The sequence below is a fragment of the Heptranchias perlo genome, chromosome 2, assembly GCF_035084215.1.
Source record: "Heptranchias perlo isolate sHepPer1 chromosome 2, sHepPer1.hap1, whole genome shotgun sequence".
NCBI classification, from domain to species: Eukaryota; Metazoa; Chordata; class Chondrichthyes; order Hexanchiformes; family Hexanchidae; genus Heptranchias; species Heptranchias perlo.
Window position 1 is genome coordinate 106,174,756 of NC_090326.1, and position 144,179 is coordinate 106,318,934.

General features: G+C 43.7%; 1 long non-coding RNA gene across 1 annotated transcript; it reads right to left on the minus strand.

Moving 5' to 3' along the window:
• Positions 1–43,576: 43,576 nt before the first annotated feature.
• Positions 43,577–102,673, minus strand: LOC137334152 (uncharacterized). Its single transcript, XR_010966084.1, has 5 exons — positions 102,559–102,673; positions 87,162–87,300; positions 66,175–66,270; positions 50,417–50,499; positions 43,577–43,947 (listed from the first exon to the last, which is right to left on the minus strand). It is a non-coding gene; the product is annotated as an uncharacterized lncRNA (long non-coding RNA).
• Positions 102,674–144,179: the final 41,506 nt, after the last annotated feature.

Consider the following 144,179-nt stretch of genomic DNA (forward strand, 5'->3'; position numbering starts at 1 on the left):
AAGGAAGGATATACTTGCCTTAGAGGCGGTGCAACAAAGGTTTACTAGATTAATTCCTGGGATGGGAGCGTTGTCCTATGAGGCAAGGTTGAGTAGAATAGGCTTATACTCTCTGGAGTTTAGAAGAATGAGAGGTGATCTCATTGAAACATATAAGATTCTGAGGGAGCTTGACAGGGTAGATGCTGAGAGGCTGTTTCCCCTGGCTGGAGAGTCTAGAACTTGGTGGCAAAGTCGCAGGATAAGGGGTCGATCGTTTAAGACTGAGATGAGGAGGAATTTCTTCACCCGTAGGGTTGTGAATCTTTGGAATTCTCTACCCCAGAGGGCTGTCGATGTTGAGTCATTGAGTATATTCAAGGCTGAGATCGATAGATTTTTGGATTCTAGGGAAATCAAGGGATACGGGGATCGGGCAGGAAAGTGGAGTTGAGGTCGAAGATCAGCCATGATCTGATTGAATGGCGGAGCAGTCTCGAGGGGCCGTATGGCCTACTCCTGCTCCTATTTCTTATGTTCTTATGTAGCTGAGGGTCTCAAATGGTCTGTTGCCTTCCAGATGCCAGGTTTAAGGATATAATGGAGTAGGTGGAAAAAAATTTGGAGAGGGAAAATGAACAGCCAAAAGTCATGGTTCATTTTGGAACCAATGATTTAGGAAGGAATAAAATTGAGGTCCTACAAAGGGATTTTCAAGAATTAGGAGACAGATGAAAGAACAAACCTTCAAGAGTTGTAATCTTGGAATCACTCCCAGTGTCACATGCTAGTCAGTATAGGAATAGCAAGATAAGGGAGGTGGATGGAGATACGATGTGGAAAGGAAGGATTTAGATTCCTGGGGTATTGGAACTTGTTCTGCAGCATGAGTGGCCTGTTCAGGATGAATGGGCTTTACCTCAATAGGGCTGATCCAATGTCCCCACTGGCAGTGTAACTAGACTTGATTTAAACTAATATGGTGGGAGGAGATACAAGATGAGGGAACAGAAAGGAAAGCAAAAGAGGTGAGGAAAGGAAAAAGAGCAAAGCAAGAAAGTAATAAAGTAAAGATCAGAATTAGGGGGAATTAAAAACAGTAAGATTGCCAAGACTGAGTGGTATATATGTGAATGCACAAAGTAATCAAAACTAATTTGGAGAGATAGAATAATTACTAACTATGGAGAAGTAAAATATAGGAAATATAATGGAGATTATGGGGGCTGATTTTTTGTTCCCATTTTCAGGGGCGAATGCGGGCTGTTATGTGATAAAAATCATGGCACAGCACTTACTGCCCCATCCCCACAGGTGCCTGGGCCACCGCCATTTTGGTGGGGTCCTTCAAATAGACATAGAATGCAAGAGTAAAAAAGTGATGATAAATGTATGCAAAACCTTGAATAGGCCACAGTTAGACGACTGTGTGCAGTTTTGGGTGTCCTATTATAGAAACAACATTAAACCATAGTGTGTAGATTCACCAGGATCATGGCAGGAATGGGAAACTATCGTTATGAGGAGAGACTTAAGATACTGGCATTATTTCCACTGCAGCAAAGAAGGCTAAGAGAAGATTTAATAGTTTTTTTTTAATTATGAGGGTTTTGACTGGATGAACAGGAAAGGTTAGTGGAAAGTGGAGTTAAGATCAAAGTCAGCCATGATTGGCGGAGCAGGCTCCAGGGGTCGTATGGCCTACTCCTGCTCCTATTTCTTTTGTTTTTATGTTTTTATTATTATCTCTGGTTCGGGAGTCAATAAAGAGGGGTGACAAATTTTAAAATTGTTTTTAAATTGTCCTTAAGAAAATCCCAGAACTCCCTCTCTAACATCATTGTGGAAGCACCTTCACCACAAGGCCTGCATTGATTCAAGAAGAAGTCCCACTACTGCCTTCTCAGGGCAACTAGGGATGGATAATAAATGCCGGCCTTGCCAGCGATATTCCAAAACCCGAGAATGAATAAAAAGGCAGAAGAATTTCTTACTCAGAGGGTTGTTGAAATATGGAAAGCTTCATCACAGGGCATGGTTGAGGCAGACGCCATTGCATTTTTAAAGGAAGAGTGGAAACCATTCTCTTTGGCCCCCACCACAATCTCCATTCTCTCACCACCAAATCCATCCCCCTCCCCGCCAACTGTGTCGGGCTGAACCACATTGTTCGCATTCTCGGTCCTATTTGACCCTGAGTTGAGCTTCCGAACCCATATCCTCTCCATCACCAAGACCGCCGACTTCCACCTCCGTAACATCGCCCATCTCCGCCCAAGCCCAAGTGCTGCTGAAACCCTTATACATGCTTTTGTTACCTCCACACTATACTATTTAAATTCTCCCCTGACTGGCCCTCCCTCCATTGAATACAGGAGTTGGGATGTCTTATTGAAGTTGTACAAGACATTGGTTAGGCCACACTTGGAATACTGTGTACAGTTCTGGTCACCCTATTATAGAAAGGATATTATTAAACTAGAAAGAGTGCAGAAAAGATTTACTAGGATGCTACCGGGACTTGATGGTTTGACTTATAGGGAGAGGTTTGATAGACTGAGACTTTTTTCCCTGGAGAGTAGGAGGTTTAGGGGTGACCTTATAGAAGTCTATAAAATAATGAGGGGCATAGATAAGGTAGATAGTCAAAATCTTTTCCCAAAGGTAGGTAGGGGAGTCTATAACGAGGGGGCATAGATTTAAGGTGAGAGGGGAGAGATACAAAAGGGTCCAGAGGGGCAATTTTTTCACTCAAAGGGTGGTGAGTGTCTGGAACGAGCTGCCAGAGGCAGTAGTGGAGGCGGGTACAATTTTGTCTTTTAAAAAGCATTTGGACAGTTACATGGGTAAGATGGGTATAGAGGGATCTGGGCCAAGTGCAGGCAATTGGGACTAGCTTAGTGGTATAAACTGGGCGACATGGACATGTTGGGCCGAAGGGCCTGTTTCCGTGTTGTAAACTTCTATGATTCTATGATTCTATCTTCCACCCCCCGCCCCCTCGCAAACTTGAGCTCATCCAAAACTCTGCTGCCCCTATCCTCACCTGCACCACCCATCATCCATGTGCTCGCTGACCTACATTGGCTCCTGGTCCACCAACGTCTCAAATTTAAAATTCTCATCCTCCTGTTCAAATCTCTCCATGGCTTTGCCCCTCCCTATCTTTGTAACCATCTCCAGCCCTACAACCCTCTGAGAACTCTGCCTTCCTCCAACTCTGGCCTCTTACCCAATCCCGATTCCCTTTGCCCCACCATTAGCAGCTGTGTCTTCAGCCCTAAGCTCTGAAATTCCCTCTCTAAGTCTCTCCACCCCGTCTCTTCCTTCAGAAAACTCTTTAAAATCTCCCTCTTTGACCAAGCTTTTAGTCACTCTCCTAACATCTCCTTCTTTGTTCGGTGTCAATTTTTGTCTGATTATGCTCCTGTGAAGCTTCCAGGGACATTTTCTTATGTTAAAGGTATGGTATAAATGCAAGTTGTTGTAGATATTTGAAGCAGAGGAAGATTTTGCCCTGAGAAGGTAGTGGTGGGCCTTCTCCTTGAAATTCTGCAGGCTTTATGCTGATGGTACTATGGGGAGGGAGCAGTGCTGTGAGATTAGTTTTCGATTGCCCTTCCACAGATACAATGAGTTGAGTGGGCTCCTCCTGTGCTGTTAACCTCTGTGGTTCTATGACTGTGTCATTGTGTACTTGTCTATTCTTTCTCAGCGAATGTCGACCTAGTCACTTTAGTGTGCCTGAACTTCCAGCACAATGCTCTTGGAAGACATTTTGTGATTTTATAAAAATGTTATGATAAAATTATTACATTTACACCTAAACTGACAAATCAGCATCAGTGATAATTGCATTTACAAAATAACATCACTGATGCCCATAGGTAATATTATGGAAGTAAATACAAATATATACACATCATCTTTTGTGGAGGAGAGAAAGTAATGGGAAAGAAAAAAAGTTGCTTGTTAGTAACTAAAATACTTTAAGGGCGGAACTTTGAACAGCGGCAGGGGCATAAAACAGATAGCAGATTGGCCGCCTGTTTACATCATGTCCACTTTTCCTATCCACTGACTTGATTGTATCGGTTCAATAATGTTTTTATTTGCATGATAACTGGTGACTCTGAATATTTTTGTTTAAAATGAATAGCTTGGGGGAAAGATTTGCTCTGTTCAGCATTTGTAGCAATATTGTAAATGGGTCCACAAAGAAAGCATTTACAATTTTGCTGCAGATCGAGAACAGAGGAAATCTTCCCCCTTTATGCAGATATTGAAACATAGAAAATAGAAACACAGAAAATAGGAGCAAGAGTAGGCCATTCAGCCCTTTGGGCCTGCTCCGCCATTCAAAATGATCATGGCTGATCGATATTGAGTGCATCAGAAGGCAGTAATCCAATTCAGCCATTCAAATGGTGCCATAAACTATGAAAAGTTTAAGTAGATGGTTGTCCGAACCTGAGTTTGAATTCTTACCTATCAAGTTGCTGATGCAAAATCATGTGGGACCACGCAGAACATATTGGGGTAAATTTTAACCGGGAGCCAGGAAGAGAGCGTGGGTGGGATTTCCTGATGGAAAACCGGAAGTACGGGTTTCGTGGACCTCCTTACGATTTTGAGGTAGGGATCTCATTCATTTTTTTTTGTAGGTTTCCTGCCCGACAGGCCAGCCGATTGACAGGATGGGAGAACAGCCAGGGGGCAGATGCCAGCAGGTAGTGTTAGATGGGGGTTGGGGGGTCGGTCATCATGGGGTTCGGGGTCGGGGGTTATCGGGGAGTTGGGAGTCATCAGGGCATCAGTTATCGTGGGGGAATCGGAGATCATGGGGGGTGTCGGTCGTCGTAGGGAGGGGGGTCGGAGATCATCGGGGGGAAGGTCAGACATGGGATTGCTGCAGGTAGGCTTGTTGGACCTGGAGAAAGCACTCCTGATCCTCCTGGCCCACAAGCAGTGCAATAAAGGCACTTACTTGCTGATCCAGGCCTTAGGAACATAGGAACAGAAATAGGCCATTCAGCCCCTTGTGCCTGCTCCGCCATTTGATAAGATCATTGCTGATCTGTGATCTTACTCCATATACCTGCCTTTGGCCCATTTCCCTTAATACCTTTGGTTGCCAAAAAGCTATCTATCTCAGATTTAAATTTAGCAATTGAGCTAGTATCAATTGCCGTTTGTGGAAGAGAGTTCCAAACTTCTACAACCCTTTGTGTGTAGAAATGTTTTCTAATCTCACTCCTGAAAGGTCTGGCTCTAATTTTTAGACTGTGCCCCCTACTCCTAGAATCCCCAACCGGCAGAAATAGTTTCTCTCTATCCACCCTATCTGTTCCCCTTAATATCTTATAAACTTCAATCAGATCACCCCTTAACCTTCTAAACTCTAGAGGATACAACCCCAATTTGTGTAATTTCTCCTCATAACTTAATCCTTGAAGTCTGGGTATCATTCTAGTAAACCTACGCTGCACTCCCTCCAAGGCCAATATGTCCTTCCGAAGGTGCGGTGCCCAGAACTGCTCACAGTACTCCAGGTGCAGTCTAACCAGGGTTTTGTATAGCTGCAGCATAACTTCTGCCCCCTTGTAATCTAGTCCTCTAGATAAAAAAGGCCAGCATTCCATTAGCCTTATTGATTACTTTCTACACCTGTTCATGACACTTCAATGATCTATGTACCTGAACCCCTAAGTCCCTTTGGACATCCACTGTTCTTAACTTTTTACCATTTAGAAAGTACCCTGTTCTATCCTTTTTTGATCCAAAGTGGATGACCTCACATTTGTCTACATTGAATTCCATTTGCCACAGTTTTGCCCATTCACCTAATCTATCAATATCGCTTTGTAATTTTATGTTTTCATCTACACTGCTTACAATGCCACCAATCTTTGTGTCATCAGCAAACTTAGATATGAGACTTTCTATGCCTTCATCTAAGTTGTTAATAAATATTGTGAATAATTGAGGCCCCAAGACAGATCCCTGCAGGACTCCACTAGTCACATCCTGCCAATGTGAGTACCTACCCATTATCCCTACTCTCTGTCGCCTTTCGCTCAGCCAACTTCCTAACCAAGTCCGTAATTTTCCGCGAATCCATGGGCTTCTATCTTAGCTAACAGTCCCTTATATGGGACCTTATCAAATGCCTTCTGGAAGTCCATATAAATAACATCCATTGACATTCCCCTGTCCACTACTTTAGTCACCTCTTCAAAAAATTCAATCAGGTTTGTCAGGCACGACCTACCTTTCACAAATCCATGCTGGCTTTCTCTGATTAACTAAAAATTCTCGAGGTGTTCAGTCACCCTATCCTTAATTATAGACTCCAGCATTTTCCCCACAACAGATGTTAGGCTAACTGGTCTATAATTCCCCGGTTTCCCTTTCTCTCCTTTCTTAAAAAGCAGAGTGACATGTGCAATTTTCCAATCTAGAGGGACAGTTCCTGAATCTAGAGATTCTCGCATCCTGTTATGTAGCATGAAGCAGAAGGCCTGGGAATCCCGGCCCCTGTGAGTTAAAAATAAAAAAGCTGTCAAAATGGAGGGCCGCAGCCTTCTTAAAAGCTTTCACTGACCGACCCTCCTCTTGAGAGCGGAATGATTGCTCGCCCCTCGTCCCGCCTCCGTTAATACCAGAAGTGGGCAGGTTTGAGGGGGGTTGGGGTCGGTTTTTAGTTTTTTACAATTTTTACCCTCCGACCTGCCCCCAATCCACCCGTTCTTGGGGTTAAAATTTACCTTATTGTGCTGGAATTTGCTGGAGTGGGGCATCTTGGGGTTTTGGATTTTGGAAATGGATTTCTTTTCCTCACCCTTCAGCTTGAAAAAATGTTGTGCCACAAATTGTTAGAAGTGCAAGCTGATAACGGGGCATCTGGGACCTTGGTGAATGACAGGACCAACAGTCTATCTCCTTACTCAATTAAATATAAGGATAGAGAAAGAAACAGAGTGAAGGGGATGAATTAAAGTCAAATTAGATACAGAAAGAGAAATAAAGGGAGGGAAAGAAAGATTGGATTAAGAGTGAAAGAAAAATATAGACAGAAAGGAAAAGTAAGACTTTTTTTTAATTAAAAATTTAAAAAATCTCTAGGAACAATTTACTACCTGCAGGTGTGAGACTCCACAGTTACAATTATTCCCTTTCTGGACCTCCGAGGTTTAGTAGCATTGCAGGAACATAAATCTCATCATTAAAAGGATCCTTACATCATGAAATACAAGCTCTAACTTTCTGCGGCGATGTTAATCCGTATTCACGGCGCAAATCCTGCAATTACTTGAAACTCATGGGGAGGTTGACGGCAAGCTGCGGTTTTTGTGAGATTAACGGCGGAGCGACACAAATCGTCCAGCATTTTGTGGCGATTCGCAACTCATGCCGTATCTCTTCATCGTCACAAATTGCTGTTTTTTTAACGCACTGATAACGGTTTGCGCCTTTAACTCGCCATTATTTTGTCCGCAAATTCTGGGTCATTGTGTTGTTTGAAGGTGAATGATAAAGGAACTAACCATTATCAATAAAATGTAAATTGCACTTTGTTGATACCAATTATCTCAAATATCCTAGCAAACATTTTTAGTAAGTTTTGATTTTATCACAAAATGTTTTTGAATTTGTGATTTTTTTTAAAAAAAGACATGAGATTTGCAAAATTTAAACCACTTCATTATTTAAGGGAAAAAAATAAAATTAATTTTCTTTGACTACAGAACACAAGTTATTTAGTTGGAACTGAATTAACAAAAAAAAATCAGTTTATTTTCAATTTTCCCTTTTGACTGGCAGCCATCTCACCCAAGTGTTGATCCTCCAGCCAGTAGAGGGAGCAGGTGGACTATAGGCACCCTATGACACCTGACATCATTGTTGTTCTCTGGAGAAGTGTAACATTTGGTCAAGAGAGGCAGCTGTCCTCCCCCATCCCCTCCCAAAAACAAAAGTGAGGTTCTACTTTGCAAGTTTGGTGCAAATTTATCATGTGTTCTGGCAACCAGCAAGAATTGAACACATGTCTGTGGAGATGTGAGGCAGTCATACATGCAACCACAGTGAGGCACTTCCTGAAATACTGTACTATTTTAGTATGTTCCAGTCAAATGCCAGTAAAAATAGTTACCACCCTTACAGAAGTAATACTTCTTTAAACCTGACCTGCTATTTTTGGTCCTTAAGGCTTAGATCAAAGATCAAGTAGATAAAACTTTTGGATAAAAAAGTAACTATTGAGCACAATGTAATAGGTTTGCAACACTGCGAGCTTTAATAATCTTCAAAATTGGATTGAAAAACTGTTAATAATTAAACCATTATCCCCAACCTTGTCAGAATGTTTCAAACATTTAGGCTGGACTTGTCTAATCAAAGACAAAAGCAGTACCACTAAACAACATTACTCTTAAGGTCAACATAAATCATTATATTCGGAGATCTCAAATATTTCATAGCATTCAGGTTGTTGATGGAAATCATGTTGCGGCTGATTAAAGACCAGAATACAAAGGTGCGTTCAGAAAATTTAAACTTTTAATATTTTTTGCAGTAAAGTGCAGATAGGTTGAATCTCCAATATACCTTATGCCTGTGGACATTTTAACACAAGCATTGTCAAGTACAGATTTTATATATATATATATATGTATAGTAACTTTGTTATTCAATTTACTATTTTCCAGCATGAATTGCTCCATATGTTACTGTTCAGAGCAGGTTGCTGGCTGCTACGTAACATACTCATTGGAACATAAGAGTGGAATGTTTTGTTTGGATTGGCAAAAGGTACAGAACATTATCATCTGCCAGGATGGGATGGAATGCTTAAGTTGGAGTGAACGTTGGTGCTAGAATGTCAGCCATTTAAATGAAATATTCTCTTGTAATGAAAAAAACAGCTTTAATCAGCTTCAGTTACACGTGGGAGGAAAGTGGGTTTTGATGATCAAAGGAAAACTTAATCAACTGTAAACACACTATTAGCATAATGGAAACATTACACTATAACCCTTAGATGAAGCAACTGTTACACAATGATCATGAAGGTGGTACATACACTCCTCAGCTGTGGTTATGTTCTACTTTCTTTGCTACAGTTTTTAAGGCTGTTACTATTTTATTCAAATGGATTATTAAGGTGGAACTGTTAGATAGTGTCAGGTCACAATTGTTACTAATTGATGGGCTAGATGTTTGTAAGTGATAGTGGTAATAGTGATAACAGTAATAGTGAAGACTGTTGCTCTTCAACACTGCACAGACCATCTCAAATGACTGTTGAACTGTTGCTAGTACAGAATGTTCATATAGTTGCCTGGAATTTCCACAAGGCTTCTCCCAATCTCTTGCCATAACTTTGGCAAAAGATTGGTGGAAACCCTGGAGAAACGGCATAAATAGGAGAACCTGTGGAAATCCTACCCATTGTTTAGTAACTTTGACTTTAATTTTCTGACAACACTACTTGCTATTGGACGACATTTGCCATTTAAGATTTAATATCACTAAAGCTTTGGCATAACACAACACTAAATAGATCTATGAAACTCAAAGTAACAGTTTAGCAATTGTTCAGTGCACATGGGAGTCATGGCAAGTGACAAATCTCATAGCAATAACCTATATTTCAGGAACTATTGAGGCAACAGCACAAACAGGATTTTTTTCCAAAAATTGTATGATACTAATCTACAATGTATAAAAACAAGGTGACAGGATTAATCACCAAAACACAGACATTATTGTATGCATGGAATAAACAAATAAATGCGCAATGCTTTTAACATAAATAAAGTGTGATCAGTAGCTCTGCCTTTGTAAAAGCTACGTTTACACGTAACCATCTATTGACCCCACTTTCTAATTCAGGTTTGATTGTATTATAGTCTCCTTTTGGGGATGATCTAAGCACTAGTATTATTGGGTTAACTTGCTCAGTTGACATCAAGAATTCAGGGAATCCAAAGACGAACAGATAGTTCTCACTTAAAATTTAGATAAATACATGGCAAGTATAAACATGGTAGTTTAATGGAAAATTAAAAAATGAATAAACTAGAACACTTTTTTAAATAATAGTTATAGCAACATTAGTGCCTTCATTTAAACAGGGCTGCAGTCTACAGTTGCAACTTTTATTATTCAAGCAATCAGTCAAAGGTGATCAGGGTGAGCTTTGATGCAAAGTAAAACAAAGTTTGGCTCAACATATGGATGTGTTTACTCACTTGACTGTAATCTTCCTCTCTGAGCCACTAACAAGTTTACCCATTAATTGACAGCTCCTTCCTGTCAGAGATTGGCTTCTGACTTTCCATTGGCTTTTTTCAAAACCCGATGTTTTAAAGAAAGTTATTTCCACTTCCAAAGTGGATGGTGGCATTCAGGAAGAAGGAGCTAAGTAAAAAATTTGAAAGGTAGTAGGTTTTCTTTGGCAAAATAAGGTATGAAAAACATAGAAAAGGTAGCAGAAATCTAAATCTGAAAAGTAAGACAAAGAATGGAAAAGAAATTGGGGAAAACTGGCAACAAGATGAACAGAATTTAAAGTGTTCACATTCTTTAATTAAAACATTTAAGTGTTTATTTTTGCAGTTAATATCACAATTATGAAACTAATCCTGACACTGAACAACTTTATCACTGGGTTTTTTTCAGTGCTGCAGTACGTGAACTGAAACCTTACAGATCTAGCTGATCAAAGTAGACAGTCATTTTCCTGGACCTGCCAGCAACATAATGCCACTCTTATAGCGGTGTTTGCTTAAATCAGATCTTGGGAAGAGCTGGGGCCATTATTCTGCCGCTGGAGTAAGGAAGCTGGAATTAGTAATATAAAGGCTGGATTCTGGATCATGGACTATGGTGTTCTGGAACCCACCCTAAAAGCAGCTATAAAATCAAATGGATCCGACTGTGCAACATTTAGCCAAGCATGTAATTACAATGAGGTCAACTGTCAATTCTACATTAAATGTGGAATTTACCAACAACTTATGTTCCAAAACAGCAAGGAAAAAGAATTTGGTGCAATTATTAATAATTTCTTGAAAGTTTCCAGCCAGCATGAAGGTATTATAAATAAGGTGCATCTTAATAGCCTCAGACTGAACGTTAGGACAAATTATTCTAACTTTTGGTAGAACAAGGAACAACAGACGGACCTAGACAAAATTTGAAAATGGGCAGAACTATGGCAGATAAGTGCAAGGTGATTGGAAGAAAAACTGGGGGCATACAAGGTATTGAACTGGCTAAGGAAGAGACTGATAGAGATCTGGGACTGATAGTACACTCAGTAGTAATGCTAACATTTCTGCACAGCAGACATTGAAAGAGTAAACTCTGATTCAGGGATATAGCCAAATAGTGATTGTGTATCCTCCAATCCTGACCATGAAAAACTTCAAAACAAGTGGGGTGACTCTAAAGGCATGATTTTGACCTCGAGCCGGGAAGGGGGCTGGGGAGTCAAACTGCAGACGTCCTTACGATTTTGACGGGAGACCAGCCAAGGAGAAGACGTGTTCAGGTAAGTCTTCAAGTAAGTCTTTGATTGTATGGATGGGGAGGGCATGGGGGCATGGGTTGGCATTGGGCATAGGTGGGCATGGGAATCATCAGTCATGGGGGGAGGGATCGAGGTTCAGTCACAGAGGGGAGGGTCATCATGGGGGTCCACAATCATTGGGGGAGGGGGCGATTAGGGTCGGGGGTCCGCGATCGCAATCAGGGTCGAGGGTCTGCGGTTGGGGATCGGGGTTGAGGGCTTGTGATCGTTGGGGGGTTTTAAGGCCCGCCCCTCATCCCACCCCGGTGAAAACAGGAAATGGGCGGTTTGTGGACGGGTCTGAAATGGTTGCAATTTTGAATGCCTCCCCCCCCACCACCAACCCACCCATTTTTCACTGTTAAAATTGTGCCCTAAAATGTTCTGACACCTAAAAGGAGATCAGGTATGAAATATCTAGGAAACATATGGTACTCTCCTAGCTAGAGCCAGCAGCCAGGCAATAAGGATCAAAAGAGACTTGTGACAAATGATGAAAATAGTGACTTACCATTGCTTTCATAAATTGATAGCAAATATACATTTCTGTGCAATTTTGGGATGCATCTCAACAGAAACCTGATAATGACTTTAGTATAACAAAGGCTCGTAGGAGCTGATCTCATCCACCAGAATCTAAAACCTGTGTCAGAAAGTTAGGTAGTAGCTAGGAGTAATAGTAGATTCTACATAGGCTGCATCCACTTATTGTTGAAAATCAATTAACAAAAGAAAAAAAAATAATACTGAGCTCTATTGTCACATTGGTGGAGGAAAGTCTGAGGCCATCGTACTTTGAAAACTGTTCATTTCGGAGGTGGAAAGGAAACAACCAAACGTGGAAGTGATGCCTACGTGGTAATTTTAATCCCCAAGAATGTGTAGGTGGGGGGCCAGTGGGAAGTTAAAATAATAACTTTCTGGAGCGGGACCCCATCCCGATTCCAACCCACCCACTTCTGGTTTTGACCCAGGCGCATTTGGATGCGTGCGCACAACGGACACCCAGAAGCTGCCCCTACTTAAAGCCAATGGGCCGATACTTAAAGGGGCAATATGCCTCATTGAAATAGTTGAGTTACTTAATTCTTTGTGTATTACAAAAGTAAAATTAATTTAACCTGATCTGTTCGGGTTTCCCATCGTTTCCGATTCATGTCAGGTGAAAGCAGACTGGAAGGGCCAGATCCATGAGGTGAGTGTCTTTATTGCACTGCGTGTGGGCCCAGAGGAGCAGGAGGGCTTCATCGAGGCCCAACAAGCTCACCTGGCCGACAGGACCCCCACGATGGGCCGACCCATTCCCCCCCCACCCAATGCTGGACCCACTGATCTTCTGATGCTGGAACACTCCCCCACCGATGCTGGAACCCCCCGATGCTGGACACCCCCCGCCCCCCCATAATGGTAGACCCCCAGATCTGATTCAAGGCCCACCCGATGTTGGCCACGTCCCCCCACCCCTCCAATTTCTTCCTAGGCCCACTGTCTCTCTCTCCTTCACTCCCCCCTCCCTGATTCGCTGCTCATTTCCCTTCCAACAGGCAGCCAGCCTGTCAATCTGGCTGCCTGGTGCGTGGGTAACCCAAAAGCTCAAATACTCACCTTCATTTGAGTTGCAATCACAGATTGCGACGCATTCATTTGGCTTCCGGGTTCCCCACGCAAATATCTACAGGGTTCCTGGTTCCGAGCGAAAATCATGCCCAGTGTCGGAGGACTGAATTATGAGGAAAGATTAGAAAAGCTCAGACTCTTTAACCTTGAAAGAAGTCAAATCAGAGGGGATTGTATAGAAGTATATAAGATACTGAATGAAATAGAAAACAGTGATTATTTATTTTAAGCCATGATTGCAGGACAAGGGGACATTATTACAAACTGGCAAAAGGCAAATGCAGGACTGATATCATAAACTACAGTCCCCACCATTTAAACCATTTAAACCATCCCTGCTTATCCCAGACAACCACCTATATCAGGCAAATGGTACTAACCATTTGTCATTACCATAGGCGACAATTACAAATGTGCCGCTTAATCCGTATTAAGCATGCTGGCTATTTCGGGCAGTTCAAGCAGCTGTTTGCCCCTCTCTTTAGTTCCATTCACAGCATCCTTTAATGGGACACATTCCAGCTCCGTGTTAAAATTAACACATTGCAAACTTTTCTGTTACTGGTGACAAAGATAAGAGAGCAGACTCAGCCTGCTTAACTCACCTTCCATCCGTCCCCATCACAGTCTGACTACCTTTTATCTATGACCACCTCTTAACAATGGTCCCAGGACTTGTAGAGAATGTGGAGTCTGGCTGCACAAGGCATTGAGCGATGACACTGGGGCATTTAGACAGTAAATGGAGAGACGAAGGATGAAGATCCCCTCCGTGCTTTCAGTGCAGCTAAATTTCTTGTTGTCTCACACCACATTGCCCACCACCTCCAGGATCTGTGCGGTCAGGTTACACCAGTCACTGTGCATAGAGGGCAAATTGCATTGATACCAATGTCCCCACTACATGTAGGAGGAACTGTACTTCTTCCGAGAAACAGTGAACACTATCTGGAATAGTCTTCCAGATAGGTTATTAAGGCAAAAACTCTGGAATTACTCAGTTAGATGCTGTGATGGGGAACTGTAGGTTGTGATAGAAGTCTGAGCTAGCCAGGCTGAGGGGATTCCCTCATCTGTATTTGTATTTGCGAACATTGGTGATGCTGCATGTGGAAAACTGTGAGCCGTTTGAGGCGCCTTCAGGCGCAAGTACCATCATGAATGTTTATCAAATAAATTTATGATCCACATGGTTAAACAACTGCTCACTTCCAGAAGGTTTCACTAGTCTACTGGCACTACAACTCAAAGACTCATAGGGATAACCAGCAACCTAGATATCCTTCTGCTTTAGTATATATGCAAAGTTAGTTCCCTCACATTGTTGAGCTGGGTACTTCCCCCACTCCATACGCCTTATGATATCATAAAAACTCATAATTGTAGAAAGTACTATCATGGTGGTTGATAGGATGGAGCCACAAAGATAACCGGGGTGAAATTGATCTTTGGTGAAAGCACGAAACAGGTGATAGTGAATCGGCAGCCTGTTTTACAACACATCCAATGTTCTTTTCCATTGCCTTCATGCAGTTCTGCCTCCAAAGCAGCCAGGGCCACCTCCCCAGCAATGTCCTAGTCCAGACCTTTTTGTATGGCAAAGTTGTGAAGGGCACAGAAGGCTACAACTATGCATGACACATGAGCTGGAGCATACTGCAGAGGCCCTCCTGACCGCTCTAGGCAGCAAAAGCGTGCCTTTAAGACCCCAGTGGTCAACTCAGTGATCACTCTTACTGAGGCATGTTCCTCATTAGACCATTTTTCTGCTGCTGTTCAGGTCACTCTTAATGGGGGTCACAGTTCATGGGAGCAGGGGGTTAGGCTTTGTCACCCACAAGCCATCCATTGACATGATTTTCTTCCTGAGGTGGTCAGGGATTGTTGAATTTTGAAGGATGAATGCATTATGACAATTTGCAGCTCATCTTGAATTGACAGGTAGGATCCTTGGACATGTAGATTATGAATGTACATAATCTGTACATTCAGGGAGTTGAAGCCCGTACTGTTGAGGAAGTTGAGGAGGCTTTCTGTACAAGCTTGCAAAGCAACCTGGGTGCCATTTATTGTAGCCTGGGCCTTGGGAAAGCCAACAACTCTGTAAACTGGATGGCTGTATCTCGTTGCTGCCTTGCTGTGCTGTCAAAGGTGGTAAATTGGCCAGCTCTCCTGATGAATGCATGCTTGTACGGCACCCTGGCTGATATTACAGAGATTCCCCATTGCTGTCTGAAATGCGTCTATGCCATAAAAACTGAACGGTTTACTGAAGAGTTGAGTGCAGTCATCACTTTCCTAGACAGAGCGAGAGCATTGCAGAAAGATGACCGTGGCTGCAGGTCCTCACGCATTAGATGGCAACGCTGTCCTATTGCTTCTTTGCTGAAGTGAATTCTTCTTATACACTTCTCCTTTCTAAAGTCCTCATGTGACCAGTGCTACCTGTATATTCCATGGTGGTGGTGGTGGGGGTGATATCTGGTGGTGTCCATCTTCCTAAAACTGCTGAAGAAACATTGGGCCAGATTTTGCTGTAAATATAACGGTGAGACTAACAGCATTAATCACCATTATTTCCGTGCAAATCGTACAGCAACTTCTGGTGAGCGCACATGCAGTTAAACGTGGAAATCTGGAAGTTGCTGGACGAGATGCGATCCTCCTCCATAAGTGCTGCGAAAACAGCATCTTGCCGTCTAGCTCCCTATTCAAATGAATGGAACAGCGTGACGTTCCTGCACTGACGTTGTAGATATGGACAAATCTCACCAGAAAAGTTACAGCTTATCCATTCTGATGTAAGTAACCTTTTAACGGCGTGGTAAGTCTTAATTACTGGCAAACAACCTCTCGGGCACTGAAAATTTACTTTAACAAGTGTGGAGTCTCATTCCTTCAGATTTTAATTGTTGTTGGACATTTAAAAAGAATTAAACATTTTTATTTTTTTTACTTTTTCTTTCTGTCTCTTTTATCTCTGTCTCTTAATCCAATCTTTCCTACCCTTTGTTTATTTCACTTTCTATACCTAATTTGACACTGATTTCACTATTCTAACTTACACTTCCTGGTTCAGTCTCTGCGCTGGTCATTAATGATTCTTCAATCTGATGGGTTAAGGGGATACACAGTTGCTTGCCCTGTTCACACAGGTCCCAGATGCCCTGTAGAGGGCACGGCGCTGTTTCGATTTCTAATTTAGGGGAAGATGTCGTGTAAAAGCTCATAGAAAGTCTATGGGAAAGTGCAAGTGTAATGAATAGCAGGCGCCTTTCGTTCACTGCTCACAGCAAAATTGGCCTAATAATTTTACACAAAAAAAATCTTCTTACCAAAAATTCGAAAGAACTATGCAAAATTCTAAAACATGCTTAAGGAACTTCATCATATGGATGTGCACTGTTGAGGTTTTTTAATGGCTCTTTACACAGATTGTGATCTATGTAGCATGAAATTGTCTTCAGCAGCAGGCTTCGAATGGAACCAGATCTTGTTACTGGTGATAAATGGCAAGGAGGGCAAAAACATCCATGAAATAGTTTTGTTGGCAACATATCACTCACATCCCTTCTGAACAATTAAGATAGTTTGGATCTAATTCCTCCACATTCTTCAAAGCAAGAAACAAACCTTCCAATCCAACATGACCCTTAAAATTAGGTCACTGTTTCATAGTTAATGTTATACCTACATAGTGTTAATTTGATCAAGCACTTACTATGATTGAGTTTTTATACTACATAGAAATGAATTATTGAAATAATGCAATCAATGGATTCTGCCTTGGTATCCAGCAATTAATCAACCAAATGGAGAAAGCATATCATATTCCATTCAGCTAAATGGAATATGATATTTTTATTATAATAGATATATACATTCTAAAATAACATTCTTAAATTAACCAGTCACTATAATTTTTTTTCCATTACCTACATGATCACCATATGTCCCAGTGATGTTTACTTAAAATGTGATCGCTCCTGCATAACACTAAGCATTGCTTAGCATGTGACATTAATTACAAGGTTGCAGGAACAAGTTTTTAAAAATCACATTACTGAAAATAGTGTCTTTTTATGGCTTTGGCAACCTTGGAAAAGAACATCAGTAACAAACACTGTTTAGCCTACAGCATTAAAAACACACAGCTTTTTCTCAGAGCACTCGGCCGCGGAGCCTGTTTGCTTTTTTTACACACTAATCAAGTTGATCTTTACTTATACTCTTTTACCCAACTGGCACTGGTGACTAACCGCCTCCCTATATTGAGTCCTGTTCTATTGAAGAATCACATTAAATTGTATAATAGTGTTCCATGGAAAGTTCAACAGTTCACTTTCTTAATTGTCCAGTCAATCCTTCTCTGACTACAACTTGTGTAAGGGCCAACATAATTTTGATCTGACTAAAACCTTGTTCTGCCTCTTACTTTAAATGACATCATGCCCCTCAGTTTCAAAAGGATTGGTACTAGATGGCTGCTATTTAATCACAAAATAAAGTATTCTTACTGATGTTGACTCTGAACATTGTGCAAAAATATCCCATATTATACTTCTTTTCCTGTTTTTTGTTCTGTAATCTATCTGTATAAAAGTCTTGTATATAAGGCGTTTGATAAAGCACCGCATAATAGGCTTGTCATTAAAGTTGAAGCCCATGGAGTAAAGGGGGCAGTGGCAGCATGGATATGATATCGGCTAAGTAATAGGAAACAGAGAGCAGTGGTGAGCAGTTGTTTTTCGCATTGGAGGGAGGTATACAGTGGTGCTCCCCAGGGCCACTGCTTTTTTTGATATATGTTAATGACTTGTATATGGACTTTCAAAAGGCGTTTGATAAAGTGTTTCATAATAGGCTTGCCATCAAGATTGCAGCCCATGGAATAAAGGGGGCAATAGCAGAATGGATACAAAATTGGCTATAGAACAGGAAACAGAGAGTAGTGGTGAACTGTTGTTTTTCGGTCTGGAGGGAGGTGTACAGTGGTGTTCCCCAGGGGTCGGTACTAGAACTGCTGCTTTTCTTGATATATATTAATGACTTGGACTTGGGTGTACAGGGCACAATTTCAAAATTTGCAGATGACACAAAACTTGGAAGTGTAGTGTACTGTGAGGAGCATAGTGATAGACTTCAAGAGGAGATAGACAGGCTGGTGGAATGGGCAGACACGTGATGCAATTCAATGCAGAAAAGTGTGAAGTGATACATTTTTGTAGGAAGAACATGGAGAGGCAATATAAACTAAAGGGTACAATTCTAAAAGGGGTACAGGAACAGAGAGATCTGGAGGTATATGTGCACAAATCATTGAAGGTGGAGAAAGCGGTTAAGAAAGCATACGGGATCCTGGGCATTATAAATAGAGGCATAGAGTACAAAAGCAAGGAGGTTATGATGAACATTTATAAAACACTGGTTCGGCCACAACTGGAGTATTGTGTTCAGTTCTGGGCACCACACTTTAGGGAGGATGTGAAGGCCTCAGAGAGGGTGCAGAAGAGAATTACTAGAATGAATCCAGGGATAAGGGACTTCAGTTATGTGATAGACTGGAGAAGCTGGGGTTGTTCTCCTTAGAGCAGAGAAGGTTGAGAGGAGATTTGATAGAGATATTCAAAATCATGACGGGTCTAGACAGAGCAGATAGAGAGAAACTATTCCCATTGGCAGAAGGGTCAAGAACCAGCGGACAAAGATTTAAGATGATTGGCAAAAGAATCAAAGGTGACATGAGAATTTTTTTTTTTTACACAGCGTGTGGTTGTAATCTGGAATCCACTGCCTGAGGGGGTGGTGGAGGCAGGTTCAATTGTGGCTTTCAAAAGGGAACAGGATAAGTACTTGAAGGGAAAAAAATTTGCAGGGATATGGGGATAGGGCGGGAGAGTGGGACTAGCTGGATTACTCTTGCAGACAGCCAGCACGAACTCGACGGGCTGAATGGCCTCCTTCCGTGCTGTAACCATTCTATGATTCTCTGATTTCTATGATACAGCACATGGCCATAGCGCATCATACTTCACAGGTATCTTTGGGGAATAGAAGATGATTGGCTGAAATAACCATACCCTGTTAATGATACCGATTGGTTGAAATATTATATAAATAAAATCATAGAATCATAGAAAGGTTACAGCACGGAAGGAGGCCATTCAGCCCATCGAATCTATGCTGGCTCTATGCAAGAGCGATCCAGCTAGTCCCACTCCCCCGCCCTATCCCCGTAGCCCTGCAAATTTTTTCTTTTCAAGTACTTATCCAGTTCCCTTTTGAAAGCTATGATTGAATCTGCCACTACCACCCCCTCGGGCAGTGCATTCCAGATCCTAACCACTCACTGTGTAAAAAAGTTTTTCCTCATGTCACCTTTGGTTCTTTTGCCGATCACCTTAAATCTATGTCATCTGGTTCTTGACCCTTCCACCAATGGGAACAGTTTCTCTTCATCTACTCTGTCTAGACCCTTCATGATTTTGAATACCTCTATCAAATCTCCTTTCAATCTTCTCTGTTCTGAGGAGAACAACCCCAGCTTCTCCAGTCTATCCATGTAACTGAAGTCCCTCATCTCTGGAATCATTCTAGCAAATCTTTTCTGCGCCCTCTCTAAGGCCTTCACATCTTTCCTAAAGTGCAGTGCCCAGAACTGGACACAATATTCCAGTTGTGGTCGAACTAGTGTTTTATAAAGGTTCATCATGACTTCCTTGCTTTTGTTCTCTCTGCATCTGTTTATAAAGCCCAGGATCCCGTATGCTTTCTTAACCACTTTCTCAACCTGTCCTGCCAGCTTCAATGATTTGTGCACATATACTCCCAGATCTTTCTGTTCCTGTACCCCTTTTAGAATTGTGCCCTTTAGTTTATATTGCCTTTCCTCGTTCTTCCTGCCGAAATGTATCACTTTGCATTTTTCTGTGTTAAATTTAATCTGCCGCATGTCCGCCTATTTCACCAGCCTATATATATGTTCTTGAAGTCTATCACTATCCTCCTCACTGTTCACTACACTTCCAAGCTTTGTGTCAGCTGCAAATTTTGAAATTGTGCCCTGTACACCCAAGTCCAAGTCATTAATATATATCAAGAAAAGCAGCAGTTCTAGTACCGACCCCTGGGGAACACCACTGTACACCTCCCTCCAGACCGAAAAACAACAATTCACCACTACTCTCTGCTTCCTGTTATTTAGCCAATTTTGTATCCATTCTGCTATTGCCCCCTTTATTCCATGTGCTTCAATCTTGATGGCAAGCCTATTATGTGGCACTTTATCCAAAGCCTTTTGAAAGTCCATATAAATCACATCAACCACATTGCCCTCATCTACCCTCTCTGTTACCTCATCAAAAAACTCAATCAAGTTAGTTAAACACGATTTGCCTTTAACAAATCCATGCTGGCTTTCCCTAATCAGTCCACACTTGACACTATACGCAGGTCAGAGGCTGGGTATTCTGCGGCGAGTGACTCATCTCCTGACTCCCCAAAGCCTTTCCACCATCTACAAGGCACAAATCAGGAGTGTGATGGAATACTCTCCACTTGCCTGGATGAGTGCAGCTCCAACAACACTCAAGAAGCTCAACACCATCCAGGATAAAGCAGCCCGCTTGATTGGACCCCATCCACAACCATAAACTTTCACTTCCTTCACCACCGGCGCACCGTGGCAGCAGTGTGTCCCATCCACAGGATGCACTGCAGCAACTCGCCAAGGCTTCTTCGACAGCACCTCCCAAACCCGTGACCTTTACCACCTAGAAGGACAAGAGCAGCAGGCACATGGGAACAACACCACCTGCATGTTCCCCTCCAAGTTACACACAATCCCAACTTGGAAATATATCGCCGTTCCTTCATCGTTGCTGGGTCAAAATCCTGGAACTCCCTTCCTAACACCACTGTGGGAGAACCTTCACCACATGGAATGAAGCGGTTCAAAAAGATGGCTCACCACCACCTTCTCAAGGGCAATTAGGGAAGCGTAATAAATGCTGGCCTTGCCAGCGATGCCCACATCCCATGAATTAATAAAAAAAATACTTGTCCAAGTGACTGCTCATTCTGTCCCGGATTATCGTTCCTAAAAGTTTCCCCACCATCGAGGTTAAACTGACTGGCCTGTAGTTGTTGGGTTTATCCTTACACCCTTTTTTGGACATTTGCAATTTTTCAGTCCTCTGGCACCACCCCTATATCTAAGGATGTTTGGAAGATTATGGCCAGTACTCCGCAATTTTCACCCTAACTTCGCTCAGCAAGCTAAGATGCATCCCATCCGGACCGGGTGACTTCTCTACTTTAAGTACAGCTAGCCTTTCTAGTACCTCCTCTTTATCAATTTTTAGCCCATCCACTATCTCAATTACATCTTCATTTTCTTAAGACTTTGGCAGCATCTTCTTCCTTTGTAAAGACTGGTGCATAGTACTCGTTTAGTACCTCGTCCATGCACTCTGCCTCCATGAATAGATTTCCTTTTTGGTCTCTGATTGGCCCCACCCTTTCTCATACTACCCGTTTACTATTTATATGCCAATAGAAGACTTTTGGATTTCCTTTTATGTTGGCTGCCAGTCTATTCTCATGCTCTCTCTTTGCCCCTCTTATTATCTTTTTCACTTCCCCTCTGAACTTTTTATTTTCAGCCTGGTTCTCACTTGTGTTATCAACCTGACATCTGTCATACGCCCCTTTTTTCTGCTTCATCTTAGTCTCTATCTCTTTTGTCATTCAGGGAGCTCTGGCTTTAGTTGCCCTACCTTTCTCCTGCATGGGAATGTGCCCAGACTGTACCCAAACTATCTCCTCCTTAAAGGCCGCCCATTGTTCAATTACGGTTTTGCCTGTCAATCTTTGATTCCAATTTACCCGGGCCAAATCTGTTCCCATCCCACTGAAATTGGTCCTCCTCCAATTGAGTATTTTTAGTTTAGTGTGGTCCATGTCCTTTTCCATAGCTATTCTAAACCTTGTGATACTGTTCCCTAAATGTTCCACCACTGACACTTGCTCCACTTGGCCCGCCTCATTCTCCAGAACCAAGTCTGGCAATGCCTCCTTCATCGTTGTGCCGGAAACATACTGGTCAAGAAAGTTCTCCTGAACACACTTCAAAAATTCCTCCCCCTCTTTCCCCCTTATATTATTGTTATCCCAGTCTATATTAGGATAGTTGAAATCCCCAGTTATCACTTTTGCACCTCTCTGTAATTTCCCTGCAAATTTCCTCCTCTATGTCTTTCCCACTAGTTGGTGGCATTTAGAATACACCCAGTAGTGTAATGGCACCTCTATTGTTCCTTAACTCTAACCAAATAGAATCTGTCCTTGACGCCTCCAGAACATCCTCACTCCCCAGCACTGCAATATTCTCCTTAATCAATACTACCACCCCCCTCCTTTCTTCCCCTCCCTATCTTTCCTGAACACCTTGTATCCGGGAATATTTAGTACCCAATCCTGCCCTTTTTTGAGCCAGGTCTCCGTTATCACCACATCATATTCCCATGTGACTATTTGCACCTGCAGCTCCCCAATCTTGTTTACCATGCTTTGTACGTTTACACACATGCACTGCAAACTTATTTTAGACTTTCTTGTACTCTCTCTTGGTCTGGTTCCGTTTACTACCGTACTATTTCTTGCTCTAGTGCTATCTTTCTCTCCCAATCCTTTGTACACCTTGTTTCTCCTTTCTAATGCTACATCCTGGTGCCCATCTCCCTGCCAAATTAGTTTAAACCCTCCCCAACAGCACTTGCAAACCTCCCCGCGAGGACATCGGTCCCAGCTCCGTAGAGGTGCAACCTGTTCGGCCTGTACAGGTCCCACCTTCCCCAGAATTGGTCCCATTGCCCCAGGAATCTAAAACCCTCCCCCCTGCACCATCTCTCCAGCCATGCATTCATCTGCTTTATCCTCCTATTTCTATACTTGCTAGCGCGTGGCACTGTGGGTAATCCGGAGATTACTACCTTTGAGGTCCTGCTTCTTAATCTCTTTCCTAACTCCTTAAAATCTGCCTACAGGATCTCATCCCTCTTTCCACCTATGTCATTGGTACCGATATGGACCACGACCTCTGGCTGTTCACCCAAATGTAAAGCAATCAAAAAAAGATCCTGCCTGACCAACCACTTTGACTTTTTTGAGGGAGTGACATCGCAATGGGACTGTGGATAACCCTATGATGTGGTGAACCTTGACCTCCATTAAACATTTGAGAAAATGTTGCATGAAACTGAAGCCTAACTGAAATGTGAGGACAGATAATAAATTGGCTGAAGTGTAGGGTTTAATTAGATATAACTACTAGTAAAGACAAAAAGATATAAAGACAAAAAAAGCAGGAATGAGAGCAAATGTCAGAGTACAAAAAGAGATAAAAACAACATAATTACTCAGGGAACAGAAAAGGTTGTAGGAAGTAATAATAAAATACCTGATAAAAATAGAGCAGGAGTGATGAATAATAAGAGCAGAATAAATTGCCTGTATAGCAATGTACTGAGCATCAGTAATAAAATGGGGGAATTGGAGGCAAAAATTAGAAGTGAGGGAATAGATGTAATAGTGATAATGGAAACATGGCACAGACAGGGCAGGGTTGGTAGTTAAATATTGCAGGCTATAATGTATTTAGAAAAGATAGGGAAGGAAGAAAAGGTGGTAAGGTAGCTGTGTGAATAGAAATAATGTGATGGCAGTTGCGAGAAAGCCCATAACTAACAAACAGATAGAAACAGAATCCATATGGATTGTGTAAAGGACAGGAAGGGATTGGTCACACTATTAGAGGTATACTACAGACCACCAAATAGTGAAAAGAAGGTGGAAGGAGAAATATGTTGAACCATCCCCAATGATCCCCTACGGCCTCCTGCCACCAGGCAGCCAGCCGGCCGATCAATTTGTTTGGCTGCCGGGTGAGAAATGGAAGAAAAAGAATTATAATGAGATCCTGCTGTGCGGCAGGACCTCCGCATGCCCGGCCTTGGTGGGTTTCCCCTACGCTACCGCGCTCCCCTACACACTCCCTGCCTCCCCGTAAATATTGGGCCATTTGCCTCAGTTTTCACTGCAGAGACTAACAAAGAGGACATGACAACAGTAGAAGAAATCAAGGCAGACATTGCAACAGTTAACACTCCTTCCAGGTGAAACAACGATTTACTTGTACTTCTCTCAATTTAGTATACTGTATTCGCTGCTCACAATGTGGTCTCCTCTACACTGGGGAGACCAAATGCAGATTGGGTGATCGCTTTCCTGAACACCTCTGCTCAGTCCGCGAGTGTGACCCTGACCTGCCGGTCACTTGCTATTGTAATTCCCCTTCCCACTCTCACTCTGACCTCTCTGTCTCGGCCTCTTACACTGTTCCAAATGAAGCTCAATGTAAGCTCGAGGAACAGCACCTCATCTTTCGATTAGGCACTTTACAACCTTTCGGACTCAACATTGATTTCAATAACTTCAGAACATAACCACTGCTCCCATTTTTTCGGACACCAGGTGGTGGTACTGGTTCTGTTGTTGCCATTTACAGCTCCTCTGGACCCATCTTTTGTTGCTTAACCTGTCCCATTACCACCCTCCTTGCCTTGCACCATCATCCCTTTTGCCATTTAATCACTTCTGCCCTCCACCCTATCAGAAATCTTCCCTTTTATTCTTTCCTCCCCTCCCTTTCCTCCCCCTCCCCTTTCCCTGGCTCTGTATTTGCTTAAAAATTGTTAAATCTTTGATTTTTTCCAGTTCTGATGAAAGGTCATTGACCTGAAACGTTAATTCTGTTTCTTTCTCTACAGATGCTGCCTGACTTGCTGAATATTTCCAGCATTTTCTGTGTTTATTTCAGATTTTCAGCATCTGCAGTATTTTGCTTTTAATTGTAACTATTAAGATAGATAGTAGGGAGACACAAGACAAACCCCGGTTGAGATGAATTGCACCTGTGGATACTCATACGGAGGAGATAGCAGTGGTACTAGTATCCATCCATAAAAGAAAATCAATAGAAAAAGGTAAACAATTTTACAACACCAAGTTATAGTCCAGCAATTTTATTTTAAATTCACAAGCTTTCGGAGGCTTCCCCCTTCGTCAGGTGTGTAAAATTGTTTACAATTGTCAACCCCAGTCCATCACCGGCATCTCCACATCAATAGAAAAAGGAATAGTGCCAGAGGACTGGTGAACAGCAAATGTAACTTCTATCATCAAAAAGGTGGATAAAACTAATCCAGGGAACTATAAACTATAAACCAGTTAGCTTAATGTCAGTGGTAGGAAAAATACTAGAATTTTTGGTAAAAGATGAGATGAGAAAATATTTAGAGAAGGAGAAATAATAAAAAACGGTCAGCATGGATTTCTAAAAGGAAGGTCATCGATTTATTTGTACTTCTTTCAACGTAGTATTCTGTATTCGCTGCTCACAATGTAGTTTCTTGCATAGTGCCGGCATGGACTCGATGGGCCAAATGGCCTCTTTCCATGCTGTAACCTTTCTATGATTCTATGACTCATGACAAAGGTCAGGACATATAGAGTCAGGGGCCAGGTAGCAGAATGGATTGAAATATGGGTGCAAAACAGAAACCAGAGGGTAGGAGTTAGGGAATTAACTGCTTAATTTCATATGGCATGAACTTCTAGTACAGCCAAGCCAGCCCTCCCTAATGAAAGTAGAATTGTAGTCAGTGACAAATGACCAACACTTTAATCAGCTATCAGAGACTAGTTGTATTTGAGGTGCCAAGAAAGCGTGTGAAAAGCTGTCTCATTATCGTGTGCCACATAACTGCATGAAATGAGGGAGTGTAACAAGAATATTAGTCTTTGTTTAAGTAACTGAAATTTCTTGAAAGGAGGGTTATGTAGATAATTTGTTTCATACAACAACAAAAAACGGACCAGCCAACTGATTCCTTTGTCCCACAGCAACCAATAGCTTCAATATGATCTGAAGATAAAGTACTGCTTATAGCCAAGTTTGCTTTCTTTAAAGATATTTAGAATATACGCAACATTTTGTAATATTTGTTGAAATAAAGCATTTATTTTTAGAAATGATGACTGTTGCAAAAGAAAAGCTACATTCCTTAACTTATATAAAATAACTACTTCCTAATGTAGTTCATATCCACTCCTAATCTTTTAAACATGATGGTGTTCTACACTGTGGGCCTTAGCCGTTTGCCAAATTTCACAATAACAAGAAAACCAATAGATAGAAAAATAGAAAATGAATGCTTATTATTGGATTTGTAAAATCAATATTTGTTCTGTTCTTTGTGAACCTGCAGGGTTAGGAATAATGAGAAAGTAGGCAGAATTGGAAGGTAAAATTGGGAGATCGCCTATAACTATAAAAATTCAGAATGAAGTACTGTTGCAATTGTCTGATATTGGTCTCACCTGATTTTTGATTATTTAATAGAGCAAATAACCGGTAATATCAGAAGGAGAATTTGATTTTTCCCCTTTCTTCCCTGTGTTGATATTGTTATGCTAATCATCCTCGCTTGGAAAAAGAGCAAGGCGGAGACGTGTTCCTAGATCTGGCCACCAGAGGTGCACTGGAGCACCAAGGTTTTCTCCTTCTCGAATGGGGTTGTACCTGGCCTCCATTCAGTTCCAACCCACTGCCCCACAGTTAAGATTGGGAGCTGACTATTAGTGAATCGTGGATGGGACTTTGCAACTCACTAAACTTATGTGGGTTTTGTTCATTAGCAGATAAAAGTAGAATTCCAAAATTACCTATTGAGCCTTCTATCTATACCATGAGTTTTTAAAAAAATAATATTTATCTTTTAAGTTTTTAACTTTACACACCAAGGAAACAATAGCCCTTGGAATGGTGTCGTTGGTAAATACGTTTGCACCAAAAATCTGCGGACCATCAATCCTGGTGTAAGTGTTGGGATGCACCTGATAGTGTTCTCTACTGCTGACTCCAGCAAACTATTCAGGGTTAGGGACAGGTCACCTCATTTAAATATGCCAGGCGGGGTATCTATGCCACTATCAACACATCTTGGGCGCCTACTAGAGGGGAGAGGCCACAAAATGCAATGGAGAGTGCCCGATCATGGAAAAAACTCTGAGACAATCAACATTAGGCCTTTATATAAGGGGCCAAAAAAAAGTTACAATTTTTTTAAATCCCTCTGGGTCCAGATCAGGTCCCAGGCCTGGAGCCACAGGTGGAGCCTATATCCACTGGTCAGCAGGACATCACACCTGGTTTCACTCAGTCCACCAATGTTGCACCAAGCTGGGTATGAAGGAACCAATCCCTCTGGCCACACCTCTTCTGATGTCACTGTCCTTGTTTGGGGTTGGCGGATGCCCTGTCCCAAACAAGGCCTTGCGGAAACTGACGGGGAAGGCTCAGATGCAGCATGTCCAGACCCAGCCTAATTCTTGGCCCTCTGTCACATTTCCAACAGACTTACGGCAGGACTGTGCCAGGAGGCCTGAGGATTTTTGGCCCCAGTGTTTGGGTGTGAAATTTAACCAAACAGACCAGAGAGGTCCATGGTTTGATATCAAGTTTACGCTGAATTAGCTGATCTCAGCTTGGATGGCAGTAAATAGAGATTCTATGATTAGCCGATGCACCTTTGAGATGGGGCGGGAAAAATTAGCCATCCAGTGACCCCTACTCTGTGTGTGTGTGTGTGTATGTGTGTTTAATATAAACATCCTGAAAGCTCAGACTGGGGTTCAGTCATCTGCTTGAACTAAATGTCTAGGCTCATCCATGAAGAATATCCATTTAGGTAAGGCATCAAAGGGCAACTCATCTGCATAAGAGCAGGATTTATTGTAAGATGCATGATGTGTTGAATGATTTAATATTTCACATAGTCAATCCTGCAACTTTAAAATAGTTGTTTATCAAAACATTTAACATTGTGAATGTGTAATGCAAAAATTAAGGTAAAGAGATTTTAAAAATTGTTCTGTTTCACATCCAAATATGGATGCTGTAAGTGATGGTACTGAAAGAAAGCTAACAAGTATAATGCCTGTGTTTCACTGTAAGTACATTAATTTATTGTTCTTTGTATCAGCAGTATTTACTTGTTTATCAAAGTATGTACATTTTTAACTACTACTCAGTTATTGAAGTAAAAACTTTCACAAACACAGTAATCTGTAATAACACAATTTCATTTTTATTTCTTCAGAACCTTGAACATACCTTACAGTGAACTCCTGTTTTCTCAAGGACAGAACTACTTTTGGTGCCAGTACATGGGTCTAATCAATCCCCATCTTATGTATTATCAACACACGCACTCCCTTAAGCTTCCTGCCAATGGTGCTTTAAAAGTGGAGGAAAGTTCTAATCTGGGAGTAGCGCTCACATTATATTACTACCAGGATGGAAATACCATTACCAATCAGGGCTATTAATTGGATAATGTGGTTACATCATTCATTTAAAGGGACAACTTGCTTATCTGAGTACTGTGAACTCTGTAAACAATTATAGAATCATAGAATCATTACAGCACAGAAGGAGGCCATTTGGCCCATCGAGCCCATGCCGGCTGTTTATAAGAACAATCCAGTTAGTCCCATTCCACCGCTCTTTCCCCATAGCCCTGCAAATTTTTCCTCTTCAAATATTTATCCAATTCCTTTTTGAAAACCATGATTTAATCTGCCTCCACCACCCTTTCAGGCAGCACATTCCAGATCATAACTACTCGCTGCGTAAAAAAGATTTCCTCACGTCGCCTCTGCTTCTTTTGCCAATCACCTTAAATCTGTGTCCTCTAGTTCTCGACCTTTCTGCCAGTGGGAACAATTTGTCTTTATTTACTTTATCTAAAGCAGTCATGATTTTGAACACTTCTGTCAAATCTCCTCTCAACCTTCTCTGCTCTAGGGAGAACAATCCCAGCTTCTCCAGTCTATCCACGTAACTGAAGTTCCTCATCCCTGGAACCATTCAAGTAAATCTTTTCTGCACCCTCTCTAAGGCCTTCACATCCTTCCTAAAATGCGGTGCCCAGAATTGGACGCAATACTCCAGTTGTGGCCGAGCCAGTGTTTTATACAACTTCCTTGCTTTTGTACTCTATGCCTCTATTTATAAAGCCCAGGTTCCCGTATACTTCGCCAATTTCAAAGATTTATGCACATATACCTCCAGGACTCTCTGTTACTACACCTCCTTTAGAATTGTACCATTTAGCTTATATTGCCTCTCCTCATTCTTCCTACCAAAATGTATCACTTCGCACTTCTCTGCATTAATTTTCATCTGCCATGTGTCCGCCCATTCCGCCAGCCTGTCTATGTCCTCTTGAAGTCTATTTCTATCCTCCTCACTATTTACTACAGTAGAAGGTGGTGGTGGGACTTCTGCCTGAACCACTGCAGTTTATATGGTGAAGGTTCTCCCACAGTACTGTTAGGTAGGGAGTTCCAGGATTTTGACTCAGTGACAATGAAGGAATGGCGATATATTTCCAAATCAGTCTGGTGTGTGACTTGGAGAAGAACTTGGAGGTGATGGTCTTCCTGTGCACCTGTTGCCCCCTACCTTCTAGGTAGTAGAAGTCACAGTTTAGGAGGTGCTGCCAAAGAAAGGTACACTCTATAGTAGAAACTTTGCTTAATTATATATTAATTATATTGATTTTAGTTCTTCTTTTGCATACCATTGAATAACAGAAGACATGTATAACTATTTCAGTTTTTGAAAGTAAGTAATTTATTCACAGTTAAGTTACGATAAGATAGATTGCCATCTTTACCCTTTGGGCATTAAACCAGGCGGAGAGGAAAATCTGGAGGGGAGGATTGTTTAACAGTAACAGAACCTGCCTGATTTTTATTCCATGTAAATTAATGGAAGGAAAATTTGGCGGGTTTTGTAACAGGCATGTGATCCTTCCTGCCGGAATTTCCTCCCCGTGCTTCGCCCAGGCAGAGGAGAACTAAACAATAAAACAGAGAAAGGTTTTGATGAGAGACATAAATTCACCTGACTTTATCGGGTTGAGGGATGATCTAATTGAGGTGCTGAAAATGATAAAGGGGTTCAACAGGGTAGATACAGTGAAACTATTCCCTCTGATAGGGGAATCCAGAACAAAATTAAAAGATTTCAAGGAGAAATGGGAGAAACATGCCCGTCCCATTTCTTCAAGCATTGAGAGGCCTAACTGATGGTTCTTAAAGGGACCGCTAGGGGTTTCTCCAAAAATGTGAGATCTTCTTAAAGATTTTTGCACGACCAGAAGAAGCAGGAGTGCTCTCCTTGGCCCAGCAAAAATCTTCGGGCTCGCTGTTGGTCCATTCTCGACCACCCCCACCACCAAGCCTTACCTGCCAGCTAGCTGTGGCAGCCAGCCAGCCACAAGGAAACCAGTGAGCTGCAGCAGAGTGTCCGTTATGTGGCCACAGCTTGCTGAGAAAACGCTAATGAGGCCCGAACCTGTAAGTGGTTCAAGCATCCCGACTGCCACACTGGGAGGGTGCCACGGATGCATCGCCTATATCGTGCCCATTCGACGACCAACCCAAAAGTCTTCCCCACACTGTCTTTCATACCTTTAGGGTGTCCCAAAGCACTTAACATCCAATTAATTACTTTTGAAGTGTAGTCACGGTTGTTATGTAGGCAGTAAATCTATGTGCAGCAGGGTCCCAAACACAGCAAATGAGATAAATGGCCAGTTAAAATGGTTTTGGTCGTGCTGGTTGAGGAATAAATGATAGCCAGGGCGTTGGGAGTACTCTTCTGTTCTTCAAATAGTGCGATGGGATCTTTTACATCCAACCAAACAGGCAGACAGGGCTTAGTTTCAACATCTCATTCATGATAGCACTTCTAACAATGCAAGACTGAAGTGTCAGTCCAGATTATGCGATCAAATGGGTGCCCAGCATTTCAGCCAAAACACGTGGGAAGCTTTTCAAATATACAAATCGAGGTCCTATGCTATGTAGGACTCTGATTGCAATTTTCATGGAGAAATGGTCGAGCATGTGATACACATGCTAGTCCCACCTTTACCAGGCATTGAGAGACCTAACCAGCAGTCCTTAAATAGACATGCAAACATACGAAAATCTGGAAACTTCCTCTCCGATCCCTCTCGACGATCTAAATTAGTCCAGGAGACCACATTGACCATGAATTACATTACTTGGTACCTATTTCTTGTATGATGTGATCTTCGCCCTAGCCAAGAACAGGTCCGGCTCCCTCTTGATGGTATACAGTGAAACATCACTCACCGCACGAGTCCGCCACTTGTTCCCGAGGTCTCCTATTCTCTGGGGAAAGAGGATCTGCCTAACATCTAACCTATTTCTTCCCTTACATAATTTATATGCATAATCTCTGGTCATCCCCAACCTATCTAATTGAAATAATTTGTCAGTCTGCACCAATCCAGTCCTTTCATTATTCTATAGACAGCAATCAAATTGCCCCTAAGTATATACTTCCCTAAAGTATATAAACCGAGCTCTTTAAGCCTTCCTGGGTAGCTAAGGTGTTTTAAATTGGGAATCATTCTTGTGGCTCGCCTCTGAACCTTTTCCAAAGCCTCAATATCACTCAGCATGTGAGGGAACCAAAACTGGACACAGTATTCTAAATGAGGCTTCACCAAGGTTTTGTAATAGATAGTCCTATGAATGCAACCCAGTAGCCTAATTGCTTTAGCCATAACTTCACGGCATTGGTCGTGAACCTTTAAAGAGCTATGAGCAACGATACTAAGATTCTTTTCTTTCATCATAGACTTCAGTTTTGTTCCTTGTAAGGTGTAAGTATGCATAGTATTGGACCTGCCCACATGCATAAAACTACATTTCTCAGTTAAATAACACTTGTCAAACGTGGGCCATTCCTCCAACACATCCAGGTCTGCTTACAGTTGTTTAGTCTCATCCACAGTTCCAACACCTGCACAAATCTTTATATCCGAAGCAAATTTGCAGAACATTTTCCCGTGTGCAGGCTAGTCCCACTTTTTCCGAGCATTGAGAGGCATAACCGGCGGTCATTAAAGGGACTACTGGAAGCCACTCAGAAAAGGTAAGTTTATCTTTTAAAATTTTTTTATAGGGCCAGGAGAAGCATTCTCGGACCCTCAGGATCCACCCCCCCCTCCCAAATAGGCCCTACCTACAGGCTGGCTCCATGCAGAAACCAGCTGATTTTCTGTAGCACAAAATTGATGGGCTGCAGCTTTTCAACTGTGGCCTTGGACGGGTGCCACGGGTGCTCCCCGATATCGTGCCCAAATGAAAAATCTCCTCCATTGTTTAAGAACATAAGAACATAAGAAATAGGAGCAGGAGTAGGCCAATCGGCCCCTCGAGCCTGCTCCGCCATTCAATAAGATCATGGCTGATCTGATCCTAATCTCAAATCTAAAGAACACAAGAAGTAGGAGCAGGACCCGGCCACTCAGCCCCTGGGCCTGCTCCGCCACCCACAGGGCCTTGACCGATCCGAACTCAGCTTCATGTCCAGCTCCCCGTAACCCCTAATTCCCTTTACTTCTAGGAAACTGTCTATTTCTGTTTCAAATTTATTTAATGATGTAGCTTCCACAGCTTCCTGGGGCAGCAAATTCCACAGACCTACTACCCTCTGAGTGAAGAAGTTTCTATTCATCTCAATTTTGAAAGAGCAGCCCCTTATTCTAAGATTATGCCCCCTAGTTCTAGTTTCACCCATCCTTGGGAACATCCTTACCGCATCCACCCGATCAAGCCCCTTCACAATCTTATATGTTTCAATAAGATCGCCTCTCATTCTTCTGAACTCCAACGAGTAGAGTCCCAATCTACTCAACCTCTCCTCATATGTCCACCCCCTCATCCCCGGGATTAACCGAGTGAACCTTCTTTGTATTGCCTCGAGAGCAAGTATGTCTTTTCTTAAGTGTGGACACCAAAACTGTATGCAGTATTCCAGGTGCGGTCTCACCAATATCTTATATAACTGCAGCAATACCTCCCTGTTTTTATATTCTATCCCCCATCAATAAAAGCCAACATTCCGTTGGCCTTCTTGATCACCTGCTGCACCTGCATACTAACTTTTTGATTTTCTTGCACTAGGACCCCCAGATCCCTTTGTACTGCAGTACTTTCCAGTTTCTCGCCATTAAGATAATAACTTGCTCTCTGATTTTTCCTGCCAAAATGCATAACCTCACATTTTCCAATATTGTATTGCATCTGCCAAATCTCCGCCCACTCACCCAGCCTGTCTATATCCCCCTGCAGGTTTTTTATGTCCTCCTCACTCTCTACTTTCCCTCCCATCTTTGTATCATCTGCAAACTTTGATATGTTACACTCGGTCCCCTCCTCCAAATCGTTAATATAGATTGAAAAGAGTTGGGGACCCAGCACCGACCCCTGTGGAATACCACTGGCTACTGGTTGCCAGTCCGAGAATGAACCATTTATCCCAACTCTCTGCTTCCTGTTAGATAACTAATCCTCCACCCATGCCAGAATATTACCCCCAATCCAGTGATTCTTTATCTTGAGCAATAATCTTTTATGTGGCACCTTATCGAATGCCTTCTGGAAGTCTAAATACACTACGTCCACTGGTTCCCCTTTATCCACCCTGTACGTTATGTCCTCAAAGAACTCAAACAAATTTGTCAGACATGACTTCCCCTTCATAAAGCCATGCTGACTTTGTCCTATTAAATTATCTTTATCTAAATGTTCCATTACTGTCTCCTTAATAATAGACTCCAAAATTTTACCCACCACAGATGTTAGGCTAACTGGTCTATAATTTCCAGCCTTCTGCCTACTACCCTTTTTAAATAAGGGTGTTACATTAGCAGTTTTCCAATCTGCCGGGACCTTTGCTGAGTCCAGAGAATTTTGGAAAATTATTACCAAAGCATCCACAATCCCTACTGCCACTTCCCTCAAGACCCTCAGATGTAAGCCATCAGGTCCAGGGGATTTATCCGCCTTGAGTCCCATTATTTTACTGAGTACCAATTCCTTTGTGATTTTAATCGTATTTAGCTCCTCCCCCACTAGAGCCCCCTGTTTGTCCAGTGTTGGGATATTCTTAGTGTCCTCTACCATAAAGACTGAAACAATATATTTGTTCAGCACTTTTGCCATCTCCATGTTTCCCACCATTAATTTCCCGGTCTCATCCTCTAAGGGACCTACGTTTGCCTTAGCCACCCTTTTTCTGTTTATATAACTGTAGAAACTCTTGCTATCTGTTTTTATATTTTTTGCTAATTTATTTTCATAATCTATCTTCCCTTTCTTAATCAATCTTTTAGTTACTTTTTGCTGTCTTTTGAAGACTTCCCAGTCTTCTATCCTCCCACTAAGTTTGGCTACCTTATATGTCCTTGTTTTTAGTCGGATACTATCCTTAATTTCCTTACTTAGCCACGGATGGCTGTCATTTCTTTTACACCCTTTTTTCCTCAGTGGAATATAGTTTTTTGAAATCCACAGAAAGAAATAAAATAACTGCTTTGGATGCTGCTGAGAAAATGTAAATTGAGTTGAACTATAGAAAAAAAGAGACAGTAATTATTCAAAATTGCTATAGACCTTCTGAACAGGAGGAGAAAGAAGATGGGAAATGTTTTCTTGTGCTGAATTGTTCATCTTGGGAATTTCAATTACCGAAATATTGATTTTTAAAATAGTAGAAGATAAAATGAATAAGAAGCGTATATCTATGGAAGTGGTGTAGGATTAATTACTTACTTAATTTGTCAAACAGCTAATGAAGTTAGAGGCTGTTCTGGATCTAATCTTTGGTGATTACCCAGGTATGGTTAATAAGGTAGAAGATCTAGAATCCAGTCATCATCATATCATTGATCTCACGATGGCATGCAAAAATCATAGCGAAATGAAAATATCGTTCATATTGATGAAATTGAGAATCCCTGAACTATTGGTAGTTCAATAATGTCATAGAAATGCCAATAGTGGCAGTAGGGTCGGTAACCAGAGGACATAGGTTTAAGGTGATCAGCAAAAGAACCAGAGACGACATGAGGAAACATTTTTTTACACAGCTGGTTGTAATGATTTGGAATGCACTGCCTGAAAGGGTGGTGGAAGCAGATTCAATAGTAACTTTCAAAAGGGAATTGGATAAATACTTGAAGGGAAATAATGTACAGTGCTATGGGGAAAGAGCAGGGGAATGGGACTAATTGGATAGCTCTTTTAAAGAGCCGGCACAGGCACAATGGGCCCAATGGCCTCCTCCTGTTCTGTACTTACTATGATACTATAATACTATGAACTGTTGTGTTTTCTTTTGTCTTTGTGGCTTTGTAGGGAAGTAGATGTGTCTCTTGTCTATATGAACGCAGCGGTAACCTGGTTACGCAAGTTAAGTATGAAATGGTGCCAATAAAATCTGCAAACACAGCTCCAAAGATGCCAGCATTGTGGAAAGTGAGTGACGTAGGAACTGTCACAGTGATAGTTAAGGTTATAAATTTAAATATTCTTGTTTCCAAATCCTCTTACAGCTCATGGCAGTTATAATATACTGTATCTTAAGTCTGAATCTTCTGATGGACAAGTCTGGGGTTGTTGCATAGTTGTTGCAGAGCCTATGAATCAGTTTTAGGTGGAAGATAGGGCCTTGTCCTCTGCTTGGGTTCAAATCCACAAGCTGCAGATATAAGCAATGATTTCAACTGCCTCAGTTGTTTCTACAGGGCAAGTGACTATGGCCATCATTCCATCCATTTTGTAGGACTGAAATAAGGTTAAAAAGGTGCAGACAACCTGTCAAATAATAATACTCTTAGAGGGAATAAATGAAGAGAGACTTAATTCATATGGGAAAGGGGCTGAGTGATGCAGTGGATAAGACACTGGTCTTTCAGTTCCTGGACCTGAATTTGAATCCAGACCAGACCGATGAGATGAAAATCTTCTCTACTAGCTGTAAAGATCCTACGTGAAATAAGTTTGGGCAGTCTGAATCCTGTTCCTAATGGATAGAGCCCACGGCACAAACTTTCTGTATTTGGCATTAATTTGTACTAAATTGACAATCTCACTCAGAGATGCCTGATTTGGGAACTTGAAAATTATCACACGATAGGTGCAACTTTTGCAGAAGGGGCTGAGGTTCATTAGTACGGCATAGTAGAGGAAGATTTACTCTGCATCAAACCATGCTCTGCTTGTCTTAGGACTACTTGAGTGTCTGAAAGGAAAAGTGTTCTGTCCCCTAATATGAGCATGGGACTGGGACTCTTCTCTTTCCCAAGTGAATTGTGTGTCGTTCTGTGTGGGTGTTGTTTTTTGGCTAAAGGTGGAGAGAATAAAGATAGCAGTAATTTATTACATGCTCAAAAGTAAGAAGTAAATAAAATACTATTAGGGGATAAATTCAGGATTTGTACTAAAAACACAATGAAGAGGTTGGAAGGAATTTGTCATGCAAAGAAATAATAGAAAATTACAAAATATATCACCACAGGTGACTATTAAAGTCAAGTCAACCACAACATTTAACAAGGAATTAGAAAAAAACTTGAAGAAGAAAAATATTAAAGGTTCCAGGGAAAAAGCAAATAAATTAATTAGAGTGGATAGCTCCAATGTGGAGCTAGCACTGACACAGGTAAGTGGGCCGAATGGCCTCTTTCTGTGCTGCAATTTCTGGAAATCTACGATACTGCTTGTTCTGCTCAGGCACCAATATCAGGTAGAAAATTGTATTCTCGCTTTTGTTGAGTTTGCATTAGAACTGAATCATAACTGTTCTGAACTAATGCAGCTGAAGCAGCTCGATATAGGATTGCAAGTTCTTCCTTTATTTAGTGCATTTGTGGAATTTTTACTGTTGAAATGGATAATGCTGAATAGCGTATTTTCATCTTGTGTCATTGTAAATAATCCATGGGCTTTCTGTCAATCAAAGGTTGTTCTTGACATAAATGTATCAGTGGTTTTACTTTTTCAAAATCGACTAGTAAGAAACAATTTTTTTCCCTCCAACACAAGTAAATTTTAATTGATGTGTATAAAACTGTTACTAGAAAAAGTCTTTACAATGAAATTTGTGAAAGCATCAGATGGGTTCCACATTTAAGAGAAACAATATCTTATGTAGAGCTCAATCACCTTCACAGAAGGGACAATGGCCTAGAAATTGGTTCCTGCGATCCCTGCACTGGAACGGGTAGGCCGGAGGCACACCTAATTTTGAACATGAGACTGGCGATCAGCGAAAACATGTTGGACATCCCCAAGTAGCTCACCGGCAAGTCAGTAATGCATTTTGGGCCATTGCATTGCCAGCATTGGCCCTCAGGTAGGTCTTCTTAAGGAGGGGGTGATTGGAAGGGGGAGCGATCGGGAGGGGGGGCAATCTGGATGGGCCAAACGGAAGCCAACAATGATCTTCGACACTGCAGTGGTGCCTGGAGGAGCACTCCTGCTCCTCCCATCTTCACATTCAGATAAGTATTTTTAAACATTCTTACTGTTCTGGTAAGAACCGCTGGTTAGGCCTTACGTAGACCATGTTTTCCTGAGCGTTGCTGACCCGGTGCGGGCTGCATTCAGGGCAGATCAATTTTGGAAAGGGGTTTTGAAACAGATGCTAGGCCCCTTATTTGCATATACAAAGTACCTAAAGCCTGTTTTAGGCGCGGGTCCTGGCGCCTCTTTTTCTGCCTTTACCAATATGGCAGGCAGCGCACTTCCGACGTGGAATATGTGCACATGTGCCATCCACCATATTGGTTCCATAGGTGCCTGACTTGCACCTGAAAAATGAATTTCTAGACCTATAGGTTTTATATTGGGGCTTGTCAAAACTATGCAGGAGATAGGCATGTGGAACCGTGCATTATTTTCTAGGGGTAGTTATTGATGTACCCTCTTAGTCACATTTCGTACACAAAAAATAAGTTATATCTAATTCCCTATCTGCGCACTCAATGACTAACAGTCGGACTACACAAAATACAGTGGGGTAGATTTTGACTTTGTGCCATGGTGTAAAATAGGTGATAGTGAATCAGCAGCACATTTTACATTGCTCCCGATTTTAATTTCCATTGACCTTAATGTAAAATGGGCTGCTGATTCGCTATCGCCCGTTTCATACTCTCGTACTATCAAAATTACCCCCAGCCAGTCCTATGCATGAAGACTTTGAATACAAATTCAATCTTCACCAAAATGGATAAACGTATTAATGTGATATGCAAAGTGATGCTTACACACATATAGGAACATTTCATGATTCTTTTGTGCATCTTCATCTCCAAAATGTGCACCATTATCTTTATATAAAGAGGCAGGGGCACTTTGAATCTACAATGGGTCCAAATTGGGCACAATGCAGATGTTCACAAAGAAACCTGAAATTGCATAATTCAGACCACTTTGCGTTCATCCTTCAATTTAGATCTCATTCCAATTCAGACAATAAACTGTTACTGGTTGGGTGGTGATTATGTCAGCGTTCCCTGTTTGTGTTGTGCCTCGGCTAAAAGACTGTGTCCGCAAGATGTCTTGTTTTACGTATTTTCCAACAGTGTAACTTTTTAATCATCACATTAGTCACCACTCCTAATTTCATTCCTCTGGATTTTCAAAGAAAGATTTTCTTTTTACCTACTCAGCATCCTGCCTCCTTTCACTACAACGCTGTGGTCTTCAGATATGGGCTTTTAAATTATGGGGTGTTTTATCTGTTCTTTTTTATTTGGAAAAGGTCACGTTGGCTTTGATCTTCCTTGCAGAGTCACTGATTGCATTTAGGCTGTGGTTAACAATGATAATGGTAATCTTATCCGTTGATGTGGTTGAGATATTAATGTTTCTCATGATGCAATCCATGCTTTCCATCCAGGTGTAAATTTGCCACAAACCCTCTTGTTTTCATGCGTTCTCCTTTCATTTGAAGCTAAGACAGGTAAATGTTCTTCAAGTGTTTATCTAATTCTCTTAAATTATCCCAAATGCCAGTTGATCTGTGATATCAGGAGAGGTGTTTGTTGTAACCCATGATGGGCAATCTTAGTCGTTTTTCTTTGTTGAGTGGAAACTCCTCACTGCAATGAAGCACTAGTTACTGTCCCAACTAAACCCAGATATATTACATGATGTTTAACACTCACAAGCAATCTTAGAACTCAAGTTTAACACCAATTTTCTATTGCTAAATAAAAAATAATACAACAGGGCAAAAAGCTGTGTTTTTTTAAAAAAAACAAGGCGCAGATCTTGGGCATCCCATTGTAAGATCTACTGCCTTGCCTGTAAAATTGTCATTCCATGGACAACATAAAGACTGCTGTGCCCACATATTTGAAACTAAAATCATCATTCCAGCAAAGGACCTCCATTGTAACACACACTTGGCCCACAGCGTTGATACATATACATCTCTCCCCTCCCCTTCCAAGATTATGCAAAGTTATGAACTTGAAGCATATTAAGACAGATAATTAGGCCATTCTACAAGTATTGTTGTTGGGGTGTGTGAGACACCAAGAGGGTAATTTTGACTTTGGGCGATAGTGTAAATCGGGCGATATCAGATCAGCTAAATCTCTGGGAAGATTGGGTTTGTTTTCCTTGGAGCAGAGGAGGCTGAGGGGGGACATGATTGAGGTGTACAAAATTATGAGGGGCACAGATAGGATGGATACTAAGGAGCTTTTTCCCTTCGTTGAGGGTTCTATAACAAGGGGGCATAGATTCAAGGTAAAAGGCGGGAGGTTTAGAGGGGATTTGAGAAAGAACTTTTTCACCCAGAGGGTGGTTGGAGTCTGGAACTCACTGCCTGAGAGGGTTGTGGAGGCAGGAACCCTCACAACATTCAAGAAGCATTTGGATGAGCACTTGAAATGCCATAGCATACAAGGCTACGGACCAAATGCTGGAATATGGGATTAGATTAGACTGGGCTTGATGGCCGGCGCGGACACGATAGGCCGAAGGGCCTCTATCCGTGCTGTATAACTCTATGACTCTATGACTCTCCCGATTTTCATTTCCATTGGAAATTTCCAATTTCCATTCAGCAAGTAATCATGGTTGATCTGATACTATACGTATTTTTGAATTTATATTTGTCATTTGATTTAGTTAAATCTGTAAAAACATCACCTGGGCACTTTTATTATATATGGCCCAGAGTTTAACTGTGTGAGGTTCCATGTAGAAATATACATGTTAAGCTATTTAAAAGTAAAATGTTTTAAATTCTTAATTTCATACAGAATTTGGTCAATTTGTCATATTTTTGTGCGCTCATCAAGGTGAGGGATTTTACTGCTGGGGAATGGAATTCTTCACATTTCAGGCACTCGGGATAATTTTAAACTAACCCACATGGGTGGGAATCGGATGGTTTCAGATCGGATGCCTGTTTTACACCCCATCAGATTTTACTCTCTATTGACTTCAAATCAGGCGGGGTGTAAAACGGGCAGCCAATCCAATCCTGCTAATTTCCCGCCCAGTGGGTTAGGTTAAAATGACCTGCTCAGTGTCCGCAATGAGCACTGCTAGTTCATGCATAGCACAGCCAGAGGCAGAGTAAAGCAGAGTAATGGTCAGAGGCTGGGTATTCTACAGCGAGTGACTCAACTCCTGACCCCCCAAAGCCTTTCCACCATCTACAAGGCACAAGTCAGGAGTGTGCTGGAATACTCTCCACTTGCCTGGATGAGTGCAGCTTCAACAACACTCAAGAAGTTCAACACCATCCAGGATAAAGCAGCCCGCTTGATTGACACCCCATCCACCACCCTAAACATTCACTCCCTTCACCAACCGGCGCACTGTGGCTGCAGTGTGTATCATCTACAAGATGCACTGCAGCAACTCGCCAAGGCTTCTTCGACAGCACCTCCCAAACCCGCGACCCCTACCACCTAGAAGGACAAGGGAAGCAGGCACATGAGAACAACACCAACTGCACGTTCCCCTCCAAGTCACAAACCATCCCGACTTGTATATATCGCCGTTCCTTCATCATCATTGGGTCAAAATCCTGGAACTCCCTTCCTAACAGCACTGTGGGAGAACCTTCACCACATGGACTGCAATGGTTCAAGATGGCGGCTCCCCACCATCTTCTCAAGGGCAACAGTGACGCCCACATCCCATGAATGAATAAAAAAGTACTCTACTCCACCCCAATAACGTACCTCAGGGTCTCCCTGAGGAGCACCCCTACTATACCAGTGTGGCATTTTTTTCCCATTTCCCATCAGTGTCCTCTGTGAGTGAATTTTTGAAGTAGACCTGTGGAAACTAAAAGCTGGACTGAGACTGCCCAATCTCATTTCACATAGTCAGCAAACAGAGGTAAATGTTAGGCAGCCTAGGCTGGTTTTGAATCCAGAAATGAGATTCCAAACCCAGTTCCCCATATTTGCCAAATCGATGCTGCATTGTAGGACTGCTAATTTTTTGACCTAAATATTTTTGTAGGCAGTTAAAGCAAAATTAGAGCTTAGGGCCTGAAATTTCCTGCATATTTACACCCAGAGACGTGTGCAAGATGGGCACAAATCAAATATGTGATCTCAAAGATCGCAGAATCTTGGGGCGTAAGTGAGTTACAATACGCCCAAATCTCCTCGATCGTTTACGATCGTCTATCGCTACCTCCACCCGAGCGCATATCCGTCCATAAAACTGGCTCTGCCCCCAGGTTACAGAGCCTTCTACTTAAGTTACCTTCAATTGCACTTCTCAGAGGCTCTCTTCAAATTGCAACCAGATTTCCAGGCTCAGCAGAAAACAATGTTATTTTTCTGGTGGGTTTTTTTGCCATTTTTTAGTGTTGTTTTATCCTCACTGAGACCTGCACTGTATTTCGGATTCTTTGAATGTATTTTTATGGTATCAGTATAAGTCACATTAAAAATTGAAAAGCTTCCCAGATCGCAGGTTCTTAAACATGCTGTGTTAATGTGCATGAATGATGGTTAAATGAGTTGAAACTTTAATTTTTATATTTGAAGAAGAAATATATGGTGTGAGTTCAATGCTTTCCTTAGACCTCAATTGTCTGTGCTGATTTCTGCCCATTTTATGTTCAGACGTCTTCTAATGAGATTCACAGGAAATTTGAGCGTAATTTGACATCGGCAGAATGGTTGCGGGAATGGGCGCATTTTTGGGTAAAACTTCCGGGTTGCGTCCACGGACGAAATTCCAGACCGAGATGTTTTTCCTCTGCAGAGTTATAAATACATGAAACAGGCTCCCAGCAAAAGAAGTTAATGCTATATTTATTAACTGATATTAAAAAAATAGATGAATAAAGATCTGATTAAAAATGGGATTGAAAGTTATAAGAATTGACACCAACTCCTTTAAGAAGTGCTTAAATCCCTGCTGGGGTAATGGTGATGGGATCTGTAGAATGCAACAAGTCAGGATTATGAATAACGTGGATTATAATGGAGTTGTCTTTGGATAGCAGGGAGAACATTACAAAGTTGAGGTTTTTTTTTCAAAACCTGTGATTAGTCACCACCCTCAAGAGATAGATAAATGAGGCAGAGTCATTGCAAGTAGAACAAGTGATTTCATGCAGTGACATCCCACAACAAGCCCCATAAATCCCTATACTTACTGCACGTAGCTGCCTGGGCACTGCAATTTTGCATAACAAGTCCCAGAGGCAGTGAAATTGCTGAGATCTGAGTGATGACAAAGCACTGGTTGCAATAAATCACTTGCCCTAAAGATAGGCAAGCTGTATGCAGTCTGCAGAAGGAACAGCCTTCATTAGGAAAATTGACTTTTCTTGTTCCATTTTTAAAATATTTCCCATCTAGTCAACACAGTAATATCTCGACAGGAACTACAGCACCAGAGCCTTCTGTAAGGTTGGTGCCTACCCTCTGCTTCTATTTCTAAAACCATTGATAACCATCAGTCTGCTCAAATATTTCAAAGAGTTTTTGATAGCATGCATTCTTTAACTTTTTATCATGGAGCAATGAAGCCTATCAATTCTATGAACTGCAGGTAGACTTAGATTTGCTTATGGTATTTTGCTTCAATTGTAGTTTTATCTCAGCAACATACGTTTTTGATTTACGTGACATTTTAAGTGTGGTTGTATGTTCACTGTGAATTCTGACAGAGAAGCTTGCCTATATGGAAAATTACAAAGTGAGAAAGGATTAAATAATGAAATACCACTGCATAGATTAAAGTGACAGACCGAAGTTAATAAATAACAATCATCCTTCAAATAATTTCTTAGCAACACTGAGGCCTTCAAAGGACAGATTTACTTCAAGGCATGTTAATAAATTGGAAATTAATGGTAATTGGATAGCTATACAACAACACATTTTTTATTATTTTATCAAATTAAAACAGACATACCAAGGTGCGACTGGATAATTTTACAATTAATGAGGCCTTTCACCAGGATAACAGATGTCATTAAAGTATTGTCACCACTTACAAGACCACAAGATCGATACAGGTGGGGCAGGCTACAAAAGCCATCTTAGCTTATCCACCCAGAAAGGCCCAATAGTCCCTCCTTATCTTAGTATCCAGCTGCTAAGTGATTCCAGAGTATTTACTTCCACTGCAATACCCACAAGTCCATTCCACATGTTGATCTGTGTGTGAGGAAAACGTTCTATATCGGTCCTAATTTCCTGTTTCAAGTTTGAACTTCTACCCCGGTGTCTTACGGTCACAATTTAATGTTCCAGATCCTGCAAAGGTCAAATAAATACAACAACAAAGTGAAAATGTCACATGATGATGTCAGGGTGACATGGTGATATTTTGCAAAACAAATTACATCAGTGTGCCGATGTTTATTTAACAAAATAGAAAGCTTTGTAACTTAGTTTTATGATGAAATTGTCCCTATAATTAACTTGATTTAGTATTTTCTGCAAACTTACATCATTGTTTTGTTTTCTTTAGCTCCTTTGGTTTTGTTTTCCTTTTGGACCCTCTCCTAAGACAGTGATTCACACTAAGATACAGTTCCACAAGCACGAGCAGCACTCTGCTACCTCATGTGTGAGTCTACAACAACAGCAATTTGCATTTATATAGTGCCTTTAACATAGTAAAATGTCCCAAGGCGCTTCACAGGAGCATTATGAAACAAAATTTGACACCAAGCCACATAAGGAGATATCAGGACAGGTGACCAAAAGCTTGGTAAAAGAGGTAGGTTTTAAGGAGGGTCTTAAAGGACGAGAGGTTGAGAGGCAGAGAGCTCTAGGGAGAGAATTCCAAAGCTTAGGGCCTAGGCAGCTGAAGGCACGGCGGCCAATGGTGGAGTGATTAAAATTGGGGATGCACAAAAGGCCAGAATTGGAGGGGCACAGACATCTCGGAGGGTTTTAGGGCTGGAGGAGGTTACAGAGATAGGGAGGGGCGAGGCCATGGAGGGATTTGAAAATTAGGATGAGAATTTTAAAATTGAGGCATTTCTGGACCAGGAGCCAATATAGGTCAGTGAGCACAGGGGTGATGGGTGAATGGGACATTTTTTTATTCGATCATGGGATGTGGGCGTAGCTGGCAAGGCCAGCATTTATTGCCCATCCCTAATTGCCCTTGACAAGGTGGTGGTGAGCCGTCTTCTTGAATCGCCAGGTGAAGGTTCTCCCACAGTGCTGTTAGGAAGGGAGTTCCAGGATTTTGACCCAGCGACGATGAAGGAACGCCGATATATTTCCAAGTCAGGATGGTATGTGACTTGGAGGGGAACGTGCAGGTGGTGTTGTTCCCATGTGGCCTGCTGCCCTTGCCTTTCTAGGTGGTAGAGGTCGCAGGTTTGGGAGGTGCTGTCGAAGAAGCCTTGGCGAGTTGCTGCAGTGCATCCTGTATGATGGTACACGCTGCAGCCACAGTGCGCCGGTGGTGAAGGGAGTGCCAATCAAGCGGGCTGCTTTGTCCTGGATGGTGTCGAGCTTCTTGAGTGTTGTTGGCGCTGCACTCATCCAAGCAAGTGGACTTGTGCCTTGTAGATGGTGGAAAGGCTTTGGGGAGTCAGGAGATGAATCATTCACTGTGAAAGGGAGGTGGTTAGACTCTCTCTTGTTGGAGATTGTCATTGCCTGGTACTTATCAGCCCAAGCCTGGATGTTGTCCAGGTCTTAGCTGCATGCGGGCACGGACTGCTTCATTATCTGAGGGGTTGCAAATGTGCAATCATCAGCGAACATCCCCATTTCTGACCTTATGATGGAGGGAAGGTCATTGATGAAGCAGCTGAAGATGGTTGGGCCTAGGACACTGCCCTGAGGAACTCCTGCTGCAATGTCCTGGGGCTGAGATGATTGGCCTCCAACAACCACTACCATCTTCCTTTGTGCTAGGTATGACTCCAGCCACTGGAGAGATTACCCCTGATTCCCATTGACTTCAATTTTACTAGGGCTCCTTGGCGCCACACGCGGTCAAATGCGGTCAAATGCTGCCTTGATGTCAAGGGCAGTTGCTCTCACCTCACCTCTGGAATTCAGCTCTTTTTTTTTATTTGTTCACGGTATGTGGGCGTCGCTGGCAAGGCCGGCATTTATTGCCCATCCCTAGCGAGATTTTTTTTTACAACTGAGTGGCTTGCTAGGCCATTTCAGAGGGCAATTAAGACTCAACCACATTGCTGTGAGTCTGGACTCACATATAGGCCAGACCGGGTAAGGATGGCAGGTTTCCTTCCCTAAAGGACATTAGTGAACCAGATGGGTTTTTACAACAATCCGGTAGTTTCATGGCTATCATTACTGATATTAGTATTTTAATTCCAGATTTTTATTTAATTAATTGAATTTAAATTCGCTAGCCGCCGTGGCGGGATTTGAACTCGTGACTCTGGATTTTAGTCCAGGCCTCTGGATTACTAGCCCAGTAACATAACCACTACGCTACCGTACCCTTGTCTATGTTTGGACCAAGGCTGTAGTGAGCTCTGGAGCCGAGTGTTCCTGACGGAACCCAAACTGAGCATCGGTGAGTAGGTTATTGGTGAGTAAGTGCCACTTGATAGCACTGTCAACGACACCTTCCATCACTTTACTGATGATTGAGAGTAGACTGATGGGGCGGTAATTGGCCGGATTGGATTTGTCCTGCTTTTTGTGGACAGGGCATACCTGGGCAATTTTCCACATTGTCACGTAGATCCCAGTGTTGTAGCTGTACTGGAACAGCTTGGCTGGAGGTGCAGCTAGTTCTGGAGCACAAGCCCTCAGCACTACAGCCCATAACCTTTGTTGTATCCAGCCATTTCTTGATATCACATGGAGTGAATTGAATTGGTTGAAGATTGGCTTCTGTGAAGGTGGGGATATCGGGAGGAGACTGAGATGGATCATCTCCTCGGCACTTCTGGCTGAAGATGGTTGCAAACGCTTCAGCCTTGTCTTTTGCACTCACGTGCTGGACTCTGCCATCATTGAGGATGGGGATGTTTACAGAGCCTCCTCCTCCCGTTAGTTGTTTAATTGTCCACCACCATTCACGACTGGATGTGACAGGACTGCAGAGCTTTGATCTGATCTGTTGCTTGTGGAATCACTTAGCTCTGTCTATAGCATGTTGCTTCTGCTGTTTAGCATGCATGTAGTCCTGTGTTGTAGCTTCACCAGATTGACACCTCATTTTTAGGTACACCTGGTGCTGCTCCTGGCATGCTCGGCTACACTCCTCATTGAACCAGGGTTGATCCCCTGGCTTGTTGATAATGGTAGAGTGAGGAATATGCCGGACCATGAGCTTACAGATATGACTTCATGCGAGATAGGATATAGGCAGCAGAGTTTTGGATGAGCTCATGTTTATGGAGGGTGGAAGATGGGAAGCTGGCCAGGAGAGCATTGTAATAGTCAAGTCTAGAGGTAACAAAGGCATGAATGAGGGTTTCAGCAGATGAGCTGAGGCAGGGACAGAGACGGGCGATGTTACAAAGGTGGAAGTAGTCGTTTTTGGTGATGGAACGGATATGTGGCTGGAAGCTCATCTCAGGATCAAATAGAATGCCAAGCTTGTGAACAGTCTGGTTCAGCCTCAGACAGTGGCCAGGGAGAGGGATGGAGTCGATGGCTAGGGAACAGAGTTTGTGGCAGGTACCGAGTACAATGGCTTCGGTCTTCCTAATAGTTAGTTGGAAAAAATTTCTGTTCATCCAGTACTGGATGTCAGACAAACAGCCTGACAAATCAGAGGCAGTGGAGGGATCAAGAGATGTGCTAGTGAGGTTGAGCTGGGTGTCGTCAATGTACATGTGGATCCTGACATTCTATTTTCAGATGATGTCACTGAGGGGCAACATATAGATGAGAAATCGGAGGGGACCAAGGATAGATCTTTGGGAGACTCCAAAGGTTACGGTGCCGGATCAAAGAGAAAAGCCTTTGCAGGTGATTCTCTGGCTATGACGGGATCGATAGGAATGGAATAAAAACAGCAAATGTTGGAAATACTCAGCAAGTCAGGCAGCATCTGTGGAGAGAGAAATAGAGTTAACATTTCAGGTGGATGACCTTTCGTAAGAACTGGAAGATGTCAAGGAAAGGGGGGGGGGGGCGCGGAGAAAGGGGAGGGGAGGAAAGAACAAAAGGGAAAGTCGGTGATAAGGTGGAGGGCAGGAGTGATCACATGACAAAAGGGATGATGGTGCAAGGCAAGGAGGGTGGTTGTGGGACAAGTAAAGAAAGAAAAGATGGATCTAGAGGAGCTGTAAATGGCAACAGCAGAATCACTACCAGCTCCTGCTGTCTGAAAAAATGGGAGCAGTGGTTATGATCTGAAGTTATAGAAATCAACATTGACTCACTTTAACAGTTTCCAGTTTCCCGGCCCTAACCGTTTCCTTTTCACTATGGTCAACCAGTCCCTCTACACCTTCATCCCCCATCAGGATGGCCTCCGCTTCTTGCTTGAACGGAGGCCCAACCAGTCCCCATCCACCACCACTCTCCTTCGCCTGGCTGAACTTGTTCTTACTTTGAACAACTTCTCCTTTGACTCCACTCACTTCCTCCAAATAAAAGGTGTCGCTATGGGAACCAGTATGGGTCCTGTCTATGCTTGCCTTTTTGTGGGATACATGGAACATTCTTTGTTCCGATCCTACTTGGGTCTCCTCCCTCTTTTTCTGGTACACCGATGACTGTATCATGCCGTTTCCTGCTCTCGCCCTGAACAGGAAAATTTCGTCAACTTTACTTCCAATTTCCACCCTTCCCTCGCCTTTATATGGTTCATCTCCGACTCTTCCCTTCCCTTCCTCGACTTCTCTATCTCTATTTCTGGGGATAGGCTGTCAACCAATATCTATTATAAGCCCACTGACTCTCACAGCTACCTTGATTACACTTCCACCCACCCCGCTTCCTGTAAGGATTCTATTCCATTCTCCCAGTTTCTCTGTCTCTGTTGCATCGGTTCTGACAATGTCACCTTCCATACCAGTGCTTCCGATATGTCTTCCTTTTTCCTCAACCAAGGATTCCCCTGCATTGTAGTTGACAGAGCCCTCAACCGTGTCCGTCCCATTTCCTGCACTTCTGCCCTCACCCCTTCCCCTCCCTCCCAGGGATAGGGTCCCCCTTGTCCTCACCCCACCAGCCTCCACATTTAATGTATCATCCTCCATGTGGCCCTGACCTTCCGGTCACTTGCCACTTTAATGGCCCATCCCACTCCTACTCTGACCTCTATCCTCGGCTTGCTACACTTTTCTAATGAAGTTCAACGGAAGTTTGAGGAACAGCACCTCATCTTTCGATTAGGCACTTTACAACATTCCGGATTCGACATTGATTTCAATAACTTCAGATCATAACCATTGCTCCCATTTTATCGGACAGCCAGTGCTGCTAATGGTTCTACTGTTGCTACTTTTACACCTCCTCCAGACCCATCTTTTGTTTCTTAACTTGTCCCATCACCACCCCTCTTACCTTGCACCATCATCCCTTTTGTCATTTAATCACTCCTGCCCTCCACCCTATCACAGACCTTGCCGTTTAGTTCCTTCCTGCCCCCACCCCCCCCCACCCCCACCCCAGCCCCCTTTGCCTGGCTCTGTACTTGCTTAAAAACTGTTAAATCATTAACTTCTTCCAGTTCTGACGATAGGTCATCGACCTGAAACTTTAATTCTATTTCTTTCTCCATAGATGCTGCCTGACTTGCTGAGTATTTCCAACATTTTCTATTTTTATAACAGATTTTCAGTATCCGCAGTATTTTGCTTTACATAGGAATAGAACCTGGCGAGGGCAGTCCCACCCTGCTGAATGACAGAGGAGAGGCGTTGGAGGAGGATGGTGTGGTCAACTGTGTCAAAGGCTGCAGCCAGGTCGAGAAGGTGAGGAGGGACAGTTTGCCATGGTCACAGTCACAAAGGATGGGCCATTTCAGTGCTGTGGCAGGGGCAGAAATCTGATTGGAGAGTTCAAACATGGAGCAGCGGGAAAGAATGGGCACAGATTTGGGAGATGACAACATGTTCAAAGACTTTGGAGGGGGAAGTGAGGTTGGAGATGGGGCTGTACAGAGGACAGAGGCATCAAGGGTAGGTTTTTTGAGGAGGGAATTGATGATGGCAGATTTGAAGGAGATGGGGACTTTAACTGAGGACCTAGATAGTGAATGTCAGTGTGTCATGATACTATTAGGGGCTATAACACTACATCTGATCTAAACAACCATGCTTTCCAGTACAGGGGTCTCTGGATAGCAGTTAAGATCCGGCTTAGCCTGGGAACATTAAAGACAGTTGTAGCACCCCACTGGCTGAGGTTGGCTAACTCAGGGATAGAATTTATATGACTCAGTACCACACAACCTGTTGGGATTACTCCATCAGGAAATCTCTGGGAACTGCTTTTAATGCCACAGCTATTGTGTCATTGACTTAAGAAAAAAAACATTCACAATTTTACCTATAATTACTTTCCTTGGAGCAATCAAAGGAAGTGTGGAATGACAAAAGCCATTTGCACCATTGAGCCTGCTTCTTCTAACAACCCATGTACAATTTGCACTGCCATTGTCATGTTCCAATTTACTTAATCTCTTGAGGGAGATGAATAACCACATTGTGAAATTTCACCATGACTAATAAAACAGAATGACTAAACATCCTGAAAATATCAACTAGTGAGTACCAAAAACAAGTAAAGCTTTGTTCTCAGTAAAAAGACCACCTACCTGTTATGCCTAAGCAGTGCATAGCAACAAGGTATAACTTGATAACCAGGTACCTTGTCTTTGATACAGGTAAAGGCAGCTGTCTAAACAAGAAAGGAGAAATGCATTTTTGATTTATTACACTGCTGCAAGTTTGTAAAAATGACTCAGACTGTTATGACCCAGACAGGTCTCTGTTAAAGGGAAACCTAACCCTTTATAAATTAAAAATAATACATTTCAATAGTTTCTTGCAAACAAAATCCTGTTCTGAACTATGTATCTGTTAAAGAGGAAGCTGGTTTGGATTTTTTTTAACTGTAAGAACAGAAGATTTTGCCATTTTTCTATTTAGTTCCTGACTTTGCTTTGAACAGATCTTCAGTTGTAGGACAAATATGAGAATTTTAAATATACTATTTTCTCTGTGTTATGCTGCCCATATCCCAATTCACACCAAGTCCCTTTCACCCATCACCCCTGTGCTCACTTACTTACATTGGCTTCCAGTTTGTCAACGCCTTGATTTTAAAATTCTCATCCTTGTTTTCAAATCCTTCCATGGCCTAGCCCCTCCCTATCTCTGTAACCTCCTCCAGCCCTACAACCCTTTGAGATCTCTGCACTCCTCCAGTTCTGGCCTCTTGTCTATCCCTGATTTTCATTGCTCCCCCGTGCCTTCAGCTGCTTAGACTCTAAGCTCTGGAATTCTCTCCCTAAACCTCTCCGCCTCTCTACCTCTCTCTCCTCCTTTAAGAGGCTCTTTAAAACATACCTCTTTGACCAGTCACTTGTCCTAATATCTCCTTATGTGGCTCAATGTCAAATTTTGTTTCATAACGCTCCTGTGTTATTGGAATGTTTTACCACATTAAAGGTGCAACATAAATACAAGTTGTTGTTGTTGTTGTTGTTGTGACGCTCTGTTATTCTCCAAGTTTCTAAATGCATGAGATGTTAATAACCTGTCTCAATTTGTTTTTGCAACAGCTACAGCATGTTTTCTTATACAGCTTATAGAAACAGTAAGGGAGGGAAAGTCAGATTATTTATGGTGAAGTGGCAGGGATGAGGGAGAAGAGGGAAAGTTTACTAAATGGATGGGAGAAGATTTGCTAGGTTTACCAAATAAAAGTTACAGAATCATTCAGTATCCCAATATTAACAACAACAAGCTGCATTTATATAGCACCTTCAATGTAGTAGACACCCCAAGCCACATCACATAGAAGAAATGGACACTGAGCACGAGTAGCTGAGCTGGGAAAAATGACTGAAAACATAATCAAAAGATAGGCTTTAAGGAGGCTTTTAAATTCAGTGGGAGAAGTCTCTCCAATGTTCTTGAATGCATTGTCACCTTCCAAATCCAAGTCCATTTTTCCTGCAACTCCATGTTTGAATCTCTCCAATCAGATTTCCCCCCGCCATGCAACTGAAATGGCCCTAATCAAAGTCACAAATTACTCCATCTGAGCCCTTGACCATACTGCACTATTTTTTCCTCATCCTCCTCAATCTCCACGCAGCCTTTTATAAGGTCAATCACACCATCCTTCTCTAACACCTCTCCTCAATGTCCAGCTCAGTGGGATTGCCCTCACTTGGATCCATTCTTATATCCTCCTGTCCTCCCTTTCTCTCCACTCTTACATATACAATCACAGCCAAAGCATCTCCAGCAATGGCTTCTCTTTCCACCCTTGCACCATTACCTCTGATATCCCCCAAGCAACTATCCTTGGTCTCTTCCTCTTCCTCATCTTCATGTTGTCCCTCGGCAACATCATGCAAAGAGATGGGGTCAGCTTCCACATGTATACTGATGACATCCAACTCTACCTCTTCACCGCCTGCCATGACCCCTCCACTGCCTCTGTGTTGTCCGACTACTTGTCTGACATCCAGTTTTAAATCTGCCATCATCTTTGGCCCCCGTCACAAACTCCTCACCCTTGCCACTGATTCTATCCTCCTCTCGGCCATTGGCTCAGGTTGAACGAGACTGTTTACAACCTCAGCAATGTATTCAACCCTGAGCTGAACTTCCAACCCCATATCTTCTCCATTGCACAGACCACCTACTTCCACCTCCGTAACATCACCCACTTCCACCCCTGCCTCAGCCCATCTGCTACTAAAACCTTTATGACTTTGTCACCTCCCTATCCGACTATTCCAATGCTCCTCTGGTTGGCCTCCCATCTTCTACCCTCCATAACTGTCAGCTCATCCAAAGCTCTACTGCCCATATCATAGGCTGCAGCATGTTCCAGTCAGCAATTATCCCTGTTCTTGATGAGCAACATTGGCTCCCGATCCCTCTCCTTCACCTTTCCCTCCTCATCTCTCGACCTTCCTTCTTTTCACCCTCTCCCACTCCCTCCTCATTTCCCCTCCCCATGCCCCCGCATTGGTTCAATTGCCTTCCACGCTCCAACCCTGATTTACCAGGAAAATTCAATTTGGTCTTAACTACCTGTTGTAATGTAATGGGGGTTGCCTAGTATCTATTATATATTAAAAAAAGGTGCATCAACGCAACATTCCAAAGGTATTGCACCTGTAGATGATGTCGTGACATAATGCTATCTGACAGGATCAACTAAAGCAAAAATAAATAACTAACTATTGAAAAAACACCAAAACCCCTTCCTCCTGCTGAAGCACAATTCATATCCCAGTACCCTCTCCCCCCTTACCACCCACAGAGGAGGTAAAATGCGTACTCCAATAACCGCACTCCTGAGGCTAACCCTGCATTCCAGCTGCCCGTTTCGCTGAAACAAACTCATAAGCATATCCCTCCCCATGAAATGAAATGTCCCCCAAGAGATCCCCATCCTCCTGTCCTCCTTTTCTCTTCTCTCTCCTTTCTCCCTTCTCAGCAGCCCCCTCCCGATCTTCCTCTTGCACTTCCTTTCACCCTCCAATACCTCTCCCTTCTCTCCCACTCTCATCTTCCCCATCCTCTCTTTCTCCCAACCTGTCTCTCTCCCATCTTTTCCTCCCTTCTGCCCCTCACATCTTTAACCTCTTCTCTCCCCCTCTCGTCCTGCCCCTTTTGTCTCCCCTCCCCTCCTCCTCACCCCATCCCTTCCTCCCCTCTCTCCTTCCCTTCTCTCCTTTCTTCCTCTCCACCCTGCTCTCCTCTCACCCTCATCTTGTTCCCAGTCCCCCTTCCTGTCCTCACCCTCTCCCCTCCTCTCTCTCTTTCTGCCTCTGCCTTTCCCCATCTCTTCTACCCTCTTTTCCCCCTCTCCACTCCCTCTCACCTTCCCACCCAATTTCCACTCATCCTACCTGTTACTTTCTCACGCTCTCCTTCTTCCCCCCTCATCTCCTCTTTCACTCTCCCATCTGCCTACTCTCCCCATTGCTGCTTTGGTTCAATTATTTCCCCGCCCTCTATCCGTGCTTGATCTGAAAAGTGCTCTTGTTCTTTATTCCCCATATGCAATGCCAAGGATAATTGACTAATATATATATATTTATGCCAGCAAATAATGGAAAGGAAATTCAGTACCTGAAGAGTTGAAATTCTCCAGCTTGATTAAATTTACTTTGGGGAAGGGGACAGTTCGACAAAAATATTACAGGGAATGACCTTGAGTTTAGTTACAGAATCAAACAATTTTTTCTTGGGCTTTACATAACTTTTTCTTTTAAAAACAGAAAAAAATAGCTGGACTATCATTCTTAAGATGATTTGCTGATCCTATTAGTATTTTTGATGAACTGTGCAAAAGATCACTCAACTGTTCAGTTCATTATGTAGCATCTGTTTTCTTTGACTGGTTATTTGAAGCATAATAAATATATTTATACAACAATTGGCAGTCTGTAGTTTTCCAATATTAACTTACCACCCTTCCCCAATGATAAACCACAAAATTAGAAACACATGGACCTAAGTAATTTATTTGACAATGGACATCTTTTGTTTCTGAGAAAGGCAAGAGAAGAATTTGTGACTATATCAACAGTATTAAATCAAGGATATCTAAACAGGCATTCCATAAATTTGCTGCATTGGAATTCCTACACTTGACTGAACAGTGTGGTTATTCTCACAAGCTTTTTGATAATGCTGTTAACTCTAATCTTACATCTACGTTATCATTCCTCAGAAAGTCAATGCTTCAAAAGATATACAACTCTTTACTTTGGACTTTATGATGCCTTCTTTGTTGATCTTACATATAGCTAGAAATGCATTATAAAAGAGCTTATTTTTGGACAAACGTAAAGGTACTTTAGATAGTTTATCAGTGCTAATTCTGCACCAAAAGTGTATGGTGTCAGCTTGACTCAGTCACTCTCACTTCTGAGTTGTAAGGCTGTCAGTTCCACCCCTACTTCAGGACGTGAGCACAAAATCTAGGCTGACACTTCAGTGCAGTATTGAGGGAGCGCTGCACTGTTGAAGGTGGCGTTTTTTCAGATGAGACGTTAAACTGAGGCCCTGTCTGTCCTCTCAGATGCACGTTAAAAGATCTCATGGCACTATTCGAAGAAGAGCAGGGGAGTTTTCCCTGGTGTCCTGGCCAATATTTATCCCTCAACCAACATCAATAAAACAAATTATCTGGTCATATATCTCATTGCTGTTTGTGGGTCCTTGATGTGCGCAAATAGTCTGCTGCGTTTCCTACATTATAACAACGACTACACTTCAAAAGTACTTCATTGGATGTAAAGTGCTTTGGAACGTGTTGAGGTCCTGAAGGTGCTATGTGAATGCAAGTTCTTCTTTTTCTTTCACAAAGTACATGCTGACAGTGGAGTGCTGCATTGTTAGGGGTGCTTTATTTTAGATGAAATGTTAAACCATGGCCCCCTTTGCCTGTTCAGATGGATATAACAGATCCCATGGCTCTTTTTCAAAGAGGAGTAAAGAATTAGCCAACATTAATCCCAAATCAAAACCACTAAAACAGATTGAGATTAAGATTGTATTGCTGTTTGTGCGACCTTGCTACATGCAGATTGGCTGCTGTATTTGATGACAAAACATCAGTGACCACACTTTAAAAAGTAATAAGCTGGCTGTGAAGTCCTTTGGGACATCCTGAATACATGAATGATGCTATATAAATGCAGGATGTTCTTTCTTTTATTACTAATGCCCCACAGAGCACCATTTTCAGATATTCTGGATTTATTCAGCAGGCAGAAATTTAGGCTGTCCAATCACCTAAGACTGGCCATAATCACAGTCAAACATCTAAAGAAGTCATTAATGAAACTCTTCCTTATAAGGAATTGTGTGGTAATGATTTATCCTGCATTTCCTATGATAACTTATTGATCTAATATTTACATTTCCACTGGTGATACCACAACAAATACTTATACAGAGATTGCAGAGCCTGTACCCACACATCTGTAGGCAATAACCGCACAGGAGCACAGAGATTGCAGCAGTTCCATTACAGGAAGGAAAATTGAAGCGACCTGTGTCAGTCATAATCATCATGGATATGAGGTGCATGTAGAGGAGATATACACTGGCAAAGTTACATTCTGCAACCAGAAGGTTGGACACCCTCCAAGACTCCATCTATGAAATACAACCTATGCTGCAGACAGAACGGCTGAATGAAATTCACCAAGCAGGAATTATTAGCTAATAAGGGACCTACATTAAAATCTTCAATGACTTGATGCAGTTATATAGGGGTAATGTTACAAATTGCTTTGAGTGTGGCTGGATCTGGCATGGAATCAACTCTCCAAGCGACTCTAACAGCAGGGCTTCAAGGCCTTGGAGAAGCTTAATTTCTTACTGTATTAAGGAAAGTCTGTGGTGCAGAGTTGATTGGATGGTAGACTGCCACAAATGGTGCCATATGACTCAGACTGCAGTTATATAGTACAAGGTGACTAATTGTGGTGAGGTTTCTTTCTCAGGATATTACAGGGTTGTAACAAACTTTATGGGCTCGATTTTCGAATCCAAGTGCGGCTGCGTTGGGGGCAGGGGGGCTCTGAAAATTGGGGAAATCCTGAGCGGGTTCAGAACCCGGCTCCAACCCGCAGACTTCCGGGTTCCCCACTGGCGCGTCTGGGTGCGCGCGCGCCTCCCGAATGCGTAAGTCTCACCGGCGATTAAAGCCGGCGGGACGACAGTTAAGAGACTTATTTAGATACTTGAAGTACTTGAAGTACTTAATTTTGTGCACACTGAGGCAGGGGTCCGATTTTCAAACATCCTCAGCGTGTTTCCCGTGCTATGGGAAATACTCCATGTTCTACCAGACGTGTTTCAGCCAGCAGCCAGGAGGGCATTCAAATGCTTGTTTGACAGATGGGGAGAAAAGGTGAGTTCTTGCAGCAGGGCACTCAGTTCTTTCACACAAACTTTTGGCTGCGAGATCTTTGTGTTTACATTGAAATTTCCACTCACAATTCTTCTGTTCACACATATTTGACAACTTTTCGGACCCTCTCAAACTCACACCATCAGGGTGGGGAGTGCCATGGCTGCATTCACCACTACATCCGAGGACAAGCAACATCACCAACCTCACCAGGCAGAGCGTGCACTTCTGCCACTTGGAGCTCCACAACACAGTGCTGTGCCACAGGCACCTGCACAAGAGCACAGAGGGCAACAACAGAGGGAGCGACGTCGCAGGAGGCACGACCCTCACCACAGAGTCTACAGACCAAGGCTCAGCTTCCTGGACCTCTCTGAGGAGCAGTGCATACGGAGGCTCAGAGTGAGTTGCCAGGTGGTCGTAGACATCTGCAGCCTCCTTCATGCCGAGCTGCTCCCGGCTGGGCCTGGCGGCATCTCATTACCCATCGCTGTCAAAGTCACCACTGCCCTCAACTTCTTCACCTCTGGATCATTCCAGGGTGCCACCGGGGACATCGCTGGGGTCTCTCAGTTGTCTGCACACAAGTGCATAAGGCAGGTCACTGACGGCTTGTTTCGCAGAACCTCGCAGTACATCAATTTCCCCATGGACGATCTCAGCCAGACGAAGAGGGCAGTGGGATTCCACCCTGTGGCTGGCTTCCCACGGGTGCAGGGTGCAATCGATTGCACCCATATAGCAATTCGAGCACCTCTACACGAGCCAGGACTGTTCACCAACAGGAAGGGCTATCACTCCATCAACACTCAGCTCATTTGTCACCACCACAAAAGATTCCTTCACGTGTGCACCAGATTCCTGGCAGCTGCCACGATTCCTTCATTCTGAGGGAATCCAACATTCCGCCCCTTTTCCACGAACCGAACACCCTTAAGGGCTGAATCCTCGGAGACAGGGGATACCCCCTGCACACGTGGCTCATGACACCTCTGAGGAACCCCATCACCGAGCAACAGCGTCGATATAACGACAGCCACATCACCACCAGGTCGACAATTGAGCATGCTATAGGGCTGCTCAAGATGCGATTTAGGTGCCTTGATCGTTCTGGGGGAGTGCTTCAATACACACCAGCGAGAGTGGGACGCATTATAGTAGTGTGTTGTGCCCTGCACAACATGGCACACCGGAAAGGAGTGCCTCTTGAGGAGGCCCCATCTACATCTGTCATCCACATTGAGAAGGAAGAGGAGGAGGCGGAGGAGGAGGAGGAGGAGGAGGAGAAGGAAGAAGAGGAGGAGGAGAAGGAAGAAGAGAAGGAGGAGCAGGAGGAACCTATGGGCACAGCAGCAGCTCACCTGGCTGCTGGTGAGGCCAGGGAGTTACTGATTTGTGAACGGTTCTCCTAACACTAGAAAGTGTGAAGAGTCCAGTCCTCAGACCACCTGGAAAGAGCAGCACCCACACCAGCCCGTCCACCTTTCCCTGCACAAAACAGTCCTGCAATTACACATATACCCACTGTAATGTGACCCAATGGGTGGCATCAAGTGTCAATATTCATGGTGAACCTCATGAAAGGTTCCTAGAAGCCAGTCAAGAATGGGCAAGGTGTGGCAGTAGTGGTGAGAATCATAACATTTAATGTGACTATAACAAAAAACAAATATAAATTAAAAACCTGACCATCTGTTCATCCCCTTCGTGCTTACAAAACCTTCGCCTTCTTCTTCCGACTACTTCTATGTGGTGCATCCCCTATGGCTGCAGCAGAGGTAGTGGCAGGTTGCTCATGCCCTGACCGATTAGATGCTTTTGGCCTACACCCTCTGGGTTTTGGAGCCCGTGAGGGCCCCACCAAAGACTGCTCCACCTGCACCTGCGAAGGGGCAGACTTGGCCACCTGGAGAGGAGTCAGTATTGTGGGTACTGGTTGAGGGTGAGACGTGGGAGCGCTTTGAGTGCCGTCCCCACTTCCACGTCCCCATTCGCCATCATCCCTCCCCTGTGCCAGGTCTACATCACTCCTACCACCCTGCTGGAGAACAGTGTGGTGGACATGTGTGATGCGTTGAAAGGCGACTTCTAAAGTATCTGTTCGCCTGTTTAAGGTGGCAGAATGTTTTTCACCCTGGGTCCGAACCACCGTTGTCAGGGCCTGACTGGACTCATTTGTGAGCCGTGCTTGAAGCTCAATGGAGACTAGCCTTCTCTCCATCGCAGACATTCCCGCACTTACCTGCAACACTACCTCAGGCATTTCAGCAATTACTTGCGACACTATCTCAGATAGTTGCTCATGTCCCTGCGACACCATCTCAGAGATTCCCTCACGTACCTGTGCCACCATTCCACTCATGCAGGAGTTGGACTCCCCCATCCTCTGCGCTATTGTGGAGAGTGCGCGTGGCACCTGTTCCAATACCTCGCAAATGTGCTGCTGTTCCTCAATCATTCTCCTTTTAAAGGATGGCCCCCAGGGTTCAGCATCTATGTCCAGCTGAGCAAAGCCCGGAGAGGAGTGGTCCCAACAATGTGGGCTCTCCACAGCTGCCCCTGCCACCAGTGTCTGCTCATGCTCACTTGTGTGTGGTGACTCACCAGGTGCCAACCCAACTAACTGACTACTAGGACCCACCGAGGTCTGAGCATCTGCGCTACTGGATGGCTCACTAAGATTTGACGGTGCACCCTCAGAGTCTGGCAGGTCCTCTGAGGAATTGCCCTCTGCCGTCACTGTGGTCGTTGAAGGGCCTGTAAGAGAACAGAAGGCAATATTAAGCATCATCACAGATGTGTCATGTCGCGATGAGCATACTGAAGTGTTGAAGATGGCAAGGCATGTTAACATCAGTTCATATTGTGTGTGATGAATGTTAAAGTTGTGTCACCAGACGTTTGTGGGGTGCCAGTCTCGGCATCCCCGACGGACAGACACTCGAGGGTATGGCTGATCTCCAGCGCCTCCTGCTCTACGTCTGTGAGGACCACTACTTGTTGTGGCCCCCCTCCAGTCCTTACCCTCTTGCATGCATTTTGCACTCTCCTCCTAGAAGGGGAGAAAGAACAGACATGAGTGAGTGAGTGATGGTGAAGTGGCCAACTGATGAATGCATTGGTTTGGGTGAGGCTGACTGTGAACGAGATGCATCAGAGGTTGAATATGAGACAGAACCATCACATTGGATGAGGATTGGGGTGAGTGGTAGTGGTGGGGTGACTAATGGGGAGGTGAGGAAGTGCTGAGGAAATGCAGGTAAGCTGAGGATGAGCCTGAAGTGGGTGTGAGGAGTGATGTGATAGAGTAGTGTTGGCAGTGCAGAATGAGTTTTGGTGGGGGGGCGCAGTGATGTGGAACACGGAATGTAAGAGAATCAATAAGTGTACTCACTTTGGCTGACCTAGTTAGGTCATTGAAGCGCTTCCTGTACTGGATCCAGGTCCGGGATATGATGCTGCTGCTGGTGACCTCCTCTCCACCTCGAGCCAGGCCTCCTTGGTGGCAGAGGCAGGGCACTTCCTCTGGGGTAAAACACTTCCCTCCTCCTCACGCCATCCAGTAGCACCTGGAGTGAGGCGTCGCTAAACCTTGGAATAGTCTTGCCCCATGCTGCTCATTTGTGGTTTCTGGGTCTTTACTCCAGCGAAAGTCTTTGGAGCAATGGCCCTTTAAATAGAGCTCCTCCAGCTGACAGCCTGGGATGCGGATGCACCGTCCATCCGCTGCGCAGCTTTCCAACAGCAAACCCGGAAGCCACGTTAAGTGGCACCAATTCAATTGCAATCACGTGGGAAATGGACATATTTTATTGGTCGGGTTACCCACCCACCCATTCACCACCTCCCCCCCTCACTGCCATCCCGCCTGCATTCTAAAATCGGGGCCTACAATTCTCTATACAGTACATTTCGTGTCTGTCACAAATGTCAATCAATTTTCTTCTTTATTAGTTAAATCTCTGTTCAGTTGGCCAGATCGGGGTGAGAAAAGAGTAGGCAAGTCCCTCACTCTATTTTAAAATCGACCCCACAATGTTTGTACGTTTTAATGTATAACAATGCTGTATTAAAAAATCTTATGCTTGCAGAGTTGTTTTGACTGTCTTCACAGCTCTGTCTAGCACTTTGATGAATTGAAATTCTTTGTAGTTACCAAAGATCGAATTAGACTGAAATTGTTCAGAATTGAGATGGTTTTTGGCTGTCTGAAAATTTCAGCGGTGCAAAAAACTAAACATAGTCCAAATATAAATGAGTTGGATTTTAGCTGAGGTGTATCACTTCTCACCTATGGTTGTCATCCTGCCTTGTTTCATTAGCCCAGGTTTATCCCGCTTGCTCCAAACTTGTCTCTGTATTCACCAATCGCATTGTGTGCATCTATCTATTTTCTTTCTTTCTCTCTGTTCTATAAGCTCTGTTCATGTCAGAGACAGGATGAAAATTTTATGGATGTAGAGAGAGAGAGAGATAATCAAATATTCCACAGAATGTGTTGGGACCATGGAAATGTAATTTGTGAAAAACAACTAGCAAGGGTCAAATAGTAGGGATAGATGGACATCGTGTAGTTTTACTTGATTACCTTTGGAATTCGGTGAGCAATTTCTCTCAGAAAATTAAATGAGTGAGCTAAAAACCAGAATAGGGTAGATCGCATGTGGTCTATGGAAGAAGCAGGCCTGATGAATGGCCTTTTCTTGTTCCATGATTTTAATCATGTTCTTTAGCATAAGTGAGTCATGGAAGAATTATGAGGACAGATTGCATAGTCTAGGCTTGTAAGATTAAGGAGTGGTCTAATTGAGGTGTTAAAGATGATTAAAGGATTTGATAGGGCAGATAGAGAGAACCAATTTCCTCTGGCGGGGGAGTCCAGAGCAAGGGGGAATAACCCTAAAATTAGAGCTAAACCAGACAGGGGGTGATGTCAGGAAGCACTTCTTCACACAAAGGATAGTGGAAGTCTGGAACTCTGTCCCTCAAAAAACTGTTAAGGCTAGGTCAATTGAAAAATTCGAAACTGAGATGGATAGATTTTTGTTAGGTAACAGTATCAAGGGATATGGAGCAAAGGCAGATAAATGGAGTTGAGGTACAGATCAGCCATGATCTAAGTGAATGGCAGTACAGGCTGGAGAGGCTGAATGGCCTATTACTTTTCCTATGTAAATAACACCACCACATGGTGTGCAAGTATACTGATTTGCTATGTCATAGTCATGGGATCAATCCCTGAGACATCCTGTGTGACAAACTTTTTGATCTCTGAAAGTGTTTGAAGAGGTAATAAGTAGAATTATATCACAAATCATAATATCTCTATTGACATGTTAATACCTGGGTTACTAAATTCTTTGGGGATGTGGCCCAACCTAACTACCAATCAAAAATAAATAATGTTGATTCCTGAATATAGTCTTTTCTGCAATGTCAGTTTGGCTCAGTTGTATGACTCTCACTGTGGAGTCAGGATGTTGTGAGTTCATGCCTCACTATAGGTTTGAGCACATAATCTAGGCTGACACTCCAGTGCAGTACTGCGTCGTCAGAGGTGCTGCCATTGGAGGAGATGCTAAACTGGAGTACTATCTGTGGATATAAAATATCTCATGGCAGTCTTTAAAGACCATAGAATTCTCTTGGTGTCCTTGCCAATATTCCTTCCTCTACTAATACTACGAAAAATAGATTATCTGGTCATTCATTTGCTCTTTGTGGCACTTGGCTGCTGCATTTGCCTACCTAACAACAGTGACTGCAATTCAAAGTAATCCAAGTGTTTTGGGACATCTTAAGGATGTGATATGGTACTAAATGCATGTGTTTTTTCTATATGTGCCTATGAAAGTGATATTTTTAACAATATTATTTCAATATGTGATAACCAGATATCTTTATCTTTCTAAAATGCTGTAACATCTGACAATCAGATACAGAAAATTTGATTCCATTTATTATTTATATTCTATATGAAACTTGACTCTGCCCTCATCTCCCACTTCACTGCTAGTGGGATAGGCAGGCTACTTGCTTCTAACCTTCTGCCTATACCAGTCTGTAAAATGGTTCAGGGTGCCTCATCCTCTGATTGTCCCACCCTTATTCAGGGGAGAAGATCACTCACCTCTGCTCGGCACTTTCCCAAACAGTCCCAGCTGAAGCTTGATATTCGTCACGTATGAAATCTCAGCAATTAATCTCATGTCTATGACATTGCATGTCAGCATACTCTGGCACTTTATCCCCAGGGCCAAGTGAAAATCTGTTATTTTAGTATCAACTGCTATTTAAAACTTGAGCTACAATTAGTAACATCTTGCAGTAAATGATATGTTTTTTTCTAAACTTACACTTTTCAATAATTGTATGCAATTTCAGAGGAATGGAACAAGAATCTAATTGGTTGTTTATAGGAAAACAAAGTGAATGAGATGATGCTATTTTTGTAGCTAATTGAATTTCTTTTGTATTGGTAAAAGGACTGTATCTTTTATCATTGCTGAGAGAGAAAAACGCACCACACATTATTTTGTAGAGGAGATAAACGGAATAATTTATCAAATTCAATTTGGTTCTTGGCCAGAACACTTATTTCCAAATGTCCAACAATTTATATTGAGTGTATATTACCATTATACCTACGCTTTACTGTAGGTGTAGAAATAGGAATTTATTTATAATAAAAACCCCTTTAAGATAAAACAGCAATGCCACTGGAAAGCTGCCAATATATTAGGGTTGAAAACCCATCATTCATCCATATAATTGCTGGGATAAGCCCACTAATGACCCCAGCATTGACTCCATCAGAGTTTATGGTGTCAGGGAGCAGCCACCCTATTAGCATAGCAAGGGTGGCCACCCATACCACTAGGAGGAGCGACTGAAACATGGCTACATAAAGAACAGGACTGGCAACTAAATATTGCAGGATATAACATAATCAGAATGGACAGGGAAGGAAGAAGAGGGTTGAAGTAGCTGTCCTAATTAGACATAACATAATGACAGTAAAAAAAAGGGACAAAACTAACAGAAAGATAGAAACAGAATCCATATGAATTGAAATAAAGGATAAGAAGGGATCAATCACACTAAAAGGGATATACTACAAACCACCTAATAGTGGAAAGGAGGTGGAGGAAGAAATATGTAAGTAAATATGTGAAATGAGTAAAGGACATAGAATAATAATCATGGGAGATTTTAGCTATCCCCAAATAAACTGGCAAGAGGTAGGTAAAGGGGTACAGGGAATGGAGATTTTACAATGTGTGCAGGACTCCTTTCTTATCCAGTATGTAAAAAGCCCAACAAGAGAGGAAGCACTGCTGGATCGAGTAATGGGAAATGAACCAGAACATTAAGAGAAGTAAGCATAGGGGAACATCTAGGTAATAGCGATCACAACATGATAAGATTTAAGAAAAAGATTGAGAAGGACATAAGTAAGACAAAGACCAAGATAATAAATTGGAAAAAAAAGCTGATTTTAAGGGGATGAGAATAGAACTAGATAAATTTAATGACAAAGAAATAGAACAGCAGTGGGGAACATTTCTAAAGGGATAGAATTGAAAAGCTGAGAAGTTTTGTTAAACTTGTAAAAAACCTTGGTTAGACCACACTTGGAGTATTGTGAACAGTTCTGGTCTCCATATTATAAAAAGGATATAGAGGCACTGGAGAAGGTGCAAAAAAGATTTACTAGGATGATACCAGAACTGAGAGGTTATGTCTACCAGGAAACATTGAGCAGGCTAGGGCTGTTTTCTCTAGAAAAAAGAACATTGAGGGGTGACTTGATAAAGGTCTTTAAGATTATGAAAGGGTTTGATAGGGTAGATGTAGAGAAAATGTTTCCACTTGTGGGGGAGACCAGAACTAGCAGCCATAAATATAAATTAGTCACTAATAAATCCAATAGGGAATTCAGGAAAAACTTCTTTACTCAGAGTGGTTAGAATGTGGAACTCACTACCACAAGGAGTAGTTGAAGTGACTAGCATAAATGCATTTAAGGGGAAGCTAGATAAACACATGAGGGAGAAAGGAATAGAAGGATATGCTGATCGGGTTAAATGAAATAGGGAGGGAGGAGGCTCGTGCGGAGCATAAACACTGTAATGGACCTGTTGGGCTGAATGGCCTATTTCTGTGCTGTACATTCTATGTAATTCTATGAGTGCATCTCGGGCGTTCATTTGCACAAAGCTGACAGGAAATCCAATGACTGCTGCCGGGCCTACGAAATTTTTGAAATACTTTATTTTTATTCGTTCATGGGATGGAGGCATCGCTGGCAAGGCCAGCATTTATTGTCCATTCCTAATTGCCCTTGAGAAGGTGGTGGTGAGCCGCCTTCTTGAATCGCTGCAGTCCGTGTGGTGAAGGTTCTCCCACAGTGCTGTTAGATAGGTAGGAATGGCGATATATTTCCAAGTCGGGATGGTGTGCGACTTGAAGGGGAACGTGCAGGTGGTGTTGTTCCCAAGTGCCTGCTGCCCTTGTCCTTTTAGGTGGTAGAGATCATGGGTTTGGGAGGTGCTGTCGAAGAAGCCTTGGCCAGTTGCCGCAGTGCATTTTGTAGATGGTAAACACTGCAGCCACAGTGCATACTCCAGTCGGGAGACTTAGCAATGGAAATCAATCAGCGGACAAAGGTCCTTCTAGACCTATTTAGCACTTCGAACAGAATTCCCAGGGAAGCTCCCAAACAAAAACTTCTGAAGCAATGTAATGGGCATAGGCAGAGGAATGCTAGCTCACCTCACAAATTTCTCAAGCTCAATTTCTCATTATTTTTATCAATGGGGCTGACACCTGGTGACCATAAGACCATATGAGATAGGAGCAGGAGTAGGCCATTCGGCCCCTCGAGCTGCTCCGTCATTCAATAAGATCATGGCTGATCTGATTTTTACCTCAACTCCACTTTCCCACCCTTTCCCCATATCCTTTGACTCCCTTGCTGATCAAAAATTTGTCTAACTCAGCCGTGAATATGTTCAATGACTCAGCCTCCACAGCTTTTTGGGGTAAAGAATTCCAAAGATTCACGACCCTCTGGGAGAAGAAATTCATCCTCATTTCCGTCTTAAACGGGCGACCCCTTATTCTGAGACTATGCCCCCTAGTTTTAGATTCCCCCATGAGGGGTAACATCCTCTCAGCATCTGGTGGATCTGGGTTCTACCCTCAATTAAGTCCTCCTGCTACAACAGTCGTACCTTCTCCCTGGATCATGGAATTTTAGGGTTTATATATATTTTCCAGAGACCAGATTGCTTACAAAGTTCTTTAGAATTTTTTTCACTAGAGGTGTGCACCACCCCTCCACTGCACTCGACACCACAACACTGCTGTGAAACAACATGACCTTTGATGCAACATGAACAACGCCGTGGAAGATCTGCTAATATATAAGGAAGTGTTGCATCTATCACATACCTGTGTCCATCACGCTTCAGGTCACATATCTCAGGTGTCACGATAAAGTATATAATACACTTACACCAGATGGGCTTATATTTCATATTCATAAAACTGTAACAAATCACAAAAAGTAAAAAAAAATGAAAATCAGGCAAAAATGAGAACATTATCTTCCAATAAAAAACAAAGTAGGTATGAAAACAAACAACCTGCAATGAGCAATCAGCAAAAACCACCAATAAGAATTAAAGGAAAATCCTTTTGGGCGCCATCTTGGCCACTTACGAAATGGACAAACTCAATACCCAAAATAAAGTTTGTAACAGCACCTACCTGATCCTGTCGTCTCTCATGTGCCAGACCTCTGGCCTTCCCCTCAGAGCACCATACCAGAGGAACCTAAGAGGCAATGCCAGGCTGTCCAGGAATATACTTCAGAAATGCAGCCAGCAACAGCTCCCCACTGGGAGAATGCTCCCATGAGAGGAGGGTCACCTCAGTCCCATGAGCTTTTTGTAGAACATGAGCAGCTAACCACCTCTGGATGATACTGGTCTTCAGGTTGCACCTAGGACAATCACTAGAACAGGTAAAAGAAAGGCATGTGTAGCCACCCAGGGAAAGCATAGTGTTAGGAAAGAGTATTGTTTGTTGTAATAAAATAGAATATGCACTGTTATTGTGCTTTGTTGTTCATATAGGAAAGGGTGTACTCATTTGGTGCTGCTTTAGTCAATTGGGTCACTTGCACTGATTATACACTGAAATTACAGTGAAAGCAGAGTGGAAATTCTCTCCATTCTCCATAGTAGCATTTCAGTGGCTCAACTTTAAAATGAAAGTCCGGGTGCGTTGAGGGTCGGGGGAGCAAGGAAAATCATTTTTTTTTGGAGTTGGCAGAAATCCTGGCTCCAACACGTTGAAGAACGCGCACGATCCAGTGCCGTACCCTGCTGCCAATTAGAGCCAGTGGGACGATATTTAAAGCAGTAATTCAAGTACTTAAAGTACTTGAAATGTGTATGAATGTAATTAATTATGCTGGCAAGCGATTTCAACGCTACCTCAGTGTGTTTCCCGTGCTGCGTGAAACACGCCATGTTGAAAGGGATGTGTTTCAGCTGGCAGCCATTTGGACATTTAAATCCCTGTTTGACAGATGGGGATAAAAGGTGAGTTATTGCAGCAGGGCACTCATTTCTCTCAGACAAACTTTTGGCTGGGAGATCTTCGTGTTTAGACTGAAAATTCTTGGTTTCCACTCAGAATTGTTCTGTTTACATATATTGACCAACTTTTCGGACCCCCTCAAACTCACGCTATCAGGATGGGGGGTGGGGGGGGCGCCATAGCTGCATTCACCACTACATCCGAGGACGAGCAATATCACCATCATCACCAGGCAAGGCGTGCACTTCCACCACTGGGAGCTCTACAACACAGTGCTGCGCCACAGGCTCCTGCACAAAAGCACAGAGGGGAACAACAGAGGGAGCGACGTCGCATGGGAGGGTCCACAGACCGAGGCTCAGCTTCCTGGACCTCTCCGAGGAGCAGTGCATCCGGAGGCTGAGAGTGAGTCGCCAAGTGGTTGCAGACATCTGCAGCCTCCTTTATGCCAAGCTACGCCCAGCTGGGCCTGGCGGCATCTCATTACCCGTCACTGTTAAAGTCACCACTACCCTCAACTTCTTCGCCTCCGGATCGTTCCAGGGTGCCACCAGTGACATCGCCAGGGGCTCTCAGTCATCTGCCCACATGTGCATAAGGCAGGTTACCGATGGTTTGTTTCACAGGGCCTCGCAATACGCCAACTTCCCCATGGGCGACCTCAGCCAGACGGAGAGGACAGCGGGATTCCACTCTGTGGCTGGCTTCCCATGTGTACAGGGAGCAATCGATTGCACACATACAGCAATCCGAGCACCTCCACATGAGCCAGGACTCTTCATCAACAGAAAGGGTTACCACACCATCAACGCTCAGCTCGTTTGTGACCACCACAAAAGATTCCTTCACGTGTGCGCCAGATTCCCTGGCAGCTGCCACGATTCCTTCATTCTGAGGGAATCCAACATCCTGGGCTTCTTCCATGCACCGGACACCCTTAAGGACTGGCTCCTCAGGGACAAGGGATACCCCCTGCACACGTGGCTCATGACACCTCTGAGGAACCCCATCAGCGAACAACAGCGTCAGTACAACGACAGCCACATCGCCGCCAGGTCTACAATTGAACATGCGATAGGGCTGCTTCAGATGCGATTTCGGTGCCTCGATCGTTCTGGGGGAGCGTTTCAATAGGCACCAGCGAGAATGAGTCACATTGTGAAGTCATCCACTTTGGGAGGAAAAATAAAAAAGCAAAATATTATTTGAATGGAGAAATACTACAAAATGCTGCGGTACAGAGGGATCTGGGTGTCATCGTACATGAAACACAAAAAGTCAACACACAGGTGCAGCGGGTAATCCGGAAGGCAAACGGAATATTGGCCTTTATTTCGAGGGGGATGGAGTATTAAAGCACGGAAGTCACGCTACAACTGTACAGGGTGCTGGTGAGATCACAGCTGGAGTACTGCGTACAGTTCTGGTGCCCTTATTTAAGGAAGGACATACTTGCATTGGAGGCAGTTCAGAAAAGGTTCACTGGGTTGATTCCGGGTATGGAAGGGTTGTCTTATGAGGAAAGATTGAACAGGTTGGGTCTATACTCATTGGAGTTTAGAAGAATGAGAGAAAATCTTATTGAAACATACAAGATTCTGAGGGGACTCGATAGGGTAGATGCTGTGAGGATGTTACCCCTCATGGGGGAATCTAAAACAAGGGGGCATAGTCTCAGAATAAGGGGTCGCCCGTTTAAGACTGAAATGAGGAGGAATTTCTTCTCCCAGAGGGTCGTGAATCTTTGGAATTCTTTACCCCAAAAAGCTGTGGAGGCTGAGTCATTGAATACATTCAAGGCTGAGTTAGACAAATTTTTGATCAGCAAGGGAGTCAAAGGATATGGGGAAAAGGCAGGAAAGTGGAGTTGAGGTAAAAATCAGATCAGCAATGATCTCATTGAATGGCGGAGCAGGCTTGAGGGGCCGAATGGCCTACTCCTGCTCCTATCTCTTATGGTCTTATGGTCTTATAATAGTGTGTTGTGTCCTGCACAACATGGTGCAACAAAGAGGAATACAGTTGAGGAGGCCCCATCCCCTTATTCACTATTCACATTTGCCATCCACATTGAGGAGGAGCAGGAGCAGGAGGAGCAGAAGGAGGAGGAGGAGGAGACTGAACCCGTGGGCAGAGCAGCAGCTCACCTGGCTACTCGTGAGGCCAGGGAGTCACTCATATGTGAACGGTTCTCGTAAGATCAGACAGTGACAAAAGTCCAGTCCTCACACCACTTGGAAAGACCAGCGCCAACACAAGTCCACCGCCACACCCACCCTCCCTGCACAAAACAGTCCTGCAACTATACATACACCCACTGTAAAGTCATCCAATAGGTGGCATCAAGTATCACCGTTCAAGGTGAAGCACATTAAAAGGCGCTATCTCAAAAACCAGTCAAGAATGGGCAAGATGTGGCAGTCGTGGCGAGAATGAAAACATTTAATGTGACTTTAACATAAACCAAATATAAATCAAAAACATGAGTCGGTCAGATGCCCTTGTGCATACCCTTCGTGATCGCAAATCCCCTTAGCCTTTCTCTTCCTACCGCTTCAATGTGGTGCATCCCCTGTGGCTGCAGCAGAGATAGTGGCTCACGCCCATGGCCGGACAGCTTAGATGCTTCCGGCCTACGCCCTCTGGGTTTCGGTGCCTGTGAGAGCCCCTCCAAAGACTGCTCCACCATGCACCGGTGAAAGGGCAGACTCGACCGCCCAGAGAGGAGGCAGTATTGCGGGTACTGGTTGAGAGGGGGGCAACGGGTGAGTGCTTTGAGCGGCAACACCACTTCCATGTCCCCTTTTGCCATCATCCCTCTTCTGGGCCAGGCCCACAGCACTTCTACCACCCTGATGGACAACAGTTTGGAGGACATGTGTGATGCGTTGGAAGGCCACATCTAAAGTATCTGTCAGTCTGTTTAAGGTGGCTGAATACTTTTTTTATTCGTTCATGGGATGTGGGCGTCGCTGGCAAGGCCAGCATTTATTCCCCAACCCTAATTGCCCTTGAGAAGGTGATGGTGAGCCACCTCTTGAACTGCTGCAGTTCGTGTAGCGAAGGTTCTCCCACAGTGCTGTTAGGTAGAGGATTTTGACCCAGCAACGATGAAGGAACGGCAATATATTTCCAAGTCGGGATGGTGCGTGACTTGGAGGGAAGCGTTCAGGTGGTGTTCCCATGTGCCTGCTGCCCTTGTCCTTCTAGGTGGTAGAGGGAATGAATGTTTAGGGTGATGGATGGGGTGCCAATCAAGTGGGCTGCTTTGTCCTGGATGGTGTCGAGCTTCTTGAGCGTTGTTGGAGCTGCACTCATCCAGGCAAGTGGAGAGTATTCCATCACACTCCTGACTTGTGCCTTGTAAATGGTGGAAAGGCTTTGGAGAGTCAGGAGGTGAGTCACTCGCCACAGAATATCCAGCCTCTGACCTGCCCTTGTAGCCATAGTGTTTATGAGGCTGGTCCAGTTAAGTTTCTGGTCAATGGTGACCCCCAGGATGTTGATGGTGGGGGATTCGACGATGGTAATGCCATTGAATGTCAAGGTGAGGTAGTTAGACTCTCTTTTGTTGGAGATGATCATTGCCTGGCACTTCTCTGGCACGAATGTTACTTGCCACTTATCAGTCCAAGCCTGGATGTTGTCCAGGTCTTGCTGCATGTGGGCACGGACTGCTTCATTATCTGAGGGGTTGCGAATGGAACTGAACACTGTGCAATCATCAGCGAACATCCCCATTTATGACTTTATGATGCAGGGAAGGTCATTGATGAAGCAGCTGAAGATGGTTGGGCCGAGGACACTGCCCTTAGGAACTCCTGCAGCAATGTCCTGGAGCTGAGATGATTGGCCTCCAACAACCACTACCATCTTCCTTTGTGCTCGGTATGACTCCAGCCACTGGAGCGTTTTCCCCCTGATTACCATTGACTTCAATTCTACTGGGGCTCCTTGGTGCCACACTCGGTCAAATGCTGCCTTGATGTCAAGGGCAGTCACTCTCACTTCACCTCTGGAATTCAGCTCTTTTGTCCATGTTTGGACCAAGGCTGTAATGAGGTCTGGAGCTGAGTGGTCCTGACGGAACCCAAACTGAGCATCGGTGAGCAGGTTATTGGTGAGTAAGTGCCGCTTGAGAGCACTGTTGACGACACCTTCCATCACTTTGCTGATGATTGAGAGTGGACTGATGGGGCGGTAATTGGCCGGATTGGATTCGTCCTGTTTTTTGTGGTCAGGGCACACCTGGGCAATTTTCCACATTGTCAGGTAGATCCCAGTGTTGTAGCTGTACTGGAACAGCTTGGCTAGAGGCGCAGCTAGTTCTGGAGCACAAGTCTTCAGCACTACAGCCCGGATGTTGTCGGGGCTCATATTCTTTGCTGTATCCAGTGCACCCAGCCGTTTCTTGATATCACGTGGAGTGAACCGAACTCGCTGAAGACTGGCTTCTGTGATGGTGGGGATATCGGGAGGAGGTCGAGATGGATCATCTACTCGGCACTTCTGGCTGAAGTTGGTTGCAAACAATTCAGCCTTGTCTTTTGCACTCATGTGCTGGACTCTGCCATCATAGTGGATGGGGATCTTCACCCTGAGTCCGCAAGGTCGTTGTCAGGGCCTGAATGGACTCATTTGTGAGCCGTGCCTGAAGCTCAATGGAGGCCAGCCTTCTCTCCATCGCAGACATTCCTGCACTTACATGTGATGCTATCTTAGACATTTCCGCAGTTACCTGCGACATGTCAAACATTTCAGCAGTTATGTGCGACACTATCTCAGAGATTCCCTCACGTCCCTGTGACAGTATCTCAGAGATTCCCTCCCAAACCTGTGCCACCATTCCACACATGCAGGATTTGGACTCCTCCATCCTCTGCACTATTGTGGAGAGTGTGCGTGGCATCTGTTCCAGTACCTTGCAAATGTACTGCTGTCCCTCGATCATTCTCCTTTGAGAGGATGGCCCCCGGGGTTCAGCATCTATGTCCAGCTGAGTAGAGCCTGGAGAGGAGCGCGCCCACTGATACAGACACTCTACAGCTGCCCCTGCCACCAGTGTCCGCTCATGCTCACTTGTGTGTGATGATTCACCAGGTGCCAGCCCAACTAACTGACTACTAGGACCCACCGAGGTGTGAGTATCTGCACTGGTGGATGGCTCACTAAGATGTGATTGTCCGCCCTCAGAGGCCGGCAGGTCCTCTGAGGAATTGCCCTCTGCCGTCACTGCGGTTGAAGGGGTAAGAGAACAGAAGGCAACAATAAGCATCATCACAGATGTGCCATGTTGCGATGAGCATACTGAGGTGTTCAACATGTCAATCATTGTTAACATCAATTCATGTTGTGTGTGGTGAATGTTAAAGTTGTGTCACCAGATGTTTGTGGGGTGCCAGTCTCTGTGTCCCCGACGAACAGGCACTCGAGGGTGTGGCTGATCTGCAGGTGCTCCTACTCCGCATCTGTGAGAACCACTATTTGTTGTGGCCCTCCTCGTCCTCTCGTGTGCATTTTGCGGTCTCTTCTCCTAGAAGGGGAGAAAGTACAGAAGTGTGAGTGAGTGTTGGTGAAGTGGTCAGCTGATGAATTCATTGCTTTGGGTGAGGCTGACCATGAAAGAGGTGCATCAGAGGGTGAGTATGAGACAGAAACATCACATTGGATCAGGATTGGAGTGAGTGATATTGGTGGGGTCACAAATCGGGAGGTAAGGAAGCGCTCAGGAAGTGCAGGTAAGTCGAGGATGAGCCTTAAGTGGGTGTGAGGAGTGATGTGATAGAGTAGTCTTGGCAGTGCAGAATGAGTTGGGGAGGGGATGATGCAGAACACAGAATGTAGGAGAATCAATAAGTGTACTCACTTTTGCTGACCTAGTTAGGTCATCGAAACGCTTTCTGCACTGGACCCAAGTACGGGAGACGTTGCTGCTGCTGGTGACCTCCTCTACCACCTCGAGCCAGGCCTTCTTGGTGGCAGAGACAGGGCCCTTCCTTAAAATAATTCTTTCCTCATCCTCACCCCGGTCAGTAGCATCTGAAGTGAGGCATCGCTGAATCTTGGAGCAACCTTGCCCCTGTGCTGCTCCATTGGGTCTTCTGGCTCTTTGCTCCAGCAAAATCCATTGGACCAATGGCCCTTTAAATACAGACACTCAAGCTGACAGCCTGTCATGTGGGTGCACAGTTTGCCCATTGCGCAGCTTTTGGACGGCAAACCTGAAAACAAGATTAATGGCCGTCAATGAAGTTGCGATCGTGTGGGGAAACGTTAAGTTTTTATTATCCGGGTTTGCTGCGCTCTCATTGATGCCCCCTGCTGCCATCCCGCCACTCTTTTAAAATTGAGCCCCATATATTTAAAATATGTCAAACAATGTTTTCATTGGAGGCCTCTGCCTCACTGAATATCAAAGGGCTTGAAAGAAAAAGAAAAGAAAGACTTGCATTTATCATAGAATTATTATGGCACAGAAAAAGGCCCATTCGGCCCATCATGTCCATGCCAGCCGAAAAATCCCACTTTCTAGCACTTGGTCCGTAGCCCTGTAGGCTACGTCACTTCAAGTGCACATCCAAGTACTTTTTAAATGAGTTGAGGGTTTATATAGCCAACAAAGTACTTTTTGAATTTTTGGCACTGTTGTAACGTAGGAGAGTTCTTGGTGTTTCAAGCAGTGATCTCTGTCAATTGATAAGACTTAACATGGTAATTCCAAATTTCTTGTGCCTACAATTATGATTTTATTTTATGATTGATAGTAAGACTAGCCATTTAAAAGTGTGCCAAAGCTTACTGTTTACAAGCACTTGCTCTCCTTTATTCAGCTGTTTTGATGGAAAATCATTTCGGATGAAAACCCTCGGGAAATCATTTTAAGCAATAGTAAAACTAATCGTAATTTTTTGTAATGTATCCTAAATACTTACACTTTTTGCATTTCCTTTCTTTTTATGTCCAAACTAAAAGGCACTCATTAACACAAAACGATGACTATAAACAGCAGAAATTCTCGAAGTACTGTAGCATTATTCAAGTCTGGAGGGGGCTTCTGAATAAAAGTTCTGAATTCAAACATGTTTATTTTTGGCGGAATCTTTTGGTAACATTAAGTGTTGTTACAGAAATATAAATGAATGAGAAAATATAAATGAATTTAATATTTTCTTATGGACTATAAAGGTATTACACTACAACCCCATCTTATATGCATATATTTATTTATTTATGAAACTGTAATAAGTGAAACAAATATATTTAGTTATTGGGTGAACAGAATGCTATTTATTTCCCCATAACAACAATTAAAAATGCTTCCTTTGCTTTTTCTGAGCTGATCTCTAACAATCTTCTTCCAAATACTTTTGATGGTGATGTAAACCCCTCCTCCGCTTCCACAACCCAGCATCTTCTCCCATGCAATAGTGAGAAACTCAGTATAAGCAATGGGAATCTGTTAGTGTTATAAAAATATGTAGATGTTCCTTAATTCTAGACAGTGGGCATGTTAGTATGGCATAGAAAAATCATTGCGGTTACCAGTGTAAGCTGTGAACCATCTAATTGTGATTCTGGTTTTGAATCTCCAATCCGAGCTCCAGCCATTACGCTTTCTGAGCAAACCAAATGGATATGAGTTAACCTCGCGGCAAATATTGTTTCTCATCCATCAGCATCCAATTTTAAACTGATGTGTAGAGACACCAAGGGCAGGATTTTAAAAGGGAAAAACGGGGGCGGTTGGGGGCAGGGGGAGGCAATCAAAATCACAGTTTTTGGGAGTGGGCAGACATCCCGGCTGGAACCTGCACATTTATGAATGAGACTCAGGCAAATCTGTGTGCGTGCGTACAGCAGTCACCAGGAAGTCCTGCCCCCACTTTAATCCGGCGGGCTGATAATTAAAGGAGAAAATGTACCTCATTGAGGTACTTAAGGTAGTTTATTTTTTGTCTATTGGATAGTTAAAAAGATTTTAATGTTACCTGGACAGCTTTCCCATGGCTTCCCATTCACGCCTGGTGAAACCAGACAGGAAGGGCCGGATCAGTGAAAAATAAAATAAATTAATTCAATTAAATTACATTTCCCATTGCAAAAAAATTAAATAAACATACCTTAAAAAAAAATGTTGCCTGGACCTCCCCCCACTCTGATCCCGATGTCCGATGTCTGCCCTCTGATCCCAATGTCCGATGTCTGCCCTCTTATCCCATTGTCCGATGTCTCCACTCTGATCCCAATGTCCAATGTCTCCACTCTGATCCCAATGTCCAATGTCTCCACTCTAATCTTTGATCCCTCCCCACCATTTCTATCCTAACTGCTGATGAAGCCTCTCTCTCTCTCTTCCTCCCCCCACCTCGGTGTTGCAGCTCCTGTCGGCAGCCAGCCTGTCAATCAGGCTGGCTGCTGGGCGCAAAACCCGGAAGAGGCTTTGATTGGCCTCAGATCGCAACCTGCCTACTTCCCTTCCGGGTTTGGCGCCCGCAAATCTCCTCCCCGGACTCTTCCCGCCAGCATATTAAAATTATGCCCCATTCCTCAGTTCTGTTTAAACACCAACACAGTAAATTACTTCCACATCACTGTCAATCTTTACACTTCCACTTGTGCCAAACCTCAACCTTCAACTTGACTTTTGCTTTGACTTTTCTTCTGCACATTTACTAGTCCTGTTCCCATAAGGAGGATTTGTATTCCAATCCATTATATGTTAAATATCCCCTGTGTGGGTATCCTAGTTATAAGTCTATATTTATGGGCCCTATAGCTAGTGATTTTGCTGAAAACCTGTTATAATCATGGCGTTTATTTCCATATTTTTACTGCAGTTTATTGCTTTTCATTTATTGGGATACATTTCTAAACCAGTCCACTGGCAGAAATGCACCCCATAATATGTGCTGCTTTCATAGATCTGATTATATACTGCATTGTAGATTCTAAAGCTATTCAAAGAAGGAGAAACTAAAGGTTATATTTACCTCTGTTCACTAATTTTAGCTCTGACCATTTCTATCCCTTCACAAATGGATTAACAAACATGAGCAAAAAGTTCAGTAAAAACACTGGTTTTGCTTGTTACGGCATTATTGAAGGCCAAGCATGGTGAGGAGAATTAAAAATGAGAGTTTAACTGCAAGCCAGACCTACTGTTAGCAAGTTTAACAAAAGAGAAGATTCAGACGTATCACCACAGCAATAAGTACTGAGTGGATTTCTGCCCAAGGGCATGCACGCTGTGGAAAAAATATTTTTTTGGGGAAATAAGTAGTGTTCTGTTCACCCAATGACTAAACATATTTATTTCTCTCACATATTACAGTTTCACTGCTGAGTGCCTTGCAGTGCAGCAACAGAAGGAACAGGAGGGAGCATAGGAATCTCACAAGTTACAGTTTAATTATTACAACAGTCAGCTAACTGTTCATGGTGGATATATCATGTCCTCAGGATATCCCAAACTATATCAATTCCATTGAATTACTTTTGATGTGTAGTCATTGTTGTTATGTGTGATTGTGACAGCCGGTTTGCATGGAGCAAGATCCCACAAAATAGAAAATGAATGAATGACCAGTCAATCTGATTTTGGTGATGTACGTTGAGGAAAGAATGTTGGCCAGCACACCAGGAGAACTCACTGCTCATCTTTGAATATTGCCATAAGGTAGTCTACATCCACCTGAGCAGGCAGATGGGTTCTCAGATTGCATCAATTGGAGGATGTAATATAGCGCCTGTTTAAGTCATTTCTCCAGGGTTTTCACCAATCTTCCGCCAAAGTGATGGTGTGAGATCGGTGAAAGTCCAAGGTAATTCTACCCAACTGACGTTAGTAACTGCGGACCTTAGCTATAATCTCCCTTTTCTTAATGGCAGGAACTTTTTTTTCTATTCGTTCATGGGATGTGGGCGTCGCTGGCAAGGCCAGCATTTATTGCCCATCCCTAATTGCCCTTGAGAAGGTGGTGGTGAGCTGCCTTCTTGAACCGCTGCAGTCCGTGTGGACTCTGCCATCATTGAGGATGGGGATGTTTACAGAGCCTCCTCCTCCCGTTAGTTGTTTAATTGTCCACCACCATTCACGACTGGATGTGGCAGGACTGCAGAGCTTTGATCTGATCTGTTGGTTGTGCAATCGCTTAGCTCTGTCTATAGCATGTTGCTTCCGCTGTTTAGCATGCATGTAGTCCTGAGTTGTAGCTTCACCAGGTTGGCACCTCATTTTTAGGTATGCCTGGTGCTGCTCCTGGCATGCTCTTCTACACTCCTCATTGAACCAGGATTGATCCCCTGGCTTGTTGGTAATGGTAGAGAGAGGATTATGCCGGGCCATGAGGTTATAGATTGTGGTGGAATACAAATCTGCAGCTGCTGATGGCCCACAGCGCCTCATGGATGCCCAGTTTTGAGCTGCTAGCTCTGTTCTGAATCTATCCCATTTAGCACGGTGGTAGTGCCACACAACACATTGGATGGTGCCCTCAGTGTGAAGATGGGACTTTGTCTCCACGAGGACTGAGCGGTGGTCACTCCTACCAATACTGTCATGGACAGATGCATCTGCAACAGGTAGATTGGTGAGGACGAGGCCAAGTAGGCTTTTCCCTCGTGTTGGTTCACTCACCACCTGCCGTAGGCCCAGTTTGGCAGCTATGTCCTTCAGAACGCGGCCAGCTTGGTCAGTAGTGGTGCTACAGAGCCACTCTTGGTGATGGACATTGAAGTCCCGCACCCAGAGCACATTCTGAGCCCTTGCTACCCTCAGTGCTTCCTCCAAGTGGTGCTCAACATGGAGGAGGACTGATTCATCAGTTGAGGGAAGGCGGTAGGTGGTAATCATCAGGAGGTTTCCTTGCCCATGTTTGACCTAATGCCATGAGATTTCATGGGGTCCGAAGTCAAAGTTGAGGACTCCCAGGGCCACTCCCTCCTGACTGTATATCACTGTACCACCACCTCTGGTGGGTCTGTCCTCCAGTGGGACAGGACAGACCCAGAGATGGTGATGGAAGAGTCTAGGACGTTGGCTGAATGATTCTGTGAGTATGGCTATGTCAGGCTGTTGCTTGACTAGTCTGTGGGACAGCTCTCCCAATTTTGGCACAAGTCCCCAGATGTTAGTGAGGAGGACTTTGCAGGGTCAACTGGGCTTGGTGTTTTGCCTTTGTCGTGTCCTTTGCCTAGTGGTCTGATGCAGGTGGTCCGTCCAGTTTTATTCTTATTATGATTTTTCGTAGCGAGATTTTACAACTGAGTGGCTTGCTAGGCCATTTCAGAGGGCAATTAAGAATCAACCACATTGCTGTGGGTCTGGACTCACATATAGGCCAGACCGGGAAGGATGGCAGGTTTTTTTCCCTAAAAGGCATTAGTGAACCAGATGGGTTTTTACGACAATCTGGTAGTTTCATGGCCACCATTACTGATACTAGTTTTTTTATTCCAGAATTTTATTTGATTAATTGAATTTAAATTCACCAGCTGCTGTGGCAGGATTTGGCCTTTGGATTACTAGTCCAGTAACATAACCACTATGCTACCGTACCTGGTATTACTGAGGATGTGGGGTAGGTATGTTAACATCTGGAAGGAAGGGAGGATGAAGTTTTTCCCAATTTCCCCATTTTCTTGCTTTTTCCCTGGTTTATACCTTTCCCATTCCTTCCCACTGTCTTAGCTATTTGCATGCTCTTTTATTCCTTTAGTGTCTTGTTGCCTAAGGTGACATTTTATATCATCTAGCAGTTTTATCCTTTTATTAAGCAGTGTGCAGGTCATTCATCCCATTAATTCCGTCTCAATGATTGGAGTATCTGTGATTTCTATTTTCATCTGTGCTGCAATTAGCCCTATCTAGTAGGATCACTTGGTCAGCCTTACTCAAGTCCTCTGTCATTTTTATAAATTTAGTCCTCTTAGACTCTGGCACTAGCATTAATTTTTCAGCAGCATTTAGCATGGCTGACCAAGTTAAATCTAATAATTTTATGCTTGCTGTTATTACCAATTATATTTTAAACACACCAGCAAATCACTATTCCAATCCTTCTTCCTAAGATCTCTTAGATTCTCATTTTCACTTCCATTTCCTAATTATCAGGTATTATGTAAAAAAAAATCAGTTATATTTAGCAAGGACATTTGAAGGATTTATAGACCAGTACACATCAGTCGACCAAACCAGTGACCAGTGTATGGTTTTATCCAACACTTTTCTTCTATGGATGATAATAACACTATCTAATTCTTCCTGTAGTGTTGTTGACACTAATCTTTAATGAGATTGCTATTGTTTTTCTGTAATTGAACTTACAATTGTTGCATCTTCATTTGTCTTCTAAAATTTTCTTGGTTCCCTTTAAAATTCATTCCTAATTTGGCACTTTTATTTGATTTCAGCTTTCTTTACTTCACACTTTTTCATCTCAGTTCTGCATTGTCAAAATCTTAATATTTGGTAATAAATTTTATTACACCTAATTTCTAGAATAATTTTACTGGATAATTCCTTTCAGGTGGATTTGTTGTAGTTTGTGGCTTTTGTACATTTGAACTTATCTTTATTTAGAAGGGTTAACTACTATATTTAAGAGTAAACAGTTTACTCAGTCATAAATTCATAGTAACCACAATTTATTTGATCTCCTGCACCATTTCTCATGGACAGAAATAAAAAATGGTGTCAGCACTCTCTCCCTGTAATGTCTCTGCAAGTTTCATATGGTAATTCTTTCTGTGCCCCTCTGCCTGCCTTTATCAGTGGCATTTGCTAAGAAAGGGTACTCACTCTCTCACTTTTGTATCTTTGATTTCAGCTTTCTTTACTTCACACTTTTTCATCTCAGTTCTGCATTGTCAAAATCTTGATATTTGGTAATAAATTTTATTACACTTTTATTACAACTGGGACTCTACTCATTGGAGTTCAGAAGAATGAGAGGCGATCTTATTGAAACATATAAGATTGTGAAGGGGCTTGATCGGGTGGATGCGGTAAGGATGTTCCCAAGAATGGGTGAAACTAGAACGAGGGGGCATAATCTTAGAATAAGGGGCTGCTCTTTCAAAACTGAGATGAGGAGAAACTTCTTCATTCAGAGGGTAGTAGGTCTGTGGAATTTGCTGCCCCAGGAAGCTGTGGAAGCTACATCATTAAATAAATTTAAAACAGAAATAGACAGTTTCCTAGAAGTAAAGGGAATTAGGGTTACGGGGAGCGGGCAGGAAAGTGGACATGAATTTAGATTTGAGGTTAGGATCAGATCAGCCAAGATCTTATTGATGGGCGGAGCAGGCTCGACGGGCCAATTGGCCTACTCCTGCTCCTATTTCTTATGTTCTTATGTTCTTATGACCCTGGATCTGCAATGACTGGCCGTGCCCGTAACCTTTGACCCCATGAGCACTGGCAGTGTGGCTGGTGCTGAGAGAAGTCATCAGCAAGACCAGTGAGGATGGCATGCAGGTTGGTCTCAGGAAATATACTGCCCTCCATAACAGATCACCCTCTTACTCTGGTGAATCCATCTGGCACAAAGTCTTACCCATTGAAATAAACAATCCCCTTCAACAAAAAAAAAAGTTGCCTCCTGAAATAAATGTACCCCTCACCTTAAACGTAAATCTAACTTTAAACCTAACTCTAACCTTAAACCAAGCTTAAAGCTAACCTTAATTACAAGCTTAACCTTAACCCACAGCCAAACTCTAATTCTCAGCCCAATTCTAACCCAGGAAGATTTTATTCCAGGGGCAGGTTTAGTTAGCGACACTGGCAGCAACAAGATTATGAATAAGGTCATTGGGGTAGCAGCAAGGCCAGTGGGAGCTGGTCAGAGTGGCAAAAGGCAGGAGGGTTGTGATAATCTTTTCAGAACCATCAAATTATTAAAAGAGCTCCAATTTCCTGTAACTGTCCAGTCCACACAAGTTGTGCAAACAACATGGTCATAATTTTAGCCCAGAGCCAGGGAGTGGGTGGTCGGATTGCGGATGGGAAACCCAGAAGTGCGGATTTCCCGGACGTCCTTACGATTTTGACATAAGGATGTCTTTTATTTTTTTTACGGTTTCCCGCCCGACAAGCCAGCCTGATTGACAGGCTGGCCTCAGTTGGACAGGAGAAGAGCAAGGAAGAGGTAAGAATTCAGGTAAGTCTTAGATTGGATGGATTGGGGGGGGGGGTGATGGAGGGTGGCATCGGGGGGGCATGGGGCATCAGCAGGCATGAGGGTATTGGGGACATGGGGCAACAGGGGCATGGGGGCATCTGCAGGCATGTGGGCATCAGCAGGCATAGGGGCATGGGAGCATGGGGGCATCTGGGGGCCATCCGGGCGTTGGGGATATTAATCATGGTGGGGGGGGGCAGTCATCGGGAGTTAGTCACTGAGGTGGGGTCTGGATTGGGGGTCATCGGGGGAGGGATCGGAGGTCAGTCACCGAGCGGGGTGGTGGGGGGGTCGGGATCAGGGGATATCTTGGAGGTCGTAATTGTTGTGGGGGTCGTGATCATGGTGGGGGGGGCGGTGGTTGGGGGGGGTGTCGGCAACCGTTAGCGGGGTGGCTGCAGGTCGGCTTGTTAGGCCTGGGGGAAACATTCCTGCTCCTCCGGGCCCACAGGCTGTGCTATAAAGACACCTACCTGCAGTTGCAGAACTTCTCACCACCTGTCATGCAGCATGATGAAGAAGGTCTGGGAATCCTGGCCCTCAGAGGCTTAAATCACAAAACTTGAAAAAATGGAGGCCCGCAGCCTCCTTGCAAGGTTTTAGTGACCAACCCGCCTCCTGAGAGTGGGTTGGTCGCCCGTCCCTCGTCCCGCCCCCGCGAAAACCGGAAATGGGCGGGTTGGAGGTGGGTTGGGGCGGGTTTGAAATTGTTGCAATTTTTAATGCCCCCTACCCACAATCATGCCCCATGTAGCTAGTACCAATTTCCTTCAGCTGAGCATTTACCTTTAACATGAGGGACCAGACATCTGACTATGCAAGAATAATTTATGATCCTTCATTTAATGTTTGCTGTAAATCTAGATTTGTATAGTGCCAAGACCAGTTTATAAACCAGAAATGTGAGTGCAGGTTATTGTTGCTCCAGAAAATGTTTTGCTGTTCTTTATTATTACATCATATTAATTGTGACCTGATTTAACCTCACAATTTAAAATGTGCAGACACCATGTAACCACCACACTCACTGAAAGTGGAAAAGACTGCAGGGTAGCAATTCCATGGTGACTGATGGCCAATATGGTGGGAGCAGGGGGGGCAGGAATTTGGGAAAGAACCCGTTTTCGCCAGGTTGCCACTCCTTTCTTGCCCCAAAGACCAATTCCGATAACGAGGGCTCTTCTTCCACCCAGCTGTCAGTTTTGGAGGTGAGACTGGAGGATGCTGAGTGTCGCTGAAAACCTAGTGGTAAGTACAGTTGCATGAAGCTGGTGTGGTGTGTACTTGTCCCACAGGGCTGCATATGGGTCCCACAGTGCTATTTTCAAATGGCAGTTGACCTAAGAGCTAGATTAGTGTTTGGATATGGGAGACCACCGATGCAGGAAAATAAAACAAGGAAACCCGTTTTCCACTTGCATCAACTTTTTTGCTCACATTGATAACTGGAGGAAAATGTGCCAATTTTTAAAATTTTATTTGACTTTAGGCAATTGACTCTTTGGGCCCAAACTTTCAGAAGTCCCACTCCGCCAGTAGAAGTTCAGTGGAATGGAACTCCTGTTCACTAATGCTCGCCGATGTGGACCAAGTGTGGGGATGGTTGGGGCAGGTTGCTGACACCTTGAAGAGCACTTCAGTGGTTCCTACTCCTATCCACCTCTGTAAAGCACATCTCACGCCAAAGAAAAATGTGTTCTCTAAATATCTTCAACTCCATCTGCCGGCAGGGCAAAAGTAATTGATTTCCTCTGGGATCAATTACCTTAGTTTGGGAGACTTTAGGAGCCTTTTTTGGGGACTTTATGAAACTCTTGACATTTCTTGAGTTCTGTCCAGGTCTTATAAGGTTATAAAGGGCAGAATTCCCAGTAAAGCTTGGGAACTCCACGGACACACAACCTTGATAGAAGGTGTGGGCATAGGAGTCAACGTCCGGTCTTCCACTGGAAAATGAGAATCCGAAAGAAATGGGCAGAATCCCAGATGGAATCGCGTTTCATCCCAAATTCCGACCACCGACAGGCAATCTGCCCATTCCCCATCCTTGGCCCCAACAGGATCTTTATTTTCAGCACAATGAAATAATTCAGAAGTAAATTAATGTTATTAAATTGTGCAGTGGCAGTAGTGCATGAGTTTACTATATGTTTATCTGCTGGGTTTTTTACATGCACTACTAATAAGTACTCCACTAGTTCTTATAGGTGGCAGAAGGACAATTATCTGTACATACAATTGACCCTGGTGTATGTACATCAGGGCAAGTGGCTCACTTTGCTGCAATTATTGTGAAACTTTATTCTTTCAAAGGCAGCACCTACTGTCACTTGTTTAGGATATCCCAGGACTGCTGCTGACTTGAATGTCAAACTGTGCTACTTCACTCATGCTACTTTTGAAGAGCAACTCCTCAGCATGCCTACTGAGCACTCCATCCCTCTCTCTGGCCACTGTCTGAGGCTGAACCAGACCGTTTGCTATGTTGGCATCCTATTTGATCCTGAGATGAGCTTCCAACCACATATCCGCTCCATCACCAAGACCGTCTAATTCTGCCTCCATAACATTGCCCGTCTCTGCCACTGCCTCAGTTCATCTGCTGCTGAAATCCTCATCCATGCCTTTGTTACCTCTAGACTTGACTATTCCAATGCTCTCCTGGCTGGCCTCCCATCTTCCACACACCACAAACTTGAGCTCATCCAAAACTCTGCTACCCGTATCCTAACTCACACCAAGTCCCGTTCACCCATCACCCCTGTGCTCGCTGACCTACATTGGCTCCCGGTCCAGTAACGCCTCGATTTTAAAATTCTCATCCTTGTTTTCAAATCCCTCCATGCCTCTCCCCTCACTATCTTTGTAACCTCTTCCAGTCCTACAACCCTCTGAGATCTCTGAGCTCCTTCAATTCCTGCCTCTTACATATCCCCGATTTTAATCGCTCCACCATTGGCAGCTATGCCTTCAGCTGGCTTGGTCCTAAGCTCTGGAATTCCCTCCCTAAACCTCTCCACCTCTCTACCTCTCCCTCCTCCTTTAAGATTCTCTTCAAAACCTACCGCTTTCACCAAGCTTTTAGTCACCTATCCTAATATCTCCTTATGTGGCTCGGTATCAAATTTTGTTTGATAACATTCCTGTGAAGCACCTTGGGACATTTTACTATGTTAAAGGCTCTAAATAAATGCAAATTGTTGTTGTTGTTAATAGCTGTGAACAGTGTAGAACAGTGAGCACCTATCTGTCTATAACTGTTCTCCACGTGATTTGAAGCTGGCTTGGATCACATCTTGGAATCTGGATACCAAAGCTTCTGTAACAACACTGGAAGAATTCGTAAGAGATGTTCCTACTGTGCCTATAGCCTATGTAATTGAGGTCTCAACTGCAAAAGTTATTGCTATTTCTATGTGCTCAGTGCTGGACTGTAGTGCAGACAACCATTGTTCCACAAAAGATGGCAGGGCAAGTCTGGACATCGGACTCCTCCATACTAACCAGACCACTCTCAAAGAAGAGCAGGGGAGTTAGCATCTTAGAACCATAGAAAGGTTACAGCACAGAAGGAGGCCATTCGGCCCATCGAGTCCGCGCCGGCTCTATGCAAGAGCAATCAAGCCAGTCCCAGTCCCTCGCCCCAATTTTTTTCCTTTCAAGTACTTATAAGTTCCTTTTTGAAGGCCATTATTGAATTTGCCTCCATCACTCCCTCGGGCAGTGCATTCCAGATCCCAACCACTCGTTGTGTAAAAAAGTTTTTCCTCATGTCACCTTTGGTTCTTTTGCCAATCACCTTAAATCTATGTCCTCTGGTTCTTGAACCTTCCGCCAATGGGAACAGTTTCTCTCTATCTACTCTCTCTAGACCCTGCATGAATTTGAATGCCTCTACCAAATTTCCTTGCAACCGTCTCTGTTCCAAGGAGAACAACCCCAGCTTCTCTAGTCTATCCATGTAATTAAAGTCCCTCATCCCTAGGATCATTCTAGTAAATCTCTTCTGCACCCTTTCTAAGGCCTTCACATCTTTCCTAAAGTGCGGAGCCCAGAACTGGACACAATACTCCAGTTGTGGCCGAACCAGTGTTTTATAAAGATTCATCATGACTTCCATACTTTTGTACTCTATGCCTCTATTTGTAAAGCCCAGGATCCCGTATGCTTTTTTAACCACTTTCTCAACCTGCCCTGCCACATTCAACGATTTGTGCGTATATACCCCCTGATCTCTCTGTTCCTGTACCCCTTTTAAAGTTGTGCCCTCTGGTTCTCCTCTCGAAATGTATCACTTCGCATTTTTCTGCGTTAAATTTCACCTGCCATGTGTCTGCCCATGCCACCAGCCTGTCTATATCCCTTTGAAGTCTATCACTATCCTCCTCACTGTTTACTACCCTTCCAAGTTTTGTGTCATTTGCAAATTTTGAAATTGTGCCCTGAACACCCAAGTTCAATCATTAATATATATCAAGAGAAGCAATTGTACCAGCACTGACCCCTGGGGAACACCACTGTACACCTCCCTCCAGTCCGATAAATAAACGTTCACCTGTTTCCTGTCCCTTAGCCAATTCTGTATCCATGTTGCTACTGCCCCCTTTATTCTGTGGGCCGCAATCTTGATGATAAGCCTACCATTCAACACTTTACCAAATGTCTTTTGAAAGTCCATATATAGCACATCAACTACATTGCCCTCATCTACCCTTTCTGTTACCTCATCAAAAACACAATTTGCCTTTAACAAATCCGTGCTGGCTTTCCCTAATCAATCCATACTTGTCCAAGTGACTGTTAATTCTGTCCCAGATTATTGTTTCCAAAAGTTTCCCCACCACTGAGGTTAAACTGACTAGCCTATTGTTGCTGGGTTTATCCTTACACCCTTTTTTGAACAAGGGTGCAACATTAGCAATTCTTCAGTCCTCTGGCACCACCCCCCGTATCTGTGGATGTTTGGATGATTATGGCCAGCACCTCCGCAATTTCCACCCTTACTTCCCTCAGCAACCTAGGATGCATTCCATCCGGACCGGGTGACTTAACTACTTTAAGTACAGCTAGCCTTTCAAGCACCTCTTCTTTATCAATTTTTAGCCCATCCAGTATCTCAACTGTATCTACCTTTACTAAGAATCTGGCAGCATCTTCTTCCTTGGTAAAGACAGATGCAAAGTACTCATTTAGTACCCCGGCCATCTCCTCTGCCTCCATGAGTAGATCTCCTTTATGGTCCCTAATCGGCCCCACCCCTCCCCATTGTCCTGGCCAATATTTATCCCTCAACCAACATCACAAAACAGATTATCTGATCATCTTCACATTACTGTTTGTGTGCAAATGGGCTGCCGTGTTTCCTACATTTCAAAATGATTACATTTCAAAAATATTTCATTGGCTGTAAAGCGCTTTGGGACATCCTGAGATCGTGAAAGGTGCTGTATAAATGCAAGTCTTTCTTTTTTTCTTTCTTTCACCTTCTACTGTATTATTCAAGGAGGCAAGTGACTCCTCAATATGGCCCATTATCGTGGAAAGCAGTTCCACAAGGTCTTATCTCCGAATAACTTAGGTTGGGCACTCAACAAACTATATTTCTACCCTCTGTATTTCCTCAAGTGCTACCACTGCTCCTTGACTCACACTGTGGTTCCTCGTCAACATCACCATGTAATTCTTCCACAGTTCCTGTGCTGGTGCCTGCTTCAAGTTGGTGCTTTGGCAAACAGGCTCTTCAGGTTAATCTGCAAGGCACCTGGTTTCTCCATGCTCTGTGAACACACTAAATGGTATATTTTGAGTAAACAAACACATTTATCTATTTAGGTACTGCATTATTGATATATTAATTATTTGGCGGTCTATTCATGTGTTGTGCAAATCATAGAATATGTAAATAATTTGATTGGAACATAAAAAGGAACATAGGAATATAAGAACAGGAGTAGGCCATTTAGCCCTTCGAGCATGTTCCACCATTAAATTAGATCATAGCTGATCTGAATCTTAACTCCATTTACCTGCTTTGGTTCCATATCCCTTAATACCCTGACTAAAATCTATCACTCTCAGTTTTGAAATTTTCAATTGACCTAGCCTCAACAGCTTTTTGGTACAAAAATTCTCCTTTGAGCTTTCCTAACCAACCATGTTAATTTACTTTAAACATAGAGGCAATGGGGATTGAGAAAGCAGCTTTAAAATTACTAAATGCTGTATGTTTGGTTGACAAATTTGTGTGAAATTCTTGTGTGCCCTTTTTTCACAAAGTCATTAATCCTTTTATAACATAAAATGTGAGAGACTTGGCTCAGTGTTAACACTCTTGCCTCTGAGTCAGAAGGTCATGTATTCAAGCCCTACTCTAGGATTTGAACACATAATCCAGGCTGACATTTCAGTACAGTACTGAGGGAGCATTGCACTGTTGGAGTTCCCATCTTTCGGAGGAGATGCTAAACCATCTGCCCTCTCAGGTGGATTTAAAAAATGCGATGGCACTTTTCAAAGATGTGCAAAGGAGTTCTCCCATTATCCTGACTAATTGGATCTGGTAATGGGTAACAAAACAGGATTAATTAACGATCTCAAAGTAAAGGATCCCTTGGGAAGCAGTGATCATAACATGATAGAATTTCACATCCAGTTTGAGAGCGAGGATCTTGGGTCTGAAACTATTGTATTAAAATTAAATAAGGTCAATTATAAAGGAATGAGGGTGGAATTGGCTGAAGTGGACTGGGTAAACAGATTAGATGGTATGATGGTGGATAAGCAGTGGCAAACATTTAAAAAGATATTTTATGACTCGCAACAAAAATATATCACTGTGAGGAGGAAAGACTCCACAAAAAGGGTGAAACAACCATGACCAACTAAGGAAGTAAAGGATGGTATCAGGTTAAAAGAAAAAGCATACAACATGGCAAAGATTACTGGTAAGAGCCCGAAGATTGGGAAAACTTTAAAAACCAGCAAAGGGTGACTAAAAGAATAATAAAGAGGGAGAAAATAAATTATGAAAGTAAACTAGCAAGAAATGTAAAAGTTGACAGTAAAAGCTTCTACAAGTATATAAAAAGGAAGAGGGTAGCTAAAGTAAACATTGGTCCCTTAGAGGATGAGACTGGGGAAATAATAATGGAAAACAAGGAAATGGCAGAGGAATTGAACAGACATTTTGTATCAGTCTTCACAGTAGAAGACACTAACAATATACCAATAATAGTAGAAAATCAAGGGGCAAAGAGGAGGGAGGAACTAAAAACAATCACTATCACTAGAGAAAAAGTACTAGGTAAACTAATGGGTCTAAAGGCTGTCAAGTCCCCTGGACCTGATGGCTTCCATCAGAGGGTCTTAAAGGAAGTGGCTACAGAGATAGTGGATGCATTGGTTGTAATCTTCCAGAATTCACTAGATTCTGGAAAGGTTCCAGCGGATTGGAAAACCGCAAACGTAACACCCCTATTCAAGAAGGGAGTGAGACAGAAAATAGGTAACTATAGACCAGTTAGCCTAACATCTCTCATTGGGAAAATGCTAGAATCCATTATTAAGGAAGTAGCAGCAGGACATTTGGAGACTCAGAATACAATCAAGGAGAGTCATCATGGTTTTATGAAGAGGAAATCATGTCTGACAAATTTATTAGAGTTCTTTGAGGAAGTAAAGGGCAGGGTGGATAAAGGGGAACCAATGGATGCAGTATATTTGGATTTCCAAAAGGCATTCGATAAGGTGCCACATAAAAGATTACTGCACAAGATAAGAGCTCATGGTGTTGGGGGTAATATACTGGCATGGATAGAGGATTGGCTAACTAACAGAAAACAAAGAGTCGGGATAAAAGGGTCATTTTAAAAATGGCAATCTGTAACTAGTGGGGTGCCCCAGGGCTCAGTGCTGGGGCCTCAACTATTTACAATATATATCAATGACTTGGATGAAGGAACAGAGTGTCTTGTGGCCAAATTTGCTGATGATACAAAGATAGGTGGAAAAGCAAGTTGCGATGAGGACACAAAGGGTCCGAATTTAGCAGGCCTGCGGGTTCCCAGCGGGTGGTCCTCCGGGAGCGTGGTCAACACGCTCGGCGAAATTAGTGGGTTGCCCACGCGATCGTAGCAGGCAACCCACTAATAGGAATCAATTACCTGCTCCTCCGGGGTCCACGGCACTGGCCTGCGCGTCGGTCGGGCTGCGCATGCGCAGTACGATCTGTCAGCTGGAGGCTCTCTAGTTAAAGGGGCAGTCCTCCACTGACAGATGCTGCAACCAATGGGACAAATTGCAGCATGGAGCAGCCCAGGGGGAAGGCTGCTCCCAGTTTAATGATGCCTCACCCCAGGTATCATTAGATGGGGTGAGGAGGAGGGGGAGGACACAGATCTTCCCCCCGGCGGGCGGGAGGAAGCGGTCTGCCTCTGCCACCAAGAAGGCCTGGCTCGAGGTGGCAGAGGGGGTCACCTGCGCCACCAACATATCGCCCACCTGCATACAGTGCAGGAGGCGCTGCAATGACCTAAGTAGGTCAGCCAAAGTGAGAACACGAAGTCTTTCCCCTACACTCCGTCTGCCACAACACTGCCCCCACCCCACATCTCCTTCGGCACCGCCAACACTATTCTGTCACATCACCCTTCACACCCACTCACACCCCATCCTCATCTTACCTCCACCTACTCACCTCGCCAGTACTCACCCTGCCACTAACACGCAACCCAATCCTCATACAATCTCATTGCTCCATCCCATACTCACCCTCTCGTGCATCTCCCTCACGGCCAGCCTCACTCAACCTGCCACCACCTGTGCTGCAGCCACAGGGCATGCATCACATATGTGCAGTAGGCAGCGTAAGGCAAACGTCTCGTCAGCATGAAGGGGGTGCACAAGGGTGTCTGAGGGTTTGTCATGGGTGTTACCCATATTGAATTTCAGAGCAACAAACAGCACACATTATATTGACACCACCACTGCCATGTCTCCGCGAATCCTGTCCGCTGTGTCCAATAATGCCTGCTCCTGGGTATCACTATGAGGACCCACCACTGATGCCACCCATCGTGTTACTGCAGAGTAGGTGCAGGTGTATTTGCAGGGCTCGTCCGCGCAGACGACTGAGAGACATCGGCGGTGTAGCCGGCTGCACCCTAGAAGGATGCGGAGGAGAAGGTGTGGAGGGCAGTGGTGACTTTGCCAGCGACAGGTAAGCAGTTGGTGCTGGGGCCAGCCAGGAGCAGCTCGGCATGAAAGACGCTGCAGATCTCCACGACTACATGTCGAGCGAATCTGCGCCTCCCTGTGCACTGCTGCTCGGAGAGGTCCGGGGAGCTGCGCCTCAGTCTGTGGACACTGTGGCGAGGGTAGTGCCCTCTGCGACGCGTCTCTCTCTGCAGTAGCCCTCCCTCCTGCTGTGCAGGTGGGCGTGCAACAACACCGTGTTGTGGGGACCCACGTCTCTGCGGCGGACGGCGTGGACTGCGAGGCTGCTGGTGCTGGTCATGCTCTTCGTCCTCCGAGGGTCTCCACACACCACCCAACTGGCAGGTGTTGGTCTGAGGGGTTGTGCAGGGTAGGTGTGTGGTTCCTCGGACTGGGGCTGCGGTTTCGTGTCGGTCTGTCCTCTGGCTTGGCGGGGGGTGGTGGAGGGCAGGGGTTGCCCTATGTGACGCGGTGGCCTCCTGCGTGGGTGAGGGCTCTCCCCCGTGGAGCGCACCTTGGCACCTGCCACAGGCTGCTGGCTGCAACACGCCTGGTTGGAGGGAGACTCTTTCCCCCAGTGTGGGAAACTCACTGCCTTGAACCGAAAATCCCACACTTCCTCTTTTGACAGCTGCTTCAGCTCATTAACTGACCACAACGAGCAAGTTAAGTACTCTCAAGTGGAACCCCGCTGGCTTTAATTGCCTGCGGGATTCCCACCAGCGGGGCTTGCGCGCGCAGCCCCGCACGTCAGCGCGGTACCCGGAAGTGGCCGGGATTTCGTCGCGATCCGGTCACGTGACCGGATATCGGGATTTTCGGGGCCACCCCGCTGGGAACCCGCCGGAAACACGATCCTAAAATCGAGCCCCAAGTGTCTGCAAAGGGATATTGACAGCTTAAGCGAATGGGCAAAAATTTGGCAGATGGAATATAATGTGGGAAAATGTGAAGTCATCCACTTTGGGAGGAAAAATAAAAAAGCAAAATATTATCTGAATGGAGAAATACTACAAAATAGTGCGGTACAGGGGAATCTGGGTGTCCTCGTACATGAAATACAAAAAGTCAACATACAGGTGCAGCAGGTAATCCGGAAGGCAAATGGAATATTGGCCTTTATTTCTAGGGGGATGGAGTATAAAAGCAGGGAAGTCATGCTACAACTGTACAGGGTGCTGGTGAGACCACACCTGGAGTACTGCGTACATTTCTGGTGCCCTTATTTAAGGAATGACATACTTGCATTGGAGGCAGTTCAGAGAAGGTTCACTTGGTTGATTCTGGGTATGGAAGGGTTGTCTTATGAGGAAAGATTGAACAGGTTGGGTCTATACTCATTGGAGTTTAGAAGAATGAGAGGAGATCTTATTGAAACATACAAGATTCTGAGGGGACTCGATAGGGTAGATGCTGAGAGGATGTTACCCCTCATGGGGGAATCTAAAACTAGGGGGCATAGTCTCAGAATAGGGGGTCACCAGTTTAAGACTGAAATGAGGAGGAATTTCTTCTCCCAGAGGGTTGTGAATCTTTGGAATTCTTTACCCCAAAAAGCTGTGGAGGCTGAGTCATTGAACACATTCAAGGCTGAGTTAGACAAATTTTGATCAGCAAGGGAGTCAAAAGATATGGGGAAAAGGCGGGAAAGTGGAGTTGAGGTAAAAATCAGATCCGCCATAATCTCATTGAATGGCGGAGCAGGCTTGAGGGGCCAAATAGCCTACTCCTGCTCCTATCTCTTATGTTCTCATGGTCTGACCAACATATATCCCTCAAACAATACAAACAGCAGCAAAAGCAGATTATCTGGTAATTTCTATTATTGTTTGTGCGACCTTGCCGTGTACAAATTGACTGCAATGTTTGCTTACGTTACAACGGTGATTATACCTCAAAAGTACTTCATTGGCTGTGAAGTGCTTTGGGCTGTTGTGAGTCATGAAAGGGGCTATATAAATTCAAATTCTTTCTTTAATAAGCAGGTTTGTTGAAAAAGTGCAGAGGAATTCCCAGTGTCAGAAGAGCATTTTGTGCATATATTTTAACAACTATCCTTCATGCCCTGTGCTGCTACTTTACAAAATTATCTGTGCCTTACCTTGTAAGAACATAAGAACATAAGAAATTGGAGCAGGAGTAGGCCAATCGGCCCTTCGAGCCTGCTCCGCCATTCAATAAGATCATGGCTGATCTGATCCCAACCACAAATCTAAAGAACACAAGAAGTCGGAGCAGGACCCGGCCACATAGCCCCTGGGCCCTCTCCGCCACCCACAGGGCATTGACCGATCCGAACTCAGCTTCATGTCCAATTTCCTGCCCGCTCCCCATAACCCCTAATTCCCTTTACTTCTAGGAAACTGTCTATTTCTGTTTTAAATTTATCTAATGATGTAGCTTCCACAGCTTCCTGGGGCAGCAAATTCCACAGACCTACCACCCTCTGAGTGAAGAAGTTTCTCCTCATCTCAGTTTTGAAAGAGCAGCCCCTTATTCTAAGATTATGCCCCCGAGTTCTAGTTTCACCCATCTTTGGGAACATCCTTACTGCATCCACCCGATCAAGACCCTTCACAATCTTATATGTTTCAATAAGATCGCCTCTCATTCTTCTGAACTCCAATGAGTAGAGTCCCAATCTACTCAACCTCTCCTCATATGTCCGCCCCCTCATCCCCGGGATTAACCGAGTGAACCTTCTTTGTACTGCCTCGAGAGCAAGTATGTCTTTTCTTAAGTATGGAGACCAAAACTGTATGCAGTATTCCAGGTGCGGTCTCACCAATACCTTATATAACTGCAGCAATACCTCCTTGTTTTTATATTCTATCCCCCTAGCAATAAAAGCCAACATTCCGTTGGCTTTCTTGATCACCTGCTGCACCTGCATACCAACTTTTTGATTTTCTTGCACTAGGACCCCCAGATCCCTTTGTACTGCAGTACTTTCCAGTCTCTCGCCATTAAGATAATAACTTGCTCTCTGATTTTTCCTGCCAAAGTGCATAACCTCACATTTTCCAATATTATATTGCATCTGCCAAATCTCCGCCCACTCACCCAGCCTGTCTATATCCCCTTGCAGGTTTTTTATGTCCTCCTCACTCTCTACTTTCCCTCCCATCTTTGTATCATCTGCAAATTTTGATATGTTGCACTCGGTCCCCTCCTCCAAATCGTTAATATAGATTGTAAAGAGTTGGGGACCCAGCACCGACCCCTGTGGAACACCACTGGTTACTGGTTGCCAGTCCGAAAATGAACCATTTATCCCAACTCTCTGCTTCCTGTTCGATAACCAATCCTCCACCCATGCCAGAATATTACCCCCAATCCCGTGATTTTTTATCTTAAATAATAATCTTTTATGTGGCACCTTGTCGAATGCCTTCTGGAAGTCTAAATACACTATGTCCACTGGTTCCCCTTTATCCACCCTATACGTTATATCCTCGAAGAACTCAAGCAAATTTGTCAGACATGACTTCCCCTTCATAAAGCCATGCTGACTTTGTCCTATTAAATTATGCTTATCTAAATGTTCCGTTACTGTCTCCTTAATAATAGACTCCAAAATTTTACCCACCACAGATGTTAAGCTAACTGGCCTATAATTTCCAGCCTTCTGCCTACTACCCTTTTTAAATAACGGTGTTACATTAGCAGTTTTCCAATCTGCCGGGACCTCTCCTGAGTCCAGGGAATTTTGGAAAACTATCACCAAAGCATCCACAATCCCTACTGCCACTTCCCTCAAGACCCTAGGATGGAAGCCATCAGGTCCAGGGGATTTATCCGCCTTGAGTCCCATTATTTTACTGAGTACCATCTCCTGAGTGATTTTAATCGTATTTAGCTCCTCTCCCCCGATATAAATCATATAACGTCTTTTGGACCTTCCACCAGGCCCTCCAAGTCATTGAAACTACTTTGAGTCTTTCTGGGATAAATTCGCATGCAGATCTATTTGTGGTTGTACAGATGTAACTTTGGGGACACATCCTAAGATTTTACATTTAATTCAGTCCTTCCATTCACCTTCCCCATTAGAGGTGTCGCTCATTGCTACTTACATAATCAGCAAAAAACTAAACCGAAAAATAAATGAATCTTTTGCACATGTCTTTGTGGCGCCAATGCTTAAACATTGATAAATGGTTGACAGATTTATTTTGGCACGGAGACCTTATTCTTAGTTATTTAGTTCTTTCAGCATTTGTTGAGAAATTGTGACAGGGCTTGTACGAGGTTTGGATCAGGGGGGCTGTGCTTTTTCCAGGATGTGCATTACATCTTTTTCAGCATATTACATCATTCAAATCAAATCCATAAAGTGAACATTTATTCTAGCAACTAGTTTAAACCAGTTCTGCTACTGTCTAAATGGGTTCTGCTTTTTTTTGTCAGGAATTACTAAAAGAGCTGACTTATTTATGTCTTTCTAAAACAAATTCACTCTGATAAATACATAACTCAGTGTTCAAGGAAGTCAAAGCAAATGGAAGTATAACAAGCAGTTAGTTGGCTACTAATGAATTTCTGAAAGGTATTAACAATTTTAAAAGAGTTTTATCTCATCATTAATGAGTGACACACCTGCGTATAGCTTTGCTTAAGGCAGAATACATCGTTTATTGATCTTTCTTACGCACTTTAGTCTTTTCATTCACGAGCTGATAGCTGAGAGCACACCAGGTCTACATAAGGAGTAGGGGGTAATGCTAATATTTATTTTAAGTGGGAAGAAATCCACTTGTTTAAGTAACTTTTGCCTTTTAGAATCACAACTCTGTCACATCAAAAAAGGTTAATGATTACTTCTATTTATTTTACAATTTATCTATTTTACTAGTACTTCATATATAAACAATGTTGAATATATGAATTTAGATGTAAAGGCCTTAAATATGAAATATACAAAGAATCCTTGTGAGAAAAGTAAAAACAGCCTGAAAAGGAAGATTTTTTTAAAATTAAAGAGGGTGAAGAACATTTTCAAAACTTAGGAGTGGATGATGACTGTTTACCAGATGCTTTTAGGCCAGTTTGCCAAAGCCTATGCATTAGTTGGACTAAAGTAAATCTACTTTGTCACAAAAGGTTAACTCCCTGTGATAAGTAATCCCCCAGGTGGAGTACACCTCTAGCCTGACATGTAAAACTCTGCTGCTGTTAGCATTAAAAAGTGAATACCCGAGGAATGGAGGGGGACCATAAAAGACCATTGGGCAGGTCCCAATTCATTCTTTATAGATGTTTAGTATTTTTACGACCTCCTCAGAAATGTTTTCTGTTTTATTTGTAAATATAATAAATTACAAGTTAAAGAAACACAAATACATCTTAATTGGCAATGTTTTCAAAAAATTCTTACACTATATTTTTAATTATTTTGTGCAAATCCTGTTGTATATGTAAGTCTCACATGAGTCATTCTTGCCAATTTTTAACAATTTTGGCTACTTGATATCTCGACCTTAATCTCAGCCTTAGACCTTTGATAAATTTCCAACTTGAATTTCCCCGCCCTCCTCCCCCACTATCTGACTATCTCAAACTCCTCTTATTCTTGTCCTCCTGTTCCTTGAAAATATCAAAACCCTTTTTGATGTCAAGTGAAATTATTTCCCAGATGTCCACCCCCAACATTTCCCCCTTTCCTCACTACTAAGTCTCAATTTGGCTCACAGCCTGAAGGTTGTGGGTTCAAGTCCCGCTCCAGGATTTAAACTATTAATCTAGGCCTTCAGTGCAGTACTGAGCAAGTGATGTCTTGTTTTAGGTGCTGAGTCCAAAACCCCAAAGCCCATAAAAAGGCGGGAGTCGGAGCTGAGGCAGCAGAACAGAGGAGAGGGAGCAGCTCATAAAAAGATGGGAGTCAGAGGCCCGAGAGCAGCTGAGGCGGTGGAGTGGAGGAGAGGAAGCAGCTCATAAAAAGGTGGGAGTCAGAGGCCCGAGAGCAGCTGAGGCGGAGGAGTGGAGGAGAGGGAGCGGCCCATAAAAAGGTGGGAGTCAGAGGCCCGAGGGCAGCTGAGACGGAGGAGTGGAGGAGAGAGAGCGGCTCATAAAAAGGTGGGAGTCAGAGGCCCGAGGGCAGCTGAGACGGAGGAGTGGAGGAGAGGGAGCGGCTCATAAAAAGGTGGGAGTCAGAGGCCCGAGGGCAGCTGAGACGGAGGAGTGGAGGAGAGCCGGAGTCGGAGCGCAAGTGGGAGAGAGAAAAAAAACCCAAAGGGAAGTCAGCACAAGGGAAGGAGCTGATTGGTGAGTAGCTGATTGGTGAATAGCTTGGTGAGTGTGTTTTTGAAGTCTTTAGTTTATTTCTCTTAAGTTTAGTTAATAATCTAATAAATCGAGGCATGGCAGGGCACCTCAGTTCCGTCCAATGCACATCTTGTGCCAAGTGGGAACTCCAGGGCGCTTCCTGTGTCCTGAACAACCACATGTGTAGGGAGTGTTGTCAGCTGAAGGAGCTTGAGCTCCAGATTTCGGAGCTTGAGCAGCGGCTGGCGTCACTGCAGTGCATCCACGAGGCTGAGAGTTTCGTGGATAGCACGTTTCTGGAGGTAGTCACCCCACAGCTTAAGAGAGTGCAGGCAGAGAGGAACTGGGTGACCGCCAGACAGACAAGGAGGACTAGGCGCCTGAGCGCATCTCGCTCTCTAACTGGTACTGGTGAAGGAGAGGGTTCCTCTGGGGAGTGCAGCCAGAGCCAAGACCATAGCACTATGGGTGGCTCAGCTGTACAGGGGGGAGGGCAAAGGTCAAGAGAGCAATAGTGATAGGGGGATTCTATGGTTAGGGGAGCCGACAGGCGTTTCTACAGCCGCAGGCGTGATTCCAGGATGGTATGTTGCCTCCCTGGTGCCAGGGTCAAGGGTGTCACTGAGCGGCTGCAGAACATTCTGGAGGGGGAGGGTGAACAGCCAGAGGTCATGGTCCATATTGGGACCAATGACATAGGTAGAAAGAGGGATGAGGTCCTGCAGGCAGATTTTAAGGAGTTAGGAAAGAGATTAAGAAGCCGGGCCTCAAAGGAAGTAATCTCCGGCGCTGGCGAGTATAAAAATAGGTTGATAGAGCAGATGAATGCGTGGCTGGAAAGATGGTGCAGGAGGGAGGGCTTTAGATTCCTGGGGCATTGGGACCAGTTTTGGAGGAGGTTGGACCTGTACAAGCCGAACGGGTTGCACCTCAACAGGGCCGGGACCAATATACTCGCAGGGAGTTTTGCTAGTGCTGTTGGGGAGGGTTTAAACTAGCTTGGCGGGGGGATGGGAACATGAGCGTAGATTCAGAAGGGAGAGAAGCAGAGCTGGAAATGGAAGGTAGAAAATTAATAAGTGAGTTTGGAAGGCAGAGGAAACAAAGGTTAGAAACTAGACATCAAAGGAGTTTGGCAGTGCTTAAAGATATATACTTCAATGCAAGGAGTCTAGTGAATAAGACAGATGAGCTGAGGGCACAGATATACACATGGAAGTATGATATCTTAGATATTACAGAAACATGGCTTAAAGAGGGGCAGGAATGGCAGCTCAACATTCCTGGTTACAGAGTTTTTAGACAAGATAGAGAGGGGGATTAAAAAGGAGGGGGGGGGGGTGGCAATATTGTTAAAGAAACAATTACGGCTGTGAGGAGGGATGATATGTTAGAAGGATCATCAAATGAGGCCATATGGGCTGAACTGAAGAACAAAAAAGGGGCAATCACACTACTGGGAGTGTACTATAGACCCTCAAGCAGTCAGGGGGAGATAGAATCTCAAATAAACAGGCAAATTTCTGAGAAGTGCAAAAACAACCGGGCAGTAATAGTAGGGGATTTCAACTACCCTTATATTAACTGGGATACAATCAGTGCAAAAGGTGTAGAGGGCATAGAATTCTTAGATTGCATTCAGGAGAATTTTTTTAGCCAGTATATAGTAAGCCCAATGAGAGGGGGGGCAGTTCTGGATTTAGTTTTAGGGAATGAAGCTGGGCAGGTGGAAGGAGTATCAGCGGGAGAGCATTTTGGTGGTAGTGATCATAATTCAGTTAGATTTAGCATAGTCATGGAAAAGGACAAAGATAGAACAGGAGTAAAAGTTCTAAATTGGGGAAATGCCAATTTTACTCAGTTGAGAAGTGATTTAGCAAAAGTGGACTGGAAACAATTACTTGAAGGTAAATCAGTGTCAGAGCAGTGAAAGACATTCAAGGGGAGATTCAAGGGGTTCAGAGTAAACATGTTCCTACAAAGAAAAAGGGTGGGACTGCCAAATCTAGAGTTCCCTGGATGACAAGGAGCATACAGGGTAAGATAAGGCAAAAAAGGAAAGCTTATGTCAGATACCGAGAGCTCAATACAGTAGAAAGCCTAGACGAGTATTCAAAGTGCAGGCGTAAAATTAAAAAAAGAAATTAGAAAAGCAAAGAGAGGGCATGAAAAAATATTGGCAAGTAAAATTAAGAAAAACCCAAAGATGTTTTATAAATACATGAAGAGCAAAAGGATAACTAATGAAAGAATAGGGCCTATTAGAGTCTAAAAAGATAACCTATGTGTGGAGGTGGAAGATGTGGGTATGGTTCTTGATGAATACTTTGCATCTGCCTTCACAAAAGGGGGGATGATGCAGACATTGTAGTTAAGGAGGGGGAGTGAAATATTGGATGGGATAAATATAGCGAGATAGGAAGTATTAAAGGGTTTAGCATCTTTGAAAGTAGATAAATCACCAGGCCCGGATGAAATGTATCCCAGGCTGTTAAGAGAAGCAAAGGAGGAAATAGCAGAGGCTCTGACCATCATTTTCTGGAGGACTGCTAATGTTGTACCGTTGTTTAAAAAGGGAGAAAAAGATAGACCGAGTAATTATAGGCCAGTCAGTCTAACCTTGGTGGTGGCAAATTATTGGAATCAATTGTAAGGGACAGCATAAATCGTCATTTAGAAAGGCACTGTTTAATCAAGGACAGTCAGCATGGATTTGTTAAGGGAAGGTCATGTCTGTCTAACTTGATTGAATTTTTTGAGGTGGTAACAAGGTGGGTCGATGAGGGTAACGTATTTGATGTAGTGTACATAGATTTTTAGCAAGGCTTTTGACAAGGTCCCACATGGCAGACTGGTCAAAAAAGTAAAAGCCCATGGAACCCAAGGGAAAGTGACTAGTTGGATCCAAAATTGGCTCAGTGGCAGGAAGCAAAAGGTAATGGTTGACGGGTGTTTTTGTGACTGGAAGGCTGTTTCCAGTGGGGTTCCGCAAGACTCAGTACTAGGTCCCTTGCTTTTTGTGGTATATATTAATGATTTGGACTTGAATGTAGGGGGGCTTGATCGAGGAGTTTGCAGATGATACAAAAATTGGCCGTGTGATTGATCGTGAGTCTTTTTTGGACTCTAACAAAAAGCTGTAGACTACAGGAAGATATCAATGGACTGGTCAGGTGGGCAGAAAAATGGCAAATGGAATTCAATCCAGAGAAGTGTGAGGTAATGCATTTGGGGAGGGCAAATACGGCAAAGGAGTACACAATAAATGGGAGGATACTGAGAGGTGTAGAGGAACAAAGGGACCTTGGAGTGCATGTCCACAGACTCCCAGAGGTAGCAGGACAGGTAGATAAGGTGGTTAAAAAGGCATATGGGATACTTTCCTTTATTAGCTGAGGCATAGAATATAAGAGCAGGGAGGTTATGCTAGAACTGTATAAAACATTGGTTAGGCCATAGCTTGAGTACTGTGTACAGTTCTGTTCACGACATTACAGGAAAGATGTAATTGGACAAGAGCCGGTACAGAGGAGATTTACAAAGATGTTGCCAGGGCTGGAGAATTTTAGCTAAGAGAAAAGATTGGATAGGCTGGGATTGTTTTCTTTGGAACAAAGGAGGCTGAGAGGAGATTTAATTGAAGTATATAAAATTATGACGGGACTAGATAGAGTGGATAGGGAGGACCTATTTCCCTTAGCAGAGGGGTCAGTGACCAGGGGGCATAGATTTAAAGTAATTAGTAGAAGGATTAGAGGGGAGCTGAGGAGAAATTTTTTCACCCAGTGCATGGCGGGAGTCTGGAACTACTGCCTGAAAGGGTGGTAGAGGCAGAAACCCTCAAATCATTTAAAAAGAACTTGGATGTGCAGTTGAAGTGCCTTAACCTACAGGGCTACGGACCAAGTACTGGAAAGTGGGATTAAGCTGGATAGATCTTTCTTGGCCGGAATGGACACGATGAGCCGAATGGCCTCCTTTTGTGCCATAACTTTCTATGATTCTATGATTCTACTTTGATCCTGGTGTAAATGCCGGGGTCTGTCCACCGGTGGCCTCCAGTGCGGACTTCACCGAAATTGGTGGGGTGAAGGGTAGGTCGCCTGATTTACATAATCCAGGTAGATGTCCATGCCACTAGGGATGCATCTCATGTACCCGCCACGATAAGAGGCCGGGAATCCTGGCAGAGGATGCAGGGTCAAGGGAAAGTGCCAGAGCCTCCCCCAAAAAGTAGACTGAAATGCCCCTTGTCCCCCTTTGTAAGGGTGTTTGGTATTGTAGTGGTTATATTATTGGACTTGTAATCCAAAGGCCTTGACTAATAATCTAGAGACTGTGAGTTCAAATCCCACCATGGCAGTTTGGCAATTTTACATCTCTTCTGATGGAAATAAAAATCAGGAGAGATGTAAAATGGGTTGCCGACTCGCTATCTCCATTTAACATTATCGCACAATGTTAGGATCTACTCCAATGTGTTTTTCTCTTCTCCCAGTTGAATGATTCACTTCTATTTACACAGGTGTTTGATTTCATTTTAGTATCGAAGATTAGAAAGTCATTGTGAAACATACTGCAGACAGGTCATGCCCATGCATGTATTAGAACACATGTGAAAATATCATACACAGAGGGGCCTAAATTAGAAACTGGCTGAAGAACAAAATGAAAGCAACAACAGGAAGGGTAAGGTTTTTTTTAGTTTATTGGATCTGCTCAAAACCCTGGAATACAAATAAATATAAATACGGGGAAAGGGCGGGGGAGATTTGACTAGCTGGATTGCTTTTGCATAGAGCCGGCGTGGACTCGAAGGGCCGAATGGCCTCCTTCCGTGCTGAAACCGTGCTGAAACCTGGTTCTATGATGATAACTGTCTATTATTTAGGTTTACTCAAAATTAGAGGAGCAAGAAGTGTTTATGATTTAAAAAGTATGCACTCATCAATAATCAAGTTTAATATGTTTTCTGGTTGAATTAAAGAGCTAGTTATCATTGTTATTCTTGAACCTTCACCTGCAGTTTTTATATTTGTTTTGAAAACTGTCAAGTTTGAAGTAATATAACCATAAAGGAAAGCCTAAAGCAACCTTTCTCTATATTACTACTCAAGGCAACATAAAGTCCAAGCAGGTAGGTGGCTGAGGTAAAGGAAAATAAAGTGAAATGGAATGCAAACTCTAGATCATAAGGTAGAATCATAGCATTTCACAGCACAAAGGGAGGCCATTCAGCCCATTGCACCTGGTCAGCTCTCTGAAAGAGCTAACAACTTTGTTCCATCCCCTTGCACTTTTTTTCTTTTTTAAATACATATGCACTTCCCTCTTCTAAAAGCTCTTATAGAGTCTGCTTCCACTATTGGGTCTACAGGGCATTCCATGCCATAACAACCCTCTGCATATAAATATTTTCCTAACCTCTCCATTCATTATTTTGGTAATAATTATTTTATTCCCTCTACTTACTGACTCACAAAACCCATCAAAATGTTGAATATCTCTATCAGATCTCCTCTTCACTTTCTCTGTTACAGTTAAAAGAGCCTCAGTTTGTTAGTCTTACCTCATAATTAAAGCCTTTCATCCTGATAGTATATATTTTCTGCATCCTCTCCATGACCTTGACATCCTTCTTAAATGAGGGTACCCAAAACTAGACACAAAGGGGTGACATTTTGTCTTTATCACCTAAGCGTTAAGCAACACCTGAATGGAATGCAGGAATGAAAATCCGACAGGTTCTCAGACTTTTGTATGATCGTCCCCCTGACTGATTTTCCTTTCTGTGCTCCACCTAGGTAATGTTTAACATCCAAGTGATAAAGGTGAAAATCTACCCCAAATACTCTAACTGTGATCTACTAATGATTTGTATTGGTTTAGCATTACCTCTTCACTTTTGTGCTCTGTGCCTCTATTTATAAAACGTAGGATCCATATATTTTTCTTTACAGCTTTATCAACTTGGCCTTCCATTTTTGAAGATTTGTGAATCTGAACACGTAAGTCACTCGGCTCTTTGACTCCTTTTAAAGTTTCACCATGTACTCCATATACCTTCACCTTATTTCCCTCCCATTTCATATTTCTTTGCATTGTTTCTTCTGACATCTAACTGCCCAATCTACTAACTTATCTCTAATATTATTCAGAAGTAATTTATAGGCCTTTCCAGAGTTAACCACCCTTCCTATTTCTGTGCTGTCTTTAAATTTTGATTTTGTGTCTCATATGCCCAAATCCAGATTATTCATATATACTGAGAAGAGCAACAGTCCCAACACTGACCCTTGAAGAACATCAGTCTGAAAAACAACCATTAACTAATGCTCTCTCTTTTCTGTCCTTTAGCCAATTTCCTATCCATGCTGCCACATTCCCTTTAACACTGTGCACCTTCATCTTTTCAACAAACCTTATCAAATACCACCTATGTCTTCTTTTACTGTAAAACTTGTATTTATATGGTGCCTTACCATGTCCTGAGGATATCCCAAAGTTTTTCACAGCCAATGAATTACTTTTGAAGCGTGGTCAAATGCAGATACAGTATAACATGAATAAATGTGAGGTTATCCACTTTGGTTGTAAAAACAGAAAGGCAGATTATTATCTGAATGGTGATAGATTGGGAAAAGGGGAAGTGCAACGAGACCTGGGTGTCCTTGTACACCAGTCGTTGAAAGCGAGCATTCAGGTGCAGCAAAGAGTTAGGAAGGCGAATGGTATGTTGGCCTTCATTGCAAGAGGATTTGAGTACAGGAGCAGAGATGTCTTACTGCAGTTATACAGGGCCTTGGTGAGACCACATCTGGAGCATTGTGTGCAGTTTTGGTCTCCTTATCTGAGGAAGGATGTCCTTGCCATGGAGGGAGTGCAATGAAGGTTTACCAGACTGATTCCTGGGATGGCAGTACTGATGTATAAGAGATTGGGTCGACTTGGCCTATATTCACTAGAGTTTAGAAGAATGAGAGGTGATCTCATTGAAACATATAAAATTCTAACAGGACTAGACAGACTAGATGCAGGGAGGATGTTCCCGATGGCTGGGGAGTCCAGAACCAGGGGTCACAGTCTCAGGATACGGGGTATGCCATTTAGAACCGAGATGAGAAATTTCTTCACTCAGAGGGTAGTGAACCTGTGGAATTCTCTACCACAGAAGGCAGTGGAGGCCAAGTCATTAGATGTATTTAAGAAGGAGATAGATATATTTCTTAATGCTAAAGGGATCAAACGATATGGGTAAAAAGCAGGAACAGGGTACTGAGTTAGACGATCAGCCATGATCATTTTGAATGCCGGAGCAGGCCCGAAGGGCCAAATGGCCTTCTCTTGCTCCTATTTTCTATGTTTCTATGTTTCTAGTCCCTATTGTTATTGTAGGCAAATGCAGTAGGCAAATTGCACACAGCAAGATCCCACAATAGCACATGAATTAATGGCCAGATAATCTATTTTCATTGTGTTGGTTGAGGGAACACCATTGGTCAGGACACTAGGAAAGCTCCTGCAAATAGTACCATGGGATCTTTTACATCCACCTTAAGAGGCAGAAGGGGGCCATGGTTTAATCTGTCATCCTAAAGACAACACTCCCTCAGTACTGGCAAAGGAACAGAGTTTGTGACAGTGGGGGGAATTTTAACACCCCCATGACAGGCGGGAGAGGGTTGGATGTCCGAGTAACCCACTCTGGAGAGGCGGGTCAGTGGTTTTAATATTTAAATGAGGCTATGTTCCTCAGGTTTTGGGAGCCATTTGAATTTAACGGCTGTTGGCGGGTTTCCCAGGGTTTGAGAAACCCAGCAGTTTAAGGGAAGCGGGAGCTGCCAGATCCAGCAGGTGAGTGCTTTTCCAGCACTGCTTGTGGGCCAGGAGGAGCAGGAGTGCTTCCCCCAGCCCCTCAAGCAAACTTTCTGCCGCGATCTCTCGCCCCCGCGATCTCTCACCCCACCCCCCCCCCAGTCCTCTCCCTGTGTCCCTCCATTCCTCCTTGCTGCCACGCTCCGAGCCCCGTCCCCCACCATGATCTCCGATCTTCTCGATTGCCGGGGACCATCCCCAGCGGTCCCCAGCTGCTGCCTTGCACCGCGAGCTTTCCCATCCATCTGCTGGCCAGCCTCTAAATCTGGCCGGCTGCTGGGTGGTAAACGGAATACAAAAATTCTAATAAGGTCATGGTGTTAAATTCCCAGTATTTCTGGCTGCTAGTATGTGCCCCTGTTCCCTCATAAATATCAGGGCTAATAACTTTCATCTTAATGATGCTAAGCTAAAGGAAGTTGTGTCTTGTCAAAGAGTTGATGTCAGACAAACAGTATAAAGGCAGCACATAGATGTGGTGCGGAGATAGAGCTAGGTGTCATCAGTATACATATGGAAACTGACCCTGTATCTGCAGAAAATGCTGCCAGGGGACAGCATAGATGAAGAAGAGGAATGGGCCGAGGATAGATCTTTGAGGGACTCTGGAAGTGATGGGGAAGGAAAGACTTACATTTATATAAAATCTTGCATGACCTCAGGATATCCCAAAGCACTTTACAGCCAATTATGCACTTTTGAAGAGTAGTCACTATTGTAATATTGTATTGCAGGATATGTACTGCTTGATTTCAGGAGGTAGGAGTAAAACCATACAAGACCAATGCAATGGCACTGGATGACAGAGGAGAGACATTGGAGCTCGATGGCATGATCAACTTTATCCATTGCTGCAGATAGATCAAAGAGAACAAGGAGGGGTAATGCATGATGATCACAGTCACAGAGCATGATTGTCATGACCTTGGCAAAGAATCTGTACCTGGTGGAAGAAATCTGAAAAGGAATTAATAACTATAGTGCCATGTTAACCTGTAATAAACAGACAGGCAACTATTACTATATTCACCAAAAAGATTTCTCCTGGTAGGGTATGGAAGATAGGTCAAGACTACCATGAGATTGCTCCTAACTCCACATTAAAACTGAAGGCCATTGCAAGCGGCGCTCGTCCACCCTCCTGGACGTACCTGCTGCCTTCGGCCGACGTCCCAGCTGGTCAATCGCGTTCCCCGCACTGGCACCCGCAGTTTGCCTGTAATATACAAATGAGGCCTGCAGGCGAAATTCAATGGCCTCTGGTGACAGCTCTGACTGCTTCGATCAAAGCTGCAACTGCTGCCATCTTGGCTCTGAGGTGAAGCATCTCATCTGGCTTACAAAGTCTGAAGGAGAGTATCGATAGGGGCTTTGAGTGTCTCCCAGCATGCCTGCACTCTGTTCTTGCACATAGCAGTGTAAGCGCTGAAGCTCAGACTTCTGAGAGTGGCGTGGGTTCCATGGGGAAAGCACCAACTGTCCTCTCTCAGGATAACACTACCTCATTTTCTTTGCCAGCCTTTCAACTAGTGCTCCTGTTGGTGCCAGAAAGCCAGTTTGGCCAGACCATCCCGGCCGAAGCCGAGTTCCAGCAGTCTGCAGCCAAACTCAACTCCAAAGCTCCCCAAGGCCGCCCACCCCAGTCATCTCAAGTGTCCTCAGTGGAATTTAGTCACCATTTAGCCACCAGTAATTTCCATGGGACTTTTTCATGGATCGCCCATCATAACTTCGGCAGAAATCCCGGATTGCCTGCACAAATGTCCACTTATGCCATTTCTCCGGGGCTTTCGTCAATCTTCCATCGATGTTAGAATGGGAGATCAGGAAGCTCTTGAATAAATTCTACCTCAATATCTTATATATCCTTCTCATTTTCCTCCTTCCGAGACTTAGGAGTCTAAGTTTTTCCAACTTATCTGCATCATTCAGTCCTCCGACACTAGGGATCAGCCTTGTTGCCCTACTCCGCACTGTCTCCAGATGGATGTTTCCCCTGTTCAACAACCACAACTAAACTCAGTAGTCGAGTTTTCTGTCCCTGTTTGGAAGAATATGCTGTAAATTTTTAAGAAAAAGCACACATGATTTTTTTAAATCTCAGATGGAAAAGCAGAATGTGTGACAAACATAATTTTTGGAAACGATACTCTTGAGTCATTTACTGAATCTCATGTTATTTTGTTACATTAAGAAATCAGTGAGATGGACTAAAGCTGACATGATCAACTTTTTCCCATTATCTAAAAAGGTTTTCTTATTCTTAATAAAGTCCTTTTACTGGATGCAATAAAGCTTTGAATTTAATTTGAATGAATAATTATCAAGAGAAAAGTTTCAGTCCAATTTAATTGACAGTAACTCCATCAACCCCAAGGTTGACTAATATTTGAATACACTACAAGAGATTTGGCAATAAATTGTCTAATATTTGCATGCATGCAACCACTGAGATATAAGCTAGAAATTACTGTTGCCGATATTAGCAGATAAATACTTCATTTGTCCATATGAATTAACAAGATTATTTTAAATAAGTAAATGCCTCCATCAAAATAGCAGACTGAGGAGTACCAAAGGAATGCATTAATTGTCCGTCTGCTAATATCGGCAACAATATTTTCTGGAAACTGCTTAAAGTCTGAGCTTTCAGAAGGAATTATTATTGCTTTATTCTCAACCCTTCTTCCTGCTACCTGAGATTGTTTCACAAAATAAAATTCTAGGTTGTAAATATTTGTGATTGTGACTGGTTAGAAGAGAATTATAATTTTAACCAGTATAAGCTAAATAAGAGCAAGCAAATAGTCTAGATGAATTACTGGAGATAGTTTTCTTTTGCCAAAAAGATACGTGCTTTAAACCAACCCTTTACTCCAGACACGGCTCCAGGCTAGTAAGTTTAAGAGGGTTCAAAGAATTAAATTCAGACTTAGCTAAAGCTTTCCCAAAAATAAGTCTAGTCTTTTTGGATTGAAGGAGAGGTGAGAGGGGTTAACCATAATTGCTTGTACATGACAAACAACTGTCTGGAGCTTTTAGACAACACTGTCATCTGTCAAAACTTCTTTGACTGCATGTTTTACTCTCTCAGAGCACAAAATTATTTGGTATGTCACAATCTCAATCTATAGTAAGGAATCTTACAATAAAATCAAACTCTATGTTGGCACAGACAATGGCGTCTAGATAAAGCATTTATTTTTCTTTTAAAGTAGCTGTGAACAAAGTTTCCTCAGAACTATTCTGGTAACTGTTTAAGGCGTTAAAATTCTTTGGCAAGGGAAACTATACTCTTGAGTCATTTACTGAGTAAGATAAGTACAGCTCAAGCAGGGTGTGAACATTTTGAGAATTTCAAGAGCTTTCTTAAGGTAGACAATAGGGTTCTTGTGCGACATCACACATTCTTAATTTAAAGGGGCACCTCATTTCAGTTTTGCTGAGAGGAAGGGACATAAATTCCTAACCTAATATCTTGGAACAGCTCTGCTAATACCCCATAAGTGATATCAAAGGGTGATGCTACAGTGCTTGAATTATATAGCATCAAAATTGTTGTTATAGCTTTTTTTGTTAAAAGTGTCTTGAGTTATTCATTGATGGAAAATATTAATATGCTTAGTACACAGCAAAACTCCTGGAACAAGCATAAGAAAAAAGCATGGCATGATTAAGAATTGACATGATTTGCGGTTTGATTATCCTAAAATTTGTGCATTCGTGAAGTTGAAAATCTCAAACACACCAGTTAGTGCAAAAGTTCACCTCGCGCACTGCTGCACACAGATGTACCACTCAAAAATGCATCCTCCACAAGGAAAGGTAACTGCATTTTAATCTCAATTTCGTTGGGCATTCTCTCTTCCTCCCCTTTATTGGCTACAGCATGCCAATTCAAAAGGAGAATGGATTGGGCTGGTAGGTTGTTGTTATGTAGGACTTTCTAAAATATCGGATTTAAGAGATAGTACATAATTTTGGGCAGTGAATTGGCAATCCTCTAGCTATTAGTTAGAGCACAATCACTGAATATCTTATTGATTCCCTGTAGACATTTACTGAGTACCAATATGCAAGAGAGAGGTAGTAAACAACTGTTTCTCAACTAACCATCCCCCCAAGAGAAGTTGGAATACCTAATCCTTATCTAGGCTACTTAAGAAAACAGACACTCTCTACTAGGTTGCGGGTAAATAAACATCCCCCTCCTGATAGTCTGTTGGGAACTGGACACATTGTGACACCAACTGGAAACCTTGGGCTCAATTTTGAAATGGTGGCAGGATGGCAGCGGGATGGGGCGCGAATAAAAAAACTTACCTTTTCCGATGCGATCGCGATGTAATTGATGGTGATTGAAGTTGTTTCCGGGTTTCACACCTGGCAGCCAGCATGATTGACAGACTGGCTGCCGACAGGAGCTCCAATGTCGGGGGTGGGGGGGACAAGAAAGAGAGAGAGACTTCATCCGGCGCTGGAACAGAGAGTGGAGGGCGCTGAAGATCGGGGGGAGGAAGAGGGGAAGATCGGGGGGAGAGGGGGAGATTGGGGGAGGGGAGTGGAAGATGGGGGGGGCAAGGGGAAGATCGGAGAGGGAGACATCAGGGGTTGAGAGGGACATCGGAGAGGGAGACATCGGACATCGGAGCGGGGGGGGGTGCAGGTGACATCGGTGGAAAGGTAGGTTTATTTTGTTTTTTTAACTTTGTGCAATGGTTTTTTATTTAATTTATTTAGTTTATTTTTGCCTGACCCGGCCAGGTGTGAATTGGAAGCCGTGGGAAAACCACCCAGGTTAGTTTAAAATCATTTTAACTATCTACTCTGTCAGAAATAAAGTGTTTTAAGTACCTCAATGAGGTACATTTGGTTCTTTAACTATAATCCCGCCGGCTTTAATTGCCGGTGGCACTTCCACATTCAGGAAGCGTGCGCACACAGGCGCGTCTGTGGAAAACCCGGAAGTCAGCAGGTTGGGGCCGGCTTCCTCACCCGCTCGGAATTTCACGATTTTCGCACAACCCCTGCCCCCAACGCACCTGCAATTTGATTTGAAAATCAGGGCCTTTGTTCCCGTCACCATTAAACTGCTGATGTTTAAGCACTCTATCCATTCCATCTATTGAACTTCTACAGAGGTCTCTATGATGAGTCATTCAGGTATTTAATTTGAAATGTGTTTAGAGCTAGCACGTGTGCTAATTGTGCATTAAATGTCAGTAATTTTGTTACTGGCGTTAATTAAGTAGGTGTTACCTCTTGCACAGTTCTAAACTTGCTCCTGTTAGTGTGTTTTTCTAACATATACTAATGCATTCCAGCATTAATACTCTTTACTTGTTGAATGCTTGTTAAGCAGCAATTTGACGACAGAAGACAGAGGGTGGTTGTCGAGGGTTGTTTTTCAAACTGGATGCCTGTGTCCAGCGGTGTGCCTCAGGGATCGGTGCTGGGTCCGCTGTTATTTGTTATTTATATTAATGATTTGGATGAGAATTTAGGAGGCATGGTTAGTAAGTTTGCAGATGACACCAAGATTGGTGGCATTGTGGACAGTGAAGAAGGTTATCTAGGATTGCAACGGGATCTTGATAAATTGGGCCAGTGGGCCGATGAATGGCAGATGGAGTTTAATTTAGATAAATGTGAGGTGATGCATTTTGGTAGATCGAATCGGGCCAGGACCTACTCCGTTAATGGTAGGGCGTTGGGGAGAGTTATAGAACAAAGAGATCTAGGAGTACAGATTCATAGCTCCTTGAAAGTGGAGTCACAGGTGGATAGGGTGGTGAAGAAGGCATTCAGCATGCTTGGTTTCATTGGTCAGAACATTGAATGCAGGAGTTGGGATGTCTTGTTGAAGTTGTACAGGGCATTGGTGAGGCCACACTTGGAGTACTGTGTACAGTTCTGGTCACCCTATTATAGAAAGGATATTATTAAACTAGAAAGAGTGCAGAAAAGATTTACTAGGATGCTACCGGGACTTAATGGTTTGACTTACAGGGAGAGGTTAGACAGACTGGGACTTTTTTCCCTGGAGAGTAGGAGGTTAAGGGGTGATCTTATAGAAGTCTATAAAATAATGAGGGGCATAGATAAGGTCGATAGTCAAAATCTTTTCCCAAAGGTAGGGGAGTCTATAACGAGGGGGCACAGATTTAAGGTGAGAGGGGAGAGATACAAAAGGGTCCAGAGGGGCAATTTTTTCACTCAAAGGGTGGTGAGTGTCTGGAACGAGCTGCCAGAGGCAGTAGTAGAGGCGGGTACAATTTTGTCTTTTAAAAAGCATTTGGACAGTTACATGGGTAAGATGGGTATCGAGGGATATGGGCCAAGTGCAGGCAATTGGGACTAGCTTAGTGGTATAAACTGGGCGACATGGACATGTTGGGCCGAAGGGCCTGTTTCCATGTTGTAACTTCTATGATTCTATGATTCTATGAATATATGTATAAGGTACAAACTTATTTAGGATTTAATATCTCCCATAATGCATCAATTCCGCACATTTCATGATGTTATCAAAGCCCCAGAGGAAGTGACACAGTTCCAGGGGTTAGCAGAACAGGCCATCCTTACATTCTAGCACTGTGATAGAATCCTTCTCTAACACTATCACTCCATGCCCCCTTTTCCTCACAATGTTATTTCTGGGAATATCAAGTTTTCAGTCCTGTCCAAGCTTAAGCCACATCTCTGTCATAGCCACTACATCATATCCCTTCATAGTTATTAATGCTGTTAACATACGGTAGAGCAATTTCAAGGCTGTAATCTGACCTCAGGTTTCAACTCATAGTTATAGCCTACTTGAGTCTTGCTGTCTTATAAATCATTCACAGATATCTATTAATCTCCATACTATTCACATTTTAATTGTAGTTATTGTAACTCACGAATCCTAATTAGGCAGAGCGCAAAACATAAGAACATAAGAAATATGAGCAGGAGTAGTCCGTACGGCCCCTCGAGCCTGCTCCACCATTCAATAAGATCATGGGTGATCTTTGACCTCAACTTCACTTTCCCGCCTGATCCCCATACCCCTTGATTCCCCTAAAGTCCAAAAAAATGAGGACTCCAGTACAAAGCACTTACCACTTAGAAAGGATGATGCCAATTCTTGTTTACTGCAAATGGTTAACAGACACAGGAAGAGACATGGTCACCTCTCTCTTCACAATGACTGAGGGAAGAATTCTATGATTAATGTGGTTAAAGATCTTTCTGTAGCCAACTAGTGCTATTCTTGCAATTTTACTCCTTCAACTGCTAAATCACACATGAGTCATAAGGGCCTGTATGGTTGATCGACTTTTAAGAGAATCAGATTGATTCAGGTCAGTACTGTACTTCATCTGTTCAAATATCCTCCTAGCCATAAATCTTTGATCTGCTTTTATAGCTTTTGGCTTGAATAAATCTTAGCTCATTTTCTAAATGTAATGATATAGTTACACAAACTTTTAGCAACAGTGTAATATTATCAGAATGACACACTATCAGAAGTTGTCCCTCAATCTCGGATACAATGAATATATTACAGTAAGACAGGCCAAATATTATTGAAAAAACAGTCCAGGTTTCTGGCAATTGCAATATTACATTGAGTCTACAGCACAGAAACAGGCCATTCGGCCCAACTGGTCTATGCCAGCGTTTATGCTTCACACAAGCCTCCTCCCTCCTTACTTCATCTAACCCTATCAACATACCCTTCTATTCCTTTCTACTTCATTTGCTTATCTAGCTTTCCAGTAAATGTACCTATGCTATTTGCCGCAACTACTCCTTGTGGTAGCGCATTCCACATTCTAACCACTCTTTGAGTTAAGAAGTTTCTCCTGAATCCCTTATTGAATTTATTAGTGACTATCTTATATTGATGACCTCTAGTTTTGGACTCGCCCACAAGTGGAAACATTTCCTCTCAAACCCTTTCATTATCTTAAAGACCTCTATCAGGTCACCCCTCAACCTTCTCTTTTCTAGAGAAAAGAGCCCCAGCCTGTTCAGTCTTTCCTGACAAGTATATCCTCTCAGTTCTGGTGTCATCCTTGTGAATCTTTATTGCACCTTTTCCAATGCCTCTTTATCTTTTTTATAATATGGAGACCAGAAATGTTCACAGTACTCTAAGTGTGGTCTAACCAAGGTTTTATACAAGTGCAACATAACTTCTCTGCTTTTCAATTCTATCTCTCTAGAAATGAACCCCAGTGATTGGTTTGCCTTTTTTTATGGCCTTATTAACCTATGTCACTACTTTTAGTGATTTGTGTATCTGTACCTCGAGATCCCTTTGCTCCTCTACGTTATTTAGACTCTTATTTTCCAAGCAATATGTGGCTTCCTTATTCTTTCTACCAAAATGTAATACCTCACACTTAACTATATTGAAATTCATTTGCCAATTACACGCCCATTTTGCAAATATATTAATGTCCTCTTGCATTTTAACGCATTCTTCCTTTGTATTAACTATACCATCCAATTTAGTGTTGTCTTGCAAATTTTGAAATTGTACTTCTGATTCCCGAGTCCAAATCGTTGATGTATATTGTGAACAACAGTGGTCCCAACACCGATCCCTGGGGAACACCACTTCTCAACTTTTGCAGGTCTGAGTAGCTACTCTTAACCCCTACTTTCTGTTATCTGCAGAATGTAGCCAGCTTGTTATCCATTCTGCTACCTGTCCCCTGACTCCACATGCTCTGACCTTAGTCATAAATCTACAATGTGGATGTCGAAGGCCTTTTAAAAATCCAAATATATTACATCTACTGCATTACCCTTGTCTACACTTTCTGTTACTTCTTCAAAGAATTCAATAACATTGATCAAGCATAACTTTCCCTTATGAAATCCGTGCTGACCACTCTATTATATTTTCAGTTTCTAGATATTTTTCTATTACATCTTTGAGTAAAGATTCTATTATCTTTCTTATCACCGATGTTAAGCTAACTGGTCTATAGTTACCTGGGCTTATTCTGTTTCCCTTTTTACATATAGGAATAACATTAGCTGTCTGCTAGTCCTCTGGCAGTATTCCCTTTTCTAATTAATTTTGATGCAATCCATCCAGACCAGGGTTTCATCCTCTCTATCATGGGTAAGATGGGTATAGAGGGATATGGGCCAAGTGCAGGCAATTGGGACTAGCTTAGTGGTATAAACTGGGCGACATGGACATGTTGGGCCGAAGGGCCTGTTTCCATGTTGTAACTTCTATGATTCTATGATTCTATGATTCTATATATATGTAATAGTTCCTCTACTATCTCTTCCCTAACTTCTTTTAATATGCACGGATGCAATCCATCCAGACCAGGGTTTCATCCTCTCTAAATTTGATTAGTTTATCAATTATTTCCCCCCTTTCTATCTTAAATGTGTTTATACCTTTTTTGGTCTCCTCTCCTAATGCCGTGCCCATGCTATTAGTCTCCCTGGTAAATACTGAGGCAAAGTAACTATTCAATATTTCTGCCATTTCACTGTCGTTACCTGTGAGTTTATCTTTTGCATCCCTTAGTGGCCCTATCCCTATCCTGATTTTTCTTTTGTTCTTTATGTGTCTGTAGCATACTTTACCATTTCTTTTTATATTCCTACATAATTTAATTTTGTAGTTCCTCTTTGCTTTTCTAATTGTTTTTTTGACATCCTTCCTAACCTCTCCCTATTCTCTTTTGTCATCCTATCCTTTATTGTCTATGTACTTAGAGTATGCCTTTTTCAAAATTTCAATTTTACCCTTATCTTTTTATTCATCCATGGCATTTCATTATTGGCTAGTTTGTTCTTGTTTTTTAGAGGAATATATTTCTCCTGAAGTCTTTTGATCACCGTTTTAAATATTTCCCACTACAGTTCTATCTCTTTGTCAAAATTTTTTCCAGTTTACCTTCCCTAAATCCATTCTCATCCCCTCAAAATTAGCTTTTTTCCAATCTATTACTTTGGTCTTTGTCTTACTTATATCTTTCGCAATTATTATTTTAAACCTTATTATGTTGTGATCGTTATTGCCTAGATGTATCCCTACGCTTACTTTTCTTATCTGTTCTGGTTCATTTCCTATTACTAGATCTAGCAGTGATTCCTCTCTTGTTGGGCTTCTCACATACTGGGTAAGAAAGGAATCATGTACACACTGTAAAAACTCTATTCTCCTTTCTTCTTTCCTACCACTTCTTGACAGTTTATTTGGGGGTAGTTGAAATCTTCCTTGATTATTATTCATTGTTTTTTACTCATTTCATAGATTTGCCTACATATTTCTTCCTCCACTTCCCTTGCACTATTAGGTGGGCTGTAGTATATACCTATTAACATGATTGATCCCTTCTTATCCTTTATCTCAATTCATATGGATTCTATTTCTATCTTAATATTACTTATGACCCTTTTTTCTATTACCATTAGTGCAGCTACTCCACCCCCTTCTTCCTTCCCTATCCTTTCTAAATACATTGGGTGCTAAATTGGGCCGTGTAGCACCTGTAGTTTCGGCGCTACCCAGCCTCTTCAACATCCAAGATGGAGTCTTGGATGCGCACGCACGTTTCCTGCGTGACAAGTGCCAGACGCCATTTTGGTATAGGAGTTAGCGCAGGCGCAGATAACGAACGCTGGAATCATGTAAAGTAGGGAGAAAATGGCTTCAATCAGTGTACAACGCTGATTTAAAGTGGTAAACACCATTTTGGGACTTAACACTCAACTCAACGCACAGTCTTAACTGCAACCATCTGAATGTGTCTTAGAGTGCCTGGAGGATCCCCCACCAGTGCTATTTAAAGGGACCATACAGGATTTACAGGTTAGTGGCTGGATTATTGCTTCTGGCTGCCGAGACATTTGTTACTGTTTTTGGAGGTCTGCTACACTTGAATACTAGGACGCGGGGACAAAGCCTAACATTTAGAGCCAGGACATGCAGGAGTGAAGTTAGCTTCTATGCGCAAAAAGGTGGGAGAAGTTTGGAACGGCCTTCTGCAAATGGCAGTTAATGCTGGTTCATGTGAGAATTCTAAATCTGTGATTGATAGATTTCTGTGAACCAAGGGTATTAAGGGATATGGGGCTAAGGTGGGTATATGGAGTTAGGTCACAGATCCACCCTGATCTGATCGAATGGTGGAACAGGCTCGAGGGGCAAAATGCCACTGCCACTTGCTGCCTCCTGATATGTGCCAGCTTCTCCTGCAAGAAAGCGGGACGTGTGTCTGGGTGATGTGCCTGTCATGGTTGAATAGCTGCCAGTGTGTGTGGCCTGTGAGTTGTGGGTGGGCGGCTTGCAACAGTGGTAATGTGTAAGGGTGAGAGGGTTGAGTACTGATGGAAAGAGTTTGTTGGTATGTGGATAGTGCATGGAGCAATGGATGTGGCTTATGGTGCAGTTGGTAGGAGACGCCACTTGACAGTTGATCTCACTCATCTTGACCACTCATGTCAAAGCATTGAACTTCTTCCTGTTCTGCATCCATGTTTATGATGCTTTGTGCCTGGCATTGACTTCATCCCCTACTGCCTTCCACTACCTTTTGGGTGTATGTCTGGAGGGCCTCTTGCTCCCCCCCTCCACAAATATAGGATGTCTCTCCTTCTGTTCACCTCTTGCACCAAGGCCTCTGGTGCATCAGCAGATTGGTGAGGTCTGGCATGCAGATTGGAGGATGTGGGATTTAGTGGTGCGCAACCTTTGTTCAATGTTTTAACATAACTCATCAGTATGTAAATGGCGAGAAACTGGAAAGTACTGCAGTACAAAGGGATCTGGGGGTCCTAGTGCAAGAAAATCAAAAAGTTAGTATGCAGGTGCAGCAGGCTTTTATTGCTAGGGGGATAGAATATAAAAACAGGGAGGTATTGCTGCAGTTATATAAGGTATTGGTGAGACTGCACCTGGAATACTGCAGACAGTTTTGGTGTCCACACTTAAGAAAAGACATACTTGCTCTCGAGGCAGTACAAAGAAGGTTCACTCGGTTAATCCCAGGGATGAGGGGGTGGACACATGAGGAGAGGTTGAGTAGATTGGGACTCTACTCATTGGAGTTCAGAAGAATGAGAGGCGATCTTATTGAAACATATAAGATTGTGAAGGGGCTTGATCGGGTGGATGCAGTAAGGATGTTCCCAAAGATGGGTGAAACTAGAACTAGGGGGCATAATCTTAGAATAAGGGGCTGCTCCTTCAAAACTGAGATGAGGAGAAACTTCTTCACTCAGAGGGTGGTAGGTCTGTGGAATTTGCTGCCCCAGGAAGCTGTGGAAGCTACATCATTAGATAAATTTAAAACAGAAATAGACAGTTTCATAGAAGTAAAGGGAATTAGGGGTTACGGGGAGCGGGCAGGAAATTGGACATGAAGCTGAGTTCGGATTGGTCAATGCCCTGTGGGTGGCGGAGAGGGCCCAGGGGCTGAGTGGCCGGGTCCTGCTCCTACTTCTTGTGTTCTTTAGATTTGTGGTTGGGATCAGATCAGCCATGATCTTATTGAATGGCGGAGCAGGCTCGAGGGGCCGATTGGCCTACTCCTGCTCCTATTTCTTATGTTCTTATGTTCTTATGTAAAAATAGAGATGAGATCTGCATCCGTGCTTTACGTGTGTGATGTCTGCTCTCCATTCAGACTCCGTGCAGACAGCAGGCTGTTATATTCAGCAAATAACAGGTACCAGCTACCTTTAAAAGATTTCTAACAGACAGCCTGCCTTTAAGAGATTGGAGCTTCCCCTGCTGGTGGAAAGTGTGAATTGCATCGTTCAATGCTGATTTCCAACGAAGTCCTCAGGCCTGACAAAAATCTCGTCCTGCCTGCGCAGGGACCATTGGGCGTGGGGTAATATTGGATCATGCTACTCCCGCCCAAAAACAGGCCCTATCCAATTTTTCCCCCATTATATCCTGCAATATTTAACTGCCTGTCCTGTTCTTTATGTAGCCATGTTTCAGTTATCCCTACTACACTCTGCTCCTCGCTACGAATTATTGCCTCCAGTTCCCCTGTTTTGTTTCGGATGCTGTGCACATTGCTGTACAGGCAATTTGTTTTTAATAATTGTTCCTCTCACTTTATTTTAACAGTCATTTTGTACTCATATTCTATAACTGTGATGGTTCCCTGGCTGTTTATGTTACCCTTGTTCCTAACCTTGATCTGACCTTTACACTCATCTCCTGTTTCTTTTATCTTCAGACTTATGTTACTATGTTATTTTCACCAGATCCCTCCCCCTGTCTTACTAGTTTAAAGTGCTATCCACAGCTCTATTTATCCTTTCCTCTAGGACGCTGGTCCCATTCCGGCTCAGGTGGAGCCCATCCCAATGGTACAGCTCCTTCCTGTCTCAGTATTGTTGCCAATGTCCCATGAAATGGAACCCCTCCTTCCAACACCACTCTTTCAGCCAAGCATCCACCTTCCTGATCTGCCTATCCCTATGCCACTTAGCACGTGGCTCGGGTAGCAATTCCAAAATTACCACCCATGAGGTCCTGTTTTTTAATTTAGTTATAACATCTGATATTACCTGAACAGGACCCTTTCTTCCCTATGTCATTGGTCCCAACATGGACCACGACAACTGGATCTTCCCTGTCCCTTTCCTAGTTCCTTTCCAGTTGCTCTGAGATATTCTTTACCCTTGCACCAGGTTCGCAACACACCCATCTGGACTCTTGGTCGCGACTACAGAGGACGCTATCTATCCCCCTAATTATCGAATCTCATGTGACTATAACCTTTCTATTCTGCTCTTCCCCCCTTGGGCTGCCTCCTGCTCCAATTCGATTCACTCCACGTGATATCAAGAAACGGCTGAGTGCACTGGATACAGCAAAGGCTATGGGCCCCGACAACATCCCAGCTGTAGTGCTGAAAACTTGTGCTCCAGAACTAGCTGCGCCTCTAGCCAAGCTGTTCCAGTACAGCTACAACACTGGCATCTACCCGACAATGTGGAAAATTGCCCAGGTATGTCCTGTCCACAAAAAGCAGGACAAATCCAATCCGGCCAATTACCGTCCCATCAGTCTACTCTCAATCATCAGCAAAGTGATGGAAGATGTCGTTGACAGTGCTATCAAGCGGCACTTACTCACCAATAACCTGCTCACTGATGCTCAGTTTGGGTTCCGCCAGGACCATTCGGCTCCAGACCTCATTACAGCCTTGGTCCAAACATGGACAAAAGAGCTGAATTCCAGAGGTGAGGTGAGAGTGACTGCCCTTGACATCAAGGCAGCATTTGACCGAGTGTGGCACCAAGGAGCCCTAGTAAAATTGAAGTCAATGGGAATCAGGGGGAAACCTCTCCAGTGGCTGGAGTCATACCTAGCACAAAGGAAGATGGTAGTGGTTATTGGAGGCCAATCATCTCAGCCCCAGGACATTGCTGCAGGAGTTCCTCAGGGCAGTGTCCTAGGCCCAACCATCTTCAGCTGCTTCATCAATGACCTTCCCTCCATCATAAGGTCAGAAATGGGGATGTTCGCTGATGACTGCACAGTGTTCAGTTCCATTCGCAACCCCTCAAATAATGAAGCAGTCCGAGCCCGCATGCAGCAAGACCTGGACAACATCCAGGCTTGGGCTCATAAGTGGCAAGTAACATTCGCGCCAGATAAATGCCAGGCAATGACCATCTCCAACAAGAGAGAGTCTAACCACCTCCCCTTGACATTCAACGGCATTACCATCGCCGAATCCTCCACCATCAACATCCTGGGGGTCACCATTGACCAGAAACTCCTCTCAGCCATTTCTCCTGCGCTTCATGTGCTCCTCGCAGCCGTTTCTCCCGTGCTTTATGTATTAGAAGATATTTGTGCTTGGCTTTCTGCTTGTTGGATTTATAAATCCCTTTTAAGAAGCTCATCAATTCAAAGAGACATTGTCCCACAGGTACAGAGGGGCAAACAGTTTCTGCTTGAAGGCAAAAGTCATTGGTGCTTGTTGTAAGCAGAAGAACAGAGGACAAGAACAAAATGAATAATCCCTCAGTATCTGCCCTGGTGCTAAAAAAACAAGCTACACATAGGCTAGTCTACACTAAGCACACTGTTTATAAAATGCAATGTTTTAGAAAGTTTTGGTGCAAATAAAAGAACTTATAGCAAGTCTTCTCTTGCACTATGGGGTCAATAATGTAATCTTAGCATTATAGGCACCAGGGCCATTGCTCCTTGGATGCTGTGCATGTCTGTAGTCCAATAAGCTGACAGTCTGCCCTGTCTGTACTCATTTTTTATGGGGCATCTGATAATGCAGGGCTTCAAGAACCTCCTTCCTTCCTTCCTGTCCAGCAGTTTGCTCCCACACAGATCTCTGTGCCCAAAAGCAGGGGAATGACGAGGGTTGGCATTGATGATGAAATGGCTCTTCGGAAAAAGCCACATTCATGTTACCCATGCCCCTCACCACCCCATCAAATGACTACCGATGGCAGTCATTGGCATACAGGCACAGAAAGCTCCCCATGGTACCTGTAGTTGCAGGGTTATTTACTGACCCAGCAGAAGGAGGTACTGGACAATTACCTTCCCTACAGACAGACACTGACATGTGACAGCCATCCACCATTCTTCCTCCTCGTACTGGGAAACACTTGGAAGAGGACATGGTTAAGAAGTAGAAAATACACACCATATATTTTCACCAAGGGACAAAACACATTGCACACACTTGCAGCATACACTATTAGGGTGAATAAAATGTTGATTAACTGGCACTCTAATATGTTGGGAGAGTTCATTTGAATGGACAGAATAATGTGGAGAAATTTAGTAGTGTTCTTGGGTTTTAATATACAGCTGTGGCCAATAGAGGTAATAATTTATTTGGTAAATGTACTGGGTATATATGCAGAGGACTATTGTGTACTGGATTTTTCAGGTACTTAGCTAAATGTGTCCTCTATTAGAGTTTGCCATACAAGTCTGGCTGAGCGATCAGTTCCTTGAACGGGAAAGCCTTTTTGCAGGGCGAGGTTGTATAAGACTCAGAGGGTTGTGAATCCTTGGAATTCTGTACCCTAGGGGGCTGTGGATGCTGATTCGTTGAATATATTCAAGGCTGAGATGGATAGATTTTTGGACTCTAGGGGAATCAAGGGCTATGGGGATTGGCAGGAAAGTGGAGTTGAGGTTGAAGATCAGCCATGATCTGATTGAATGGTGGAGCAGGCTCAAGGGGCTGTATGGCCGACTCCTGCTCCTATTTCTTATGTTCTTATTTTCTAAAACATGGCAGACAATAGGATTTTTGGACACCTTAGCCAGCAACACCTTGGTCAGCCTATACTGCAGCGCTCCCCTGATTCGTCCAGACATCTGAACCTTTGCTTCAGGATGAAGATGATCTGCTCCACCAACACCCTAGTGGCAACATAGACCACAATATATTGCTCTTCAGGTCTTCTCCCTGGTTGACTCAATGAGATAAGCAGCCCTAACTGCAGTGGACAGCCTTTTGTCCCCCAGCAACCACCCATCCAGTTTCCCGGCCTTTGAAATAATTGTGCCACCATGGAATGGCATCAAATAAATGAATCGTAGCAGGTGGCTGCATTAAAGGTGCAAATTAACTAAGCATCTCTGATTCTCTTCCTCTCGCTCCTCCTTCAAAACTTGCAAATACATAGAGTTACTCATATATGCCGTAGACAATGAAATAGTCCTGGACATACAGACAGAGCTGGCAGATGACTTGCACCTTTGAAGCTGGCATCTAGTTTGTTTGTCACAAAAGGCCTAAGCAGCAAAGAAGTACTAAAATAGGTGGGCAAACACATGGCGGGTACTCGCAGCAAGTCCAAATGAATCAGACTACTTGAAGAGCAATGATTCAACTTGACTGAAGAAGCCTCCCTTGCAATGTTTATCTTATATTGTTCGGGTGCTCCAGCTCCATTATGGAGCCTTGTAATAATTTACATATTTTTTAGGCACTTAATGAGCCGAGCGTACTCCAGGAGCTTTTCGGTCAGATGATAACTAGGCACACAGGCACGTCTCAGGCTTTAGCGCCCCATAATGCAAGGAACTGGTGCCCAATGCACAGCAGCGCTATGGGTGTTGAAGACTGCATTATTGTCTCCTATCTCTGGTGTATTTTTTCTGAAAAGATATAAATTACATTTGAAAAATGAATTTATCATGACGGGAGTCAAGTGAATTGTGATATTGTCAAAAAATAAAAATGAAAAACACAGGAGGTATGGGAGTTACTTTGTGGGCACTCACTGGAATCGATTTTCATTCCCTTTGCCTGCCGTCAATGGGATGGTAACGACCATAAAATGGGAATCAGTAGCCATACTGCTCCGTTAACACCGGCGATTCAGTTGGCTCTATTTTGAAAGGGGTCTACCTCCGAGTGTCCAAAGCACCCAGTGTTTCAGTTGATAGGCCCCTTTTAATATGGAAATCGGGGTCCCATGATGTAAATAGGACCCTGATTGCCATTTTAGGTCAGGACTGGTCAGAATCTGCACCGTGCACGCTCCATCGCAACCCCCACCCCTGCAACTTACCTTACTTTTACCTTAATAATTTTTTTAAGAAATAAGGGCAGATTAGAGAATTAGAACTCCCTATGCAGAGCTTCATATGACAGGTCTGCAGATCAGGAATTCTGGACTGGGGGCCAACTTGCCCATGTGATTTTCTGTTCATTTTAATTAGTGATGGTAGAATTTATTCATAAAATCTACCTGTAATGTCCATTATACTAGTAATGTAGCTTTAAGAATGTTCTGAGATCATTGCATCCCATCCAGCTGTTACATAGGTAATCTTCATGTTTAGCTTAAATACATGAGCAGAGCTAGTACAGTGAATGCAGTAAAAGATCTAATCTCCTCAACTTTCTATTCATCTTTTACATTAATGATTTAGATAAGGACATAAATGGAATAGTTCTTAAATTTATACATGATAAGAAATGAGCACAGAATGAATAACTTAGACAAATCAAGAGGCTGTAGGCTGATCTAAACAAGTTAGGTCCTGTGTGTGGTAGATGTCTATTAATGTGGGCAAATGAAGTGTCACGTTTTTAGGGTTGGGAAACTCCAGGCACGAATCTACCATACAAGGATCCCCTGTATTTATCATGCAACTAATAAAAGCAACATGTCAAGAAAAACAATGAGGGTGATTTGTTGATCATTCATTAAAGGCATACAATCAGTGTGAGGTGGCTATTGGGAAAACAAATTTAGATTGCACAGTACTATTTAGTACAAAATGTTTTTATAAAAAAATGAGCAGATTTTCCACAGGGGTTCTCCCACCAAAACTGTTTTCAGCTCTTTATATCTGTTTCTCTGGGGTTCCACTGATCTCTCACTGAAATCGGAGCAATCCCCATAGAAATTCAGGGCTATTTTTTATTTCATATATAAAATGGGGGTATACTTTGTCTATCAAAGGCTTTGATATGTTAGCACCTGGAGCCTTGTGTCAAGTTTAATCTCTGCGCATGGTGAAGTTTACCTCGCCTAAAAGCTTTTAGTTATGAGGATAGGCTTAAAGAGTAAGGGCTATTTACCTTAGAGAAATGAAGGGTTAAAGGGGATATGATTGAGGGTTTTAAAATTAAGAATGGATAGGACTCAGTTTGGTTGGATATTTGAGATGGATAGGGATGGTGAAACTAGAGGGTAAAATATGTAGAAAGAGTTAGGTTAGATGCCAGGAAGTATTTCCTTTCACAGAAAGTCATAGTTTTCAGGAACATGTGACAGGTTTTGATTCCCTGCAAGTCTTTGAAAGGGGAACTTGCCAGGTTCCTGAGTGAAGAATGCATTTTCAGTTAAAGAGGATAAGTTGCTAATTAACTGCCATTATGAAGAGTTATGGGCTAACCAGTCTCCTGGAACTTTGCTTGATTGCCTGAAGAAGTCAAAGAGGAATTTCCCAGGGTTTTTTCTAAATTAGCTGCAGCTTTCTTTTTCTGTTTTGTTTTGTCTCACCCAGGAGATTGTGTGGTTAGGGGTGAGTCAATGGTGTACGTGGTTGCAGCCTGCCTGAAAGTGGGGGGGGGGGGGGGGAGTGTGGAGGTTGATGGGCCTGATGGTCTTTCCCTGACCTTTACACATGTTTGTGACTTGCAGCTTCTGTATGTTTGTGTCTCCATAAACAACATAGCCACAGGGATATTACAAGGAATTTACCCAAAGCAGGAGGGGGAATGGGGGAGGGGACTACACTACTCACTCATGCTTCTGTTGCTAGTGAGCCATTTGGTTTCTCCTCACTTATAGGATAGATTACAGCTTGTTGAATGCTTTCTAATTATCTTACAGTCTTTTTTTAAAGGAATAACTGTGGAGGGAGGGGGCAGGCACACCTACCCGGCCAGATTAAATTGTGTATTGATTGCTGACATAAGGTTCACAGGGTGCGTTCTGATGTCTGTGAAACTTGCACACCACTAGACAAATCTGTAGAAGCAAATGGTGTATCTGAAGAGTAACTGCAAGTGTGGTATACAGGAACACAGACAAGTCCAAAAGTGAGCTCAGTGTTTGTTGTGTGAGTAGTCCTTTAGTTCCCTAATCTGCACCTGATACATATCAAAAACAACAACACATTCTGCAGTCAGCACAGGAACCAGTTTTATTAGACCAGTGCTGACAAGAAAAGGAATAAAAACAAAATCGAGAAAATACTGGAAACACAAAGCAGGTCAGTTGGCATCTGTGGGGCGAACAGACAAGGTAGCATTTTGGGTGTGGACCCGTCTTCAGACATTTTAACTTGTCTGTGCTCTCCATGGAGGCTGATAGACCTGCTATTTGTTTAAACATTTTCTGTTTTTTGTATCAGATTTCCAGTGTCTGCTGGATTTTGCTGTCTACTTAGAAAAGGAATAAACTTTCTTTCTATTGTAACTATCCCCCATAGCCCATTGCTATTGTTCAATGTGACTCTTGAATGCCAGTGATGTCATCGCCATAACATCACACTAACATTGACAATACTCCACTTGCTATTCATTCAAGGGAATACAGTTGCCTTTCTAAACTATATCAGCATGTATTTACAGTGGTTAACTTTTACTAAATAGACTCCAAAGAGTCTGTGCCACAAAACCCAAGTGAAATTATTGATAGCCTACAGCAGCCACATTTGAAAAACGACGCTCTGCTTCCCATTGAAAAGAATCAGAAGTAGAAGCTGATAAATGGCACTATGCTGCAGGGGATGATGAAGTCAGCAACACGCTGAAGCCACAAACTGGGGACATTCCAGGTAACGTGGGTTTCCAGTAATGGAGAAAGGGAGGAAAGAATCAAATTTAGATTTGATCTGCATAAATGGGTGCTTCATAATGAAACTATGCATTGCTGCCAGGACTATCAATTCCTCTTCACTTTTCTAGGAAAGCAGAAGAAATCTGTGCTCTTTTAACTTTAATGGGAATGTGCAACAGAAAAGAAAGACTATCCAAATTAGAATAAAAACACACTAAATACGACCTAGAAATTCGACCCTGCAGCATCCATTTTATGGGCGCTAAATGAGCTCCTAAGCCTCCAATATGGTGTGCAGGAAGCGCTCACTTATTACGAGCTGGAATTGAGTCACCCACCATATTGGTATAGGCAAAAGAATCGGTGTCCAAGATGCACTCCTGAAGCATGCATTAGGCTCTTTGTATATTCAAATAAGGGGCTTAATGCCTGTTTACCTCTGCAAAAAATTGGGTTGCCCTGAACATAGCTGGTGCTGGGCCAGCTCCGTTCAGGAAAACCAGGTCTATATGCGGCCTAACAGGCAGTCCTTAAAGGGACCTCTGCAGGCCGCAACCAATAAGTTAAGTGTTTAAAATATGCTCGCCTGAATGTGGAGTTAGAAGAAGCAGGAGTGCTCCTCCCAGCCCCACATTAAAACCACATGACGCTGCCGGGCACCACTCACTACCCTGATCAAAACTTCGACCCCCTCCCAATCCTGGTCTTTGCCCTCCCTGATCGATCCTGGCCTCTGCCCTCCCCGACTTATCCAGGCCTCTGTCCACTACATACCCATTCCCGGCCACTACTACCCGCCCAGCCCAAATGCTCCTTCCCGACACAATTGCCCCCCTTCCCTTTAACCATTTACCTAACAGCCGCTGCTGGCATCACAGTGGCTCGATCTTTGATCCCTCTTTGCCAGCGAGTTGCCTGTCACCTATTAGGTGTCCGCAGCTCGTCAGCTTAATGATAATGAGGACCAAGACCCAATATCAGGTGCACCTCAAGTCTATCCATTCAGGTGGAGGAACCATCCCCTGCGCCACCCGTGCACTCAGAAATAGCCGTGCTCGAATTTCTAGGCCTAAATTTTCCCACTGGTCTTTAACATCATTGATTATTCTTTTCTGCTGTCTGCTGTTGACTTTGATTCAAACATATATAGACTATTTCTGCATTAATCAACCATATTTGTGCTTCAGCTTACACTTTTACGATATAAGTGAAGTCCCTCATAAAATGGAGTAGAATTTGATTCCTGCAATATTCCTTTACAATTAGTGTCATCATATCACGTACACAAGCAGCATACTGAGAGATAGGATTAACTGTCACTTGGAAAGGCATGGTTTAATCAGGGACAGTCAGCATGGATTTGTTCAGGGAAGGTCATGCCTTACAAATCTGATTGAATTCTTTGATGAAGTGACAAGGAGGATTGATGAGAGTAGTGCAGTGGATGTTGTCTACATGGATTTTAGTAAGGCATTTGACAAGGTCCCACATGGCAGACTGGTCAGAAAGGTAAAAGCCCATGGGATACAGGGAAATGTGGTGAATTGGATCCAAAATTGGCTCAGTAACAGGAAACAAAGGGTAAAAGTCGATTGATGTCTTTGCGAATGGAAACCCGTTTCCAGTGGTGTGCCACAGGGCTCAGTGTTGGGTCCCTTGCTGTTTGTGGTATGTATTAATGATTTGGACTTGAATGTAGGGGGCATGATTGGCAAATTTGCAGATGACACAAAAATTGGCCGTGTAGTTGATAGTGAAGAGGATAGCTGTAGACTCCAAGAAGATATCAATGGGTTGGTGGAGTGGGCGGAAAAGTGGCAAATGGAGTTTAACCTGGAGAAGTGTGAGGTAATGCACTTAGGAAGGGCAAACAGTAAAAAGGAATACGCAGTAAACAGGAATATATTGAGAGGTGTAGGGAAAGCGAGAGACCTTGGAGTGCTTGTGCACAGGTCCCTGAAGGTGGCAGTACAGGTAGATAAGGTTGTGAAGAAGGCTTATGGAATGCTTTTCGTTATTAGCCAAGGTGTAGAATACAAAAGCAGGGATGTAATAGTGGAACTGTATAAAACGCTGGTAAGGCCACAGCTGGAGTATTGTGCACAGTTCTGGTCACCACATTACAGGAAGGACGTAATTGCTCTGGAGAGAGTGCAGAGAAGATTTACAAGAATGTTGCCAAGGCTTGAAAATTGCAGCTACGAGGAGAGATTGGATAGGCTGGGGTTGTTTTCCTTGGAGCAGAAGAGGCTGAGGGGTGACTAAATTATGAGGGGCCCAGATAGAGTAGACAGGAAGTACCTGTTTCCCCTAGTGGAGACTTTAAGAACTAGAGGACATAGATTTAAACTGATTGGCGGAAGAAATAGAGGGGACATGAGGAAAAACTTTTTTACCCAGAGGGTGGTGCGTGTATGGTGCCTGAATTGGTGGGAGAGGCAGGGACCCTCAACTCTTTTAAAAAGTACTTGGACCTGCACCTATAGTGCTGTAAGCTGCAGGGCTGCGGACCGGGTGCTGGAAGGTGGGATTAGAATGGGTATCTGGTTGTTCTTCGAGCTGGCGCGGACACGATGGGCCAAATGGCCCCCTTCTGTGCTGTATCTTTTCTATGGTTCTATGGTTCTATAACATTATAGCTCCTTTAGCTTGCTGTCCATTTTTGATCACACCTCTGTAAAGTGCTTTAAGACATTTGTGTACATTAAAGGTGCTATGTAAATGCAAGTTGTTGTTATGGCTGTCTAATTCCAGAGGACTTAGGTGCAGATTGTTAGGGTTTAGGGACCCCCAAATGTGTGCGAGGGTGCTATTGGAGCACTGGTAAACTTCTCATTTATTCTCCAGCCAGGACCTCCCTGCTCATTATCGAATTAACTTTTAGAGATTATCTGGAAGAATCTCAGTTCTAAGTGACGGAGCTACCCTTCCTGGTTCCATTAGCAAAGCTAGCTGGCCAATCATCATCAGTGCCCTGAAGTACTGTGGACTTGCCGGTTCAGTTATCAGCTTATCAAGTCTGCCACAGGAGGTTGACTTGGTTCCAAACTTCCATCATCAGGCATGTCAACCCTGAAGGGGATAATCAGTGGTAGGTTATTAGACAACTTACAAGTGCAGTCTTGAGCTCTCAATGTCAGACAGCAGGTGCCAGAGCTCCTGACGAGTGGCACGGCAGGCAGCACAAACGTATGATTGTTTTGCCACCATCCTCCTGACCACAACATTGACACATACCATATCCCTTTGGGTGGTGCCTACCAATTGAACGTGTGAAGTTCCAGTAACTGCTGCTTTGTTCTCGGTAACCCAATCATAGGTGTATGATTGCGCATTCTCATATCCAGCCTCCAGATAACGCCTTTAATAGCTGTAGTCCCGAGTCTCAGAGTTTCCACATCAAGTATACGATAGATATATGCCTTCAGTTTAATGGAGGAACCTACATTGGACATCTTTTAATGTACCAGCCACCTTGATGTTCTAAACGTCCAAGTCCGGTGACGAATACCAGGCAATCTCATCAGGTCTTTATGTGTGGGGCTTTGGCAAGACGTGTGCCTGCTGTGAGGCTGATATCCCCTTCATGGTATTCAGTGGAGGCCAGTGTACTCCCTCCTTGAAACTATTTGCACTTTTTTGCCACAAATCCACCAAACAGCTTGGTCCTGGATCTCACACATGTGCTGGAGGAAGCCCTCCCATTGAATAACATGGGGAGTAATTTTGACTTTGGATGATAGTGTAAAAGAGGTGACATTGCATTAGTCACTACATTCACTACAGAAGGCCAGTGTGGGTCAATCTGGAAGTAAAGGTCTGACTGTAAGGCCAAGGAAAACTATAATATAGAGGAAAAGAGTGCTCAGTCTCGTTGAAAAGTGAGGTTTGATCACTTGCTCTGTACCATAGCTACATCTTTCTCTGACTTGCCTACGTTGGAGTTCAATGTATCTGGCTATGTGAGGTTAACATGTGGTTTAGAGTATGTAATGTCATTGTGTACTGTGAATATGATTGAGTAATCTGGATAGTGGGTGGTAATTCATTGTAAGTAAATAAATAAACTGTTCATGTTTGTGCCTGCATTTTTGCTGCCATCTATTATTTAACCTTGATTGTGTTTTATGATTCTGCTGCCTGAAGGGTCACTGAATTACAAAGCTATTCACTTGAAAATGAGTGGCCATTTGTAAATGCCAGGAGTTACACCAAAGCTGTAGATCAGACAGCAATACAGTAACCTATAGTTTCCAATTTCCTGGTCACACCTCACTTTTTCACTCATTCTTTGTCCTCTCAGCAATGTTTTACTTCATTGCTGGACCTAGGCTGATGGAGATTTCCGGTATTATGCATGAAAAAAAGTGAAATGATTTATAAGATAGAATAAAATTCTGGGTGCGAAACAATGACCTAACATTTCACCATAAAACAAAGTGTTGTGTACACAACCAAACTTCAAATATCGCCCAGATAACCAGACATAGTTCTCGTGTGACAGGCCAACAGTGTCAAAATGCATTAAATGCTGCACATATATAAGAAAATATTGACACCAGTACCTGGTTGAGGTTTGAAGTAAAAATTTTTAAGAGTTAATACTTATTTCAAAATATGTGATCAGAATAGCCCAAGGTGTCTCATTTACATTGGGGCCTCAAGGGACCCTTTAGGGGTCTACATTTGGAATATCATGTTTTTTACCAAAACTCTGGGTTTTTGTTGTAAAATAGATTTTACATCTTATTTTAGTGTAAGGAATTTTTGATTTGAGAATGCAAAAGCTGGATGCTGTCCAAACACTACATTATAAATCCGAGTGCAGTGCATTACCTTGGTTCTTTGCCTGTATCAGTGAAAAGTGGACATCATGATGTCAGGATCAGTCATAAATCTATTCTAATATACTAAGGCTGGGAATTTCTTCGGAGCTGCTCTGGCGAAGATAACAGTGGTGGATCGGGAGCAGCTCCAAGGGAACTATTGGCCTAAATAATTGATTCTATATCATATGATAAATATGATAAATACTAGGAGCGCTGGCACTCTACTTTGAATTCTGTTAGCATTCTGGAATGCCACTCTATTATACCCATAGATTTTCAATGGCAGTGTGCCTAGAGGATGGCTTTCATCATCTGGAATATGCTAGAATTAATATATGAGGTAAATTGAATGCACATATTAAGCAGCCATTGGCATGAAGGACAGTGAACATATATGGCACTGGAGGTTCAATTTGATAACAACTATCTGCAACAATCCCACAAATATAAAGATGATATATAGAATTGCATAGCAATTGCAACATGGAAACAGACCATTCCAACCAGTCCTTGTTGATGTTTATCCTTCACATGAGCAGTGTTCCTAATCCCACGTATCCACTAAGTTGCCATTTCCCATTTTCCCCCTTCCTTCAACCACCTATCTAACCTATTCTTAAATATTGACATGGTCCCTGCTTCTGGTAATGCATTCCACAGCCTCAAAACCCTCCGTGTAAACACGTTTCTCCTGTTTTATGTCCTTAATCTTTTGCATTTAATCTTTCATTGGTGTCCCCTTGTTCTCACTCACTGGAAACAGTCTGTCCTATCCCTTTGTAATTTTAAACATCTTTATCAAATCATCCAAAATCTCCTCTGTTGTAAGAAAACATCCCCAATTTTTCAATCTTTCTTTGTATTTGTTTTCCTCATAGCAGGCAGCATCCTGGCAAATCTGTGCTGTGCCCTGTCTATTGTCTCAACACCTTCCTATAGTGTGGAGAAAGAAAGACTTTCATTTATATAACGCCTTTCATGATCTCAGAATGTCCCAAAGCGCTTTACAGCCAATTAAGTACTTTTGAAACATTGGGAAGAGTGAAGCCATTGCTTTTGGCCCCTGCCATAAACTCCGTACCCTTGCTTCCAATGTTATCTTCCTGCCTGGTCACTGTCTGAGGCAGAACAAGACTATTTGCAACTTCAGCATCCTTTTTGACCCAAACTGAGCTTCTGACCCCATATTCTCTCCATCACAAAGACTACCTACTTTCACATTCATAACACACGGACTGCAGCGGTTCAAGAAGGCAGCTCACCACCACCTTCTCAAGGGCAATTAGGGATGGGCAATAAACATCCCATGAACGAATAACAAAAAAAACACGTCATCCATCTCTAACTCTATCTCACCCCATCTGCTGCTTAAAATCTCATCCATGTCTTTGTCACCTCCAGACTCGACTATTACAGTCACCCCTTCTTCCTTTACCATTGCCAGCTTCTTATCTCTCAGCAGGGTGACTATCCTCTGAAACTCTTGCTCCAGAAACCTCTCTCCCTCCCTGATTATCTCCAACTTTGCCTCCCAGAGGCAGTAGTAGAGGCGGGTACAATTTTGTCTTTTAAAAAGCATTTGGACAGTTACATGGGTAAGATGGGTATAGAGGGATATGGGCCAAGTGCAGGCAATTGGGACTAGCTTAGTGGTATAAACTGGGCGACATGGACATGTTGGGCCGAAGGGCCTGTTTCCATGTTGTAACTTCTATGATTCTATGAAGTTCTGAGACCTTGAGCTCAAATAACCGCAGTTGAAGACATTTCCTGCAGATGTGTTTGTCCGAGTTAACATCTGCTACTTGAAACCCCCACATCCTGTAAAAACTGTACATCATCATCCCTTCCTGTGCTCCATTCTTACTGTAAATGTTAGTTAAGCTTGTCTACTTGAATTTCAATTAAACTACTCTGCTCCTGCTTTCCCCACAGCTCTGAATTCTCACTCTAGTCAAATTCTTGTTATAGAAATAATGCTTTTCACTTGGTTCCCACTTCACTCTATGGTGTGTTCTCAGCTCAAACTCAAGCGGGGATAGTGGGGAATTGGGAGTGGAGTTCCAAGATCACTCTCTTTCAGGACTGTAATTCCTCACTCTATTATTAGTGTTTGGCATCCATTTCATGCCTGAGCCTCATTAACACCCCAGATTTGATGCAAAAACATTTCAATGAATACCACTCACAATTTCCTTGAATTTGTTGCAGGCTTGCTTGTTTCTCTCCTTTATGTGCCCATTGAAACTCCTTGGGTGCACAAGCTCATAAATAGCCTTTGGAAGTGTTTTAATGATTATAAAAGCTGTTTAGCACAGTGTATTAGTAAAACATTTCATCCATATTTCTGAAATTTTTATGAAAATATTAATATTGGGGGGGGGAAATTTGGTAATCACATTTACCCATTTCTTAAGGTAAGTTTGCTTTTAAAGCACTTTGATTTTATGTGAAGATATTACAAAATGAAAGCAGGTAAACCAGGGAGATCAGCAGGGCCCAAATCATTCTGCAGCCGTAGGTATATCTAACAGCCAATGGCCCAGGACAACTGCCTCAGCTTGCTCCAAATCTTTCTCATCTATAGGAAACATGCAACTTAAGGACAGCAATAATGGTGATTGACAAGATCACCACTGCCTTCTATTGTTATGCTTATGGTCCAGTCCTGCCTAGTACTGCAACATTAAGTACTGTGCTGGCCAGATATAAAACAAATCAGTGACTGTTGGTCAACATGATCACCATCTTTATGTCCTTTCTCACTAAGCCCCATGATGTGCATCCCCAGTATTGCCACCCTGATACATTTCCTAAAGTGCAGGGACTAACGGACAAGGATCCAACTTGAAGCCTTTGGAAGATATGAGTTTAGCAAGGCTTTTACTCTACATTGCACCTTGAGTGTGTGCTCTGCTGAGGTATGGCTGTATATGAGATACAGTGAAAGAGCTTTAAGGTTATATGAAGGCTACACTTTGCAGCATGCGCCATTTACCAGATACATAGTTTGGTTGGTTGGTCCTACATTGCCAGATCCTTTAAGGTGTGCCATCATTTACCACACCTGTTTCCAGGTACTGTAGACAGTGATCAGTCTAGGCATCACTTCCTGTCATGCATGGTGCTCTGCTGTCCGTTGGAAAGGGCTTCCTAAAGTCCTAATCAGGGCAAGTCTTCTTGTATCCACCTCATGTAGCAGAATTTCTGCTTGGCTACACATCATATCTTTCTGACCTCGCTCTTCAATTATTTCCCCCTCACCGACAGCCTTTGCAAAGGCTGAAACGTACTAACCTCTATTTTTGAGCCTTCAAAACATACCTTTTGTTCGGAGCAGCAGCCCTTTAGGTTTTGGTTTAGCAATTCTTGCTTTCCAATGCTCCCTATGCAAGGCTCAAGTTGCTCAGAGAGTGCATGCAACATATTTAAGAGGCACAACCCCATGGAAGCTGGCAGGAACAACAGTGTGGTTGCATCCAAAAGTGCAGAGAGTACGAGCCTCCTCGCTCCCAAGCCCCCGCTCAGAGAAGTGGCCCTCGCACCTGCAGGTTGTGGCGCAGTATAAGATGCAGCAAATCATAGAGATTATCACAGAGTTATTATGATCTGGAATGCACTTCCTGAAAGGGTGATGGAAGCAGATTCAATAGTAACTTTCAAAAGGGAATCGGATAAATACTTGAAAGGCAGAAATTTGCAGGGCTATGTGGAAAGAGCAAGAGAGTGGCACTAATTAGATAGCTCTTTCTAAGAGCCAGCAGAGGCACGATGGGCCGAATGGCCTCCTTCTGTGATGTAAGAATCTATGATTCTATAATTCTATGTCATTCTGATAAAATGAAGTGCGATAATTAATAGGGAGCGGGTCATCCATCTAAACCTTTGGCCCCAACTGGCGTATGGTCTTGGAGTTTTTTTTTTATTCGTTCACGGGATGTGGGCGTCGCTGGCGAGGCCGGCATTTATTGCCCATCCCTAATTGCCCTCGAGAAGGTGGTGGTGAGCCGCCTTCTTGAACCGCTGCAGTCCGTGTGGTGACGGTTCTCCCACAGTGCTGTTAGGAAGGGAGTTCCAGGATTTTGACCCAGCGACAATGAAGGAACGGCAATATATTTCCAAGTTGGGATGGTGTGTGACTTGGAGGGGAACGTGCAGGTGGTGTTGTTCCCATGCGCCTGCTGCCCTTGTCCTTCTAGGTGGTAGAGGTCGCGGGTTTGGGAGGTGCTGTCGAAGAAGCCTTGGCGAGTTGCTGCAGTGCATCCTGTGGATGGTACACACTGCAGCCACTGTGCGCCGGTGGTGAAGGGAGTGAATGTTTAGGGTGGTGGATGGGGTGCCAATCAAGCGGGCTGCTTTATCTTGGATGGTGTCGAGCTTCTTGAGTGTTGTTGGAGCTGCACTCATCCAAGCAAGTGGAAAGTATTCCATCACACTCCTGACTTGTGCCTTGTAGATGGTGGAAAGGCTTTGGGGAGTCAGGAGGTGAGTCACTCGCCACAGAATACCCAGCCTCTGACCTGCTCTTGTAGCCACAGTATTTATGTGGCTGGTCCAGTTAAGTTTCTGGTCAATGGTGACCCCCAGGATGTTGATGGTGGGGGATTCGGCAATGGTAATGCCGTTGAATGTCAAGGGGAGGTGGTTAGACTCTCTCTTGTTGGAGATGGTCATTGCCTGGCACTTATCTGGCGCGAATGTTACTTGCCACTTATGAGCCCAAGCCTGGATGTTGTCCAGGTCTTGCTGCATGCAGGCTCGGACTGCTTCATTATCTGAGGGGTTGCGAATGGAACTGAACACTGTGCAGTCATCAGCGAACATCCCCATTTCTGACCTTATGATGGAGGGAAGGTCATTGATGAAGCAGCTGAAGATGGTTGGGCCTAGGACACTGCCCTGAGGAACTCCTGCAGCAATGCCCTGGGGCTGAGATGATTGGCCTCCAACAACCACTACCATCTTCCTTTGTGCTCGGTATGACTCCAGCCACTGGAGAGTTTTCCCCCTGATTCCCATTGACTTCAATTTTACTAGGGATCCTTGGTGCCACACTCGGTCAAATGCTGCCTTGATGTCAAGGGCAGTCACTCTCACCTCACCTCTGGAATTCAGCTCTTTTGTCCATGTTTGGACCAAGGCTGTAATGAGGTCTGGAGCCGAGTGGTCCTGGCGGAACCCAAACTGAGCATCGGTGAGCAGGTTATTGGTGAGTAAGTGCCGCTTGATAGCACTGTCGACGACACCTTCCATCACTTTGCTGATGATTGAGAGTAGACTGATGGGGTGGTAATTGGCCAGATTGGATTTGTCCTGCTTTTTGTGGACAGGACATACCTGGGCAATTTTCCACATTGTCGGGTGGATGCCAGTGTTGTAGCTGTACTGGAACAGCTTGGCTAGAGGCGCAGCTAGTTCTGGAGCACAAGTCTTCAGTACTATAGCTGGGATGTTGTCGGGGCCCATAGCCTTTGCTGTATCCAGTGCACTCAGCCGTTTCTTGATATCACGTGGAGTGAATCGAATTGGCTGAAGACTGGCTTCCGTGATGGTGGGGATATCGGGAGGAGGCTGAGATGGATTATCCACTCGGCACTTCTGGCTGAAGATGGTTGCAAACGCTTCAGCCTTGTCTTTTGCACTCACGTGCTGGACTCCGCCATCATTGAGGATGGGGATGTTTGCAGAGCCTCCTCCTCCCGTTAGTTGTTTAATTGTCCACCACCATTCACGACTGGATGTGGCAGGACTGCAGAGCTTTGATCTGATCCGTTGGTTGTGGAATCGCTTAGGTCTGACTATAGCATGTTGCTTCCGCTGTTTAGCATGCATGTAGTCCTGAGTTGTCGCTTCACCAGGTTGGCACCTCATTTTTAGGTACGCCTGGTGCTGCTCCTGGCATGCTCTTCTACACTCCTCATTGAACCAGGGTTGATCCCCTGGCTTGTTGGTAATGGTAGAGTGAGGAATATGCCGGGCCATGAGGTTACAGATTGTGCTGGAATACAATTCTGCTGCTGCTGATGGCCCACAGCGCCTCATGGATGCCCAGTTTTGAGCAGCTAGATCTGTTCTGAATCTATCCCATTTAGCACGGTGGTAGTGCCACACAACACGTTGGATGGTGTCCTCAGTGCGAAGACGGGATTTCATCTCCACGAGGACTGTGCGGTGGTCACTCCTACCAATACTGTCATGGACAGATGCATTTGCGACAGGTCGATTGGTGAGGACGAGGTCAAGTAAGTTTTTCCCTCGTGTTGGTTCGCTCACCACCTGCCGCAGGCCCACTCTAGCAGCTATGTCCTTCAGGACTCGATGTTCAGGAGAGGGAAATAGAGACAATTTACCCTGGCAGTAAAAAAAATCATTTGTTATTACAGACTTTGGTCTGGTGGTGTTCAAGTCCACCATCAAAAGTCACTTTTTTTCAAACAATCGGCAGAGAATTCTTGTACTAAGGGGAAAAGTTTTCTTGTAGGCAGCTGACTTTTTTTCTTGTATGATTGTAGATATGTGAATACTGGAAAAATGGCCTTGGACTTACCCCTGTCAGTCTTAAACATACACATTACATTTCCCTTAAACTGCAGTGTATATTTAGCCCTCAATGTGAAATTTCTTCAACCCTCATGATTAATGTGTGGGAATAAATTCCAAGCAATGGAGAAAGAATTTAAACAGCTTAATAAGATACCTGCTGAGTACTAATATGACAATTTGATGCAATCATTACTTTTTAACTTGATACTTTTACAGTTAAATGGGCTTTATGTATGAATCAGGTGCAGCAACAATCGGCTGAGTTTTAGTGGTGTAACAGGGGTGTTATATTTAATCTGACCATTCTGACAATTAATCACTTAAACAGAAATAGTTAAACAGTTCTCCATTAACTCGCTATAAGGGGTACAATTAACAATCCTAAAACGTTTTTTTTCTTCAGTAATTATAGATGTACTTGTAAATGGACAAAAAGGGTGCAGTTACACTAAAGGTACTGGTTTAGGAATGGTACTTGATTTGGGCAATGCAGCATTCAGAGATCAAACTTGTACTGCTGGCTTTTTGTTACTCTCTGAAGTTGAGCTCTGTAACATGTGTGCACATTCAGTTGCACAGAGCTCTGTTCACCACTGCCCAAATGCCAATTACATTTTAATGCCATAAGAATCAATGCGACAGGCAGATCTCTGCTAACATTAACAGTTGGAAGCAAAACTCAAAAAGTTCCCACGTAGTCCAACGGTGAGGAAAGGTCACTGAAAATAATGGGGGAAATAAACTCCGAAACAAACACAAACCAAAAAAAATGTTACTGATAAATATATTTACATCACATTGGGATGAATTTCCACACGGGATCTCCCTTGGCGAAAGAGCCATAGAAACTCTGGTAAAATGGCGCAAATGCTGTTTATGCCATTTTTCCAGGGTTTCTGCAGCACTTCTATCAAAGTTACGGCAGACAATTGGGAGCCCCCCATTGTGTCTATTAAAATAACTGTTGTTAGAACTTTAACAAAATATTTTGCACCAATTACAGTTATACCGCAGCTAATTCAAAACCCAAGTGATGTTAGGCTACCTCTTCAAGGTGGTCTCACACTGCCTAATTTTAACTCTGGTGACATTATATCTGTGTTTTACCGTACATTTTTGTATCAGCGCAGAGCCAAACCATTTTACATTCAACACAATGACACCAAATTGGCTGTGAATTTCCCACTTAAAATAATTGCAAAAGGTGAAATTTCCAGTTGTGAAAGGATTTAAAGTAAATTTATACATGGTTGTCAGTGACCAGTCATCACAGCCCCAGGACATCACTGCAGAAGACCCTTAGGGAAGAGTCCTAGGCCCAACCATCTTCATCTAATTTAATAATGGGCCCGATTTTAGCACCCGCTATCGGGTGCGTTCTCGGCGGGGGGGCCTCGAAAATCGTGAAATGCAGGAGCCCGACCGGATCCCGCCTCGATCCCGCCCACTTACGGGTTCCCCGCTGACGCGCCGGCGTGCGCGCGCAGCCCCCGCTGGTGGGAATCCCGCAGGCAATTAAAGCCAGCGGGATGCCACTTGACAATATTTAGTTTGGTATTTCAGGTCATTAACTGACCTGATTAAGGGACTGTGTGTGATTTTTGATCAACATGGGACTGTTTCCCACACTGGGGGAAACACTCCCAGCTCGAATGGACGTGTTGCAGCTGTCAGCCTGTGGCAGCTGCAAAGGTCCATTTGACAGGTGGGGGTGGGGAGACCCTCACCCATTGCAGGAGGCCACTCTGTCACTTGGGACAAAGTTTGGCCTCCACCACCCTCCTCCTGACGGTCAAAGTCACCAAACTGCACACTTACCCCGGGGTCCAGAGACATGTACCTACCTTGTGGACCCCCTCAGATGTACATCTTGCGGATGGGGGCCGCCGTAGCTGCAGTCATGACCTCCTCGGAGAGCGAACAGTATCACCAGCCTCACCAGCCTCGCCATCCACGCCGTCCACCTCTGACATGTGGAGCTCCACAACAGAGTGCTGTGACACATCCACCTGTACAGCAGGAGGGAGGGCTACCGCAGAGAGAGATGCGTCGCAGAGGGCACTACCCTCGCCACATGGTCCACAGACCGAGGCTCAGCCTCCTGGACCTCTCTAAGCAGCAGTGCACACGGAGGCTCAGAGTCACTCGACATGTAGCCGTGGACATCTGCAGCCTCTTTCATGCCGAGCTGCTCCTGGCTGGCCCGTGCACCATCTTCCTACCTGTCACCACTGCCCTCCCGAACTTCTCCTCCGCAGCCTTCCAGGGTGCAACCGGGGACATCGCTGATGTCTCTCAGTCGTCTGCGCAGAACAGCCCTGCAAATACACCTACACCCACTCTGCAGTGACACAATGGGTGGCATCAGTGGTGGGTCCTCATAGTGATACCCAGGAGCGGGCATTATTGCACAAACCGGACAGGATTCGCGAAGACATGGCAGTAGTGGTGCCAATAGAATGTGTGATGTGAGTTGTTCAGAAATTCAATATAAGTAACAACCATGACAAACCCTCAAACACCCTTGTGCATCCCCTTCATGCTCACGACACGTTTGCCTTACGCTGCCTACTGCACATATATGATGCATGCCCTGTGGCTGCAGCACAGGTAGTGGCAGGTTGAGTGAGGCTGGCCGTGAGAGAGATGCACGAGAGGGTGAGTATGGGATAGAGTCATGAGATTGTATGAGGATTGGGTTGCGTGGTAGTGGCGGGGTGAGTACTGGCGAGGTGAGTAGGTGCAGGTAAGATGAGGATGGGGTTTGAGTGGGTGTGAGGGGTGATGTGACAGAGTAATGTTGGCAGTGCCGAAGGAGATGTGGGGTGGGGGCAGTGATGTGGCAGACGGAGTGTAGGGGAAAGACTACGTGTACTCACTTTGGCTGACCTACTGAGGTCATTGGACCGCCTCCTGCAATGTGTGCAGGTGGGCGATATGTTGGTGGCGCAGGTGACCCCCTCTGCCACCTCGAGCCAGGCCTTCCTGGTGGCGGAGGCGGGCCACTTCCTCCCGCCTGCCGGGTGGAAGATCTCTGTCCTCCCCCTCCTCCTCACCCCATGTATTGATACCTGGGGTGAGGCATCATTAAACTGGGAGCAGCCTTCCCCCTGGGCTGCTCCATGCAGTCATCTTTGCTATTGGTTGCAGCATCTGTCAGTGGAGGACTGCCCCTTTAAATAGAGCGCCTCCAGCTGATAGATCTTACTGCGCATGCGCAGCCCGCCCGACGCGCAGATCAGCACCGGGGAACCTGGAGGAGCAGGTAAGTGAATCCAATTAGTGGGTTGCCTGCTACGATCGCGCGGGAAACCCACTAATTTCACCGGGCGCGTTACCAACGCGCCCGATGGACCACCCGCCGAGAACCCGCACCCCTGGTAAAATCGGGCCCAATGACTTTTCCTCCTTCATAAAGTCAGGAGTGAAGCTGTTTCTTGACGATTTCACAGTGTTCAGCATTCACAACTCCTCTGACAATGAAGCAGCCCATGCCAACCTACAACAGGACATGAAGAACAACTAGATTTGGGCTAAAATTCACACCGCTTAAGTGCCACGTAATGACCATCTCGAACAAGGGAAAGCCCAGCAACCTTCAATAGCACCACCATTGCCGAGTCCCCCACTATCAACATCCTGGGGGTCACTAATGACCAGGAGCTTAACTGGCCCAGCTATTTCAACACCGTGGCTACAAGAGCAGGCCAGAGGCTGGGTACGCTGAGATGAGTGGCTCATGTCCTGGCTCCTCAAAGCTTCTCCACCATCTACAAGGCTCAAGTCAGGGATGTGATTAATACTCACTACTCCCCAGGATGGGTGCAGCTGCAACAGCACTCAAGAAGCTCAACACTATCCACAACAGAGCAGTTCGCCCCTGCCACTGAACTTAATGTCCACCTCCTCCACCACTAAGGCTGCAGTATGTAGATGTACAGGATACACTGCAGCAACTCGCCAAGGTTATTTCAACAGCACCTCTCACCCCTGTAACCTCTGCCACCAAGAAGAACAAGAGCAGCAATGTTGTGGGAACACCATCACCTCCAAGTTCCCCTTCAAGTTACACACTCTCCTGACTTGCACATTGTTGTTTCTTCATTCTCACTGGGTCAGAATCCTAGAATTCCGTACTTAACACCATTGTGGGAGCACTATTATCACAAGGTGTTGTGTTTGAAGAAAAAGGCCACTACACCCTCTCAGGGCAACTAGAGAGGAGCAATAAATGTGGCCTTGCTTCCGTCATCCACATCCCAAGAACAAATAAAAAAACTACTTGGCTGCTTCTTTTCTCTAGCTTTAGAAAATCTGGTTTGCTCATTGCTATTTCAGTGTCAGTAACACAGCCGAACTAACACACAATAAAGTTACTGTAATTGTAAGTGACTTTTCTGTTTACCCTCATTTAATTAGGGTTGTCTTTCTCCCATAAGACACCAGAAACGGAATGCCCATTGCTTTACAGCTTTTACTGTGTATCAGCAGCTTTAGAGTTCAATTCCAGTGAAACAAAACCAAATCTGAATGTGACGTACTTTTGTCCCCATTAAATCAATCATCTTCATTCCTATGTTCCTGTCAGTTAAGACTTGAAAGGGCAGAGACCAAAACAATCTTGCAGCATGTTTCTCTACAAGTCTACTTTTGACTAACACACAGGCATGTTCCATGTAACTTTGTATTGTGGCCATGCCAGTGCACAGCATTAAAAATGTAGAAAGTGCCATCAGCTGTAAAGTATTATGCCAGCAGTGATTAAGCGATATCTGTTGGCGAAACTTCAAAATGCCTGTTTCCCTGGTTGCGCCGTTATCAGCTCGCACTTCCAGCAACTTTGTGGGCAAAAATTTTTAAAACCTAAATGTGCACGAACAAGTCTAATTAACGGGGTACGCCTGAGATGCCCTACTCCAGCAAAATCTGGCCCATTATAAAGTCCTGACTAGCATACAATTTTTGTCATCCTTCCCTGAAAGCATTTCTTTAACACGCTACAACACAACTGAAACTGCTACTTCACTAATAATGCACAAATAGTGGATCAGATTGGTATGTTTTTCATTTACAAATGCACTATGGATTGCACACATTCGGAATTAATTTCTCAGCATTTTTCATATAGCCATGGATTAAAGCTTTATTCATCCAGTACAGCCATTTCATGAAAAAAGCTAATCTAACATATCCATCTCATTGCCTAGATTTTCCCATTTACATATCTATAAATGTCCTCACTTACAATTAATGATCTCGAAAGTACCTTTCTAATTGTTTTGACACTAGCTGACATAATAATCCAGATAAAAATATAAAATTAAATAACTATACAGCGGGACAATGTTTACCTATGACTCATTACCTACCTAGCATTTCTGATTTTGGGATTTAACTCCTCATGGAGGTGTAACATTACATAAATGATGTATCCTAGCAACAGCACTATAGGTAGATTTTCCAGTGCCGTCACTGAAACGGCAAGACTGGAGCAAAGTGCGCTTAGTGTTCACCAACATCCTGCTACGTCAGCCACATGGGATATCCCAAGGTCCTAATTAGCCATTCATGGTCCTTCAGCCCTGGCACTGGGAGCTCGCCAAAAGGGGCCGGTGGCACAGTAATTGTGAATGTCATCATTGCTTAATAGGACCGCAGGCAACTTTTAAAGGGATGCAGTCCTCGTATAAAGGATAAGAATTGTCTTAGCCTTGCCTGCATGGAGGTGGGGTGGGGGAGGGGGAATGGTTTAGTCACTGGTAAAAAAGCAATGGATGTGAAGAGTCTGTGCACAAGTAAGGGAGCCCTGCACCTTTGTCTCTTGCATGAGGTAGGTGTGAGGAGGGTTGCCTTATTTGATGCTCCAGGGCTCCTTCTTTAAAGAATAATGGTACAATATGCCTGGCAGGAGCTGGCAACAAAGCTCAATGCTGAATACGTGACCCGGGTATAGACGCGGAAGAAGATGGCACGCCTTAATGAGAATGCCACGGAAAGATTATTAACAGTATCATCCACCAGATAGATTGCACCATATGTGCATGCTACAAAGTATTGTGTGTAAATTTGTTCCAGATTTACTGCCAGCCCATACAAAGGCTTGACACAGCCCTACAGCTCTTTCACTGCTAACCATACTCCAGCAGGGCACACAATAAAGCTGCAGCTAACAATTAAAATTCTTGGCACACTCAAGTCTTTAAAGGGCTTCATACATAAAATCAGAGTAACACAATCTAGCAGCATGATGCAGGGTCACTTACTGACATACAGAATGGGCTTCAGGTTGGGCATATATATTCCACTGTGTATGTGCTCCTTCAACTTTCAATATCTTAACAATACTTCTCTGATGGCTTGAATTAATACAAGCGACCAAACTTGAAAAGAGCGAGGGATCAGAAAATTAAAGACTTATGTTCTCTTGGAAGAGGTCACCGTGGACAATCTTGCATATAAGAACGTAGAGAGAATAAGGGAAGGGGAAGCGGCAGGTAAAAGTGAAAAACTAGTGCAAATGCCATGTAAAATGTGATTAAAGCACTGGGGGAGCGATGTGGGAGGAAGAAAATTGCTGCAAAATGTAAAAGCTTACAGCATCTTAAAGAAGCAGCTGCTTCCTGCAGTAAGAACATAAGGAATAGGAGCAGGAGTAGACCCTACGGCCCCTCGAGCCTGCTCCGTCATTCAATAAGATCATGGCTGATCTTTGACCTCAACTCCACTTTCCTGCCTGATCCCCATATCCCTTGATTCCCTTGGAGATCAGAAATCTATCGATCTCAGTCTTGAATATACTGAATGACTGAGCACCCACAGCCCTCGGAGTAGAGATTTCCAAATATCAAGACCCTCTGAGTGAAGAAATTCCTCCTCATCTCAGTCCTGCCACATCCAGTCGTGAATGGTGGTGGACAATTAAACAACTAACGGGAGGAGGAGGCTCTGCAAACATCCCCATTCTCAATGATGGCGGAGTCCAGCACGTGAGTGCAAAAGACAAGGCTGAAGCGTTTGCAACCATCTTCAGCCAGAAGTGCCGAGTGGATGATCCATCTCAGCCTCCTCCCGATATCCCCACCATCACGGAAGCCAGTCTTCGGCCAATTCGATTCACTCCACGTGATATCAAGAAACGGCTGAGTGCACTGGATACAGCAAAGGCTATGGGCCCCGACAACATCCCAGCTGTAGTACTGAAGACTTGTGCTCCAGAACTAGCTGCGCCTCTAGCCAAGCTGTTCCAGTACAGCTACAACACTGGCATCCACCTGACAATGTGGAAAATTGCCCAGGTATGTCCTGTCCACAAAAAGCAGGACAAATCCAATCCAGCCAATTACCGCCCCATCAGTCTACTCTCAATCATCAGCAAAGTGATGGAAGGTGTCGTCGACAGTGCTATCAAGCGGCACTTACTCACCAATAACCTGCTCACCGATGCTCAGTTTGGGTTCCGCCAGGACCACTCGGCTCCAGACCTCATTACAGCCTTGGTCCAAACATGGACAAAAGAGCTGAATTCCAGAGGTGAGGTGAGAGTGACTGCCCTTGACATCAAGGCAGCATTTGACCGAGTGTGGCACCAAGGAGCCCTAGTAAAATTGAAGTCAATGGGAATCAGGGGGAAAACTCTCCAGTGGCTGGAGTCATACCTAGC